A 144,179-nucleotide genomic window follows, 5' to 3' on the forward strand; every position below is an offset into this window, starting at 1 on the left:
CTCAATATCCGCAACCATCTCCCTTCCAAACTTAACCAATTCCTGCCTAATTTTCCTTCCGGAATGTTTTTCTTCCTTATTTGATTCCTTGAGAAAATGAGATTGAAAGTAGATACTATTTCTCACGAAATAAGTATTTTAAGTTAAGTTATTCTGTCTCACATCATCTCTTGTGTTAATTGTATACCGGTAAATCATGTAAGCACTCCTAATACCATACCAATACTCACTAATAAAGTTTCATTATCTATGATCAATTCCGTACCTCCATACATAACACAGGTTTAAATGCCAAAGTAAGCCGTCAACTGTAAAAGTCAGCGCTTCTCGCAAAAGTCCATTAATAGCATACAAATGTTATTCACAAATTTAAATTTTAATTACATACTACATTTTTAGCTCCATTTTATTAATAGTCGGTCGGTAGTGATATCGGTAGAACTGGTGGTAATTATGTAAAGTCTTTAAACTATAGCGAGTTGAAAGTTACCCAAAGCTTTAAAAATGTTGTCAAGATACACGATCTTGATATATTGACAGGATAAAAAATATCTTCAAAAACATGAGTACTTGAAACTTTTTTTACTGCAGTATGTACATGTACAAGTATGTACAAGCCAAAATAGTATCAAAATCTAATCAAAGTCACATACGTTTACATGATAACGGTTTTGGAATCCAGCTGTTGTTTCGACATGTAAATGATTCCTCGGTTTTTCCGACAGGGAACAGGTAACCCTTGTAGCACGTAGCTGTACACGAATCATTTGATTGGCATGAAATATGTGCATTATAAGCAACCTCCTGTTTGATCTCATCCACAGAACAGCACAAGGTAAGGCCTTCAAATAGAACACAATATTTTTAATTGGCCAACATGTGTTTATACAAATTAAACATTAATAAATTTAAATCAATATTAAACATACCTGCCAACAAAAAAAATGATAGGGTTTTCTTTAAAATCTTCATTTTTACCAGGAAGTATGTGTCTATGTATTAAAAAATAAATAACAAGCGTAGCATGAATAAACACGCTAGTGTCGGGTGACTTCACATTCTTTCCTGTTTACATTGCTGACTGTTCATAGTGATGACAATGAAGCTTAAAATACCATAATGGACACTCTTATGCATAGTGATTTAATGTATTTATACGTTAATTGTTACTCAATTTAGGAAATAACAGAATTCTCATTGTGTCACCTGCAAAGCAGAGCGACACCTAAGTAGCACTATACCCAGCGTAACGATGGACTATCTGAGAAACTTTCTTAACACTAAAGGCTCAACTTGAAAAGATGGTCTTGTTTGTTTGAGTAATACATTGAACCTAAATACCACACATTAATCATTTATATACATATTTTCTATATCTAAACAAGCTAAAGACTGACAACGTTGTCCTGACACTTAAGCTAATAACATAGACAACTTAAACGTCATATCTGGTAAAGACAAACTCTCATTTTCTAACAATCTAAGGTATTCTAACACTACATTCCAAGTAATACCATATTTAGGCAAACAGGGTTTAATGTTAAATACACCTCTCAAAAATCTTTTCACTAATGGATGCTGACCTACAGGCATGTTATCTACAATAATAAATCCGGACAGAGCTGATCGAGCTGTGTTTATTGCACTGTAACCACAACCCTCTGTCATCAGTGATGCTAAAAAATCTAACACATTAGAAATGTTCGGTATACAACTATTACACTGTACTTGACTTCTTTATGTACACATTGTATTGTTTACATGTGGAGCCTCTCCATGATTTCATAAGTACTGAAATTGATCTTTCTGATAAATCGAGTTTCTGGAAATTTTCCCTGAAACATGGCACACCATCAGATGAAGTTTTCTGGCAAGAGGGTGCACTTGTGCAGGATTGTTTTTTTTTTTTTAGCTGCAGCATTGTTTTGGATGGCTTCAGAACAAGTGGTGGTTTCACACACATTCTCAAGATGATTGGATACCAATTCTGTGTGTCCCATAGAGGTGTAACTATCAGGCCTTCGGCTTTGTCCATCATTTTTTATTGGCATACCCGGTCGATAATGCTAAATGGAGGAAAAGCATACAAAGACAAATTAGTCCAAGGAATTGTAAAGGCATCAACAAAAGATGCACCAGGTTCATTTCTCCAACTTACAAAATATTCTAACTGTTTGTTAAGTCGAGATGCAAATAAATCAATATGTGGTTTGAAATATACATTAGTTACAGTCTTAAAAAGTTTTTCGTTCAACATCCACTCTGTTTCATCTCGAATCATCCTACTCTCCCTATCTGCCACTACATTTTCAACACCTGGTAAATGAATAGCTGTTAGCCACATATTATATCTTTGCACAAAAGTCCATATTTCTCGAGCTTTATAGTTACATGCAGTTGATTTTGTACCACCCATATTGTTAATATATGCCACTGTGGTGGAATTATCACAATAAATCTTTACATGTTTATTACACAAATCAGCATGAAAACTTTGTAGGCCTAACAAAACTGCATGTAATTCCAAATAGTTAATGTTAGGCAAGTACTGTTTTTCTTCCATGGACCAATATCCTCCTGTAAAAATACCATTGTATTCTGCCCCCAACCTATTCCTGATGCATCAGTAGTAAGTGTTGCATTAATACTTGTTTGTGAATGGGAGCTTTGACGCCACTATTTATTTGACTTGACCACCATTTGAAATCTTGAAGTGCCTCTGCTGATAATGTCATTTTTGAATCAAAATTTCCCTTGTTCCATTTAAGGGCTACAGCTTTTTCTCTTTCAAGTATTTTAGTGTGTAATAATCCTAGAGGAATTGCTACTGAAGAAGAAATAAGGACTCCCACTAGTTCTGCAACTTGTCTGATTGAATGTGATTTGTTTGAGCAAAAAGTTCTATAAAGATTATTAAATTTCTCTATCTTCTCTGGAGTGAGGCTGATTGTCATTGATTTAGAATTCAAAACAAATCTTAAAAATACAATTTCATGTGTAGGTACAATCACTGATTTTTCTCTATTGATCTCAAACCCCAATTGTTCAAATAGTTCTGTTGTATCTTGTATATTTTTTAAACATTGTTCATATGTTTCTCCTTGTAAATAGGAATCATCAATGTATGCAACAGACACATGTCCTTTAGATCTAAGTGAAGCATACACAGGCTTCAAAAGCTTAGTAAAAAGCCTGGGTGCACTTGAAAGACCATTTGGTAAACAAGTGTACTGATAAAGGGTTCCTTTCCAGATGAATCTTAAATATTTTCGGTCAGAAAAAGCTACACTCACAGTATAATATGCATCACTTAAGTCCACAGAACCCATATAACATTCAGGTTGAATCAATCTTAAAGCTGTACACAATCTTTCCATTTTAAAATGAGCATACTCAGTGTTTTCATTTAGTTGTTTTAAATTCAAAATAACTCGATAGTTACCATCCTTTTTTGGACGTAAAAACACAGTCGAGATATATTCACCAGCAGAGTGTGAAGCTTTCTCCACAACCCCTTTATCAATAAGCTTTGATAACTCTTTGTCTAGAGCAACTGCCTCAGCAGCATTAAGTTTAGTTTCTCTCACTGAATATTGGACAGGTAATGAAGTAAACTCTAATGAATATCCTTTTACAGCATTAAGGATGTATCTATCTTGAGTGATAGATTCCCACACAGATAGAAAATGGCTTATCCGCCCGGCATGTTGAATGTCACCTACCTTCTCTGCTTCTGGTGGGACACAGATTTCTTTGTGTAGTTCTTCTTCGTCTCGTGATTGTAGTTCCGGTTGTAATGCCCCAGCTGGTAGTGCAGGGGTCCTCTCCCTAAAAAATTAGCTTTGGCTCGTTCCCTGAACTTAAGCCGAGGACTGAATTTCCATTTAGTTTTGGGATTTTTGTCTTCATAAGCTACCTTGTTGGCCATTTTGCTGTGTTCAGTAATGTTTTTCATTTTGTCAACCACATCATCACCAAACAAGTATGCAGTGATTTCAGTGTGGCTTGTGCACAGTTTCTTATATTCTTGTTTCAAGTTATTTTTGATACATGCTTTTCTGTGCAAAGAAAGTTCAGTGTTAGCTGAGGCCAACATGGCCACGCCATCGAGTAGATCTTTGGCCGCTTTGTTTTTGTCAAAATCATTGTTAGGTTTAAGCAAACTATCCACCACTTTTATCACCTGACCAAGTCCTTTCAAAAGGTCACGTGACAATTGACCATGGCGGTCATGCTTTGCTAGTGGGGAAGAGAAATAGATCAAATTCGGAGTTTAAGGTACTGTAAGTGCCGAAAAAGTTCTCCACACTGTGTATCAAACTGAGTTGAAGCTTTCTACGTGAGAAATTTGTAAGTTATTGCTTATTTGGAATTTTATATGATAACCGAGTAATTACTGTGTATGAAATATGGGACCGAGTCGTGAGTTGAAATCACAAAAAAGAAGGTCGGAGTCACAAGGAGCTGAAAAGTTACCGTTCCCCTCCGCTAATTTTGGTGCTGTAAACCCATTTAATGTACCGTTTGCTACTTGCCCAGAGCAAGTAGCGGATCCATTCAAGACTTTAGCGAGTCTATCACAAGTTGTAGGAGATATTAAGGCGAACTATGGGAGCAGGACGGTTTTGATGACAAGATCCAGTTTATTGCTCAGCAACAGGAAGACAATATAACAGAAATCGATACTTTAAAATCTGAAAATGCAGCTCTACGAAAGGACCTTGAGATGTTAAAATCTGTTATTATCAGACTCGACAGAAGAGTTACAGAACAGGAGAAAGAAATTATAGATTTAAAGGGGCGTTCCATGAAATACAACATACTGATTCATAATCTTGAAGAACAGGAGGGAGAAGTTCCCCGTATACTACATTTGTAAATGAACTTCTAGGGATAGACGGAATAGAATTTTCCAATATCCATAGAAATGCAGGTGACAGAAAACAAGGTGCAAAGCCGCGAACTATTACGGGTCGATTGATGAAATTCGAATACAAGGATCGTATTCTGAAACAGCAGAAAAAAAGAAGGAAGATGATCTTCAACTACCCTTCTATATAACCCCTCAATCGCCGGTTCAAGTGAACGAAACACGTAAGAAGCTGGTGGAGCTGAATAATAAATACTGGAGTGAAAACATTAAAGCGAGAGTTGTTGGAGACAAGCTGGTCTTCCCAAATGGGCGGTTTACAGGGATAAGGTAAAAACACCTTATACGGAGGAAATTCTACAACTTGACGTAAAGGAACAGCAGAAATTAGACGAAATTGAAGTTAAACGCTCCAACACTCACACAGAATCAGGAAAACAAATTAGTGCGGCTGCAGTGGAGGTTGAGACATACGCAAAAGTTCGGAACTTATATCGGAAAATTTCCATGGATCCAATTTATGGGCGCGCCAATCACAACATACTGATTTACCGATTTAAAGACAATTCCGAGATTATACATGACGGATACTGCGACGACGGCGAATTTGGAGCAGGGAGGAAAATGCTAAAAATTCTGCAGGATCAAAACTTTACAAATGTGTCTGTTGTGATATCGCGCATGATGGGCAAACACCTTGGTCCGAAACGTTTTGACATTATGGAGAAAACGCTACTTGATGCCCTAAAAGAACTACTGTAATTTATACAAGTGCGTTATAGTGTCCACAACACATTTTTTCTATCGAACATTTTGTGGTAAATCTGTTTTACACTTCAAAAGACCTTAGTGTATTCGATATTGGACTTAAGTAGAGTTTTTGCAATTTTCTTTTCCGGACCAGAAAAAACTGTTTTGAAATATTTTCTTTTTTAAGTGAAATTTCGGAAAAAGTAAGTTGATTTTCGTTTCCGGTTTCTCAATTACCGACTATAATAGTGTTTCCGGTATTGCATCGGCACAGAATTTAAGGTAAACAAAATAAATAATACTCTGATTTGATCTATGGAACTCTTTCAATTATGCATTAATTTTACAACTTTGTTTTGTACATACCTTTTTCTTTCTTTTTCTTTTTTTTTTTTTGTTTGTTTACACATTTTTTTCTCTTATTTCAGTCATTTGTTTGCATGTTTGAGTGAGGCTGATAGCGTGTTTGTGAGAGAATGCAAAAGTCATGTAGTTACATATTTCGCTTGGAGGGTGCTTAAGTTGTATACATCGGCTTTTGTTGATGAATGAAACTATAAAAATCGTAACGGTGAACTGTCAAGGGCTAGCAACACCTCGGAAACGACAGGATGTTCTTAACTACTATAGAAAAAAGGCTATTCCATTTTATGTCTGCAAGATACACATTTTACCTATGAAACAGAACCATTTGTAGAAGCTCAGTGGGGTTATAAATGTTATTTCAGTTCATACAAATCTAATTCGCGAGGAGTAAGTATTCTTTTTAACAATAATTCTGAATTTAAAGTCCACAAAGTGAAGAGAGACCAAGAAGGAAATATGATTGTTCTTGATATTACTATTGAAGAAAATATATTAACTTTGGTAAATGTATATGGACCAAACACAGACTGTCATGACTTTTATGAAAATGTTCGAGATACTTCTTTAGAATTTGATAATGAATATTTTGTATTATGTGGTGACTTGAATCTTGCACTTAATCCTGAAATAGATACATATAATTACGCAAATGTTAACAATCCAATGGCACGCGATAAAATGATAGAAATTATGGAAGATTTACAAATAACTGACTATTACAGAATTCTGAATCCAGAAAAAAAAGTGTATACTTGGAGGGAAAAAAACCCTGTTAAACAAGGCAAATTAGACTATATCTTAATTTCTGAAGGTCTATCCAATCTTGTTGAGGATTTTACTGTTAAACCCGGATACAGGTCTGATCATTCTATTGTTGTTCTAGAATTAAAATTTAATCCATTTAATAAGGTCATGGCCTATGGAAGTTTAATAACAGTTTACTGAATGACAAGATATATGTTGAAAAAGTTAAGGATACTATACAACAGGTAAGATGTCAATATGTACAAAACACAGATGATGCTGAAAATGACTCTATTTATATTGAAAGTATGGATGACAGTATATTTCTTGAAATTCTTCTCTTGGAAATAAGGGGAATAACTATCTCCTATTCCTCATTTAAAGAGAGAGAGAGAGAACAATTAGAGAAATCCCTATTAGAAGATATAGAAAGGTTAGAAACGGAGAATGATAATAATACAGATATTTTGGAAGAAAAAAAAATTCACTTGAAAATTTAAGAAAAGTTAAAATGCAAGGCCATATAATAAGATCTCGTGCCAGATGGGTAGAAGAAGGTGAAAAGCCAACAAAATATTTTTGTAATCTCGAATCAAGAAACTTTATTAACAAAATTATCAAAAGAGTTGAGATCGATGAACAATACACTGTTCATGATCAATTTGAAATTTTAAACCAAGTTAAATTTTTCTATGAAGATCTGTATTCAAACAGAGAGTCAGAATGTATTGATCTGGATCTAAATGATATTATTGACCCAGGTGAAATTAAAAAACTTGATGAAAAGACCTCTAATAATCTGGAGAATGACATTACAGAAAATGAAATTTTAGATGTACTTAAAAATTTGAAGAATAATAAGAAACCAGGAAGCGAGGGTTTTACTGCTGAATTTTTTAAATTCTTTTGGATAGATTTGAAATGTTATATTTTAAAAGCAATTAACTGTATTTTTGCAAAGAAAGAACTTCCAATTTCACAAAGACTTGGGATTATCTCTTGCTTACCAAAAGGTGACAAACCAAGACAGTTCTTAAAGAATTGGCGACCAATTACTTTATTAAATGTCCTGTATAAACTTATATCTGGATGTCTAAGTTTTAGAATAAAGTCTACTTTAGAATTTCTTATTTCTGATACACAAACAGGTTTTATTAAAGGTAGATATATAGGGGAAAATACCAGATTTATTTATGACTTAATGTATTATACAGAGTCAAACAATATACCAGGTCTGTTAATGCTAATTGACTTTGAAAAAGCATTTGATTCAATTTCATGGTCTTTCCTTTATAAAGTTTTGAATTATTTTGGCTTTGGAAGAAAATTTATTGATTGGATTAAGATCTTAAATACAAACTTTAAAGCATCAGTTTTACAATGTGGATTTTTATCTGAACAATTTCTTATTCAGAGAGGTTGTAGACAAGGAGATCCTGTTGCTCCCTATCTGTTTCTCCTTTGTGCTGAAGTCTTGGCGATTCTAATCAAACAAAATGAAGATATAAAAGGTATTATAGTAAATGAAAAAGAACACAAAATCTCTCAATATACAGATGATACCTCATTGGCCCTTGATGGTTCACCAAAATCTCTGTTTGCTGCTCTAGATACTTTGGATTTCTTTTCACAATTATCTGTGTTAAAGATTAACAGCTCAAAGACAAAAATTATTTGGATTGGTTCAAAAAAATTTTCAAGTCAAGTTTATCATCATTCAAGATGGAAACTAGATTGGGGATCCACAACTTTCACTTTGCTTGGTATAAATTTTTCAGTAGAGTTAGAAAATATTACTGATATAAATTACAAAATTATTTTGCCAAAAATTAAATCATTGATGCAACAATGGAATAGACGAATACTTACACCTATAGGTCGTGTTACCATTGTAAAAACTCTTATTTTGCCAAAACATACTCATTTATTTATTTCCCTTCCTACACCAAGCTATGATAAAATCTCTTCATTGTGTAAAGACCTTTTTGAATTTACATGGAAATCAAAGATTGATAGAGTTAAGAGAGATATAGTTACTCAAGATTATTTATCTGGAGGATTAAAGATGTTAAATGTGGAAATTTTCATAAAATCACTAAAATGTACATGGATCAAAAGATTGGTCACAGAAAGTAATAAACCATGGCTAGACATATTTTTGGGAACTAACGGTAGTGATGTTGTAAATGAATTTATGGATTTTGGTGATGCTTTCATTTCAAATATTTTAATGCCTCAGAACAATATTTTTTGGGGTGATGTTTTTAGTTCATGGCAACATGTTTTGAAAAATGTAGATCATGATGTACAGATGGAATACAAGGCTTGTTATATTCCTGTATGGTATAATTCTAACATAAAAGTAGACAACAAGAGTATTTTTATAGAAAATTGGTATAAAATGGGAGTTAAAAATATTGGAGATTTTTTGTCAGATGATTGTAGATTTCTATCAAAATCTATTTTCCAAGAAAAATTTAACATTTCCTATGTAAGCTTAATGCAATATAATAGCATTGTTTGTGCTATTTCAAAGTTTTAAAAGAATATGTCAATAGATAGAAAGTCTTTGAAAAAACATTATCAACCAAATTTACCTTTTTATTTTGAAAATATTTTTCATAATGAAAAATGTACACAAAGTATTTATAACTATATAAACAAAAATGATATAATTCCTACAGCAATTCCAAAGTGGAATTTAGATTTATCTCCTCATGGAGTTATGGATATTTGTATAAAAGATGTTTTTAAAGTTTGTTTTAAGACTACACCTGATTCTTCTGTACAGTGGCTACAATATAGAATTCTACATAGGATCCTCCCTGTAGATTCTTATCTTAAGAAAATCAATATAAAAAATACTGACTTCTGTAAGTTTTGTACTCAGGACACTGAAACTATACTCCATGTGTTTGTCTTCTGTGACCATACTGTATCTCTATGGAGGAATTTGAGTTTACATATATACAGAACCATTTCAAAAAGAGTTGGATTCAATGTCCATAATATAATTTTAGGTGAAATACCACTTACTAAAGATAATAGAATTAAAAACTTTTTGATACTATATACAAAACAATATATCTTTTCATGTTTATTACAATCAAAAATACCTACTTTCAGTGGTTTGTTAAGCTATTTGAAAATGAAACATAATATTGAGAGGTGTATGTTTATTAACAACTCAAAATTGTTTTACTTTGAAGAACAATGGATTTGGTGGAAAAATATGTTTGAACCAACTTAAGACAATGTGAACAGGTTTTTGTCATTTTTTTATATATATATATATATATATATATATATATATATATATATATATATATATATATATATATATATATATATATATATATATATATATATATATATATATATATATATATATATTAAGAATCAATTGATGATAGCTGATATAGATAATTTTATGAAGCAACCTCCATATTAAAGTACAAGTGGATGTATAAATGGGCGTGTGAGTGCTAAAAAATCCATTGTTATATTTGCTCTTGAAAATATTTTGATTTTTGTGTACAATGCAATGGATAATAAAAAAAAAAGTCCTTTCAATAGGGTTTTCTGAATTTTATGTACCTTAACGTCCGTCGATCTTGTAGTCTCGTTCATGAAGTAATTCCAAACGAAATTATTCACTCGAGGAAATTCCAACTTACAGTTCTCTGGCCGTAAATGCTTATCAAATAAGTCATTTTTCTTCGAATCCTCGAGTTTATTGACTAACAACTTATTTACTAAGTCTGCCAATTTAGTTGTCACAACATCTGATGTTTTCTCCTCGACAAGGTAGTTTGAAACTGCGAAAAGATCTTCCTCATGTTTTTCCGAGCCGCCATTTTTGTTTACTTCGACGTCATGTCCGCCCAAGTCTGAAGGCCCCGCCTCCTTTTGACTGACAGCGGGTAATTTTCCATGTGCGGTCGACTCCGATTTGCAGCTATTCTTGGCCTTTATGCCGCGTTTTCTGGAACGTTGTCGGACTTTCTTTTACTTTGTATTCCAACCGATTCCGAATCGCTTTCTTCTGCCGATTCCGCTTCCACATAAATCATGTTATTTAATGCGTCTAAAGATTTTTTCATAGCCATCATCGCCGAATTTTGATCAACCATGAATTTTTTTTAACATGGCTTCCGTAACAAATTCAGTGTTGTGAACATCTTGTTCGAAACTCTGATTGTCTTGCGTAGTTACGCAATCAAGTGCTTTCTCACTTGTATTCAAAGAACTATCGTCTACCCACTTATGGGCATCTGACGATGAATGTTCAATAAGTGCATCTCGCTTACGAGATTTCATTGCACTTTTAATTACATCTTGATCATGATGCTTGTTTGACTGTTCTGAAGATATCACTTATGCAATAAAATCCCCCAAAATGGCGTCAGAGCCTGAGGGACGCTCCTCGTCCATTGTGTAACACCGTCAATTATTTTACGGTACAGTTAAAATATCCTCTCAAATTTACCGCAAATGTTCCGCACTAATTCACTGTCCAACAGAAATCGCTAAATGTACTAATAAGGTCACAAAACAAGGTTTAAATCCACATAAAATATAGAGCGTAAAATTCCACGACTGATCGAATCTGGGTCAAACTTCGCATTGAATTCTGGGAATTGCTTTGCAATCTCACGTGATCTCGATACTGACGTATGCTGATGGAGAATTTGTTAATAAAGAAAATATTGTTAGAAGTGTATTTAAAAAAAATGGCATTTTCCGAGAAATACCCAAGGGCGAATAACATGAAAAGTAGGTCAGTGACCTATTTGAAAGTGAATAACAACTCTACAATTATATATAGGTGTACAGTGCAGGGAACTAATTTTGTTACATAAACCAGCATCAGCATAAGCATTAGTAGCATCAGGATTGAGCAAGCATCAGCATCAGCATTTAAAAAACAGCATTACCAGGATCAGCATCAGCAAGCAAAGGATAAAACCAGCATTGACCTACATAAAATCAGCATTATCCTACTAGCATCAGAAAATCAATGAGTTTTAATTCAGTAAAAAATTAAAAAAGAAAGAAAGAATATTGGTTAAAGTATTCACATTATTGATACATAGTGAGATATTATGATCAAATAATTGTAAAAGGCACTTTTATTGCTTTAAACGGCAATGCTGAAATTCATTATCTACTTCCGGTAGCATGATGCTACTTCCGGTAGCATGATGCTACTTCCGGTAGCATTGACCTATTTATAAAACAGCATCAGGATAAGGATTACTAGCATTAAATCAGCAAGCAAAGGAAGCATTCAAATCAGCAAGCAAAGGAAGCATTCAAATCAGCATCAATGCTGTAATAAAATTAGTTTCCTGCACTGTACTAAGTACAATAGTTGATTTTTCATTCTTATCAGTGGATTTTTTTTGTCAGCTGAGTAAACGTCATCCTTAACTATCATGCTAGTAGTTTATAAATAGTTGACCACTCTTAGATTTATTTACTTCTTTACTGAAGCTGCAAAGAAGGCTACACACGCGTTCCTTGGTACACTCTAGTTTGATATTTGCAACTGTTAATGCTGATTAAACGGTCAAAAACTTTACGGATGTTTGCAACCGTTAAATCAGCATTAATGTAATACAAAACGTACATCATTATGTACATATCTCAAAACGTACATGTACCTTAACTACTGAAAAATTTTCCAAGATATAACGCCATAGTAACATCAAACGTTCATAGGCAAAAAAAATGTTAGCATACTTTACCAGGGGTTTTAAACAAACTTCAAATGATGAAAATCTTATTTTTATTTGAAGACCAAATAATAAAAATATTAAGTTCTAACTGGTATTTCCTCAGAACTTCATTTAGAGAAGGAGTACAGCGTCATTTTAGGCATTATAAAAGTCGCATAGTGGTCCTTGAGTTATTGGAAAATTTTAATTTAAAGGGAAAAAGTAAAAAAAAAATTTCAAAATTACGTTACATACATGTATGTCGTTAACGATCGCAAATAACAAACAAGATGTTTGATCAGGCACTAATAGCCACACGTAGGTGTATGACTAAAATGTACTCATATTCAGATTTGGGTAATGCAGGAAGAAGCTACAATAGTTGTATAATTTACAACAACAAAAAAAAAGCCAGGGTGAAATTTGAAATTTCATACTAATTGTTGGGCTATTATTTACACACTGAATTGTCGACGGATTTTTCAGTTATTTCCCGATCATGACAAAGAGCAAACGGCGGGTGTGACCGGTCGGCAGGGGATGCTCACTCCTCCATGACACGTGATCTCAACTCCGATGTTTTGAAGGTCCGTGTTTGCTCTGCTCCCGATTTGTATTGTAACAGTTTTAATGGATTTGTGCTTGAATACTGTTAGTTATCTCCATATTTCATCATACAATTATTGCTGTTTCATTATGTTTCAGTTTAATGTAGACCACAACAATAAATCTACCTAGCTTGTTTGTGTCGTGCCTGAGTCAGTACACTCTTAACTTAGCTTGGAGTGTTTAAAAAGTATTATGTTGACCACGACGTAATAATGTGACAAAATCTTTATTCAACGTCGTATCTTAAAATAAAGGTCATTAGGTATCGAAATAATGAAATCATGACCGTATCAAATCTCCCAAACCCTTCTATTGAATGGGTTCATGACAAAGAAAATCTTGTTGAAATAAAAGAAAGTCTTGATCTTGGCTCTAACTCAAGGTTAATTACTACTGAAATCAATTAAAAGAAAGGAGAGACACTGATGTCCGAAATAATATATATGCTGATATACACAGCTTAAAGGTTTGCAAACAAAAGTGAAGCAATATTACCAGTGGTGAAAAATGGGATCAATGTATTAAATTCCTCAGTCACTGAAGTGTAAGAAGTTGTGGTTGTTGTAGAAGGTAAAACATCTCCATAACAAGACACATTTAACACTGCTGATAAATCAACTTGAGAAAAAAAGAAAGAAGCAGTAATATTTTTCTTTTGATGATTTTTAAGTTATGAATTATATCATAAGTAAATGAAATCAAGTCAGATGTGATGATTTATTTGAATGTATCGGGAAAGTCAACAGAAAGATATGATGTGTTAGATTCAAACGTTATTCCTTACTCAGCCTATTTTCGACGGTGATAAATAATAATACTTAAGATATAAAAAAGATATATCTTATTTTTTATCAATGTAATTGGCGTACCTGATTTAAAAGATAACCAATAATTTGTATTTGAAGCTATTTGTGGGTTATCGATCTTAATATTAACATCTGATCCGTGAGTAAGAAGCTGTTTGCCAGTCACCAAACAGTCACAAAGCAGTTCATTGGAATACTAGAAACACCAGCTTCAACCATAACAGTACTCCCACGTTATCATGATAACTTTGATTTACTTTGGTGATCACTATGACATTATCATGATAACTTTGATTTACTATAGTGATCACTATGACATTATCATGATAACTTTGATTTACTATAGTGATCACTATGACATTATTATGATAACTTTGATTTACTATAGTGATCACTATGACATTATCATGATAACTTTGATTTACTACAGTGATAACTATGACACTATAGTGATCACTTTGAAAACTTTGATTTACTATAGTGATCACTATGACATTATTATGATAACTTTGATTTACTATAGTGATCACTATGACATTATCATGATAACTTTGATTTACTATAGTGATCACTATGACATTATTATGATAACTTTGATTTACTATAGTGATCACTATGACATTATCATGATAACTTTGATTTACTATAGTGATCACTATGACATTATTATGATAACTTTGATTTACTATAGTGATCACTATGACATTATCATGATAACTTTGATTTACTACTGTGTTAACTTTGAAACTTGATTTACTATAGTTTACTATAGTATTTTTGTTAGACTTTACTGGCAACACAAAACAACACCAATTTTTAGTCAAACAACAGGTATAAAATGCCCGTAGCATTACTGACATAGCTCCTCGTCTGCTCGACTGACTAAATTCTGTTGTTATACTAACCATATAAGGAAAGCATTACATAAACGTACCTGTCGCGGAGTTCAGGATACTAATAATCCACAAAACAGCATTCCTTATTTGCCTCATTTACATGGATTACTGGACGAAACAGCTGTTACAAAATTCTTACTTAAATATGATACCACTATGTTACATTTTAAAGTCCTATATTTTTGGTGCGCTTTTTAAATTAAAGAATTTTAAATATTATTTTCCTGGGTTTTTTTAAAATTTAATATGATCTTAAACCGTTCCAATGAGACAGCTCCTTTCATGAGATGGATAGACTGGTTACATCATTGTCATGTTGTAAATTTTGAACCTACAGCCATCCGGTAAATTCAAAATTTACAGCATGACATCATACTACACAGTATTATCATTGATATGAGTCTATTAAGCAGTCAACCACTAGAGGGGTAAGTACTGATCCACAAAAACTCGAGCCATATTGACATTTTAATGAATTAACTAGTCTGAGTTTGCAAGAAATGTTGGAAACAATATCTGAGTTTGTGTACTTTTATAAATTGCTATGTTGCAAGAATTGCATTTTCAAATATAATATGGGCGTTTATTGTAATTTAAATTTTATATCGTCGGCAAAATAATGTCTTAAATTTCAAGGTTGTTCAACACAATGCATACATGTATTTTAGTGGTTCTGCCTAAAGGATAGGAGAAAGCCTGTTTATTTCATATACTGTTTACAGGGAAATTTTCTACCCCGTTTTATTTTCGCCCCTTTCGCCTTACTCACAGATGGGCGATTTTAAAACGTTGCGAATTCAAAGAACATAGTATCATTTCTTTAATCAAACTGTGATGGCGCGAATTTAAAAGGGGACAAAATTGTTTGCAAGTGTGAAAGGGCGAAAATAACACGAGGCAAAAATAACGCTGTATACGAGGGGTGATCAAAAAGTTCGCGAACTGATTGAATTGCTTCCATAAAAGAAATAAAATAAGGTTTCAGTGTTCATTATTTTTAAAGTAGTCTTCTCCGATTTTTATGTACATCTGCCACCGTTCTTCCCATGCGCTAATCACGTGATCTCCGGGCTATCACGTGACATGCTCCATAGCGTTCTGTTCACAGAAGCTTAAAGATTTTTCCAAGTCTTATATTTCTTACCATGAAAGGTTTTCTTTTTCTTTCTTTTTTTTTCTTTTTTTTAATAATTCCTTTACACATTCTGCTATTCCATACAACATATGTATAAAAAAATCTAAAGAAGGTGTATTTTTTTTATTTTAGAGAGAGAGAGAGAATGTTGGAGGAGGAGAAAAAAAGGGTTGCGTGCATTCATAAAATATTATACACCTATTTACTGGCTATGAGGACAATAGCAAGTTTATCGTTCCCCAAGACAGCAACTATTTCCCGAGGCGCAGCCGAGGGAAATAGTTGCTGTCGAGGGGGACGATAAACTTGCTTTTGTCCGAATAGTCAGTAAATAAGTGTTTTATTATACCGAAGCAGTCTTTACTTGTGTTACGTCACAATCTGGATAAAACCAGAAGAGTTCCGAGATGAAAAGCGAGGGAAACAGAATGCTGCCGGTGAATACTTTAATGACTATTTCACCATGGGCAAATAGCACAAAAACTATTCCACGGTAGGGGCTGTTTGGAAAAAAAAATAGCAGGTTTATTTGTCATATTTTTATATAGAAAAAAATCTACAGAGGTATAATAAATGCACATATATATCTGTAAGAGTCATTGAAATAATTGATTCCAACAGTTCCAGCAGGTGTCAAACATATTCTTTTCACCTTTTTTATAAGCAATATATTTTTGTGTTTCATAAAATGTATTCATAAGCGATATCGCAGCAGTTACATGAAGTGTTGTCCCTGTGCACCTCATTGTGTAGATATAATATTTAAGCTATAGAAAAAGATTACTTGGTATCTTTTTCTTTTCATCCAAGAACCCCAAAATGAAATTGTTTTTGTTATTGATATTTGAAGATTAGTTTTATTTTCAAAGTAATCTTCAAATTCTCTTAAAAATGTTGTACACTATCACACTCTCAAAGCAAATGTTCAATTGTTTCTTCTTCCACCTGACAGGATGTACAATTCTTATTTTCTGTGATTTTGATTTTAAACAAATATCAGTTTGAAGCTAGAATTCTGTTCAAAATTCGATACTGAAACCATTGCAGTATACAATTATTTGTAACTTTAAAAGGCAATTTAAAAATCATTTTCAATTCTTTGTCATTCAATTGTTTCATTCAACTTTCTTTTACCAGTAGGTTCTGTGCTATTTTGATTGAGAAGATTATAAAATTGCCTTGATTTTTTGGCATTCTAGAAGGGTATAATTATTTGAAATAACCAGAGGGTTTTTTGATTTTGTAACATTTTCTTCAAAATAAACTTTTTTCATAGATGCCTTAAGAGCACTAATAACACTCATGTATTCTAAAAAATTAATTTTCACTTGAGGATAAGTATCACAAACGGATTCATAAGTCAGGAACAAACCCTCTTCATTAATAAGATAATAAAGGTATCTGATATTAGAGTGATACATGGATTTATTAAAAATTATTCCCCCCCCCCAAGGATGTCGGGATTGTAAAATAATGGAGTGTTTGCTGTTACTGTAGTTGGGTTTTGTTTATGATGTTGCTCAATCCATTAATCAAATACATCAACCCAAAATTTGTTTTCAGTGATTTCTTTATATTTTTGATATATTCAATTCCATACGTTGTAACTATTTTTAGATCTAAATTTGGTATAAAATCATGCAGACCTCTATTTGACAATAAGAGTTGTCTCATCCATAATAATTTTAAAGAAGATATAAAAGCCTTTACATTTATCATCTTTAATCCCCCATCTTCATATTTTTTAACAATTACATCTTTTTTTATTCTATGTTGAGAGTGGTTCCACAAGAAGGAAAAGAACACTTTATCCAATTCTTTATAAAAGTTGTCATCTGGATTTGGAATTGCCATAAAAATATGATTTAAAAGAGGCAAAACCAGTTTTGATAACAGTAATTTTTCTTATTGGTGTTAAGTGTCTTCTCCCATTGATGCAAGATTGATTTTATTCTACTTAACTTCGGCTGAATATTCAGTTTAGACATGTTTTGAAGTTCTACATCAAAATTAATTCCAAGTAATGTGAATTTGTTAGTCTCCCACTTCAGATTAAAATCTCTAGAAAGGATATCCTGACTATATTTTTTGGATCCAATCCATACTGTATTAGTTGTCGAAACATTAACTCCTAGTCCAGACATTTCAGAGAAATGTTGTAATACTTTAATTGTTTCTGAAAGTGATTCCTTGCTACCATCAAGGATAATTGAGGTATCATTCAGCTAGTTGCGAAATTTTCTTTTCATTATTACATACAGTAATTCCTTTAATACTTTTGTTTTATTTGTATAGCTAGAATTTCTGCACAAAGGAGAAAAATATACGGTGATAAAGGACCACCTTGTCTACAGCCTCTTTGGATATTGAAGGATGCTGAAAGATTGCCACCTTGATTAATAGCTGAAGTAATGTTATGATAAAATAATTTTACCTATTTGTGAATATCATGTCCAAACTTGAAATAAGTTAAGGTCTTTTGTATAAAATTCCATGAAACAGTATCAAGGCTTTTTCAAAGTCAATAAGTAGTAGAGGACCAGTGATTTCTTCTTCTTCTTCAGTATACTGCATTATATCATAAATTAGCCGAGTGTTTTCCCCTATATACCTGTTAGAAATAAAACCAATTTGATCAGGATTGATAAGTTTATCCAAATAAGTCTTTAATCCATTTGCAATGGTACCAGAGGCTTTTTTATATACAGTATTTAAAAGTGTAATTGGACGCTAGTTTTTAATATATTGTCTTAGTTTTTCTCCTTTAGGTAAAAGTGTAATAATTCCATATCTCTGTGTGATTGACAGACTATCATTTTCATAAGCATAATTAATTGACCTGATTACAAAAATTCCAAAAGACCTTAAAAAATTCTGCTGAGAACCCGTCAGAATCAGGCGATTTATTTGCCTTCATTTTGCTGTTTTAGAAGCCTCCTGTACAGTAATTTTACCGTCTAAAGACACACGTTCATCTAAAGATAACTTGGGATCGAATATCTTTGAAATTTAACTCAGAATTTAGATCATATTTATTTAACTCATTGTTAGGTGTAGAATATGTTTTCATAAAATTGCTTTGTTTCATCCAAAATTTCAAACTGGTCTTGAGTTATCTGCCCATTGTCTTTAACAAGTTTGGGAATTAGTACAAATATCATTTCTGCTTGAACTTTCAGTAAGGCGTGACAATCTCGGCGATACATAATTAGCGTCTCTCAAATGGTGACCTAGATTCTCATTGGTTAAGAAATTAATAACATTAGCAACTTTATATTGTTGTTAACAAACAATGAGATGACATACATGTAAGCCTCACCTCTTTACTGTAAGAAACGATGTAATTGGTTCCTTGCGTCACTCGACGTCTGAGCCATTTTTACTCCATGTGTATTTCACCCTTGAATGAAAAGCTGTGTAAATTTCAGTATTGATGAGCTAATCTGGCAACCAATGAGAATCTAGGTCACTATTTGAGAGACGCTAATTATGTATAGCCGAGAATATCACGCCTCACTGAAAGTTCAAGCAGAAATGATATTTGTACTATTAAAAATTTTTGATTCTAAACCACAAAAATAATGAGATGGTTTTCCCCTTCTTCCACCCATTTTGATCTACTTCTTATATACATTCCTTGAAGTTTGTATTTTCTAAGTTTTTTTCCAATTTTTGCTTTTTCCCATTTAGTTTCTCCACATTGTGCTCAGAAATATTTTCTTCTAATACCTTAATTTCTTCTAATAATTCTTTTTTCTTCATGACTTGTTTCTTTTTTTATATATGCAGAGTATGAAATACTTTTCCCTCTTATTTCCATAAGTAGAGTTTCTAGAAATAACTGATCATCAATGATAAAATATAGATTTTCATCTAGAATAGTATCAAGATTATCAAGGTCATACACAGGAAGTGCATATTGCTTTTTCACATTTGAAATAACATCTCTGATACAATCTAGGTATTGCTTATCACCAAGTAAGGAATTGTTAAATTTTCATAAGCCCCTTCCCTTTTTAAATCATTTAAAGTTATAATCATTACCATGAAAGTTAATTATCATAACAAGAACAGTCCATGTGTGGTAAGGATATCCTTTCCCAGAATGAGCATGGTGACCATCAAAACCCGTGTCCTCTAACTTGGGAGCGTCGTTTACCTAATGTGGATAAAGCAAGGGTGCCTTCTTTTTATCATATCAGGCATCAGAAATGCTTAAAGTCTATAGTAAACAATTTTTATAAGGATTAAATAATTATTTTATTGTTAAGATATTCAACTATTTTTCTAACTGTAATTTTGTGATCTTTCATAACAAATTGCTCAACTAAGGACATCTCTCCCCCAGCTTGAATGAATGTCATTCAATGATGTATCATACTCTATTATTAGCGAAGAAAATCAAAGCGGAAATATTCATAATATAAAATAATAAAGTGTAAGTAATTCCTAGGTTCGTTAGAAAAAAGTTTCAAATACGGATAAGTAAATACACATACTAGAATTTAATTAACAAAAACTCCTCCAATTTCTTAAAAGTATGTAATAAACTCTGTGTATCCATCCATCCAGCATTTTGTAAAATAAAGATAAATTAATCTGTTACATAAACTTGTGGATTCATGTTAATCGCCAGCTTAAACGATAAATTTATATACTGTAAACGTATTACATCAAATAAAATTTTACAGCTGCCAGTGCATATATGTTCAATTTGGTTAAAAACACAGAAATAAGCACAAACTTATCAAGGTTGTTCAACACAATGCATACATTTATTTTAGTAGTTCTGTCAAAAGGATAGGAGAAAGCCTGTTTATCATTAAGCTACTGTTTACCTATATTTTTAAGATGCTGCAAACTTCTCTAAAACACTTCTGACTAGATAAATCTATTTAGAGGAACATAAATTTAAAATTTCTTGCAAGTGAGCGCCTGCTCTAGAAAATAATAAAACTTGTGAAGACTTAATCAGCTTTTTATAATTATACGGTCGTTATAATAAATTTGTTTTTAAATACAACCTATCTTGGGTCTTATTTTGTCTGACATGTTTCATACCATTTGTTAGAACATTGCTTTTATACTTTTTGACTATGGAATTCTCTGTATACTTAATCAATACATAGGGCTCACCGGTGTGACTTGATCACTCATCCCACTTATGATTTTTCCAGGGATCTGTGTTTTTAATCTGTTCACGCTTCGTTTTGTTATAAATAACTAGATTAATTTATGAAGTAAATCACTGTTCGTTACCTTCACCCTTTACAACTAACGTTACTGTGTTTAAAAGACGTACAAGTCAGGATTTTCTTTGAATTCAACACGGATATTTAAAAAAAAAATGATTTTTTAGAATTTTTTAATATACATTGTAACATGTATTTATATGTTTCAAATATGAGTATGTTTCTTTTCGACATAGTAAATATATGAATAATCTGCATTTGTTTTTCTCAACCACTTTTTTCAAAGTGATAAACTTACAACCAATATATTTAAATACTGTACATAGGGTTATTTCCCCGCGTTATTTTCGCCATTTCACAGTTGCAAACAATTTTGTCCCATTTTAAATTCGCCCAGACACATCTGCACTTAAGAGATCTATAACAAAAAAGATAAAAAGATTACTTTGAATTTGCCCACTTGCAATAAAAAGGAGAAGAAAATTTCTCTGTATACAGTAGTTTGTCTGAAGAAACCAACATTTTCACTTTCACTCAAAATGCGTCAATATTTTAGCCCTCAAACTAGGTATATTCGTGTAAAATATTTTCCTCAAACTCTCTGCTTTACAACAATTCCTCAAATTAAACTAGTACAAAATTAATCATTCCAGAAATGAATGTCACTTCAGTCCGGGATCTATCATTATTAGTGATTATCCGTAGATTGTCATACTGACTTTACTCTTGTTTGGAATTATTTTGGAGGTCATATTGGATGATCTCAGGAAATCTCAAGAACTCCAGGGTACGTTTGACCAAAAAAAAAAATATCTAACATAAGCATTACAATTTTCTGTAGACTCTCAAAAATCGTCATGTTTTTCCCCGAAGAATTAAAATGAAATACTGAAATGATAAGTATGTGAAATGTTTTTGCAATGTTATGAATGTTAAGATAACATTTTTTTAAAGTTTAGTGTACTTCTGTTGTTTTTAGTAAAAGCAACTAAACTTAACATATACATGTACATGTAATAGCGTGTTAGTCCAGAGGACATTTGCTAAAAAACAGTGTTAACTTATATGCTCAACTTTTATTAACTTTTATAATCAAAGTTTTAATATATATATATATATATATATATATATATATATATATATATATATATATATATATATATATATATATATATATATATATATATATATATATAATACACAACTCATCCCAAAGAGTTAACATATTGTTCATAAATAAGTTTCTAAGAAATGAAAGACGTTACCATATTGTAAACTCAGAATTAACGTTAAATAACTATAACATAAAACTCTCACTGCCATTAATGGTAACTTTTACAACTGATCTTGGTGAACCTTGATTAGTTTTAGTCGATCTGAACTCCGACTTGGAATTATGCTGTTTACTTGGCTGTATACCATTTTGTTTGACGTCTCCATTGTGACCATGCATGTCATGCCCATGTCTATCCCTTTTCAGTCGCTGTGCTTCACAACTACTAAACTCTAGAGATTGGCTGGTCTTCATAAAAGAAAAACTGGTGTTCCTCTTTCTCAAACGAGCGATTATCATATATGTATTTCTTAGCCTTTTCATCAGTATCGGTTTCATACGAAGATAGAATACCCACATTCTGCACAGAGTTATTTAAGTCTTGTCTTGCTTTCATGCCCCTCCGTTTCCTATGAATAAAACACCATAGAAAATTTTATGGATTAATATGATTTTCAATGCATAGAATCGTTAACTTTCAAGTTTACCTTCTGCAAAGAATGACTACAAGGCATAGAATTCCTAGGAGGAGCACTCCACTCACTGGTAATACAGCGTACAAAACTGTAAAGATACAGGGATAATTTATACAGCGTACCAAACTGTAAAGATACAGGGATAATATACACAGCGTACAAAACTGTAAAGATACAGGGATAATTTACACAGCGTACAAAACTGTAAAGATACAGGGATAATATACACAGCGTACAAAACTTTAAAGATACAGGGATAATTTACACAGCGTACAAAACTGTAAAGATGCAGGGATAATTTATACAGCGTACAAAACTGTAAAGATACAGGGATAATTTACACAGCGTACAAAACTTTAAAGATACAGGGATAATTTATACAGCGTACAAAACTTTAAAGATACAGGGACAATTTATACAGTGTACAAAACTGCAAAGATATTGAGATAATTTACAGAGTGTATAAAACTTTAGAGATATAGAAATAATCTACGCAGTTATAAAACTATATAGATACTGGGATAATTTACACAGCGTACAAAAATGTAAAAATATAGAGATAATTTACACAGTGTATAAAACTGTAAAAATATAGAGATAATTTACGCAACGTACAAAACTGTAAATGTTCCTGGATAGTTTATAGAGTGTACAAACCTCTGAAAGGAGGGATACCTAATAGCTTTTTAATTTTTAACACCGCGTACAGAACTGTAAAGTTACAGGAATATTTTGAATTCAAAACTGTAAACATACAAAGGTGGTTGAATGTACAGGGATAGATAACACAATGTACAGAATTGAAAAGGTACAGGGTGTACAAAACTAGAAATGTACAAGGATGGTTATTACAGCATATAAACCCCTAAAAATATGAATGTATGATGAGAATCAATTAAATTATATTATAGTAGGTATCTGAAGATTCATGGGTAGTTACATAGTGCTCAAAACTTATATAAATACATGGACAGATATAGTGAAAAAAAAAGAGTAAATAGAACTCTAAACTGAAAGAATACATAAAGTTATACAATGTAGCACCTACAAATATCATACCTCTATTAAGAATACTCAAATTTGATTGACTTGTTAGAAGGCTTTTAAACTCAATAATGACTCCAAAAAGTACCGTTTACAGCAATAATGACCTAGGAATCATTGCACGTGGGGTATAATGAACGGTCATTATAAATAATGACCGCTAAAAATGACCTGTTAATCTAAATTCCATCCAAATTGAAAATTTATGCATACAGTAATGATTGTTCATTACAAAAAATGCCGTTATAAAAATATGTATAATCTTTTTATGATAAGAAATACGATTGGCCTTAAGATGCGTCATAATTTTTTTTAGTTTTCATTGAAACTTTCGCTACAATGTCAAATTCAACGAATACAGGCTCGGCTTTTTTGTACAGTAAAAGTCTGCACCAGATTGTCATTGTACTCGGGAATGATATTTATGAATTTATAAAAATGCATGTTACTGACAATCACAGTGTTTTAATAAATCGGCGGTGCAAAAACTCACAAGACTTGTAAACAAAAAATAAACAACTTCAGTAGCGAATCCCGATCCTGATGAAACACTGATAATAACAGTTCGTAGGTCTAATACACAATTGATTATTTTAGTAATTAAGCCTACAAATATTGTCTTAACTTATATCGGTTTAATAAAACAATTAATTACCCCTTATGAGGTCAACATGGTGAAATAAGGACCCGAGACCTGGAACACGAGGTGACCTGACCTGACCGAGGCCGCGTATTAGCGGACACAGTTTTGATATCTTTTCAATTATGAATCTCCTCTTTAGTACACAATCTATGAATCCTGGAAAATGTTCTAAATTATATTTTTACGAATTTACCTCAAATATTAATGGCATATTAGAATTGTCTATTTTATTATAAAGGGATCCTTCTTTTTTGGAATAAGAACGTTTAGTAACTCTGAATGAGATATAGCAGGGTCAGGCAAATGTCTTATTCTTTAATTTTAATAAACTAAGAAATAGATTTCTGGCCTGATTTAAATTCCTTCATTTTAGCTTGTTCAACAATGTCTGAGAGGGCAAAAGAAAAATGTACATGTTGCAAAGTACCATTAAATTCTGTGGTTTGAACAACTTCCCTTTTCACTGGCGTCATAGTTACCGCCTCTGTAGATTTCTCTGACGTCATCGTTACTGTATCTGTGGAGGAAGACTGAGTCATTTGGTCTATTGTCGTGGAGGAGTAAAGGAACCTAGTAGAAGATCTTGCTTTCTCCGTTGTTTGATAGGTTTCTGATGTTAGCAAAGTTATCGATATCTTTTCAGTTGTTGTGAAATTCTGTCCGTCCACAGTTCCTGTTGTTTGGTATGTTTCTGAGGTCACAGTATCATAGTTTATAGTTGTAGTAAAATTCTGTCTTTCGACAGTTTCTTTTGTTTCTGTTCCGTTCTTGATCTCAATGGTTGTGCTGGGAATAGAGGAATCTGTGGACGGGATTGCTGTTGGATTGTCCTTTGATACGATAGGCTCTTTGGACATAGTGGCAGCTAAGGTTGTTGACCCTGATTGTGTTGAAATGGATGTTGGTGCTGTTGAGAATGTGGTTGTCGATTGTGAAGCACTGATAGATGTGCTCCATTGTGTAGTGTCTCGAAAGTTGGTGGAGATTTCTGTTACTGGAGGTGTAGAAGTTGTCGGAACTCCGGTTACTCCATGACTGAAACATTGCGCACTGATTGTTGCCTTCTCTGTAAATATAAAGCACGGTGAATTAATCCTTGTTCCATGGATATATTTTGAATATTGACACTCTACAGTAAGGAAATTGTAAATTAGACAAAGTTGTAATTGTTGTATAAACCGTATAAATAAAAATCAATAAAGAATTGTTGAAAAAGATGGAAAGGGAGAAATTTAACTTCTGTGAATTACAGAATATTCTTGTATGTTGTACTTACCAAATCTCAAAGACAAAATCAAGCAATATCCAGTTGACCAACTACGTGATACATTACTAAGCGTTAGCATGATACTAGTGTGTCTGTGTAAATGGTACTACGTATCCACATTATCACAATAAATGTCACGAATCTCCTGTGTATCATTTGTTAGCTTTAGTTTCAGTCCACAGTTAGCTGTGGGTATCAGAGAAGGTTCCTGCTTCATGTAGAGTACGGAGGTATGTAATGTGCTTAATACGTTGATCTTACACATGCAATGACTTGATACGCTCCCCTCTGGAGACATGTATGCATCAGGAATTAAAGAGGTATCTGATTCCGTGATATTTTCTGTGCAAAATGAGAGAACTGAAATGAAAGTTAAATTAATCAATTAAAGAAAAAAATTTCTACATATGCCGCTGTGATCTGACTTAGAAACATATATCGACTATGTAATAGTCATAAATCATTGAAATAACATTAAAGAACTTCCTGGGTCTTGAAAACTATTTTACCTGGTAAAGATTTCTCCTGCGCAAAACTTTGGCAGCTGTTTTCATTTGTATCTCCCAGTTTACCTACAGAGACACAAACAAAAGTGTTCTTGGTTGTATCAATACTTCTTTCAAATTTGAGACAAGTTTAAAAAACTATTATGTAATCAAGTAAGACAACCTATAATTAGATCAAGTATTAACTTACGTGATTTATATTATTGTATTTAGTGCATATCGAAATTTGTTATAAAGATGCATTTACGTCGTATCTTCTACGGGTTTAAATATGTCAGTGCAAAATTGTATTTCTTTTTTCAATTGTTGACTATTTTTATATCTGCTTGTTAAATATAGGATTTAAACAAAAACGTGAATTTTCTTTGAGACATTATATTTCAAAATAATATTACGGATAAAAGTGTTTCAGAAAGAATCACTTGTAGGACTTATGTACTTACCACTTGCGAGGAGGAAGCAGCTAGATTACTGTCCATTCCCTAACTTTGGTGGCCATGTCGAAACTACCTACTTCTCAACTATGTCTAATTCTGTCAAGAATATGTCACATATACAGCATATACAAGATAGGGTTGAATCGGATAGCTCTTTAATTTTGTATGCATGCATGCCCCCAGAGATGAGCATATCAAGTCACTGCATGTGTGACATCAACATATTAATAAAGCACATACAATACCTCCGTACTCCACATGAAGCAGAAACCGTCTGTCACCAACAGCCAACTGTGGACTGAAAGTAGGGCTAAGAAATGATGCACTGGAGATTCATGACATTTATTGTAATAATGTTATAGATATAGATTACCATTTACAGGACACTGTAGTAATATGTTAACGTACTTGGTCAACTGGATTTTGCTTCATTTATCATTGAAATTTGGTAAGCACAACGTGCAAGAATATTCTGTAATCTACAGAAGTAAAAGTGAATTCTTCTTTTTTTTCTCTCTCTCCCTCTTTCTCAACAAATTATTTTATGAACTGTATATCTTACTGATTTTAAACCTTTGTTCATTAAAAAGATCAGTCACATATTTATAACCACCATTGATCCAGTTTGGAAGAAATAGCGGTTTTCCTTTATAAGTTATACCTTTGTTCAACCATATATTCTGTAGCTGGACTTTTTCTTGATTCTTTTGTTTACATTCATTAAATGCACATACTCCTTCTTTATAAAATTGCGGTAGGTATTTCATATTGAGATGTTGTATCCTTGTGATATTTGTAATCAACAAATAAGGGATATCTAAATTAAATCTTAAAATTCAAATAATTTTGCACTAAAATATTCAAGCCTGTAGAGGGTTTAAAACTAAAGCACTTAATAATTGTTTTAAATCCTTATTTTGCTAAACAGGTTTTGTAACCCATGATGCTTTTAAAGCTTTGACTTTGGTTTCAAAGTCAGTTACACCTAATCAATACATAGGGCTCAGGGCGGATGTGACCGGTCATCAGGGGATGTTTGCTTATCATAGGCAACTAATCCCACATCTGGTGTTTCCAGGGATCCGTGTTTTTGCCCTGTTCACAATACGTTTTCCCCCTGGATTTATAAGGTAGATCATTGTTCGTTCTCTTTATCTTTTACATTATTTGGAGAATAACTAAAGTACTGTGCTTACAAGAAAAATAAGTCTGTTTTTCTGTCTTCTTTTTTAATTCAAAAAAAAAAAAATCTAAATGATTCTTAGAAGTTTAAGAAATTATTCATGATTAAAATATGAGCATGTTGTTTGTTTTCGCGCATACTGTACTCGGATAATCTGCATTATTTGTTTCTCGCTCACTTTTTTTTCAGTCATACATCAGAATATTTTTTACAGGCTTATATTCAACCTGTGTTATTTTTGCCCTTTCACACAACTACAAACAACTTTACCCGTTTTAATTTCGGCCAGACACAAAAAAGATAATCAGATTATTCCCTTAAAAATAAATACAGTTATTGAGAATGGCACTTCTCACTTTTTATTTTGAAATGCCTATTAAATATTCCCAAATGGAAGCTATTTTCCGGAGTTATGTGGTCTTTTCACATATTTTAAGGTTAGTAATAAATTAGCATTATGAACATGCGCTCGTCCTTTTCAATTCCCATCTTTATTATTTAGAGCAACCGAAATCCTTACCCATTCCTTCCTTAATATTATGGTTGCTTTGAGTATTTAAATTCTTCATTCTACGATGGCCGACAGCGGCCGCCACTTTCTGATTAAGAATATTGTCATTTTGTACAGCGTTTTTGTCAATTTTCGTTGACACATTACAACTAAACTGGTAATGCTATATGTACATGTACACTTTTTACACTGACAATTTACACCAGCGAAAAAAATTAAAATTCTTTCGTGTGATATGAAATTAAGATACATAAAACAGGTGGCTTGAAAGAGATAAGGAGCATTTTAATGATTTTCACCCTCAATTAGTCTGAGATATCGTAACCCAGTTAATCCTAGATTAGACGTAAATCGTCATTCTGTCACCTTGTATCATTAAAAAGATATTCTTGTGATTGTAATTAAAAAGGGGAATAAAAGTAATACCTTTGTTGTAATGGATATACATGAATATAATGGATATATCTCGATCCTCAGATTGTATGAGACAACTCGATTCTACCTATTATGTAGAGGTAGAAAAACAGGATTTAGTAGCTCTACATGTGAGCATCCAATCAAAAGTTTATGGAATATATCAAAAACAAAACTTTAGATACGGAAATATACCCGTTTTTAAGCAAGAATGAAATGACAACCTTAAATGTGGGAGTCTGTATTTGCTCTCTAAATACATAAAATTAATAACTAAATGCTTGAAACACTTTTAAAGGCCAACGCAACCTCTCAAGACTTCCACCTGGTCGGCCAATTATTTTTCAATGTGGCACGGGAATGAAAATATAGGTACATGTAACTAATGTGATCATTTCCTCGTGCGCATTGTTTAAAAAACAAAATTCATACATCAAAGACACGTCCGATTATGAACAAAATCAAATTTCTGATAGACCTGGAAAATTTCATCCTGGTTACCTATGATGTGACCAGCAGGTACACCAACATGGAATTTTATGAATTAAGAGCCATTCTCTGTAATGACTTTAACTTTTATATAGGAGCTGTGGCACGCATAGTCTCAGAATTTCTCCAAACTCTCTATGATAAAAGTCTTTGATACAGTAATTTCAAATCAGGCAAAAATTGGTTGCTACGTGTCATGGTTACCATAGCAACATGCCCTAAAGTTTGAAAAATGGCATTTTTGAACATGTTCAGAGTCCCACAGTTAACATTTGCAGCAAAGCAAACAAGTGGCAATGACGGTTCCTGAAAGGTGAAGGCCTGATGTCTTAAATGCATGATAAACATGTTTGGTAAATCAACTATTACATACGTTACTATGGAAACAAAGTATTCAAAAGTAATGATTTTGTTCATTTAATTTTATAAAGTCATACACTTAAGATTTAAAACAATTATAGGTTGAAATGCAAGCAAATAATAGACAAGAGATCCTTGTAACATAAACCAAGGACGAAATATGATATTTTTTATAGGTTGGCAGTGGTTGCCATGGTTTTAATACCACAAAGGGATTTTAAATTTACTCTCTTAGTGTTTTAATCTTATCCTATCTTTTTAAAAAGCATATTTCTATATAACTGAGGATCAATTTTTAAAGGCATTGGTGTGACCCTAATTCTTACATTTCAAAAAATAAAAATTCAACTCTTTAAGTAGAGCGTTGCTATGGAAATTAGCCGAAAAAATATGCATAAAAATCTGAAAAATATTTTGTTTCCTTGGATACGTACCCCTGTTTGTAGATTCCCAAAACTTTTATGATTGATAAATATGAACAACTAACCTGAGTTTCAATTTTGACTACCACCCAATCTCTAACTGGATGCAAAAAGCTGGCACGTAGAATTTAATATTGATATAAAATTAACAAAATCGAACATTTTCCCTTCTTGGTAACCATAGCAACAGTGTTGTATTTTTCAACAAACTTTATCAATATATGATGTTCAACTTTAGTTCTACCAGATAAGTACTATTCAAGGTGAGTCAAATAATATGTTTCTTGATTAAAAGGTAAGTATATTCCTAAAGCAGCAAAAAATATTCCTTTAAACAACTGGTATGTTGTTTCCATGGTTACACTGCAAAGTAACAATTAATCTCAATTTTTCTTATGTTGTCGGTGTTGCAAGGTCCTAAGGATATATATGTGCCAGTCATGAATTTTATTGTTTTTCCTCAAGATAGTAGCATTAACCCAATCTTAGCAACATATTTTGCCTTGTTACACTGTGTTACCAGGGCAACCATGAAAGTTATTTTTAGAATAATATTGCCAATACCTAATTACTTAAGGTCAAATATTTTTATTGTTTTTCTTTGGTTGTTGATTGAGTTTGATCATGTAACATCTATCATTAGTGAATATTGAGCGTTTTTCAGCATTTTTCAGCATCTTAAATGTATTCCAAATGTACCCATGGTTACCACTTACTTAGAGATAAATTCTAAATAGTTTCTTTATAGCATAAGTGGCAACAAGGTGTCATGTTTTTGTGAGAATGGTTTGTTTGTTTTTCTTATTCTTTATTAAGGCTTAATAAAGATTCAAAGTAGCTGAAAATCTCAATTTTTTCAACTTTTCTGGCTGTTGCCATGGCAACCAAGACAAATAGCAACGAAATTTTATTTGATATTTGTTTCTGGTGTCAAGTTGTAATAAAGGGCAAAGTTTCATCAAAATCGGTGACCATGCGTGGCAAAGAAGTTTAAGTGGTTACAGAGAATCGCTATTAATTACTGCAATCTGTCGAGAAAGTATATCTAGAAGACAATACTAATCTGTAATCACCCCGACCTTGCTGTTCTGCTAGAATCTTAAGCTTATCACCTTTAAGTAACCTGTTTTATGTATCTTCATTTCATATCACAAGAAAGAATTTTAATGATTTTCTCCAGTGTAAATTGTCAGTGTAAAAACTGTATATGGACATATAGCATTACCAGTTTAGTTGTAATTTGTCAACGAAAATTGACAAAAAAGCTGTACAAAATGACAATATTCAGAATCAAAAGTGGCGGCCGCTGTCGGCCATCGTATCATTCCTTTTTCTGCTGTTTTCTTTTAATTTCAGAAATTGTCATGGATAATACCCTGATGAGGAATACTATGGACTTTGACTTGTGAATGTGACAATCCTGACTGTTTAGTGTTGATGCAATTTTGATAATTTACCATTTGCTGAGGGATACTGTAGTCTCCAGATCCCCCAGCTCTGCTATGGCTTGTTGAATATTTGTAAATGATATTTTGCCAAAAGCATGTGGTAAGATCGGCGTATAGAGCATATACATGCGAGTGGCATGTTAACTATGAATTTAGTTTAAAATGAAAAAGCCTTGACAGTTCCGCCAATATGATTTGTCTAATTCTTCCAAATTCCATAAGTACATGTGTGAGGTGACTGATATAAGAAAAAATTCAATAAAGTTGGAGACTTTGATTAACTTGCTCAATGAAAAGTAGCTTAATAGTGTTAGGAATTTCAAAATAACATTATTTTCTTGGAATTTTGCCCTCCTTTGACTTTCAACAAGGGCAAAACGGGCGAAAATAAAAAGGGGCTGAAAATATCTCTGTATACAGTAATCTGTCTTCTAAAACTATTGTATTCACTTTTCCAAATTTATATCAAAATATGTCAACATCTTCGCCTTCAAACTAGTTATGATCGATTTATAATATTTTTCTCAAACGTTTTGCTTTGCAACAATTCCTCAAGTTCAACTACTACATTAATCATTCCAGACATGACCACCACTTCAGTCCTGGATCTATCATTATCAGTGATTTTCCACAGCTTGTCCTACTGACTAAACTCTTGCTTGGAATCATTTTGTACAGGTTATTTTAAATAATAATAGAAAACAATGAGAACCACTCAAGGGTACGCTTGACAAAAATATCTAGCATAAGTATAACAATTTTCTGTAAACTCTCCAAAATCAGATTGATTATCATTATCAATTATACGTATATTAGTATAACTAAAGTTAACAAATTGTAATCTAAAAATTAACGTTCAATAACTATAACATAAAACTTTCACTGCCATTAATGGTCACTTTTACAACAGATTTTGGTGAACCTTGGTTAGTTCTTTCCGATCTGAACTCAGACTGGGAATTATACCGCTTATTCAGATGTGCACCATTCTCTTTGACGCCTGCATTAAGACCATTTCTTGCAAGTCCATGCCCATCCATTTTCTGTCTCTGTGCTTCACGACTTCCTGCATCAGCTCGAGCTCTAGAGATGGGTTGATCTTCGTAAAAGAAAAACTGGGACTGTTCTTTATCATTATCATATATATACTTCTTATCCTTCACATGAGTATCAGCTTTATACGGAGATAGGACACCCACCCTCTGCATAGAGTTATTAAATTCTTGTCTTGCTCCCATGTCTCTCCGTTTCCTATTACATTAAACACAATAGAAAATAAGTTTATATATTGATATGATTTTCAATTCATGAAGCTATTTACTTTGAAGTTTACCTTTTGCATAGAATGACTACAAGGCATAGAATCCCTAGGAGGAGCACTCCACTCACTGGTAACACAGCGTACAAAACTGTAAAGATACAGGGATAATTTATACAGCGTACATAACTGTAAAGATACAGGGATAATTTATACAGCGTACAAAACTGTAAAGATACAGGGATAATTTATACAGCGTACATAACTGTAAAGATACAGGGATAATTTATACAGCGTACAAAACTGTAAAGATACAGGGATAATTTATACAGCGTACATAACTGTAAAGATACAGGGATAATTTATACAGCGTACAAAACTGTAAAGATACAGGGATAATTTGTACAGCGTACAAAACTGTAAAGATACAGGGATAATTTATACAGCGTACAAAACTGTAAAGATATGGGATAATAAATACAATGTATAACATGTGAAGATACAGGGATAATTTACACAGAGTAAAATAGCTGTAAAGGAATTGAGATATAATTTGCACAGCGTACAAAACTGTAAAGATACGGAGATAATTTACGCAGCGAATAAAACTGTGAGTGTACCTTGATAGTTAATGAATGTACAAACCTCTAAAAGGAGGGTTACTGAATAGCTACAGAACTATAAATGTATAGGTATTTTTAACACCGCGTACAGAACTGTAAAGTTACAGGAATATTTGCACAGCATTCAAAACTGCAAACATGCAACTAGAGTTAGACAGCTAAAACATCACACAAAAATGCGATTGTACAGGGATAGATAACACAGTGTACAGAACTGTAAAGTACAGGATTGGCTGCCAAAGTGTACAAAATTAGAAATGTACAAGGATAGTTATTAAAGCATATAAATCTCTAAAAATATGAAAGTATGATGAAAATTAATTAAATTATAGTAGGTATCTGGAGATTCATAGATAGGTTACACAGTGCTCAAAACTGATATAAATACATGTATAGGATTAGTGAAAACCGAGTTAATAGAACTGTAAACTGAAAGAATATATAAAGTTATACAGTGTAGCACCTACAAATTGTAATAAAATATGCTGATATCAGCACAGTTTTGATATCTTTACAATAATGAATCTCCTCTTTAGTACACAATATATGGATCCTGGAAAATGTTCAAAATTATATTTTTACGAATTTACCTTAAATAGTATCATTAGAATTGTCTATTTTATAATAAAGTGATCCTTCTTTTTGGAATAGGAACGCTTAGTAACTCTGAATGAGATATAGCAGGGTCAGATAAATGTCTTATTCTTTAATTTAATAAACTAAGAAATAGATTTCTGGCCTTAATTAAATTCCTTCATTTTAACTTGTTCTCCAAAGTATGAGGAGATACCCTAAGGGAAAAAAGAAAAGGTGTACATGTTGCAAAGTACCATTAAATTCTGTGGTTTGAACAACTTCCCTTTTCACTGGCGTCATCGTTACTGTATCTGTGGATGAAGACTGGGTCATTTGGTCTAATGTCGTGGAGGAGTAAAGGTTCTTAGTAGAAGATCTTGCTTTCTCCGTTGTTTGATAGGTTTCTGATGTTAGCAAAGTTATCTTTTCAGTTGTTGTGAAATTTTGTCCGTCGACAGTTCCTGTTGTTTGGTATGTTTCTGAGGTCACATTATCATAGTTTATAGTTGTAGTAAAATTCTGTCTTTCGACAGTTTCTTTTGTTTCTGTTCCGTTCTTGATCTCAATGGTTGTGCTGGGAATAGAGGGATCTGTGGACGGTATTGCTGTTGGATTGTCCGTTGATACGATAGGCTCTTTTGACATAGTGGCAGTTAATGTTGTTGACCCTGATTGTGTTGAAATGGATGTTGGTGCTGTTGAGAATGTGGTTGTCGATTGTGAAGCATTGATAGATGTAGTCCATTGTGTAGTGTCTCGAAAGTTGGTGGAGATTTCTGTTACAGGAGATGTAGAAGTTGTTGGAACTCTGGTTACTCCAGGACTGAAACATTGAGCACTCATTCTTGCCTTCTCTGTAAATTTAAAGCATGAATAATTTCTTCATGTTCCGTGGATCCATTTTAATTATTAACACTTTATAGTAAGGAAATTGTAAACTAGAAAAAATTGTAATTGTTGTATAAACAGTATAAATAAAAAGCAATAAAAAAATTGTTGAAAAAGAGGGAAGGGGAGAAATTTAACTTAAATTAACTGTGAATTACAGAATATTCTTGCATGTTGTACTTACCAAATCTCAATGACAAAATCAAGCAATATCCAGTTGACCAACTACGTGATACATTACTAAGCGTTAGCATGATACTAGAGTGTCTGTGTAAATGGTACTCCGTATCCACATTATCACAATAAATGTCACGAATCTCCTGTGTATCATTTGTTAGCTTTAGTTTCAGTCCACAGTTGGCTGTGGGTAACAGAGAAGGTTCCTGCTTCATGTAGAGTACTGAGGTATTGTATATACTTAATATTTTGATCTCACACATGCAATGACTTGAAATGCTCCCCTCTGGGATCATGTATGCATCAAGGATTAAAGAAGTATCTGATTCCGTGATGTTTTCTGTGCAAAATGATAGAACTGAAATGAAAGTAAAATTAATCAATTAACGAAAAATATTACATATGTCGCTGTGATTTGACTTAGAAGCGTATATCGACTATGAAGTAGTCATATAGCAGTGAAATAACATTAAAGACCTTCCTGTGTCTTGAAAACTATTTTACCTGGTAAAGATTTCTCCTGTGCATATCTTTGGCAGCTGTTTTCATTTGTATAACCCAATTTACCTATAGACACAAAATAAAAGAGTTATTGGTTGCATCAATATTTCTTTCAAATTTGACTCAAGCTTAAAAAGACACCCTATAATTAGAGCATATATTAACTTAGGATTTGGTGTATTGTATGTAATAATTTGGTGCATATCGTAAACAGTATTAATGATGCATGAAAATCATATCTTCTACAGATTTAAACATATTCGGTGCCAAATATATTTACAATTGTTGACTATTTAATTGTTTTGGGTTTTTTAAATATAGCAGGATTTAAAAAACGGACAAATTTCCTATGAGACAAGGTATATGAAAATAATTGTACGGATAAAAAGTATTGCAGAGTGAATCACAATAAGTACTGATGTACTTACCACATGCGAGGAGGAGGAAGATAACGGTCCACTTCTTCACTTTGGTGGCCATGTCGAAACTAACTACCTTTCAACATGTCTAAATCTGCCAAGAATTTGACACATTCACAGCATTTACTAAACAGGGTTGACAATGGGTAGTTTATGTCACTTTGACGAAAATTTGATATATAAGGCAGAGTATTGATACCTTCTATCATGCATGCATAATTCAGGATTTAAAGGCCCTTTCCATTTTATGTCTGTGTGTGCAATGATACCTGATGGAAATCGGTTTTATGGAAAATAAGAAAGGTGAAGTCCATTTCAGTTCTTTTAAGAGTTCAATTTCAGGTATTGATCAGATAAGAGTCGGTTAGTTTTAAAACAAAGCAAAAACAATGACACCCTTCATTTTTTACTACATTTCATTCAATAAAAATCAATTTGTACAACCTTTTTCCTCTGTGGTTATGTTATTAATTTACAGAAAAGTCAGAGCAAGTTACAGCAATCATCCCTCAAAACTTTCAATTTATAAGTTGTTAGGTTTCAGTTGACACCGAGACGTGTAAAATCCTTAAACTGAGCCTAATATAGGAAACAGTTAATGAAAGGATAACGACGACCCGGTCACCTGCGGGCATTCATCAGGTAGAGAAAATAAAAGAGGGAAAATCAATCTATTTTAATTTATAAAATTGTTTTGATTACCAACAATATGAATACGAATATACTGCTTATAACTTATTCGTAAAAAAGGTATTATACAATTTACAGTAAAAGATGATTTTATACAATAATGGTCTATAGTAATAACATTTAGGTGAATAATAATATAATGCACAATATCCGTTCATATCTTACAGTGCAGGAAACTAATTTTGTTACAGCATCAATGCTGATTTGAATGCTTCCTTTGCTTACTGATTTGAATGCTTCCTTTGCTTGCTGATTTAATGCTAGTAATCCTTATCCTGATGCTGTTTTATAATTAGGTCAATGCTACCGGAAGTAGCATCATGCTACCGGAAGTAGATAATGAATTTCAGCATTGCCGTTTAAAGCAATGAAAAGGCCTTTTACAATTATTTGATCATAATATCTCACTATGTATCAATAATGTGAATACTTTAACCAATATTCTTTCTTTCTTTTTTAATTTTTTACTGAATTAAAACTCATTGATTTTCTGATGCTAGTAGGATAATGCTGATTTTATGTAGGTCAATGCTGGTTTTATCCTTTGCTTGCTGATGCTGATCCTGGTAATGCTGTTTTTTAAATGCTGATGCTGATGCTAGCTCGATCCTGATGTTGCTAAATAAATGCTTATGCTGATGCTGGTTTATGTAACAAAATTAGTTCCCTGCTCTGTATGATTAACGATCCCATTATACAAAATCAATCTATAACATACGTCTATATATAATATACAATAACCATAAAAAGTATCTATTTGGACATATCTGTTCTAAATGTAAGTTTTCTTCGCAATTAATTTTCTTTCACTTGAGGATGTGACTACAACAGTCAAAAATCAATTGGGTTTTGCATGTTTGATTGCTAATTGGAAAAAAATGACAGAATCAGATAACATATAACCCAGTAACAGCTATAAGCTGTTATGATCTGATGTACCTTCAAATGAAATTCTTTTACCCTGACTCTCCCTTGCAAACGAATCATGGATGTGTAAAATACATGTACAATGATAGCACCAAATGTACTGTAATGCTGCTCACAACAGTTGCCATTAAGATAAATTCAAAGAAGTTTTGTGACGTGAAACATTTTCTCCGTCAGTAAGATGCACTTGATGAAAAAGAACTAACACCTTTGGTCCTTATCCTGTTATGTTCAAATGGAGTCAATGTACTACTAGCATCTTACATCACTGAACACGGTAAATTATTATACAAATGCTGCTGTGGTCGAATGTTCATAGTTTGTGTTGTAGACCATTCAACAGCTCAATTTCATTAACTCTCGCAAGCAATTTTCGCTAGAAATAAATATCAGGTCCGTTTTGTGTGCCTCTATTGACAACAGAGTACTTCGGAATATTTCCGCTCGTCCGGTAGTCTTTCACATTATATCTAACAAACGGTCCTTCCGTTATGTTACGGGGTTCTACATCATCTGTGGTAGAGTTAGATAAAACAATCCCGTCTATTTCGAATTCCTCTGGACTTTTCGTAAACTCTGTAATAAACTCCGGTCCTTCGTCATAAGCATCATAACCAAAGTTTGCTTCTCCTATGGACGGGTATTTATCAATGGAGATGCTCTCATTATCTTTCGGGTACTTTATCTCACGACTCCTAGAATACAACGCAAAAAGATTTCAATCAGGGATGTTTCCCATTCTAAGATTTATTCACTTGGAATTAATTTTGTTCATTATTTTGTTTCCTATGCTAAAATATTCATCAAAGATTTTTAAAGACGTGTTTAATATGATTCATCAAAAATTCCAAGCAAAACATATCGTACCTGGCGCCGGGATCATGAAACATCTTATACTTAAGTCAAAATCTTTATGTTGCTTTAATTTTTTGTAGAAGTCAAACAGAACAAAATTAAAGTATTTTTCAATATTGCTTTACAAAAGTGTTGTTATCTGCAAATTTAGACATTAATTCGATAATAAATAAACATTTTACAGACGACTGAAAATTTGACTTAAGTCTAAGTCTGTTCCATGATACTCTGTGCGTAGATATATAAAGTTTGCTAGTGTGATTCAGAATGTTACTTACTCGAGATTTATACATACCTTTGCCATTTGACGAAGGCAAGAACTAACGCAACCAGTAATATAATTCCCAATAATATTGCTGGAATTATTCCACTCCCTAAAACAGACAAAACGTTCATAAAATTAAAAAAGTAATTTTAAAAAATTAGCTGAATTCATTCTTCATGTTTCTCTCTACTTATTGTATTACCGGTACGTAGTTTTCATAGTTTTCGAAAAATGATGTTTTGAAAGAAATGCAAGCATCAATAACATCGAAGCAATGGTTTTTATCTTCTGTTATGATCATTGAATTTCTTTAATTTTCATTATTCTGGGATCTTTTCGGCATTTTCATTAACCTTTGTGAAATTGCTGGTTGTCTGTGAGTCTGCGATTAAAACATTATATTAATTCTACATTAACCTAGAAAAAGCTCTAGAAATTTTACTAATTTCCATACATACACGGTGTTCCCCGCTCCAGTAGCGGTTTACTGGTTGTTATAACAGGTGTAACTGGTGTTGTTCTCTTCGTAGTTGTAGTATTTTGGATACCACCTGCAGATGAGACTATGGTTGATGACATAAATGTCATTGGTTGTGTTGACACCTGTCCAGTCGTTGTTGAGGACAAATTTTGGGCTGTTACAGATTCTGAAGTTTTAAAATGCTCAGTTTTTGATTCTGCCTTAATTGTCGTTGTTGTGTGCTCTGAGGTTTGAGATGGAGCAGTTGTTAAGTCTGTCATATTTTTCGTTGTTTTGTGTTCTGAAGTTTGAGTTGGAGCAGTTGTTGACACTTCGACGTTATTTCCAGTGGTTGACTCTGGCGTATTCGTAGTTACGTCATTATCAGTGGTCATTTCTTCAGTCGTTGTATCTATATCTGTGGTTTGACCACTAGAGACACTATATGCTTGTGTAGTTAACATATCGGCAGATGTAGTCACTGTCTGAGATGAAGACGAACTGGACACGTCGTCTGTTGAAGTTGCTTCTGATGTTAATAAGGCTTCGGTTGATGTTGTCGCTGCCTGACTTGATGTGGGTAAGCTTTGTGAAGCTGTTGAGAGTGATAAGGTGATCACCTCTGTGGTAGCTGATGACTGGGTTGATGTTGATAGATTCTGTGCGGCGGTTGATAAGGAAGATGATGTGGTTGTGACTTGTATCGTTGTTACAGAAGACTGAATTGTACTCGTTGTTATCTGACCTCCAGTTGTTAGGGAAGATGACGATGTCTCTTCCTGCTCGGTTGTTGGGGGAAACTGTGTTGTTGTTGTAGAAGGTAACATGTCTCCATAACAAGAAACATTAAGTTTTGCAGTTGAATCAACTGAAAGAAAAGAATATCAAGACACAATCATTACCCTAGCTGCCTTGTTTTATTTTATTATTTTCAGTAAAAGATAATTACATGTATACCATAATATTTGTATATCAGTTAAACTTTATAACTACTATGTATACATTAATAAGTGTGTAAAAGTACTCATTCAAAAATTAATTTTAAGAAATAGTTTCAGTAAACAGCTATTTGAAAATTCAAATGTTGTACCTGACACAATAGATATACAATAATCTGTGTTTGAAGCTAGTTGTGGATTTTCGAGATTAATATTAACATCTGATCCGTTAATTGGAAGCTGGTTGTCAGTCACAAAGCAATTCATTGGTATACTAGTACCATCAGCTTGAATCCTTAGAGTACTTCCACACTCTTTCCCAGGATAGTTGCCGTTGTAGTTGGTGAAATTCAATCTGCTAGGTTTATGACTGGACACGCTACATTGACAATTTGTAGTACTAGAGTCTTTAGCTCTGTATCCATCTATGACGACGACACTCCCACCAGATATCTGGTTATCGTAGCACAAAAGGGCAACTGAAACATGTAATTATGTCATAATCAATGCTGCAAAAATCTGCTTTATCAGTAGGTGTATCAAAGTTTCCATCGAATTAAAATAGAACTGTTCACATCTTACCTGGAACTGAGTTTGTCGTGGCCTGTGTGTAACAAGGGGAGTAACAACTCACCAAGCCTGAAATTAGATATTTTCTTTTTAAATTCATGTTCAAACTGTTCATTATGCTTTATTCATATATATTTTACATATATACAGTATTTTCCTTGTAATATACGAGTTGTAACATGCGTATAACTCCTAAAGAGGGAAACAGATGAGACTTTTTTTTCGTCGTAAATTTACCTCAAATATTCTTGATTAGAATGTTACGGTAGACCAGTTTTTTTTTTTGTTTTTTGTTTTTTTTTTTTTTTTGTTTTTTTTTTTTTTTTTAACAAGAAATTAAAAAAATACTCATAAAACACTTTTTTCCTGTGAAATGTGTCAAACATATTCTATACAAGAAAACAAATGAAGAAGTAGTTAAAATGTCATTCGCTCGCAACCAATCACTCGTATAACACAACTGTAAAATAGATAATATATTTCACTTATTAATTTAAAGAGCTTTACAAATGTGATAATACGTGTATGCATTATCATGTATTTTAATTTCTAAGCACACATCGATCGAATCGACCCTTTGTATCCAAATATTTTGAATTATTTACATAATTTTACATCTGCTTTAGTCCCGAAAATTTAATTTTTCTTCCTTTTTGAAGACCGAAATGTCTTCCTAAGATAATTTGTTCTACCCCAATTAGCTAATGTCATATTTCTTTATAATGGCAGAGAATACTGAAAAAGAATTTTTCCCTGTTGTTTGAGAACCTATAAAAGGGCGTTTATAGTAAGAACGTCGACCAGCTCTTCTAAGATATCTTAAGGTATTCAATGTATAACGACCATATTTTGTACCTAACAAGTGAATGGTCCGAAATGATTTATCATGGTAACATTTTGAAGGTGTTATGAAATAAACATACCCCATCAAATGAATTTACAAAATTTTAATTACTGTCCAATTAATTGCACATTAAATTTTACATTGACGTCTATGGGCAGTGCATGTTTTATTTAGATATTGTAAAAAGTAATGTGAATTTCATACAAATCTCTTGGTGAAAATATGCGTAAACTCTCTTTTTATTAAAATATGAAATAAAATGAATCATTTACCACAGATATTTTGACAAAATAAAAAATTTCTTCTTTTTATCAAGGGCAGATAACTCTTCAAAAACTTTTCAGGTGCAAAATGATCAGCTTCTTATTTGTTATCAGTCATGTGAATTTGGCTCATTTCACTTTCATCGTTATCTAGCAATGTATTTTTAACTAGTTTTAGACGATTTGAAATTGTTCAAAATTCCTTCTTTATACATTGAATACCTTAAATGTGTATCGTCTCTCTCATGTTTCATTCGCGGACACCCAGACAATAAGCGCTCCATTTTCAGTTAAACCATGTGATGGAAAAGAGGCTTGAGAAGTAGGAAACATTTTTTTTAAAGGTGAAGATAGATACATATGTAGAATGTTTTTCTTTGTTTTCTTAATTATCCTAAGTAAACACAATTCGTCCTGTCCGAGAGGACATTATTAAATGGAATGTGTTTTATTTTTTACCTCAGTGATTTCTTTTAAAAGGAGGGTTTGTTTTGATAAATACCTGTATTTTAAGAGAGTTGTTTATATAAACACTCTCTAGCAATGTCTGCTTTTATAGACATGTAAATTTAATTTGTAACATGACAGTACATGGATCGTTTTGAGTCGTCAATTTATGCAAATGCACACAACAATGTAACACTAACCGACAAAATGTAATTGAAATTTTTGTCACAGGTACAAAAAAAAAATCTGTAATATACCCGTAACTTTTTACAGAATCACCACAATTTGTCTATTAGTCTATTTTCAGAGGTATTTATAAAGGAATAAATACACTAAATGCAATATTAGATAAGGAAGTTTGTATTTTTTCCGTCAATAAATAAAACTTTTATGCTTTATATTGGATCCTTGTTACCTGTGCTCTTGATATCGAATTATACTTTATACACAGATGATAATTCAATAATGACTACAGCTGTCACGGAATTGAACAAGGATTACATCGATTACAGACTCATCCAACTCAGTAATGTCGCTCGTCTATCTTTATTAACATTTTGCGTTAAAAACATAAAATCTAAAACCCAAATAAGCTGCAAAATTGGCACAAGTTATTCTAAATGCCATATCGAGCCTAAAGGTACTTATATATTTGTTTCTCTTAAAGGAAATTTGAAATTTACCCTTAAAATTAAATGATTATTAAAAATATCAGTGAGTAAGCTTATTTATAAAAATACTATCTAATTAGATGGATTTAAATATTGAATACGCTATACTGGGTAACTTACACACTAAGAGAGAAGAGTAAATAAATTGATTTTTCTTCCTGAATTTTAGTAATAATCCCTATTTTTCCTCAGTGGGACGATATGTAAGTTGATCAAAGGGTATACGAAATTAAAAATATTACAAACCTGTGAATAATGATAAAATACTTATGATCCATAATTCCTCGTTTCCTCGTACCGCCATGCTCCACAGATTAGACAGTTCAGTAGGGTACACACCCAGTTCCGTGTCATCACAATTTTAACGTTCTTTCTGAAACTCAATCGTTTCTGCACCACACCGCTCCTAAGTTTTCGGTATTTCAATTATTTCATTTCCTTTTTATATGGAGATGAAAACAATAAACTTCTTCCGTAAATAAAATCTTGGTAGTAAATTCTCAACTCCCATGACATTAATTTACATTTAAAAAATTCAATACAGAGAAATTTAAAACAACCCGTGACCATGGTTATATTATTATTAAGGTGTAAGGTCATAGCACATTAAGGGAGAAATTTGGTGTATAACTGATATCAAACAGGCAACAGATCGGCCTGGCGTGTAGCCGGCCATGTCATTTTTTAACAATGCCAACATGTTACTTTAACGAATGAGTGAACACAGAAAAATCGAAGAGATAATAAATTTTCTTTTATGTTGCTCTAAACCCATTACAGTGTATACGTACATGAAGATAGGGCGTCGCCCTTCCCCCACAATAAAAGAGTATACAAACATTAAAGAACGTTAGTCCCTATTCACGGTAATGGTAATAATTTCCTCTTATAAAGTCAGTTACACGAAGCAATTCTATGCGCTTAAAGAAAAAATATTTCCCATCCCTATTCAACTTGTAAAAATTAATTATTTAAATAAATATTGTTAAATTAAATACTAGCAAAAAATTAAATATGACCAAAAAGAAAAAGATTTCAACGCAGACAAAAATAATATTAATCATAAGTACCGGTACTTGTTGTGTTAACATTAAGTTTTCCATATGTATTTAATAAAGCTACAACAGTCTTTAAAAAAAAATCAAGAAACTCTACTCTAAATTGAAAATATTCTTTCGAGTTATCGTCCTTTGACATGATTCTCTGTTCATTGAGACATTTATGACAATTTTACCAGGTTATCTCAGAAATGTAAGAACTCAATACCATGTTATGTTTTCCTGATAGTTCTCCTCTCTACTGACAATCACATTAATTAATTGACATTTATTCGGTGGCAGAATTATTACTAAAAAAGAAATCACCATAAAATTGAAAGAATCAATAACGCGTCCAGATACCAATGCACATCAAACATGCATTAGGGAGTTACAAGGAGGTTATGCATCTGATATGAGATCGATGAAATACACATGTAGAGTGAATCACATTCATTTATTTGATTTTAATAGGACATGTTAAACATCTTACTAAACTAAAAAATGTATACTTTGTATATATTTTCGTAATGATTTGAAGTAATATTTAAAAAAAAAAGATAAACTAATCCAGAGAATTCGTGTCTCCCGCTTAAGAAAAAAAAAGACAATCTAGAAGAAGTAAAAAAAAGTATGCATATGGAGAAAGAAAAAAAAGTGGTCAACCTTGAACTTTCAGGTTTTGGCTATAAAGTCTATATACATATAGACGTAGCATTATGTATTATGCACTTAGTCGTAGTGTATGCATTACGTATAGGGGTCTTTTTTAAGCTAAAGAAATTCATGACCTTAAGTTTCATTGCAATAGCTTGCAGAGAACATAAGTTATCACCTGAAAACTATTTATGCAATGTACACTGAATGAATTTCTGACTTTGATGTATGACCTTTCGACCTCAAAATCATCTTTTTATTCAAGTCATATTCAATTTGACATTAAGTTAATAAGGTATACATTTTCACTACAAAACCTCAGAGAATTAATATTATTACCAGGAAATCATTTTATGCAAGATAAATTTTGATCTTGACATATTGATCTAGAAATCAAAAGGGGTTTTCTTTAAGTCATTTGGTGTTCTAAAATACAATTTCATAAAGAAAGCTAAAGGAAAACTCAAGTTATATTTGGAAACCTTTTTTGACATTTTATGAATTTCTGACCTTGACCTTTAAAATTCAATAGGGTCTTCTTTAAGTCACTGGGAGTTAAAGATAAATTACTTCATTGAAAAAACTCAAAGAGAACCAAAGATATCATCTCAAATCATTCTTTGCAATATACGAAATTCTGACCTTGACTTTTTGTCATCAAAAGGCAAAAGGGAGTTGTGCTATAAAATTTCATTGAAAATCTCCCATCCCTATGCTTTGAGCTTAAAGATATCATCTTCCAACAAACGTGTTACGTATCACTTCATTACCTTTGAACTTTTGACCACAAAATCAATAGGGGTTTTGATTTAATTGAGCCAAAAAATTGTGATATACAATTTCGTTGCAAAAGCTCAAATGCTTTTTGGAGATATTGTCTGGAATCAAAAGTGTTACCCACAGACAGAATGAGAGTAGAGAGACAGAGGGTTAGACCCAAATTAATAATTAAAAGAGCTACAATTTAAAGGTAAATGATGACTTTCAAAATAAACCTACATCAGCAATATGAGATAAGCAGATCGGTTTCGAAAATGTAAACTTACATGTTAATCATAATCGAAATACGAATTCAATTATATACATGTACATGTACTCTTGTAAACACATCAAAGGTAAAAAAAAAAATGATAAAGTATATCAAATGAAATCGAAATGTATATTATTACAGTTATTATGTTCGAATGCAGTGTGCATTTATAATAATAATGGGGAAAAACATCAGCAAACCGGTATTCAATGTAAATGCTTTCATTTGAAAAATTTTAAAAATATCATTCTGAAAAAAATATGATTGCATGAACACTTAATGGTAGAAATCCAAACAAATTTCACTTGCTTTGAAGAAAGGACAAATTACTACTGTTTTACTCAATAAACGACGTCTGCCTCTGTGGGTTGATGGGTCAAGCTTGCTGTTTTATCTACTTGGGAATACATTGCGTCTGTGGCTGTAGGTTGCTGGGTTTGGCTTGCTGGCTTATCTTCTTGAGATCTAGAGTATATTGCGTCTGTGGCTGGCTTGTTTTCTTTTGTAGATTTATCTACAACAGAGTACATTAGAGCGTCGTTGTTAATTGGTTGCCGTACACTATGACGTATATACGTTCCTTCACTTAGATTGGTTGATACAGAGACATCATCTCTTACGTCATCATTCACGATTGCGTTTATGTATGTCGAGTTAGTGGATGTGGAGATTTTACTTGTCATTCCGGGGCCAGCATCGAAGTCTGAAGAGTAGGGTGATTTGACGTTCTCATATGCTGACAAACTATTCCTGTGAGCATACATGTTTTTACGTTTTCTCCTGTAGAATACAAAAAAGTCGGTTTATTAATAGAGAATGACACATACCCTATTCCATAACACACCTTGTATCAGCCCGAGACACCAATATCATTCATAGGGCCGAAGGCCTGAGGGCTGATATTGTTTGAGGGATGATAAAGGGTGTGATATGGAAATTATACGGTACTGTAATATTTTTATATTACCATTTTGAATTGCAACAAATATCATTACATCTTTTTGTAAGGATTACATGTACTTTCGTCCAAAATCGGAATAATCATACTTCGCTGTTACATGCGTATGTAATAGCAATATAATTAAACATTTTCATTTCAGTACCTTTGGCTGTAACAGATCGCTAGAATAATGGCAGCAATAACGATTAAACCAGCTCCAACCAGAGGAATAATGTAACTCCCTGTTAATAAAATTAAACTATCAATTTTATTTCAGCTAATTTCTTCTTTGTATAAGCTGTATATCAGAATACTAAATCTAAATTATTTGACGAAAGTTTATCCATTTGTATTTGGAAAAGACGTCGACATAAAGATCGTGAGTCATGTGTAAAAATATTTAAGAATAGAATATTAAACTTTAGTACAAAAAGCAGGTTAAATAACTATGAGGATTTTTAAAGTACGAGAATTGATTAATGAGGCTTTATGCTTGATGGAATGAAAGTACAAATGAATTTTAAATGGTCTTACATTCTGAAGTCGAGCCTGCTGACTGCCCTATTTCGTCTGTTGTCTTGGTTGTTACTCCTGGTACAGATGGACGTTTTGTTGTGGACTGTGTTATTCTCTCTGTTGTACTCTGCTTCTTTGTGGTCGTAATTTGTGTTGATACAGGTTGAGATGATGTTGTGCTTGATTTTGTTGTCGATGTTGGTAATGGAGTTGTTGTTGTCGACGTTGATGTTGTAGTTGGTGGCGTTGGAGTTGATGTCAATATTTGTGTTGGTCTGGCAGTGGTTGTCGTTGTTATCCTCTGTGTTGTTGCACTTGTTGTTGTTATTGGTGTGGTGGTAGTTGTTGTGCTTGGAGTTGTAGAAGTGGTTACTATCGAACCAGGAATATCTCCCTCACACTTCAAAGTGAGCATCGCGCTTGTGTTATCTACATTATATTAGATTACACCAAGTTTTAACTACGACTTTCCAACATCTAAATGGGAAAACTGACTTAAGGGACAACCATTTGACTCTGAAGACGAGATCTGGGAAATAAATAAGTTGTCCGCGAAATAGTCTATAGTTCTTGTCTGGAGCTACTACCCTCATACCCTACCCCACACACAAGAACACATATAAATAGAGTCTTGGAGTTGTTGTAGCTTTTTTTTCACTTGTCAAACTTTTTCTAGTAGGGAAATAAATAATCTGTCCTTCACTGGCACGAAAATACATATTATCTATCTGACTTTCAAAATTGTCAGATCCCCACCCCCTTCAAAATCAAATATATGGTCCCCTTGCATGTATTCAATATAAAGCTAATTTGCTGAAGAGCATTAAAAAGATTATTTATAAACGTATTAATTTCAGTAACCTAAGAATAAATAAATGATATAAAACAATTAATTACTAAAACATTAGCTAGAATTTTATGACGAAACTCGTTCTCATATACCTGCAGTTAGTAACATACAATAGCCAGCATCGAAATTATAGCGTGGTTTTTCAAAGGAAATTGACATTGTTACTGAAGGACTAATGTTGAGACTTCCCAAAATAAAACAGTTTATAGAAACCCCAGATCCGGTAGACGTCTGTACAAGAATAGTGCTGGAACAGTACTGAGCTGGTTGAAGGCCACTTAGTGGTAAAAAACTGACTTTTGTACTGTTTGTAGTAGTAACAGTACATCTGCAATTCGTTACTGAGGAATATTGTGCATCAAATACGTCCAGAACAACTCTATTTCCCATTCCTGATGTATTGTAGCAAAGGGATGCTCCTGTAAACACAACAGCTATCATTACGATATACACATACAGTTTGAAACTTGTACTTACACTGTATACTAGTACTTGAACATAAAATTTTGACCTTTTTTTCTATAGTATATGTTATTTCTTATTTTAGCTTAAAATACGATATTTACCAGGTAAGGAATACTGTGCCATGGCCCTCTGGCATGCTGTTTCACCTTTAACAGCTCCTGCAAATTTTAATTTAATTAGAAATAATTTCATGATCTCTTTCCCTCTATCATCCACTGTTACCGTACCGTGCCCGAACCCCCTCAGTTAATCTGTAAACTAAAAAAGCTGTCATTTCCTTCTTTTAGTCCATCTGTATTTTTATGCCCCCGGATCGAAAGATCCCGGGGGTATATTGTTTTTGTCCTGTCTGTCTGTTTGTCTGTTTATCTGTTTGTCTGTTTGTCTGTCTGTCTGTTGTCAACTTTAACCTTGCCCATAACTTTTGATTGGTTGGAGCTATGACTTTCATATTTCACATGTGTATTCCTTGTGACAAGACCTTTCTTTGGGTACCATCATATTTGACCTTGACCTTGGAGTTTGACCCACTTTTGCAAAATTTTATGAGACTTTAACCTTGGCCATAACTTCTGAACAGTTGGTGCTTGGGGTTTCAAACTTCACATGTGTATTCTTTGTGACAAGACCTTCCTTTGGATACCAACAACTTTGACCTTTTGACCTTGATCTTGGAGTTTGACCTACTTTTGAAAAATTTTAACCTTGGCCATAACTTTTGAAAAGTTGGTGCTTAGGGTTTCAAACTTCACATGTGTATTCCTTGTGACAAGACCTTCCTCTGGATATCAACCACTTTGACCCTTTGACCTTGACCTAGGAGTTTGACCTACTTTTGAAAAACTTTAACCTTGGCCATAACTTTTGAATGGTTGATGCTAGGGCTTTCATACTTCACATATGTAATCCTTGTGACAAGACCTTCCTCTGGATACCAACCACTTTGACCCTTTGTCCTTGACCTAGGAGTTTGACCTACTTTTGAAAAACTTTAACCTTGGCCATAACTTTTGAATGGTTGGTGCTAGGGCTTACATACTTCACATATGTAATCCTTGTGACAAGATCTTCCTTTGGATACCAACCACTTTGACCTTGACCTTGATGTTTGACTTTTATTTAAAAAACTTTAACCTTTGCCATAACTTTTGAACAGTTGTATCTAGGTCTTTCAAATGTCACAGGTGTATTCCTCGAGACAAGACCTTTCTTTGGGTATCAACATTTTTTATCTTTTGGCCTGGATTTTGACTTGCATTTGAAGAAACTTTAACCTTCGCCATAAGCTGCCATACGGGGGCATCAGTGTTTCACAAACACATCTTGTTTAAATATGAAATTCTATTTGTGAATAGTTTTAAGACCACCACCAAGTTTTTTTTAATACAAACCATTTCAATAGCTATTTGAGATGACATGATGTATATTTTAAAACATTCCCCAACTCTACCGCCCGCTAGGTATCACCTGATACATGTACAATAACAGTTGCTTAATTTCACGTCTATTCAAAGCAATGGTCAACGACTGATATTTAATATTGTAGTTATTATAATTATATCATTCACTTTCTCACGTCCGTCTCCCATATTTAAAATTGCTCCATCATAGTCGCTGGACAGGAATCAGAAGATTTGATGAATAACCTTCCATAGCAGAGACCTTTTCCCGTTTAAAATTTATAACACACGGACCATTTGTTAAGTCAAGTAATTTCCGATTTATCTGATACAGGAGGTGTCAAGTCATTGATGGTTTTATTTCCACTCAACCAGCCGTAGTAAGAAATTCTTGTTAATGTGTTGAAAACACCCATGGGCACCACCACCAACAAATAAAAATAAATTGTTAAAGGTCATGTATGTAAAAGTGGTACATATTTTCTCAAGTTTTAAATAATGTTTTTTAACAAAAATTATTTAATTTTAGATTCATTTGTACGCTTTCTGAAACTTTCCAAGCGACATAGTTTGTATGTCTGTCGTAAATATTTATTTTATTATTCTGTATTTTCAACATTTAAAAGACATATGAAATACAGAAACTCTTTAAAATTGTAACATTTCAGATTTTATAACGATTGGTACTCTAAACAACTGTCTGGTTTTTTTTTTTTTTAAATCCATATATGAGTAACTGTTCGCAGAATATTTAAATATTTTATTTATCGGCACATCGATGCTTAGCATTCAATTCATACAATACATGGAAAGATCAGGTAGTTTAATTCATGTCTCAGTTTAAGAAACACGTTCAATTTACTTGAAGTAATTAACACAGAATCACACTCTTACCTATAAATATTAGGATCCAAAACATACAAAAAATCATGCCTGTCTTCTGCCGATAACAGAACACGACAAACCCACCCTCCGTCATATTGACCGCGCTGACTAAGTTGTTCTTGGGATGAAAGAATTTCCCGTCAACAAGTTAAGGTCCAACACTTTAAATTTAATCTCAGGCGATTGAAAAAAATTAAAATAGAGTCTTTAAGTTTCGGTTTAATTCATCCTTGGACAATTGTGTGATTCTAAACGCATACCCATTCCTGCAGAATTAAATACCCCGCAAGGAACACTTGCAGTAATTGAGTTCTGACGAAGAATGTCTTTTTATAGAAAATCACTCGAAAACCAGTTTGTAATCCATTGTATATTTACCCACTGGAATAGGATGTAAACATTGCATGGTGAAATGATTTCATCAAATAAACGTGTAAAATTTTAATGTGTCGAGCGACAATATATACAAAAAAGTTAAAGCTAGAATGGTTATGATTGAAATCTATTTCTCATGGTTAATTGATGGTTGTAATTAGTTACCCGTCATTTTCTAGACATGACTTCCGGGATAACTTCGGGGAATCAAATAGAGGTGTTTTTTTGTGAAACATGTATACTGAGTACGCTTTGCTTATTAACTTAATCGCATTCTTTCAATAGGGAAGTATTTTAATTCAAAAAGAAGATGGGTGAGCAAGGCGGGCGAAGTACCAATAGTGCGACAAGCAAGAAGTGAAAAATAAAATCTCAATTATACTCAAAATTTTCTTTGATATTTCATCTAACATTAATGTATACTTTATGTAAAATCTCCACAATTTACAAAAATCTCACAAAGACTGAAATTATTTGCCTACGAAATACAGTGTAGCATACACACACTAAAGAGGACAAAAAGAATCATTTTCTCATACTTAAACAATTTTTTTCGATATGAGCAGTGGGTTTTCGCTCCATTTTTTTTTTTTTTTTTTTTTTTTTGAAAGTTAATCCTAAAAATATACATTTTTTGGTTTACAAAAACATGGAGCAAAGACCCATTATACCTTAAATGTACACTTTTATGACAAAGCATTAAATTCGCATCTTTTCGAGAAATACTTGAAGTCTACTAAGTCTAGGGTCATATCACAATCATGATTTAAATGCAACTATTCATCAGGAGCTGTGTAGTGTAGTGGTTAGCGTGTTAGTCTCAAAGCAATATGATACTCCGGATTTTTATTGTTAGGGGTTCGAATCCCACGAATGCCATTTTATTTTTTTTTAAAGAAGGAATAATTTTTCTGAGATCTTTTTTTCTCAGAAAAGTTTTGTTGATCATACATGTAATTCCATAAATTTCAATAATGAGAACTTTACTTTAAATACTTAATTCACAAAATGAATATGATTTTTTTAAATATCTGAAGCTATAGACATTCTGCACGCCTTGTTCATCCATCTAACTCAAAAGAGTCAGGCACAAGTTGTGCCATATCAGATTGTCCTCTATATCACAAAGACACTAAATGCATGAAGCAAACAAAAAAAAAAAAAAAAAAAAAAAAAAAAATATATATATATATATATATATATATATATATATATATATATATATATATATATATATATATATTTATATATATATATATATATGTCTGTATTGAATACAAGCAAATAAGAATTCATGTACAAAAATGGCAGGGAAAACGTACAAACAAAAGAGAAGATGTGGATGAGTGGGGGGGGGGGGGGGTAGGAATGGTTAAGCTGGTTTGCTAGAATCTTTTCGATGGGTAGGAATGGTTAAGCTTGTTTGCTAGAATCTTTTCGATTTTAAACAATTTATATATATATATATATATATATATATATATATATATATATATATATATATATATATATATATATATATATATATATATATATATATATATATATATATATATATATATATATATATATTAAATGTTGACATTATTTTGGTTTCCCTCGTTTGGGTCCACAAACAATGGTTTCAAGGTCAATGACTGTGGCTCATGTAGGTTTGTATTATATTAATATTGCATTCTATTTTATGAACCTAAGTATCATGTTGTCTAAATTTTAATGTGATTAATTTGTAATGATTGTAATTTTATGTCAGACAACTTTGTAAACTCACGTAAAATTTCCATTTTTACTCATTTTTTAAATCATTATTTTAACATATTAGTCTTCTTTTAAATACACGAAAACAAATGCCAATGATCAACGAAATTAGCATCAAATCACGGTTGCATCTTGAATTTTTGATTAAAAATCAGCGTTGATTTTGATGCACCACACACGCAGCAAAAACAAAAGGGTTGCAAATGAAAAGAAAATCTCATTTTTAATGGCAATTTTTTAATACATGTATCTTCATACTTCAGAGGACTTAGCACACAATATCTGTCAAATTTACATAATTATTCAATGTTGTAGTGAAAAAGGGACATTCTTTACCTCTGCCAGGCGCTTAGGGGCATGAAAAATATCTCGATTCACACACTTTGGGGGGGGGGGGGGAGCTAGGTTTTGTTTGTTTGTGTGTGTTTTTCCTAAAAAATATTAATATTTTTACACATACATGCCTAAGAAATGTGTGCAAAAATAATTTCAAAAAGATAGATTATGTTTATAAATCTAATTTTCTCTTGATCTTGTTTCAATGACTTAATTTTCCTTCCTTTTTTAACACTTAGAAAAGAAATAAGAAGTTTCTGGCGGTAATTTCAAAATTGTCGACAAATACATGATATAACTGGTAGAAACTAAGACTCTGTAAACACATTGACCGAGCAGATAATAATATTAATAAAAATAATAAAATTTTATATAGCGCCTTATCTTATGTGAACTCTAAAGCGCTTTACATAGATATAACAATCTACGTATACATAATAAAAGGAAGACTAAAACAATCTTATATCACCTATAAAATAGTAAGACATTCTGAAAATAAAGTCACGTTGATAATAAAACAAGCCATACGTATGTACAGATGTGCTGTATAATGTCTTCTTCATTTCATTAAATGATATGTCAACACTCAGAAGTATGGATACAGTTCTTGTTTAATTTTTCTTTAAAAATACCAATGCTCTAAAATGAAAAACTGCGATTAAAACTAATAGTTTAAAGCTTAAGTTTTATTAGTATTTCTGACTTGTTTATTTAAGGACCGCATACGTAATACTGTATTATTACTGTAATACTGTTCTTTGGAATCCAAAACTTCGAAGTCCCATCCAAGAAGAATAACTCTAAAAAACATCTGTTCTTTTCTCCATAACAGAGTAACTCTCCTTGATTTGAATCCGTGGAACTCAAGAACTATTTTTTCTAAATAAATAAATGAATAAAATATCATGATAGTTACTGAAGATGGTACTGTTCTTTACAAAAATTCAGAATTTTTCACTTTTAATTTGTATATGACAATTAATAGTCAAATAAATTTAAAGTGAAAAAATTTTGTGGAGGACAGTACATTCATGATACCGTACTATGCATGTTTATTATATATGTTGATCAAAAAGTTCATGAATTCTTTTAAATTGCTATTACATGCATTTCAAACTAATATACATGTATAAAATCTTTCTACGTATGTTTAAGAAGCGGTGAATTTCCTTCCCATAGGAAGTGGTTCATACGGAAGCATATTGCTGCCAATTGAAAATATTTTATTCTAAGTCGCACGTACGAGATACTTTCTTTAATGTTCGTATTTGTACACGTGAAAACATTTTGTAATACATGTAATTCTGATCTTAGCGAACCAGCAATTTACTGTCTCTCATTATCCCCTCGCGGAACTTGTTGAAAAGAGGATATTGCATCGCTACGTATACTGTGCGTGCGTGTGTTTAATTGTGTGCATGGGTGTGTGTGTGTGAATGTGTGCGTGCGTGTATCCACAGCTCAAAGGCATGCAAAACTCAGGCGAGGGGATCCTCCGCTAAGCGGTACTCTTGTTTACATTGTTTCATTGATATTAGTCGAGGTAAACTTTTTCATCACAGTCTGATAAAATCGTGAAAAAGTACATGAAAAAGTATATGAAATGAATAGCAGATGATCTTGCTTTGAACATATATGAGACGAACTATTTATGCGTAAGCTAGTAATATTGTAATTTTTGTTGTCAATAAAATCTATGGCCTCCAGATCTTCAATCTAATCATATACGTAAGACCTGTTAGAAAAAAAGTAATCTTCGTTTAATAGATTAAAATCAAATCTTGACGATATTCTTTCCCACATACATGTATCACCGATTAGTTCTGCGATTTCATTTTGGTTGATTTGTTCGGAAACTTTTCCGATGTACTTGTATAGGATCAACTACATGTCATTCACGCATTTGGGTTTTTGTCGGGAGGGGGGTGACTCCTGTATCGAGTAAGAAAGAGTGCATAATTCTTGTCCTCAAACAAAGTGTGCTGACACTGTGGAATAGTTCCAGTTGATTGTTTTTAGTTTTAGAGAATGCTATTTATGGTCTGCATTCTCATAAATGTCGTTTATCTCAAAGGGAAAAAAAAAACATTTATGGAAGAAAATTGAAGTGAAATACACATACCTTTATTTTATAAAAGTAAATGTGTGCCACCGGGTGATTCGAACCAGGCCACTATAAAAATGTTTAATGTCAGCCTCTAACCATCCGAGCTTTTCTAATTAAAACAACATTAGGCATAAATATAAACCACGATGACAGAAATATGATTTTGCATTTTTCTGCTTCTTTTTCTTTTTTGTACATTTCAACCCCATCGGTACCCCTGAGAAGTTTTATTTATAAATATTTCTTAGATCAAAACCTATCAAAATATCAGGGTTTTTTTTTTTGGGGGGGGGGGGAAGGGGGAGCTGCTTTGGATCGGACTTCTAAGTCAAAATTTATGCAAAAATAGACTTTTTTTTTTTTACCATGAATATCCTCTTTTAATAAATTTTGAAGATTAATCATAAAATTACTTATACGAAATTTAGGTTCTAAATTCAAATCTGAAATATTTAGAAATATAATGTAAAAAAAATAACTTGACATTAAATGAAACATAGATTTTCAATCGGATTTTTCCGGAAAATCATTTCGTTGTGGTTAAATCCTAACATAAGAATTAACTTCACAAGCACGACAACTGTTTTTACGGTCGCCCGCGTGGCGCAGTGGTTAGAACGTCTGCTCTAGAGTCGCGGAGTAAGGAGTTGATCCTTACGTCGCGGGTTCGAATCCCACTGTGGGACGTGGAGACCGGTCCTTCGGATGAGACCGTATAAACCGAGGTCCCGTGTCGCAGTAGGTGCTTGCACGAAAAAGATCCCTCACTGCTCAAAGGCCGTAAGTGCCGAGTATAGGACAAAATTTGCAGCTCTCCACCGGCAAGTTGTGGCGTCTCTATATGAGTGAAAAATTCTCGAGAGGGAAGTTAAACAACATACAAACAAACAAACAAACAAACTGTTTTTACGCCGTCCATACTTGATGCTTCACAAAATTATGAACAAATCTTGATTACTACATATTTTCTCGTACGTATGGCATATTATCTCGTACGAACGACATATATATTTTCTCGTTCGTACGACTTAGTATCTCGTACGTACAACATTGTATCTCGTACGTGCGACTTAGTATCTCATACGTGCGACTTAGTATCTCGCACGTACAACATAGTATCTCGTACGTACAACATTGTATCTCGTACGTACGACTTAGTATCTCGTACGTACAACTTAGTATCTCGTACGTGCAACTTGGTATCTCGTACGTGCGACTTAGTATCTCGTACGTACAACTTAGTATCTCGTACGTGCGACTTAGTATCTCGTACGTACAACATAGTTTCTCGTACTTACGACTTATTATCTCGTACATTCCACATAGTATCTCGTACGTACGACTTAGTATCTCGTACGTGCGACTTAGTATCTCGTACGTACGACTTATTATTATCTCGTACATGTACGTACGACTGAGTTTCTTGTACGTACGGCATAGTATATCGTACGTAAGACTTATTATCTCATGCGTACGACTTAGTATGTCGTACGTTCGACTCAGTATCTCGTACAATGTTCGTACGTACGATTTAGTATCTTGTACGTACGACTTTGAATAATTTTTCTTCAAGTGGCAAAAAATACGCTTCCATAGGTTCTAGAGAAGATGAATTTTAGAAAAAAATACTTGTACTAATAGAAATTCTTCATGATGTTTTAGTATTAAGTTAGTTGTTCGATATTTAAAACTTTAACTCTACTGTCTACCGCCTGTCCAGAATTCATTAGTATTAAAATATTTATTATACACCACCTAGAGACTCATTAAGGCCCCATATTTACATTATGCTCTACACTGACCCAGATGTTTAAAAAGACTTAGCGCATAAAATTTGCAGCCTTTATTTCTTTTTGCCAAATGTAGCGTAGCATCAAGATCCCCCCCCCCCCCCTTATTTTCAATGTGATGGGTATGTCCTTTTAGATTAAAATGTTAAAAAGTACAGGGATAAAGGATAAAAAAAATTACTCATTCATTTGTCAATTATTAATCAAACTGCCCATGTATTTTTGTTAAAAAAAAAAAAAATCACTTTGCGTATGTGTTTTCCGGAAATACGATTTCCTTTTAAATTTAGCGACCCTAATTGACTTCCAGTTTTAAAATCACGATTGAAAAAATGTTATATGTGTTAGTAATTACTGTATGAAATTTCATTGCGAAAGCTAAAAGGCTGTTTGATATATCGGACGGAGTGTATAAATTTACAGTAATTGCCTATGTGTATAAATTTACGTTCTTGACCATTGGCCTTTTGTCCTCAAAATCAAGGGGGTCTTCTTTAGGCCAGAGGGAGTTGCTATGTAAAATTTCATTGCAAAAGCTCAAAGGCTATCTTCTCGAGATATCGCGCAGAAACGAAAGTGTTAAAAAGACAGAATTTATGAATGTATGACCTTGACCTTAGACCTTATTTTGGCCATAGGGATTGATTTGTAAAATTTCATTTCGAAAGATCAAAGGCTCCTTGAGATATCGCGCGGAAACGAAAGTGTTACAGACAGACAGAAATACAGACAGACGGACGGACAGACAGACCCAAATTAATATCCCCCACTTTCAGTGAAAGCTGGGGACAAAAATTGGTATTTCTATAGCTTGTATATATGTAGCTTTAAACTGATAAACCATGTACACACGGTTTCACTATATATCAGATGGCTGTTAGACCTTTACAATCATACATGCATGTAAGTAACGAAAACTAAACTATTCCCTCTTGGATGATGGGACATTTTCTTTACCACTGATTTTAATACAAATGTCAATTCAACTTCAGTAGGCCTATTTAAATACATGACAATCTTTCTATACCAACATATGACAGGGGACATAACCCTTACTTGTCCAGAGAAAAACTTCCCAGAAGGAACCGAAAGAAATTAAAACTCATTACCGATACTTTCACCTCGATTTCATGAATACATTACCGCTACATTTTATCAATAAGAATATTCAATTGGCAATTACAACTCATTAGTTAATTACTGTGACAATCACATGCATGTTAGTAATACTGCCCGTGAGGTACATGTAGTAAACCAGACTAGGTAGAAATGCTTTCTTTGAGATGTATTGTGGTTGAACATCGTACCCCAGAAAGAACGTTTATTCATAGAATTTGCTTTGTAAAACTCAATAAAAGGACTAAATTTCCTGCATATACATGTAGCGTTTTAATTGGTTTCTCATTTTATGTATTGAGAGTGGCCATGTTGATTAAATTGCTTTGGGGGAGAGAAAAAATTCAAACTAAGAATAAATTTTGTTTTCCCCATAAACATTTTTGAGCACGATTTTCGCTAGAAAGAAAGGTTTTCTTACGAATATGGTTAAACGTAAATATACTTTAATATTAAATCCGTATTTTTTTTTATTGATATGTTTATTTGCTTTTTAAAACATTCAAAATGAAGTATTTTATTGACATCTTTATGGTATTTGTATTTCTTTTAAGTTTATATGCGTCCTTGAGTTGAAAATCATATTTGAAATCAGATAATACGCCATCAGTTTTTGTTTGTATTATTGCAGATTAAAAAAAAGCTTGGTGTGTGTCAATTCTGTACCACTTTTATGTTTCATTTGAATTTTACAATCTGCAATTATAAATTAATGGATTATTCACAAATATATATCTGAGTGCTCAAGTTTTACACGTAATTTAAAAACGATGAAATGATAGTTCGTTATTACTTGAGCATATTCGATTATTTACCATTGTCACCATATATTAACTTGAATTATTTCACCACTGTAATTATATACATTGTAGTTACATATCTGTAATCATTGTTACCATATACCCACTAGTAATTACATGTTTACTATACCACTGTTACGACCTGTAACTATGACTCCTTTACCATTGTTCCAACATAAATCAATCTTGATTTTATTCAAATTTTGTTTCTACATGGATTAGGTTGGAGCAATAAGAATTGCATGAATTCTGTACATTTTTAAAAATGTTTCGTCTTTTAAGTTTTATACAAAACTTGATCAAAAGACAAACTTTGCACAGTTTCCATGCACTCTAGATGCGGCTTTATTGAATGCGCAAAACATACTAATCCAAATAAAACATAAAATATACTCATTAATATTTCCTTTGCAATCTCATCAAACAATACTACAAACTACAAAGTTGTTTTATTATACCAAACATGTTTCCTGAAGTAATCATAAAAACTTATAATGTTAACTTCTATTGTTTACAATTCTCATGATTTACATATGGTTTTGAATTTTACGGCATTTTAATCGAATATACTATCCCTCTTATACGGAAGGTTTGCATTTCATGGGACAAAAAGGTGATATCGGCGACAAATCACGTGATGGCACACCCATGTCTAGTAAAGTATATAACTAAGAAATGTTTCTTATCTAAAAACATCAAAGTTGTATCCGACCCTCGGCATGATACTCATCCTCAGCATTCTTGTTAGCATTGTGCTCTCAGGTAAAGCATCTCTCTCTCTCTCTCTCTCAATTTGTTCTTGTAAATAATAAATTTTTTTTTTAAGTTTTACGGAGAAATCTCATATAGTCATGTACTTATGACGCATTAAATGGTCGAGTTATCTTACGTGTTTAATTTTGTCAGAAGTTTGTGTAATTTTTAGTTGCAAATGTTCTTCTCGTAAGATCGATATTTCCATCTTGAAAAAAGTTCAGAAGTTGGTTTGTTACATTCAGTAAACCGAGGAAAATTGTCACCATGCATCTGCAATGTATATTTTCAAACCAATTAATTTCAAAATAAGTAAAGCCAACTTATTAAAATATCGTGTAAGTACACGTCTAAAGGCCAAACATTTCTTATATCTAATAAAATTATTTTTACTTTTAATTGTTTATTACATAATACTATAATAATGATTATATTGTACATATACATGTAGTATAATATATAGTATGATATTTGAGGTAAAGTCGCGAGTTATCTCAGTACTTCCATTAAAAATCGACCACACTTTGGTCGCTAAAATTAAATCACCAGGAAACCAACTTACCAATTATGCTCTTACATGTAATACAGTGGAATCCAAGAGCACCGGATGTGTTTGTCCACTGGTCATCGAACCTGTCTGTGGAAAAGACGGCGTGACGTATGATAATGAGTGCGAAATGAATTGCGCGTAAGTATTGTAATTACTGAGTCTGTATGTTGTAATTACTGAGACTGTAAATTGTATTTACTGAGACTGTATAAGTACTGCGAATGTATATTATAAGTACTGAGTTCGTATGTTGTAATAGGGACGTATATACATGTACTAAAGGGGTACCAAACAACTTCTGCAGTACAATGTTTATTTGCCCTAAACCTCACACAAAACCTGGTAATGTTTTTCAAACTACGTTTAATCTAAGTAAAATTTCTGGTTTTTGATTTTTAATTTGTTCTTTTTGTTAATCGGGATTAATTTTTAATAAATTTTAAAGCATACAAAATATTAAAAAAAATGATACAAGTAAACCACCACCAAAATTCACAAAAATCTCGGTATTTTTTTATACGACCGATCGGGGGTATTTGCTGATTTTGAAAATAATTTAAATAATTTTTTTATAAATTTCAAAGCATACAAAATAATTAATATTTTTAATATAAGTAAACCATCACCAAAATTCAGCGAAATCTCGGTATTTTTTATACGACCGATCGGGGGCATTAATTTGTTGATTTTGAAAATGTAATTCTACTAAGATAATGAGTATAAACAGTGCACATGACATTAGAATACATTTTGAATTATATTTTGCTCGATAAAGGTTTTGTTCTGATATATTTTATACATGTAGACATATACATTTAGTTAACTATTAATAATTGACATACATATACGAAATACAAGAGACATGCGCGAGTTGCCTATCCTCTTAGTATACATGTAGGCACTGAGTCTGTATATTGTGAAGTACTGAGAATGATATTGTAAGGAGTGAGTCTACTTATTGTTAATATTGAGTCTGTATATTGTAAGTACTGAGTATGTGTATTGTAAGAAATAGAGGATATTCAATGTTTTGTAGATGAATATGGAATTTATTTCACGAGTGGGACAGGATTTTTTGATATTTTCACGAGTGCGAAGCACGAGTGAAAATATCAAAAAAATCCTGTCTCACGAGTGAAATAAATTCCATATTCATCTACAAAACATTGAATTTTCTGTTTATTACATTTTCTTTGATTTTCCCTTTGCCTCTGTCTTTTCTTAACACAGTGTCATAGGCTTGACGTCATAGTTGAGCGGTTGAGACGTCACAGCTTAGCAGTTCTGAGATTGAAAACATTACATAGCATGGATTTAGCAACATATTTGGGAAGAAATTTGCAGTTTTAGCTCTATCAAGATCGTTAGTTACTATTTCTATCTAATGACAGTCCAGAAATTATTTTTTACTTACTTTGATATCCTTTCACACTGTGAGAGAATATCAGTTTGGTATCCTTTCACACTGTGAGAGAATATCACTTTTATTCAATAAATAAATCACAGTATTTCACTGTTGAAAATGTAATAACTTAGACTATTTAATTGTAAGTGCTTTGTTTCCATGCTCTAAGTTCCGAGCCTGTACATTGAACGAACAGTGGTTTAAATACAGCAATATTGAATATTGAACAAATTGAAACTTATTTTACTCAAGAAAATGAACAAAGCAAATCTCTTGTCTAAATTCTAAAAAAGTAAAAAATCTCCTTTCTTATTTTTCATTGAACAGTGGAGCTGCAAAATCTCATGATGGAAAATGCGAAAGTGAAGCCTGCGCATGCCCACTGACGATTAAGCAGGTTTGCGGTAATGATGGGAAAACCTATGACAACGAATGTCTGTTAAATTGCACGTGAGTTGAAGTGTTCTTTTTGCTCATAATTATTATTAAAGCCTATAAATTAACATATATTTAAAATGCAAAGCTTACATATTTTGAAGTTTGACAAAAATGAACACAGATCATCTTTAAGGCCCTAACTTGTTATGTACATATACAGAGGTTGGACCAAAGCTCACGACGGGGAATGTGGAACAACACAAGTCTGCGCATGTCCTTTTATCCTTCTTCGCGTGTGTGGAGGCGATGGGAAAACATATGACAATGAATGTCTTCTTAATTGCGCGTAAGTTTATTTTTGATCAGTCTTGCCAGCGATATGAACAGCTGTTTTCTTAATTGAATTGACATATTAATGCTAATATTACAGTGATAACAGTATCCATGAAAATATTAATATCCGTATGGCTATAATAAGTGAAAAACATCTGCAAAATTAACTGTAATGTAGTTTGAATAAGTGCATCTCACTCCAATTTCAGAGGGGCGACCAAGTTGCATGACGGGGAGTGTAAGCAATCATTGTGCGCATGCCCAAGAATCCTCAACAAAGTGTGTGGAAAAGATGGCAAGACCTATGACAACGAATGCCTCATGAACTGCTCGTAAGTCTATGATTCTAAAGGTGTCTATATATGTCTCCTTTTAGCCTCAAGTATAGCCGGTAAGTGTAGCTTATTTGCATTCAGACTGATTGCGCTTATGTTACTTTCTGTTGAATATTGCACTACATACAAACAAACATTTAGAAATCTTTTTTCAATATTTTGAACAAGAAATGCATGTAATCATTTTCCATTGATCTACAAAAGAAATGAGCATGCCATACGCTATACACCTTCTCCTCCTTAGGTCTGTTGGTAAGGCCCACGATGGGGAGTGTCTTGAGGCTGCCCCAGCGGCAGCAGAAGGACCCGTATGTATGTGTAATAACATGTACTATCCAATGTGTGGAAGTGATGGCGTAACATATGCCAATGAATGTCTCATGCAGTGCCAGTAAGTAACTGTTACAGTGCTTGCTGATAATAGAAAATTTTTCATTCTATAACAATACTTGCTCTCGTGAAATGCAGTTCTCCTGTGTTAGGGTTTAGACGGATGTTCCTCATTGACAGCTGCAAACTTTCTAAAAGATAGCATTTTAAAACAGAAACAAAAAGACAGATTAAAGATGATTATCATAATATAATATTCAACAAAAACACCGTTTAGCATCTAAGAAATTAAAAGTGGTAATGTATCTAAATCAGTTTAAATGTAACAGATAATTCGATTTACCTAAATAATTCTACATGTACATGATGTACAAAGCATATACATGTAATTCTACCGATGCACGCGAATTGCATGACACAGTTACATCTATGCAATCCTCAATTTGGGTCTTTTATTGCAATTGTTTTCATTTTTTTTGTCTGTTTAGTAAAGCTACCCTAGCTTTTGAAGGAGTATGCGAAACAACACCAGCGCCGTCTTGTCACTGCCCCCACATCTATAACCCGGTCTGTGGAGCAGACGGACAAACCTATGACAACGAATGTTTGATGTTATGTCAGTAAGTATTTCAAATACATTTAAATTCATAGCATTTTAAAATCTATTTTGAACTACTGCACAATTTTCATAGGTTATCATAAAAATTCTTTCTATTGCTGCTTCCCATGTTGGTTGCACGTTGTATAATAATACCTATACAGGACTCGACATCAACGTTTGTCCGATTGTCCGTGACTAGATCATATTGTGATATGACAAGTCAATCTCTAGACACAATCTTTTACCTTTTTGGAATATTATGAATATCATTTATTTTAGAATCATACATAAATCATTTAACACTATTCTTTTTTTTAAATCGCAAAAGTTGCAGTCCTTAGGGTAGCTGCAGAACTGTAGCTCTCCGAAAAAAAAATGACAGACCGGAGAGCTACAGTGCCACCCATAGAAAAAAAACTGTATATTTATTGCGCACAAAAAAGTGCACTGTTTCTCGATTTATTTCTCCATATTTTTATACTGAAATCTCAAAATATTACTGACGGTGTGTTCCTAACACATTTTTCACTATTCCCACATCGAAACAATTCCTATAACTGTTGTTAATAGCCCCTCTGGGCCTAAAATTGAGACCATCCAAAATTTCGCCTATTAATACTGCCATTTTGGGTGGCTAGACAATTCGGCCAAACGCGCTTCGTAAAGATGACAACCACAAGAGAAGTTGATAGAGGTCTAAGGAATTTTTTGAAATCGAGCTCCAGAACCGAGCGCAACTTTTTGTGCGCAATAAATATACAGTTTTTTCTATGGGTGGCATGTAGCTCTCCGGTCTGTCAATTTTTTTTTCGGAGAGCTACAGTTTTGCAGCTATCCTTAGGGTTAAGTCCCATTTCACTGGATATTAATTGTTGACGAGGGTAATCGAGACTACATTACAGAGTGCTACTGTATTTTATATATCAGTTATGTTTGTATTTTTATAGTTTACAAATCTCTGTAAGTTAATATTAATATCTACTACTACTTCATTGTTAAAAATAAAGTTCTACAAATTTCGTTACATTTGTTCAGAGTCGCGCAAGATAACACTGAATTCGGACAAGTAACATTTGTTGGTAACTTGTTCGATGGACATTAGTTAATGTAGAGCCATGTTATAGAACAAGACAAATTTCCAAAATTAAAATTGTTCATCCCTTAGTTCTCTTGTCAAAGATTTTACACTCGCAAAATGTGTTTAAATAAATAATGTATGTTAATCCATGAGGTTATTTTTCAAAGTAGATATTTAAATAAGTTACGGAAATCTTAAATGTAATGTTATTGTCCTGAACTTCGTTTATAACCGTGTACGAACAAAATAAAACTACAATATTAGTAGAATAAAGACCCAGAAACTTATCTGTGTAAAAAGTATTAACTATATACAGTCATACTTGGCCATGTAAAGAAAATTTTTCCTCCAAATGATTTTTACTAATTTATCATCCCTCTGTTCACTCATATAAAATTTTGCTTCCTGGTAATAATTTTCTAAAAGAATTACAATTAAAGTGATAAAATTTCAGCATATCTCGGTGAAAATTTGACAGAAATTGACTTTTAACTTGAGCTTTTTAAAAGTAATAATACTCATTAATTCCAGTGAGAGTTGCAACTTTTATGAGAGGGTCCATAAATATTATGTACGTTTGCGAAAGTCCTGAATATTAATCTTGTGTGTAATAATAATTAGTAATTATGATATAATCTTTTTTTTTACAGCAACGTGAAAGAAGGTTACCTTGGACCATGTAAAAGTTAACTCACGCTTGAATTGCTGAAATTTCACGCATAATGTCGGACAGTTGTGCATTCTATGACAATCTATACTTAATTATGGACATTTTTTTTTTATTGCATGTACAATTTTTTTAATGATAGTTCTGTGAGGGAAGCTTTGAACTGATTATTATCATTGCTATTTATTTGTCGAGACAATGTAATGATAGGTTTGGTAGTAAACCTTGATCCGTTTGTTAACTCAAGATTGAATGTCACTGAATTCGAAATAAAGCTACGTTATGAGGAAACAATTTTACACGATCATTTTTTGCTGTATTTTTTATTCATTTATTTTATTTATTTATTGATGGTTTTCTTTAATTAATTTTATGTCAAAAGCTCTAAATCCAAGGCAACATTGCAGCTTTAGTTTGTTTCCATTTAAAACATAAAGAAAAAAAAATCTCAGATAAAGTTAGAAAAAAACAAAATCTTTGTTTCATAAAATCTATTCAGGGCCTAAATTTCTTTGTCATTTTTTTCTCCCACCTTGCAAAAAACAAATTAATGCTCAATTCAAATTTATTAGTCCTCCATAAATTTATCAAAATAATTATCTACATTATTTTTTTTAAGTGGGGAACACAATGATATACTGTCAGTCTAACAATTTATTAAGGGAAGAAAACTAAAAAAAAATAATATGAATTTATATCATTATTTTTATTTATTTACCTGTTTATTTATTTTTATTTATTTATTTATTAAATGAATTGACATTTGAAAATTAATTTTGTGACTATTTTCATTCAATATTTATTGATTCTATAGCATAAAAATACTTATATGGAAAAAAAAACGAATATATGTACATTTGTTTGGGGGAAAGCAGAGAGTAATGCTTGAAAACAATTGACACAAACCGGCATGAATCAGCCATGTGTAAACAAAAGAATATAATTATCTATGCGTGTAATGTCTCAAACTGGTTTACAGTAAAATCACGTGTGTAATTTACGGAAATGGTGTCGACATTGAGTGTTTACTTTTTTCTGGTCTTCATTGTCCAGCACGGACAGTTACAAATGTATCCTTTCCGTAACACCTCCCTCCCATGGGACGTCCGAGTAAAGGACCTCGTAAGCAGACTAACCATAGAGGAGATCGTGGTCCAAATGAGCAGGGGAGGGTCGGGGCCCCGGGCTAGTCCCGCCCCCGCAATCCCACGTCTAGGGATTGGTCCGTTTAGTTGGAATACAGAATGTCTGAGGGGTGACGTTTACGCTGGTAATGCTACATCTTTTCCCCAGTCGTTAGGCTTGGCTGCAACGTTCAGGTAGGTCAGTAGCAGACATGTCCTAAAATTCGATTCCGTACATAATTACATGTATGTATAACCATTATACTTTCGCTTGCGAGTAAATCTGCATGATATATCCACAAAAAGGGAGCATTCTACCACAGTTTTCAATTAAAACGTATATTAGTTGGCCAAGAATGTAATTCATAATTTTTAGACCTTCCTTTTATATATTTACGGCTATATATATATATATATATATATAGGGAGAGAGAGAGAAAGTAGGTGTATCGTTCCCTACATAGATCAGATATGGCGACAACTCTTTTGAATAAAATATTTTCGTCAATATTAAATGGTTATTGAACTTATATCGGTGAATATTGGCACGAGTTGGCTGTACAAATTAACGAGCTTGCGAAGGCATTTGTACAGCCAAAGAGTGCATGCCAATATTCACCAATATAAGTTCAGTATACCATTTATTATACATGTATAGCTTAAACATTTCCCATTGATTTATATTAATTATTTCAATAAAATAACTCAAAATTAATGAGAATTATTCCGATTTTAATCTCGGTATTCAAATTAAAACTGTGCAATATCAGCGTCTGTCCTGTAAGCTTAAGTGTTAAATATCACTGTCGTGACATCATTCCAATAACCCTACCAAGCGTTATAATTTGCTTATTGACGTTTATTGAAGCTAGTTTGTACTAAATTATTGAGTAATAATTTTAATTTTGTGTGAAAATAGACACATAATACCTAGCTACCACCACCCTTCATAAATATTGCCGTTGAGCGGTTGATCAGACTGCATTTTTTTTTCACAAAGGGCGTTCGATATTGAACGCTCGCGAATGGAATATTTAAGGGCATACTCGTATCATGTAAATCTTATTTTTACTGTAAGAAAGAGCAAAATATTATTGTTCAATTTTTGAGTTCAACAAATTCAAAAATACCGCCTATGTTATTTAGCACAGATGTTATCTGTGACGTAGCAGAAGCGACATCTATCGAGGTGCGCGCCAAGTACAATGACTACCAAAGACGGAAAATATATGGGGACCATAAAGGGATAAGCTGCTTCAGTCCTGTTATCAACATCATGAGGCACCCGCTCTGGGGCCGAAATCAGGTTTGCCTTTTTTTTGCTCCTCAAGTTATTTAGTTCTGGGCGTATTACCTCAAATTATGAATTTCAAAAAAGAGCATATGAAAATTACTAACAGGGACGTATAATTATACAAATGCTAGCTAGTATACGTTCCTTCCACTATCTCTTATAGTTCAACTTTTCTAAAACCATTTGCTATTAATAATAGAAATAGATGTCAAATGTTTTCCCAAAGAAAATGTCTTGAGATTATTATTTTATTTCGTAATTTAACGTTTTTTATTCAAGTAATTTCCATTTTTTCTGTCAGGAAACATACGGAGAGGATCCGTTTTTATCCGGAGAAATTGCCAAAAGCTTTGTGAAATGTTTACAGGGTGATAACCCAACCTACATCCGGGCGAATGCTGGCTGTAAACACTTCGACGTGCACGGTGGTCCTGAGAACATCCCTGTATCCAGATTCTCCTTTGATGCCAAAGTAAGAAGTTATAAGGACACTCTGCAATAAGCTTTAATTATAATTACTTGAAAATTAAAACGAAAGATTTTAGATCATTTTACATGATTATAAAGGTGTCTGAGAGGGACTGGAGACTGACGTTTTTACCAGCGTTTAAAAAGTGTGTTCAAGCAGGATCTTATAGTTTGATGTGCAGCTTTAACAGGTTTGAATACATTTTGTATTCTCCAACTTAATATAAATGACTTCTGCTACAGTCCATATTTTTGTTCCGCTATGTACATCGTATGGGGCGGTCCACCTTAAACTTCATGGACAGATACATCGATGCTTTCTGAGTATCTAATTACTAGTATCTAGCTAATTCGGTAGAGGGAAACGTATTTAGGAAGACGGGAAGGCTTGTCTTTGCAAAATGTACCCGCAATTATAGCTGCTCAACTTTGTAAACTTACTTTTTTTATCAGGAAAATCCCCAAGATAAGATGCTATCAGCTGCAGGTCATTTCATTTGAAATTTTCAGATCAGATGCCTTCGTATGTACATCGAATTATGCAATTAACGATTAATTATCAATGTACTCTTTTAAAAAAGTTGTAGAATAGTTGTTCCTTTTGTAAATGACGACATATAATTGTTCAGAATCAATGGAGTCCCCGCGTGTGGGAACAAACGTCTACTGACGGACATTTTACGGAGGGAGTGGGGGTTCACGGGATACGTGGTCAGTGACCAGGAGGCGATAGAGAACATTATGACGTATCATCACTACACTAACAACTCAATAGACACGGCTACACTGTGTGTCAAGGCTGGCTGTAACCTAGAACTGTCCACAAACGAGGTCAAACCAACCTACTTCTACATCAGTTAGTGTAAAAATTTTCAGAATATAACATTTTTTCCCTTTTGTGTACGTAGCGTCAGATTTATGAAGGACTTATTGTAGCATAACATTGCAAAAGTTGATAAATTGCAAGGTCATTTTTGTTACTTATGTAGATGACGCCTTAAAGGCTGGTAAACTTAACAAAGAAGAGGTATTGGAGAGTGTATCACCTTTATTTTACACCCGGATGCGCCTTGGAGAGTTTGATCCGCCCGAACATAATCCCTACAACTTCCTGGATCTCTCAGTGATCCAGAGCGAGGAACATAGATCAATATCGTTAGCAGCTGCTATGAAGTCGTTTGTTCTACTGAAGAATAAAGACGGGTTTCTTCCAATTACTAAAGTTTATAAAAAGATATCTGTGCGTATTGGTTACCATCTGATTTATTCAAATAAAAATCCTGGTCGTGAAGATATTGATATTCTTATTGTTAATCTGTAGATTTTTTTTTCTTGGTTTTGTTTCAACCTTAATATTACCTTTGTTGTAGGTATTGGGACCTATGGCAGACAACAAATACCAACAAATAGGAAGCTACGCGCCAGATGTTATGCCAGGTTTTACTACCACGCCTTTACAAGGGCTCTCTAAGCTCTCCAAAAGTGTCCAGTACGCAGCTGGATGTACCGACAACGCATGCACAACTTATAATAGATCGGACATACAGAGAGCAACGAATTCCACTGATGTTGTCTTTATTTGTCTTGGAACAGGTATTAAAACATGATAAAGTAAGCATATGCATTAATATACATTTATTGACTGGGTTCGAGGGCAACATGTCGGACCCAAGAAGCAAGCTTAGGTCTATTTCGGCCTAATAGCCGCAGCAAACAGTTGGTTCAAGGGCGCGACAAAACGCATTTAAAATTTGCCCGAGAACACAGTCACTAAATGTTTTGTTATACCTTTTACTTTTTATTTTGACATATCTTGCGCTGGCTTCCATGTTTCTGATAATAGAAATGATATAGCTGATCCCGCCTACAGTATATACGTCATAGTGGTCCAATATCTCATTCACAGGTCCATAATCTCACTCAGCGGTCTAACGTCGATTTTATTTGGACCGCTCAGTAAAGCATTATAAAAGTTAGACTTTTTTAGTATAGATTTCTATAGGAAACAAATTTCAAAGGTTAAACATATTTTATCTCGGAAAAAATATTATAAGTACATTTTTTCAGCACAGGTCCCATGATAGAGAACGAGGATCACGATAGAGGCAGTATGGAGCTACCCGGAAAACAGTCACAGCTTATCAAGGACGCTCTTAGTTTCTCAGGTACAGTATATATTCCAGGGTATCGCCAAAATATTTTGTTTTTTAATATGTCGTAACATTTACATGTGCATGTACATGAGGTGTAGCAAGAAATATTGCAATAGCTAACGATTTATGAAGGTTGAAATAAAATATTTCTTACGCCTTCAGACTATTTGTAGAAAAATGCAAATCTTTCCGTACCTGCAAATCATTTGAAAAAGAAATATGAACGAACGATTAAAGAGCTACTGTATCACATTTTAATATGCAATGAACGACCAATATTGCTTAAGGTGTGAGTGTTAAAAAAGGGGCCCTTTCCAGTTTAACCTTCTTTACAATGGCATGGAACGTTTGGAAACAGGCTTAATTTAAATAAGCAAAATATTATGGGTTGATAATTCTAAATTCTTCATCTAACTTTTACATGTAGCAAACACTGTGCCCATTGTCCTTCTTCTCTTCAACGGAGGACCCGTGAACATCACTTGGGCGGATCAAAACGATCGTGTGGTGGCCATTATTGAATGCTTTTTCCCTGCACAGGAAACAGGGGAAGCTGTATGGAAAGTGTTAACCAACACTGGGAATTTCTCCAACCCCGCAGCAAGACTTCCCTATACATGGCAGAAATACAGCGATCAGGTGTCTGTCTTCAAAGAATTCTGTTTATTTATTTGTAATTTTTTGCATTCATAGGCATCATTTCACCACACGGTTTTGTTTTTATTCATCAGATACCGTCTATGGTAAATTATAGCATGGTAAATAGAACGTATCGGTATTTCCATAGCAACCCCTTGTATCCGTTTGGGTACGGATTGTCCTATTCCAAGTTTAGGTATACAAACGCCTGGATGAACCCAGTCATAGACCAAGGACAGAACCTTACTGTTCGTGTGGAGGTACATAATACAGGGCCACTGGACGGAGAAGAGGTATGTTGAGACGACCCTCCCCCCCCCTCCCCACCAAACAGGAAGATATCCTTGGATTGACTTTTTTTCATCAATAACTGGTTCGTCTTAGTATCTTAAAAAATAATATCTTTTCACTGATCGTAAAACATAGACATGACATCTTGTATGTGTCTAATGTCATACATGAATGTTTTTATGTCAAATGTGCACGAAAGTTTTAAACAGTACAAGTATATTACATTTATAGTTCTGTGATTTTAAAATTTAATATTCTTAATCTAGGTTATTCAGATCTACCTGAAATGGCTGGACACTAAAGAAGAGATGCCAATGAAGCAACTAGTTGGGTTTCGACGCGTTTTTCTGCAAAGTGGAGAAACTTTAAGTTGGCTTTTTACAATAGATGCCGAAAGCATGGCCGTCTGGAGCAACGATAGAGACTTTTCGATAGAACCAGGTATAAAAACATTAAAATCCCTATGCTTCTGGAGAATGAAAATGCTCAACAGCTGTAACCTTTGAGTATATGACAGAATTTATAGTTTATATGTGTACATATAAATATAATGCGAACTGAAAGTCAAACTGACAACAAAGTGGTACTTTCACGATAAATTAGGACCAAGTCACTGTTATGTATAGTCAATTAACTATCACATATTTGGTAAAATAGCAGAAAATCTAGTCTTTCCTCTTTATCACGCATTTTTAGAAAAAAAAATGGTTTACGTAAGATTTCAATGGTCCTCCATAGCTACATGAATTTAGTTGATAATTTTCCTTTATCCCTTAAACAATATACATGTACAATCAATCAGTCAATCCTTTATTCCTATACTTAGAAATGCATTTTTATCTTTCAGGACATTACCGACTGTACATTGGAGGTCAACAGCCAAATCAAGAGAAAGAAGTGCCAAGTAATGTTCTGGTTCGAGATTTCAAAATTGTACCAAATACGTCATACATGTAGATTCGAATATATTTTTTTTAAAAAATCTGCTGAGTTCAAGTCAAACTGGCTTTGTGGAATAGAATTACAATCTTTTTCGCGATCAAAGAAATGGATCTGAAGATTGGTTATTCTATGAAGAGCCGTGTATTAGTTTTAACATGTACCGTAAATTATAATTTGTATGGGATTTTTAAACCTATAGACGGCCTTTTGTTAATGGTATTTACGTTTAAATTTTCATTGAGTAGTTAGGCATAATAATTCAGATATAGCCTCTACCATTACTTAACCCTATTACTAGCTGTGAAATGACCCTTGTATTTAAAGTACATTACTTATTATTATCATTTATCTATTAAAATAAAAGTGTAAATCATTCCCTATCCTCTCTGCTTCTGTTGACCTGAGGTCAATGAGTTTATATACAGGTAAACTTCGTTATTTCGACATCGACGGGACCATCGGAAGATGTCGAGATATCCGAGGTGTCGAGATATCGGAGTTGAGACTTGACGTCCAAGATTCCACTGCATAGCAAAACAGACCAGCTTATTATATGTACATGACTTCAATATAGACTGTAGCTCAACATATTTCAGAATTCCCTCTATTTTTATTAAAAATCTAAGAAGTTATTTAAAAAATTTTGTTTATAAAACGTGTTTTTATCGGAATCTTTCTAAATTCACAAAGTTTCAGCACAACGTTACAGCATTTGCGTGTAACTTGCCTTTTTGTCACAGAACAGGATACGAAATGCGCTCTATAAACTTCGAACCGTATAAAGTCGACATCCGATATACGAAAAAAAAAAAATGCGGATTGTTTTTTCTTATTTCATTCAGGAAGAATGTACATTGAAATTAATTTTTTTAAAGAGATTTGTGTATCTAATATAAACGAACGTAGTGATGTTATAGATGCATGAATTAAGGCTGATTCGGTCAATGGTGTCGTTAATTGGACTGTTTCCTGTTGAATACATTTTAAGTACAAAATATCATTAAAACATCTTTAAATTCCTTAGTTTGAATCAGTGTGTTTCTCTTTCATTGTAATTTAGCTTTTTCAGTATTATTAAAGTTATGTTGTGTTTCGATAAAAATAACCGTCTGTACATTTACGCTGAATCGCGTAGATTTAGCAATGATATTACCCAAGCTGACTTCTCAAAGACGCCGAGGGACTTGGGCTTCACCTACAAACACAGTCTATAGAATTAATTAAGCAACGTGCAGTCAAACCATGGGTGTGAAATTTTGACGACGTCGAGATACCCGGAGTCGTCCGTGCGTGACGAGCGACCCTGACAAACAGTTAGGTTCAGTAAAGCAGAAAATTGCCGATGTCGACATATACCAGGTAAATTTTGCTCTTGGGACTGTGAATTGACCTCGAGATAACCCGGGTTGTCGACATTACCGAGGTCGACATATCAGAGTTTTTGCAAATCATTCATATAGTAAATACTGCCGGGACCGCGGAAGGACGTCGACATATCCCAGGTTGTCGAAATATCCGATGTCGAGTTACCGAAGTTTACCTGTACTTCAAGTTGCATTTATTTCTTTAAATTATCTACAACTGTATCAGCTAAAGTCATATGTTAAACATGTATTAGTTATTAAACTGTATCAAAATATACGTCATTGAATCTTGATTGTGCTTTGATATTTACACCGCGGGCATGAAGCAGACGATACATGTCTGTATGCAAAGTCAATGACAAATTTTAATACAACATGTAGTACTCACAAATCTACAGAATTACATGTATTACATTCCCCCTGAGAGTAATTGACATTGACACGGTTTTAGAGACAATTAAATGGTAAACAGATCAGAAACCAGAAGATCTAATTAGTGGTAATTTCACGTGATAAGGTGTTGCTTTGGTTACAAAAGTAATCTGCAAAAACTCCTTCTACATGTAAATGCCACTCTTCGTTGCTTCGGATGCTGGATCTGACCTACATATATTTCAGTTGAGTGACCAGGTTAAAGATTTTGGAGCAGGTCAATTCTCAACCTGGTCAATTCTCAAGTAACTATATGCTCTACGTAGACCAAACTTGCATGGATGATGCATCTAGGGATGTACACTACCATACTTGCTTCAGATGCAGGATCTAACCTATATTTTCCAGATGAGTGACCAGGTTAAAGTATTTGGAGCATGTTCATACCCAAGTAACTAAAAACCCTACCTGGACCAAACTTGCATGGATGATGCATCTAGGGATGTACACAACAAGACCTGTTTCGGATACTGGATCTGACCTACATTTTCCAGATGAGTGACAAGCTTAAAGTTTTTGGAGCAGGTCCATTCCCAAGTAACTAATGGACAATTCCATACTTGCGAAGGATGCCGAATCCGACCTACATTTCCAGATGAGTGACGTTTTTGGTGTAGGAAATTAGCATGGCCTGGTATGATTAAACTTGCATCTAAGGATGGACACTTCAGACTTGCTCCAGATGTTGGAACTGACCGACATTTTCTTGATTAGTGGCTAGGTTAAAGTTTTTGGAGCAGATCCATTTCCAAGTAACTATAAGTCCTATTTAAACCAAACTTGCATGGATATTGGTCTTGAAATGCACACTAACTAGAAAAACAAGCATTCTAAGAGTATTGCATTAGCAATACTAGTCCCCTACCGGCAAGTGTAATCTGGTTCCCGTTAAGAATTGAAAATTTCGTAATTCCATCAAAAATCAATGAAGCGGAACGAAATGCAAACTTGATCTGTAACTCATCAAGGTAAAGTCACATAGCGAAAAATCAGCTCAACATCTGAAAGCGTTTAGGGAAAAAGTGCGGAAAACCAAGTGGGACAGACTAACAGACAGAGGGACAGACAGACAGACGGACGGACAGACTCAGAGGAAACCTAAAGTCCCCTCCGGTTTCACCGGTAGGGGACTAACAAGCATTCTGAGAGTATTGTCTGTCAATCTGTCCCACTTGGTTTTCCGCACTTTTTCCCTAAATGATATTGAGCTGAATTTTGGTATGTGAGTGTATCTTGATAAGTTACAGATCAAGTTTGCATTTAGTTACGCTTCATTGGTTTTTGACAGAATTATGGCATTTCAATTCTTAACGGGAACCAGATTACACTTGCCGGTAGGGGACTAGTATTGCTAATGCAATACTCTCAGAATGCTTGTTAAACGCTACTACTGTAGGTATTGTGTTTTGAATAAAAGTTGGGACAACTTGAGAAAAATATTTATGAATCTCTAAAGTAAACGATACTTGTCTCAATGCAAGATTTCTACTATAAATATAGATAAACCACTAAGGCAAGAGTTTCGTCTAGTTTATACACTGAACAGCATCTAGGAATTAATTTACATATTTTTGCAATGACAAAGCATCACATCTTCCTCGATATCGATAATCATAATACACCCTGCCATAAAGTACACAATGTTGTTGTAGTTAATTAAGATAATCTATCGTCTACACCACATGGGAGAGGGTGATTAGATTCCAGCATGTCGATGACCAATGGTCAGTTGAATCTGACCAGATGTTCACTACATAGATAATACTCTGCCGTTACTTCCATTACGCTGAGCAATGCAAATTCTTTACCATTATTGGAGAAGTCACAAAAGTATCACAAAACAGAGACCTCACTTCCAATGCAAAAAAAATAATAAATGAACATATTTTTTCAAATCATACTGTCACTTATTAGAGATTTTAATTACTCTGCACATAATAAGAATAACAGAATGTAAGCCAGGAATCGGCATGTAGCTACACCTAAAGCTTGCAACATGTAGCTACACCTAAAGCTTGCAACACAGGGTATTGAGTGACATTCTCTTACGGAATACAGTGACCCATGCAAGCCAGGCATCGATGATCACAGAATTAGATCACTATGGATTAAATGAGATAAATCATTGTAAAGAAGGAGATTATCGGGACATTGAGGTTAGTCAACTTGTGTTTATAAAAAAACTAAAGAATAAAGAATCGGCCAGGGAGAGATAATATGTCACTGTACATTTTTAAGGGTATAAATGTTGCCCAATATAATGTCGTAATTAGGCCGGGATTTGGAGAATTTGCCTTTTGAGTAGACACAATTTAGAAGAAACATACAAAAATGTAGAATGGTGACAATAAACTTCATCAGTATAGGGGTGTATCAAAATGTTGGTCAGCCAACAGGAAATACAGAAATTTATATTAGAAGTGGGTCATTGCTTGTACATGAAAAATGTGTGCCTAGAAAATTATGTTTTGTAAATATTCCTTTCATTAAAATACTAACACATCTTTGTTTGTTTGTTTGTTTGTTTGTTTGTTTGTTTGTTTGTTTTTTTTTTTGTTTTTTTTTTTTTGTTTGTTTTTTGCTTTTTTGGAGCCAAATTTACATTTTAAGGGGAGAGAAAAATATGTTTTGATGTATTACGATTATAGTATAAACTTATTGATTAGTGTTACACTTGGTTGGTGTTCCTTGTGAGTCTAATAATTTTGTTTTATTGCTTTGTTACTTTGTGAGAGGACTCAAGTAGGCTTTGTCTGCTGTCCTTTTCATTACGATGTATATCTTTTCAAATAAAATAGTGTCGGTCAATATATCCCTCAGGCTGGCTGATCAACGGTTTATGTTTCTATAACATTTAAGGTGTGATCCTGCTTTAATAAGGGATTACGAAAGAAAAAAAGTTAGTTGTTTTAATTTTTAAAAACTGATGTGGTCAGTTAAAACCACTTTAATTACACCATATGGGGTTTTAAAAGATTAATTTCTTTTAAATATCTTCATAAATTTATAACTCGATGACGATATTAAGACTATATTAAGCTCTACTGAAGACGAAATTGTTAAACAAATTATTTTGAACTTTAATTAGGTCAACTGAGTCATACAGAGGCTCTGGTGACGTATATTTACTTAAACTTTTGAAGGGCTCCATTTCTTCTCCTCTTAAACTGTAAGAACTATTTTATGTTGGTACGTTACATCTTGTATGTTGTTTTACTTGCCATTCGAGAATTATAGGGACGTCGATCACCTACTTTAGGTGAACTGCCACAAATTGTGCCTTAATAGAGGAGGTTCTTCATCGTGCCAACGCCCACAATGAAAAGGGACCTCAGTTTTGAAGGCCTATTCGAAAAACCCGTAACATTCACTTCTATAATGATTGAACAGTCAATAAACAATGTGTATCTTCTTAAATTTGACGCGGCATTGGAAACGAGAAACGGAAACCTATCGGTCACGAAGCAAGCACCTAAACATCAAACTACCACGACCAGTCTTAACATTTAAAGTGAACATTATTAAAGGTACAAGTATAGAGTGATGGGAGTGTCTGTACTTCCGTAGGTCTTTCCGTACATCCATATCACTTGGGGTACCCATATCCCATCCGCAACTCCTCCTATTCAACTGAATAAGATTCATTGAGACTTTCACAGAGTGCCTATGTCCACTTCTTTTATTTTTCGACTGGGCAGATTAAAAGAGTTATCCATAACAAAATATGGACATCGCCATACTTTCTATTACATAAAGGGGGCACCCATCTCGTATCCGTAACTTCTATACCACCGAATCTGCAACTCCTTCTACACCACCGGATAAATTTATTGAAACTCTCACAGAATCTTTATGACAAAATGCTTTTGTACAACTCCTTTATTATAATTTTATTTATAATGACCACTCCTTCGTATACTTGACAACAACGGTCTAATGTAGCATTGTGAATTTTCAAAAAAATTTAAAAAAGAGTGTTATTGGTTTCTTTCAATTTGTATGCATCTAAAATGATGAAATGAAAAATTAATGTTTAATGATATTCATTCATCTGAAACAATTCAAAATTTATTTGTGATCGTCAAAAAATGGCCTTGAAGCGCACATAATTCCCAGGTTACAGGATATATATAGCAGAAGTCCCGTACTGGTAAGGATTCCACGGTGCCAAATCTATGAAATTCTAGCTCCAGTGGTGCACTGTGCATAGCGATGTCAGGGGACGTGGATTATATACGGAACGAGAACTACCTTAATTGAAGTTTGTCCTTATTCCGGGGCAAAGCTGAGGACAGATTATGTTAACGAAACTACATTTTGTATGAAAACGTTTGTTGATAATGATTATTTGAAAAGCTCAATTGTAATTAATCACAAGCATATTGACCTCAATTTAAGGTTTTCAGAGGTCAAGTAAACCCCGAGTCCTGCAGTTTAAAGATTTCCCTGCTTAGAAGAACTGTATCGTTGGTATTTTAAACCTTTTGTGATTTTACAATGAACGTTGGATTCGCCTTCCTTGATTCCTGATAGAATTTAAAGATCTGCTCCGGTAAGGGTTGAGTCATACAGAGCTATACAACTAGTAACTCATTTTTTTTTGTTAAAAATCTTCATAATGTACTTACCTTTAAGTCGCATTTCGGTACTGATCATCCGAATATTCGGTTTGGCGTAAAACAGAAGAAGTGTGGGATTTATCATTTCAAAGGCACACATTACAAAAGGTAAATTTTATGTAGATACTGGAGTCCCAAATATTAATACTATAAATTTATTTCAAGCAAGAAATTATAATCTTGTACAAACATTTCATTCTGAAGATGCATTTTGTGTGTTTAAAAGACAACTTATGAGTAGGTGATTTGAATAATTACAATTAATCAATTTGAAACCTAAGTTAGAAATTTAAAGACAGGAGATAATTTCAAGCAGAAATCTCATTCAGAATAAAATTTCGATATCTGAATTTCAAAATATCTTAAAAGTCGAATATTTTGGAATTTTTTCTTATTTTGTTCGTTTCCATTATTCATATATCAAAAGTTTTTCGGCCCCAATTTTCATTACGTCTTGTGATCAGGGTTGCCTATCAAGAAATAAAATCTTAGGATAGTTTTTCATGTCCATTTAATGGAAATAAAGAATACTTGTTATGTTTCAAGTTTGATTCAATTATCAATACTTATTTAATTAATACATATGGAATTAAATATTTTAAAAGCAATACATATACATGTACACGAGAGTATGTCAGCGTCTAAGCACAGCTTCCAAATACAGCTGTTTTGTATACCAATAAGATGCAGTAGTAGATTTAAGGGAGACGCACCCACTCCCCGCTCCCTCATTTAATTTTTTTTTAAAGTTTCAATAAAATTTGTCCTATCACTTACCCCCACGCACCACACCCATCCTAATGTGAAAATAGGCACTTGTTCCTCAGAGTAAGTCCATGTTAAGGTTCATTGATGCTCTGATAAGAGAGGTAACTCTCAGTGGCGTAGATTACAATTGTCCTTTTATATTTACATTACCAACTGTTATTTCCGTTTGATAATTCTTTGAAAGTTACATGCGCATTACAGCTGAATGTAAATTTCGTCAAGTGCCTAATACCGGTGTGCATGTCAATTTTCCGGGATGTCATTGTGTCTGATGTCAGTGGATGGGGAGTTTTAAATAACATGGAATGTGTCGTATTTCAATATTTATTAGACAGCATTTTTGATTTCATTACATTTACATTTTTGATTCACATCAAAATGTAAATATGAGGAATCACTGTCTAGGTTGTTGGGTACGCCAGGTTAAACAAACATCGTAAGTGTATAATGATTTTCAGTGTATATCACCGTTATTTCATGACATGACACGTCGAGCGATGCATTCATTCATTAAGAATACCTTGCAGATAAAGCTTTGATAGAATTACCATCAGATTTAAAGCGTAAAAAAAAAGTTTAAATCCCCTGTTAACATCTGCACATGTTGCCTTTATAATGCACACATTATCAACAAAAATCTTGAATGACATATTTGTAAGCATTAGTATTTATCAGTTGTTTTCTTATTGCTCAAAAATACCAGAAATTGGGTCAAGAGAATAATTTTCTTTTTTTTTTTCTAATATGAACTTGTTCCTGGAAAGAACTGGGTACGTTAGGACCGATTATCGGCCCTGTAAAATTGGCAAAACTTAAACGCACGATTACATTTTATCAACTATAATATCTATTTATTGTTAAGGTTTCCCTGTGTGTGAAATAGGTATTCATAATCGGTCTCCCCTTGTGGTTTTTACATAGAAAGACAAGTGGTTGTGTATAAGTATATTGGCTGATTGTTCCTGGTTAATGCATCTGACATGAACCATGCAGTAAAGCGTGTAATTTATATAAAAATAGAAGATACGAAGTTTTTGTTGGAATGGAAAAGGGCGAGTGGTATTGATAGCTTTTTCGTTGCCAAAAATACAATTTTGACAATTTTATATGGGCCTGACGTTCCAATTTTTTTTTTAAGTTGGAACTTTTTTTAAAATCGATTCATATATCTTAAAAAATTCATAGACAATGCGAATAATGATTGAGGAAAATTATTAGGAAAATCTTGCATAAATAAGTCATAAGGAGAGGTCACGTGAGGGGCTCTAGTACTGACGTGCTTTCTACAGCTCCGTCTTTTTGCCCATTTTTCTAAGCCTTTGCGGCAAGGATTCTATATTTTTTGTGATTTGATATTATATGTGTATCTTTTGGACTCTGGATATATGTTTCCCGAACTTTTTCCTGGTTTTTTTGGATTTATTTTCTTTGTGTTGCTTTATGCTTTGTGTTTAAACCTATCTGCCCGTACTACCGGTGAGTAGGTATTCACGACCTATTGAACTACCTGGTTTACCTGGTTAACGGAACAGTAAACAGTAAACATGGAAGGGGTACAGACCCTAAAACAGATAACAAATAAAGATAAAATATTCTCCGACTATGATATAGCAGAAGCAGCAGGTACCGTAGTTTCTGATGTGATGTGCATACAGAAGGATAGAGATTTGTGGCGGATATACATCAAATCCGCGGACAGTAGAGCTACACTAATAAATGGGGGATTTACACTCGGAAGCAGAACTGTCCAGGTTTTTGACACAAATCAATATTCCGCAGGGACGGAATCTTCGGATGAAAATGTCGTTCGTGTCTTGGTGAAGGGAGTTCCCCTCTCTGTAGAAGATAGATGTATTATAAACATGCTTGAAAGCTTTGGTGCTAAGTTAACCAGCGACATCAAATACGAAAAAATTAGAAACCCTAAAACTCACAGAATGACTGAAATTTTGAATGGAAACCGTTTTGCATATATGTCACCTTTGGAAAATGGAAAGTTCCTACCGCGCTCTGCCACATGCGCTGGTCTTCGCTGTACCATATCTCATAAAGGTCAGCCTGTCCGTGAAAAAAAGAAGAAATGCACAAATTGCTGGGCGGATGACCATTTTAGGAGCAACTGTGAATTCGAGCAGTGCTGTAGGATTTGTAAACAGCCTGGACATTTTCCGGGATCTGATCAATGTAAGTCATATGTTGCTAATCAAGAGGATATATGGTGTGCTTTTCTGGGCAGGAAAATCCTTTGTCCAACTTCTTTCCCACCGAAATCAAGGTTTTCCAACAATCGTACCAATCAGCGGAGCATGCCTACCAACATATAAAGTCCTTACGATCGGGAGACCTTGGCCGTGCAGAAGCCGTTTGTAAAGCGGAAACTGCCTTAGAAGCCAAGCGCATAGGAGGTCAGGTTCTTGAATCAGATGCATGGTTATCATCTAAAGATTCAGTTATGAGTGAAATTTTGGAGGCCAAACTTGAACAAAAGAAGTAAGAAAAACAGATATCCTGGTGGAATCGACATGGGACGAGTATTGGGGTAGTGGGCTGAACTTGAATGGAACATCGCATACAGTCATGCAGCATTGGCCGGGCGAAAATAGACTCGGGCGCCTGCTCGACGGTATGGCCGCCAAATTAAAACGCCCGAACTCCAGATCAGGATCCAGTAGCAGCACCAGAACGGCGAGGAACAACAAAGGAAAAAGTCATAGTTAGAAATACAGCAATGGTAAAACTAGAAAATAATGAATAAGCTAAATATAATTTCAGTTAACTGCAGAGGTTTAAATACTGCAGAAAAGCGAGTAAAGTTTTATACATGGATAAATGATAGTCTGTTTGATATCATATTCATTCAAGAAACTCATTATATCGAAAAGAATGTTTTAAAATATGATGCTCGTTGGAAAGGTGTACTCAGATTCCCAATATAGCAGGGGTGTTTCAATACTATTTAGAAAAGATTTACCTAGCAGAATAATTAGCACGCATAGATCAAACGATGGTAGAAAACCTCTGGTGAATGTAGATTATGATGAGAAAATTATAAAACTTGTCAATATTTATGCACCGAATGATATTAATAATAGATCTGATTTTTTTAAACGTGCTAAAGACTGGATAGGTAAATATACAGAAAGTTTTGAAAATATTTTGATATGCGGAGATCTGAACTGTATATTAGACAATAATAATGATAAAAGTATTCATTCCTTAAAACAACTATTGAATAGTTTAGACTTGCATGATTTATGGAAAACTATGAAAGGTGATAAACAAGGATATACCTGGTGTAATGGAGAAAATTCTCCAACAAGTAGAATTGACTATATTTTACTTTCAAATACTTTTTGTTATCAATGTAAAACTATAAGACCCCAAAACATTCCTGGTTCACATTCAAATGGAAGTAAAATGTCTGATCATAAATTTATAATTGTTTCTATTTTGTAAATGAAAACCTTAGAGGTCCAGGATACTGGAAATTTAACACATCTTTAATTGAAAATGAAAGTTTTATCAGTGATATGAACATTTTTCTCAAACATTATAATTTTGATAGAGAAAATCCAATAGAATCTTGGGAAGACTTAGAGAGAAATATAAGAAAAATTTGTATAAACTTTTCTAAGAATCTATCAAAATCTTAAAAAAGTACAATAAATTTTATTAAAGAAGAATTAAATAAAATAGAAGACCTACCCTATGAAAAAATAGAAATGAAAAGAAAAAGAAGATAAGAAAACGAGTTAACAGAACTGATTAACAAAAAAGCAAAAGGTGCTCAAGTTAGATCAAGGGCAAATTGGATTGAAAATGGAGAGAAAAATACTTCATATTTCTTAACCTTAGAAAAGAAAAGGCAGATATCAAATATAATAAAATCTTTAAATACTGAACACGGAACTGTTTTTGATGAAGATGAAATATTACAATCAACATGCATCTTTTTCGAAAATTATACACGTCAAAAAATGAAGCTGATAATAAGATAGATGAATATCTCAACGATTTACAGTTAGAATATACTATAAATGATAAGGAAAGAAAAGAACTAGATAAACTTCCTACAATATCGGACTGTAAAGAAGCAGTGTTTAAAATGAAGAAAAATAAATCACCAGGACTTGATGGATTACCTTGTGAATTTTATCAAACGTTCTGGGAAACCATTTAAGATTTTTATTATATTACTCTCAAGGAGATTTTTGCAAAAAACGAAATGACATATACACAAAGGTTATCTTTAATAACTCTTTTATTTAAAAAAGGAGACTCTAAGAATCTGACAAAATATAGACCTATTAGTCTAACAAATACTGATTATAAAATAATTGCCTTTATCTTAGCTAACAAACTACAAAAAATACTGGATAATGCAATACATGTAAATTAATCGGCATATATAAAAGGGCGTAAAATAGCCTTAAATGCAAGATTAATTGTTGATATTTTTACGTATTGTGAAGAAAATGACCTGAATTCAATATTGTTATTTCTTGATTTCCAAAAGGCTTTTGACTCTGTTGAATGGAATTTTATGCTGAAAGTTCTTAAAAAATACAATTTTGGAGAAAATTTCTTAAAATGGATCACCATATTATATAATAAGCCTATATTTAGAATAAAAAATAATGGGTGGATATCTAAAACATGTGATATGCATAGAGGTATAAGACAGGGATGTCCTGTTTCTGGAATTTTATTCCTATTTGTAGTAGAAATATTAGCCATTGCTATTAGATCAAATCCTAGCATAAAGGGTTTTCAAAAACCTGGAATGACTGATATCATAAAGATAATACAACATGCAGATGACTGCACACTTCCTTTAAAAGATAAGAAGCCCCTTAAACATTCTTTGGAGGTTATAAAAAATTCAGTAATGTATCTGGCATGAAACTAAACATGACCAAACAGAGTGTCTTTTAACAGGTCAGTGGAAAAATTTGTACAAAAATTTGTGCAAATAGAAAATGTTGACGTCAATAATTCCTGCATAAAAGCTCTAATGATTTACATAGGACATAACAAAGAAATATGTTACAATAAAAACTGGACAAAAATTTTAGATGATTTAGAAAAACTTTTTGAGTCTTGGAAAAAAGAAAATTAACATTTTTTGGCAAAGTCTGTGTAATTAATAGTCTAGCAATATCAAAGATTATATATGTTGGGTCAATTTCAAGTTTTCCAAATGAATATGTAGTTAAGAAATTACAAAGTCTATTTTAAATTTTGTATGGAATAAAAAAGACAGAATTAAAAGAAACACGCAGATTGGAAGTGTCCAAGATGGAGGAATTGGTATTGTTGATGTACCTTTAAAACTAAAATCCATAAAATTATCTTGGATTAAGAACATATTAAGTAAAAAAAAAAATTCCTTATTCTTGTTTGTAGATAGTTTGTGTAAGGAAAGAAATTTTGATTTTGAATATCTATGTAAAGCAAATATTATTGATACAAAAGATAATCGAATTATGGGAAACTTTCCTTTGTTTTACAAAGAAATGCTTATATTTTTTAATGAATGTAAAAGAAACAAAAGAGAACTGAGTCTGAACGCTTTATTAAAGGAACCATTGTGGTGTAATAATAAAATTAAGTACAAAAACAAGCCGCTGTGTTTTGTAAATTGGCTGAAAAGTGGATTTAAATATATTGGTGATATTGTAGACAAAAATGGTATGCAACCTATAGAATGGTTTTATAATAAACTTGTTTGTAAGAGAAACTGGATTTGTGAATATGTGATAAAGAAAAATGTAGTTTTTAAAAACTTTTGTAGATCATGAATTTACAAATATACAGTATGAAAACATCATGTATGAGAATACTTCATATGAATTACTATACCAACATCAAGTTAAATTGTATGATATTACTTCAAAATTGATCTATAACATTCTATGTCATGATAAATTTAAACCTCCGTTACATCAATATTATTATGAAAAAATGTTTGAAATTCCAAAAACAGCTTGGAAATCTATATATGAACAAAAAATATTAGCTATTGCAGATAGAGGGGTAACAGACTTCAATTATAGATTATTAAATAACTTACTATGTAATAGAGAAATGTTGAAGAAATGGAAAATTGTTGAAAATGAAATGTGTGTTTTTTGTAAAGATGTAAAAGAAAACAATGAACATCTTATTCTAAAAGGTCAGAATGTTTCTCATATATGGAATACTGTCCAGCAAGTTTTGAAATTTGATATATCATGGAAAAATATTGTTATTGGATTTTGTAATGAAAAAAATGAGAAGATATTATTTTTGAATAGCATAATATCCCTGATTGCTTGTAAAATTTACAAATACAAAATGTACTGTAGACTAGAAAACAAACAAGAAAAGCCTCACGAAATATGTTATCATATTAAGAGTATATTGAATATTTTTTCTGAGGTATATAAGAAAATTCACCATAAAAATATTTTAATGTCATAAAATGTATTAAAGTCAAATTATGAATCATTAACCCATTGTAGAATAAGCCTGTTGTTCTACAAATCTTATCTGGGAGACAATTAATAGACTGTATCTGTGCTGGAGGTGTGGTCTCCCAGATATTACAAGGTACCTATACAATATTATACATATAATATTTAGCTGTTTTTTTTTTTTGTTTTTTTTGTTTTTGTTTTTTGGTCTGTTTTTTTTTGTTTCTCATTTTGATAATTTGTGATAAATTATTCTATATACTCTATAAATGGCAGATAGTAATGTTTCAAAAAATCAAATCAGTGCATTGTATGTAACATGTATGGGATGTTTTGTTTTCAAATAAATGATTAAAATTTAAAAAAAAAAAAAAAAAAAGTCATAATTTTGATACACGCACAATTTTGTCAGAAGCATTACGTACGAACCTTGTGTCATCTGTAAGGATGAATCAAGTTTCATTACATCGTGTGTTTGATGAAATCGTTTTGTAAGAAAATTATATTCCTACAAACTATTACTTTCGTTCCAGCAATCAAAGATAGATGAATTGAACTAAAAGTTTAAAATCGTTTTCTGGAACATAAGATGGGTTAAAGTTTTCGGTTCAGAGAATTTACATATTTCATTTTACGTAACGTTAAAGTCAGTAATGCTGTTTTGACGTTATTACGTCAAATTTGTAATTAAAAAAAAACTCCCCATTTTTCGAGACCTCTGACGGTAAAATGGTTAGTACTAATTTCAAAAAAATAAAATGATTTTAAAAGGACACATCGTAGGCATGTTTGTAAAAAATCTTCATAAAATTTAGAGACAGGGCCGCTAAGATGGCTTATCGTACCCAGTCCTTAATGATTTATTTGTGGCAAAACGGAGACAAGTACACATTTTTAAGACAGAATGTGTGTTTTAACCAAAAAAATCAATCTCACACATTTCAAGTTTTGCAATTAAATTATCGTACGCATTTTTTCAACACAATCTTTAAAAAAAAAAAAAAATAAAAATCATTAAATTTAAGTAAGAACCTTGGATTTTCAGAGTTTATCTACATGTAACGGGGCGTAAGAAAACAATGTTAAAACTGACTTTTATATTGACCTCTGATTTTGAAGTTCACTATTTGTTTCACCTTTATTGTTAAAAATAGAACCTTTTTTCAAATTATAATGCAAACGTAAAGCTGCTGGCGTGGGAATGAATAACTATAAGGCATTATTAGGTCATCACACATATATTTAAATTACTCATTTATCAAATTATCTTTTCCAGCGATTTTCTGCTTTTTAAACAGTTTATAACATCTACAACCTCTTCAACAGTTATATTAACATCTAGTTCATCAGTATTTATACAATATTCTGTATTCGAAAAATCAGTTTATGTATCATCTTTACAGACTCCTGGGTTTCTGAAATTGTCAAAAAAATTCTTCTACACTAAGTTTACAATTGTTTTCTGGCCCACGATTCTTTAAAAAAGCAATTTAAAAATTCCTTTGGCGAAGTGAGCCTCAGATATTCTTACTGGCTACTTTGTAATCGCATAAACTCGCATTTTGCCTTATACATTTTTTATAAATCTCTAAATCTCTCATTAAACCAGGGTTTATTTCTAACAACATCCTTATGTTTTTGTTTACAGTATGATTACAATATGGCTCAAAAACCTCATTCAGACAATGTGTAAAACTAACACCCTTTTTGGCCTATTACATTTTGCGTTTTTACATGTTGCGTCGAGGTTAAGGGAAAATGTGATAACACTCTCTTTGGATTTAATATTAGAATTTAGACATTAAGACTTTTTTAAATCACATCTCCTGATGTTTCAAAAATCTGTCAATTCTATATGGTATTTTAAAAAAAAATTAGAAACATTTTAATTCAAGTTTTGTGTTCCTAAAATTCTATGTCGAAATTCAAACAAATGTTATTAACACCAATTACTTGTGTAAAACTAGAGGTGAAACTTATCCATCCAAACTCAGCATGCTCAGGGAGAAACAACTTCCCGAAGCGCCACAAGTTGAATTTACAATAAAATAAAACATAAACCTTTTAGCAGATAAGCTGTAGATAAAAATTAATTAAATCTCATTCGATTAAAAAAAATATTATTTGAGAACATTGAAACTTCCAAAAGTAATCATTTTGTTATGACAGTTAACAAGGATTATGAAATTTTCTTTTAATATGCCTTCGGATCAAGTAAAACGAATACCGACAGGCAATTTAGAAATATTTTGGATAAGGAAGTCAAAATAGTATTTAAAAAAAAAATAATTTTATGTACTGTATTCCCACTTTCTATGACTGATGCATTTAATTGTAGAGATAACAAGCATTCTGAGAGTATTGCATTAGCAATACTAGTCCCCTACCGGCAAGTTTAATCTGGTTCCCGTTAAGAATTGAAAATGCCATACTTTCGTCAAAAATCAATGAAACGGGACGAAATGCAAACTTGATTTTATAACTAATCAAGGTAAAGTCATACATATATACCAAAAAATCAGCTCAATATCTGAAAGCGTTTAGAAGAAAATTGTGGAAAACCCTCCAAAATTGAAAAGGCCGTAATTCCGTCAAAAATCAATGAAGCGGAACGAAATGCAAACTTGATCTGTAACTCATCAAGATACACTCAAATACCATAAAATCAGCTCAATATCTGCAAGCGTTTAGGAAAAAAGTGCGGAAAACCAAGTGGGACAGACAGACAGACAAACAGAGGGACAGACAGACGGACGGACAGACTCAGAGGAAACCTATAGTCTCCTCCGGTTTCACCGGTAGGGGACTAAAAAGCGATCTTTTTTTGCGATATTACATTCTGCGTTAACTTCGACGCAAAATGTTAAAAAAAAAACGAAAATGTAATATTTCAAAAAGTAGTTATTAGTCCCCTACCGGTAAAACCGGAGGGGACTATAGGTTTCCTCTGAGTCTGTCCGTCCGTCTGTCTGTCTGTCCGTCTGTTTAGCTTTCCTTCTGTCTGTCTGTCTGTCAGTCTGTCCCCACTTGGTTTTCCGCACTTTTTTTTCTAAACGCTTGCAGATATTGAGCTGAATTTGGTATGTGAGTGTATCTTGATGAGTTACAGATCAACTTTGCATTTCGTTCCGCTTCAATGATTTTTGACGGAATTACGACCTTTTCAATTTTTCAGGGTTTTTCCGCAATTTTTTTTCCAAACACTCGCAGATATTGAGCTGATTTTTAGTATGTGACTCAACCTTGATAAGTTTGCATTTCGCTTCATTGATTTTTTACGGAATCATGGCATTTTCAACTTTAATGGGAACCAGATTACACTTGCCGGTAGGGGACTAGTATTGCTAATGCAATACTCTCAGAATGCTTGTTACATTTTGCGTTTATCTCGATGCAAAATGTAATTACGCAAAATATAATAATCTCAGTTTATAACATTTTGCCTCGTTATAATATTTTGCGTTGTATAACAAAGCATATATACTTGTGATGAAGAACTAACAATGAGGTTCTAATAGGAATGTTGTGGAGCTTTTCATCTTTCGTTCACTTTAAGCTTTTCTAGGTTTTATCTTGTTTTTTCAATCCAATAACTTTTGTAATACAACCGCGATCTTAAGCAACAACAAAAACACAAAGCTGAACTTGAAAAGGTATCTATAGTCAAATGAAAGTTGATTAAAAGTATTAATAACAATTCATTAAATTTTAGTTTTCCAACTTTTCATCAAGTCATAAAACTTGCAATGATAGAAATACCACTGATTTGAAAATTAAAGACTTCAAAACAATTCTGTAAGTTGACGTGACCCGGCGAGTTTTCCTTGAAGTCAACCGTACAATAAATGCAATACAGAACACTTTTGTGGACGTTTTTTTTTTATGCAAATGAGCAGAAACTGTCATTATCTGCAAAATATCAACGATACAGTACGGTTTATTTTTAGCGATGACGGAGAACTAAATCCATAATATCTTAATATCTTAAATGATATAGACATAAAATATGTTTGGGTGAATTAAAAAAAATGACCAAACATATTTATCAACCTGCACTAAAAATACAGGCAATGGGAATAAATTTCTTTGTCTTTAGATGGTGTCTAAATACCTGCCAAATATCTCATTGATATCTCAATTCACAAAAAAAATTATGCTCAAAAATGATGCTAAAAATGTCAGGAGTGTAACACCTTTTTGTGACATTTTGAAAATTCAATATTTTTTGAAGATCTGTGAAATGAATAATACTGATTTATGTAGGACATAAAGACTTTCCTGATAATATTCATGTATTGAGCTTTAAATGTAGACTGTAGCAACTTTTATTTGACCAAGCTGTGGTCATGGCTGATGTTGAAAAAAAAATGTTATACCATGTCAGGAGTGCAACAGAAAAAAAATGTAGAGTTGCCCCCCCCCCAAAAAAAAAAAACAAACAAAACAAACAAACAAATAAACAAAAAACATTGATTTTAAAAATCTGGAAGAGAATTAAATCAAAAAAGAATTTTCAAAGTCTAAAACAATAACTGATGTACAATTTAACACTTAAAAATGTTATATAAATCACAAGCAGAATTAATAAGAGTCAAGTATCTGTGCATACCCAATGTCAGGAGTGCAACATTTGATATTTTGCTCCCCAGCATGAAAAAACCTTTATCAGTATATGATTCTCTGTTTTTTTATTTTGGAAAATAAATACACAAAGATCATTTTTACCAAATAGATTTATCAATTACAGGATCTGTCTGTGCTTCAGATCTATATTTCTATGGTCAGGAGTGCAACACATTTTTTGAAATATTCAAGTTATATGATGAAAAGACTTCTATTCATGTTTAGAAATATTCTTGAATTAATAATGATCTATTTGAATAATTCAGTACTAATTTTTTGACAGTTTTATTATTAAAATCCTTCTCTTTTTCATTTTTATCAATTCAGATGTGTTTTATCTTCTCTTTGATTTTTTATGAATGTAAAAAATAAACACACTGAGAAATTGATATAAAATTTGAGTAATTCCGCCTCAACTTCACTAAAACAACAGAACACGTTCTGATGTAACTTTCGCTTCATAATTTTACTCTAAAGATTCCCATGCCCTTGGTCAGGAGTGCAACAAATTTGTTAGAATTAGTCAAGATCAAATATGAATAAATATAAAGAAATCAAATATGAATAAATATAAAGAAATAATTGATGAATAGAATGTTTCTGATTGACCTCAGTTGCTTTATAGTGTTTGTCTTGTGAAGAAAAATATGCTATAAACTAGATTTTATCTTCTAAATATATATTTTAGCTAGTTTTTGATATAAATAGGGAATAATTCAAGATATATAGCCAAGTGTAAATACGTCCATGTGTTTTAATTCTGAAGTATTGGACTATAACTATTGCTATTTGTGTTCTCTGGTTTTAATTTTTAATTTTACTGCAGTCAGATGTGCAACAAAACTGTTTTATAATTATTAATGATCTTCATCTATCTTTACTGAAAAATAAATTTTAAAAAAATGTTTGATACTATTTGATGTTCAAAACATTTTGTCTATCAACTAATAACAGACATTTTACAGTCAATGTAGAGAAAAGTTTTCATCACTTAACACGTATTTGTAAATACATTGTATACATATTACACATGGCTAATAATCACGTTTCGAAGTTTTGAAAATATGAAAAACTTGCCCAAAATGATAACAAATATCAAAACGACAAACTGATTTACAAATTAAGAATGGGCTATTGTGTGTTATAGTGTTTAAAACAATGTTAAATAAAATACATATCAGATGTCAGGAGTGCAACACAATAATGTAAAATAGGGTCATTTCAAAATCTAGTATTTTTTGTAAGAAAACTTGTATATCATAATTCTTTTTTGGCTTATATTTAAAGAATTGAATTAAAAATGGACAAAAAGTGACTTGGTGTAAATTTTATTGTTTCATATTTCTTTCATATTAAAACATTTCAAACCAGAATTGAAAAAATAATGTAAAATTACAATAAAAAACCCAGTTTTTTTTTCACATATACAAGAGAGGAAACTCAATGAAGGTTTAGATCAAATCATTTATATCCCTGATACCATTTTGAATCACAAAAAGCTATAATTTCTTTTAATTTTGTATTTTAGAAAGTCTTTTAGGATGTAGTGAAATTTTCTTTTTTTTGATTAAAGTTATACTAATAAAAATTCTGAAACTTTTTTTTTCCAGTCGTCTATTCTATTGCAACTTCAGGAATTTTAACTAGTATGCATATACAATGAGATGATATAAGTGAAAAATGTGTTATGGGTAGTTGAATTTTTGCAGAAAAATTAATTTGGTAGTCATTATTTTTTGATTCACCCATTTGTAAAAATATTTTCATCAGAGGTGGGGAAAGGTAAAAATATATGCCTTACAAGACAACTGACCTATGTACAATACGTTTTATTTCACAATAACAAGTTCTAGTCACACATCTAAAAATGAAGAAACATATCACATCTAAAAATGAAGAAACATATCCTCCCTAACACAAAATCTAAGAATTATTTAGTAAACAGAAAAAAATTGGAGAGGTGGGAGGGTTATTTGACAAACAAACTTTTTTCCAAACTTTACAAAACCAATATGGCGCCGACAGGTCGCTACCCACATTGATACTGACGCTGTTTAAAACTTTGATGAAAAACTAGATTAGAGTTATCACGCTTCCCAATAATGGGCATAAAAGATAAACCAACTAATCTTCTTTATTAAGTTCTATCACTGATATATACGTATCAAAATAGAGATTTGAAATTGAAACAACATAACCAAACCAATTTAAAATACATTTAATGAAATATACATTTAATTAAACAATAAACTGGCTGCTAGTATGGGAATTAATGAGGCAGCTGTTGCAGAGAAATACATAATTCGCGCAAGCAGGTTATGTAATTTTTTCTGCAAAAGCAGCAACGTTAATTCCCATACTAACAAAGAAAGAAAGACATTTTATTGTTTATATTTATATCTTTATAAATGATTATTTAAAGTAGTATAAAGTACGTTAAATATTGATTTAGTGATATGTACGTCATTGTACGTTTCATTGATGGAAGAGCCACCACTCTACTTATGCAGGTGGTATGCTTACTGCGTATACTGACTGATAAACGCCCATGGGTTTTTAAAGAAATAAAGGAGATAATATTCAGAGGATGTAAATATTTCAATTTGACCTTTAAACAAAAGTAGTGTCTTTTTCTTGTTGAAAAAAAAAAACTAGGAAGGATGATTAACCTTTGAGTTATAAAATGCAGGGACACACTGAAAACCAATTTACACAATTTGATAATATTGGTTTGCTATATATTTTCAGAACTTTAGAATAGGCTTCCTTGGACCAGTAGGAGTTTGATTCACCAGGTAGGATGACAATTTTTGTCTTCTTGTGTAATTTCTCCTTGAGAATTTATTTTCAGTATTATTTCTAAGGAATTTTAATTCTTTGCTACCTTCACTAACAAAAACTTTTTTTTAGCATTAAGTACCCATGGGACACAAACTTTTTTTAAACGAGTTACAGTACTTAACTCAAGAGACACATTATATTTAAAAATATTTCATTTTTTTTTTTTTTTCAAAAAAGAAAGAAAAAACGTAATATCTTTTAAAGTCAAACGAGAATACAAATTGCAACACAAATCTTCAATGTAACGGAAAAATTAACAAAGTAACAATGTTAATAAGAAATATGAATGTAATGAACAAACAAATTATTTCAGTAAATCTCATGCGTTCAAAATATAGTACAACAAATTCTAGAGCATCATCAGAATCAATCATGTACTTTACACAAGAATGGTGTCTCAAGTTTAATCAATTGAGAAAATTCATCATTTAATCAATCAATAAAACTTTCATCAATGTTTGAAATATCTGTAATCTGAAAGACTCCTTCAGTAACTAATTGTAACAATGCACTTTTTGTTATTTTTGTTTCAATAATCTCATGAACATCAAGATATAACCATGGGACAGTAACATTTTTACAAGTTTAAAGGCATGGGACAAATATATTTTTAAAAATACGAATGCCATGGGACATGCAATTTTTTTTAATGAGAATTTTGTTTTGTACCGGTCCCATCATTGTGATAAATTTTGCCTGGTCCCTTAAGCCATCATTTATATATATTAAAATAATAATAATAATATCAATCCACGCCTTAGTTATGAGTATAGTTTATATAACAGTGTCTACATGCATTTTAGAATGTTCGAACAATATCAAACAAACCCTGTCCCAAAAGTGAGACAAATTGCTCCCCTCTTTCTTTGTCGCAGACAGTATGCTTTTACTGAAAGCGAGTGCAGTCTGTGTTTTACGCTATCATTTCAGGACAGAGCTCTGACAAGGCCCGACAATGCGCTTTGACGACGCTTTGAAGTTGGTGGGAGAATTTGGATTGTACCAGAAGCGTCTCTACCTTATACTCTGTATCGTGGCCATCAGCAATGCCTTGTTTATGATGGGGCACATTTTTTATCTCTATACTCCAGACCATAGGTATGTTCCCAAAAATTATTTTTATCTACCTAATATTAGTATTCCGTGAATACTAGCCAGGGTTGTCCTAGAAAAAACGTGAACTATTCAGATATTCCAGAAACTCCCGACCAAACTTCTTCATTTTTGCACATTATTGGGCAATTTTTTTTTATTTGAGCTTAAAATTATGAGGTTTTTATTTCAGGTCCATCCGGACACCGTATTTAAGGGGTGCACCGACATTTTTTTTAACTTGAAAACTAGATAAGTTGTCAGTGATGTTTGTTTATGCAGATTATACGAAAATAAATCTGTGATGTGGAGAATGAATACGTGATAATTCATTTTGGCAATTATTTATAAGGAATCACTGTCTAGTTTGTTGGATATGCCAGGGCATCAACAATAGTTGGAAACGTGGGATAATCTGCATAACGGGCGAATAATGACAAAATGTTCGCTTTTACTGGGACAATCCTCGTAAACACGTTATGTAAATGTGTGCATTTCAAATCTTGTAATTATCATATTTCGTAGTTCAAACCCGTTACTTTTAAAATATTCTTCTAGAATCAATGGAAGTAAAAAAGTAAGCTTTTCAACTATATTCAAAGTATTTTATCCAAAGTCCATATGCTCAAAAAAAAAAAAAATAAATAAATAAAAATCAAAAGCCATAACAGCAACACCAGGCAGGTCTTCTCTCAAAATGGTAAGGAACACATTTTATGCGAAGCTTAAATGTTTGTCATTTTTCTGTAGGTGTAAAATACCTGGATTAGAAAATGATACTTGGGAAATTCAAAGCCCAGAGCATGCTCATTTAATTAACATTACCATTCCTCCGTCAAATTTGCCTCTCTTTGAATATGACCGATGTCACGTGATTGACATACGCACATCTGGAAACCATAGTGGAACTTCAGAGGTCAAAAAGTGCAATGAATGGGTGTACGACAGCAGTGTTTTTTACGTAACCTTTACATCAAAGGTAAGCAACCTTGAAGAATTGGTCTTGTAGAAAAATTAGTAACGGTTGAAGAAAATGTCTTCAGTAGAAGACATAATGAATCAAAGTTAATACTCTCCATATGTATCATAAAAAAATGAAAATAGCAATATTCCTACAATTTAGATGAAACGATTGAACACAAAAATAATTAATGATGAGGTTTTTTGAACTACTCGTTCCTACAGCATAACTTGGTGTGTGGCGACAAATGGAAGACTTCCATGATACAGGCTGTGTACTTTTTTGGTGTGCTGTGTGGGGATCTGGGGTTTGGTATGTTGGCCGACGTGTGAGTGACTTTCTTCATTTCTACCGTGTTTGCTACCTTTTATTTTACTTTCTTATGATGAACATTTTAATTATATATATGGCTAACAAAAGTTTATGAAGTAAGTATAGTTCTTTGACGTGTTTTAATATGAGTGACCAATACTTGTCAAAGGGAAATAATATGGTAATAACAGGACGTTATTTGAATGTTATAATATCGTTATCCCATATATTAGTTACACATGTGAGCAGTTACAGGTATGTCAAACACTAAAGTAAAATGTCAGACGCATAAAGTTTAAAGAAAAGCATGAAATAGTGTAATGCATTTAAAACACTTCTGAGTCTTAATTTCTTCAAACATCATCATTTTTCAAAGTTTGAACCATCATTTTCTTTACAATTCTGTTTATACAGTATAGGGCGCCGTACTACGTTCACTCTGTGTGCCGTAATATTGACCGGGGTGTCGTTTGGTGCCTCCTTTGCGCCGGATGTCATCAGTCTAGCAATTCTAGAGTTCATGAGTGGAGCAGCCATGCACGCCGCCTTCATCATAGCCTGTATATTAAGTGAGTGACTTTATTATCCCACTGGTTGTTAGAGTACAGAAACCCATTTTTAAGGCCAATCAAAAATATTCTTGAATCCGATGTAACGAACTATGTCGTATTTGTTTAAACAAATTTAATACGTTATAAATTGTAGAATTTGTAATAACGAATTTAATTTGTTATAACAATTTCTTTGAATTCGTTATAACGAATCAAGTCTGTTATAACAAATTTGTTGAATTTGTTATAACGAATTCAAAAAATTGTTATAACGAATTAAATTCGTTTAAACAATTTCTAAAATTTGTTATAACAAATTTAATTCGTTATAACTTATTCAAAAATTTGTTATAACGAATAAAATTCGTTAAATCAAATTCAACAATCAGGGCCTACAGAAAAATATGTATGAATTCGATATAACGATTTGGCGAATTCGTTTTAACAAATATAAATCGTTATAACAAATAAGAGAATTTGTTTTAACGAATTTAATTCGTTATAACAAATTTTTGAATTCGTTTTAACGAATTCAACAAATTTGTTATAACAGTTTAAATGTGTTATAACGAATTTAAAGAAACTGTTATAACAAATTAAATTTCATCGTTTCTGATTTCAATTTATGACTTAATATTTTGCTTCGTTGAAAAGAAATAAGTTTTAGAAGATAGGTAGTCCTCATTGAAAAAGGCAAAAAAGATGACGTCATAGAACGTCACGGAGCAGCAGTTAACCACACAATTTTATGTTGTACTCTGGAAAACTCCAGAAAAAAACTCTGAAAATGCCGGAGGAAGTAGGAAATGTGTCAAAAGCGAGCCATGCATGTGTGTGTACATGTTATAAGCGGTATTTGAATGATAGACTATTCTGCCTAGACGATAGTGATATGCGAGAAAACGGATAATCTGTAAAAATCGTATCAAAAAAACATTGAAAAGGTAGTAACGTCATGCTTAAGAGTTTGGCGTTTCACAGATGCTGATCTTGTGAAAGCATACTTATGCAGTGAAAAAAAATATAACATTGACAAACAAAATGATGCTACTGGAACAATTGTTAGCAAAATAGATTTCAAGTGATAGAGAAACGTTTTTAATGAGTGCACTGGTATTGGGCAATACTGTGTGAAATGTATAGGGATAGTATTTTTGGGAACCTCGTGTCGGTATGTTTTTGACGTTGCAGTGTTGTTGAGTTTGCCCCCTGTTTACAAAGCGTGTTGAATTTAAAATTAAATAACATGAATTCTATTAAATCACGTGGAATGAAACTTCACATTTAAACAAAATACATATTTTTACATATGAAAATGTGCTCATTTTAAATTTCTTGAAAATAGTATAACGAAGATTGGCATAATCCACGAACTTTCCGAACAACCCTCGTAACAGATTATATTATAACATAAATTCAAAACAAAAAATGTTTTAACGAATTAAATTCGTTTTTACAAATTCGACAGTTCGTTCTATCAAATTAAAAAGTTCTTGATGCGTCCTTAATGGGCTTCCGTATAAGAGGCATACCGGTAAATTAATGTAAATTAATGGATGACTTACGTATGGTACTAGTACTTTCAATCTTAACTATGTGAGTAACTTGAATTTCCTTGACTCTAGCAGTCACAATACTAGTACATAAATGACTAACAATAGAAATCAGAGACTTGGAAAACTCTGATACTAGCGGTCAGTGAATTTGAAATACCTGAAACTCGTATTCAGCGAATTGAATTTTTGTGATCTTAAAGTAATGTAACTATGCTATAAAATCTTAAATAATGGGAAGTCATCAAAAAAAATTTATATAGAAATACTTCTATCATTTTTAAAAAAAATTCCTTTAGATATAAAACACATGTAACACTTTTTCAATTTAATTTTTAAATATTGAAATAAACACAATGAAAAGATGAAAAAACGGGAAAAAAACTGCAAGTAATACACCTTTGTAAGCAGCTGGTCATAGAACACAGACCCCTGGAAATTTCAGAGATGGGATCAATTGCCTGGGAGGAGTAAGCATCCCTTGTCGACCTGTGAAGCCTATGTATTGATAATCCGTATTCAAATTTAGTATGAAACAATGATCTAACAATTGGTATGAAATACGTTAGCCAAAGCTTAAACATAGCTTACTCTTATCCGCACAGCGGATTGAACATGGAAATGATCTCTGGAACAGTTAAAATGAAGCAAAGCAAGAGACAATGTAGATTACACTACACGTTCTGTGAGCAATGAGCTCACAAAATGAATAGCTCTCCCTGCTCCCGTATGAGTACAGTGGCAAAGTGCATTTCTTGGCAGTCTATGAAAGTTCCATTGATTTAAAAGAAGGTGCATTGTTTAAAAATGTTGCCATTAAATTTCTCACTACATTAGATACTTTATCGAGTATAATTGCAAAGTCCATGTTTTCCTATGGGAAAACCCTAAACATCTATCCTATCAAAACGTAAAATAAGAGGTGCACAATGGCACTATGTTATAAAGATTATTGAAAGTCTCATTAAATTGTAATAAATGATACATGAGGAGTTGCGGATTAAAGATGTACATCATCCCCAATGTTAAATAAGGAATGGCAAAGTCCTTGCTTTGCTTTGGAAAACCCCAAATATCTAAAACATTGTCTACGACTTTTTGGGACAACCCTCGCACATGTATGTATATATGAATGGAATTTTTAGGGAAACAGCTAAAAGAAAGGTATAAACATTTTTGTGGAAAACTTCCAATCATTTAAGATTTTACTATATTAGTGTTATCACTTTCGGATCCGCCCTCTTATCAGTAATCAATGACTTCGATATCCCAGACACAAGCAGTTGCTGACTAACATATTCCTGGCGTTAAACATGTCACTGATAATATATCTGATATAATTTAATTTTGTTTCTATTCTAGCCTCTGATTGGTTAATATCCAAAAAGGAACACAAATTATTTCTGTATAACCTGGTTTGGTATGGGGACACCCCCCCCCCCCCCCTGACAACCAGCTGAATCATCTGTATCCATATAATCCTCTCATTTCCAGTCCTCGGGATTCATAGAAAATTCCAGATTTAATAAATGTAACTTTAACTTCAAACAATGATTCGATCTTACCACATGTAAACAAACAACAAGGCTGCTAGGCCTATGTATCAGTTTTTACCTCCCCTCTCTTCCCATCACTTCCGTTACTTCCGTTACTACGGTTGTATTATTGAGCGGCAAATTTGAACTAATAAAAAGCAACGAAATTTTACATCCATTGTTATTTACTGATTTTAAAATTACATTATAAGGAATGACTCTAATTCTTGGCCAAATTATTCGAGTAAAACCTGGTTTGGGTCAGTTTATGCTATTTTATAATCCGCTTCGCGGATTATGAAGCGTAAACTGACCCAAACCAGGTTATACTCGAATAATTTGGCCAAGAATTAGAGTCATTCCTAAAATAAGTAGTCAGTAGTCGGTGACATATCTATCCCTGAACCTTTTAAGTCCAAAATTAAATATCCAAGATATTACCAGTTGATGTCTACAATATCGATCATCGGTATTGTACAAACAATAAGTGACTTGGATATCCCTGGTATTGTTTTAATGGACTTTTGAGCTTGACTGCTGTTTGTCATCTCCTTATATGTCATGTCTCTGATACCAGCAGCTAATGATTGAAAAAATATATCCCTGATACGAGAAGTCGTTGTCAGTTTAGACTGAATTTAAGTCTTCCTTACTCGTGATCCAAGTCGAAATGAGTCATTTCTTAGAGAGAAACATATGTGACTTAAGAATTGATATATGAATTCGTTACAAATTAATGTTGTCCCTTGGGATAAAACAATTTGCTTGGATTTTATCTTCACTTTTAGAAATTTTTAAGAAAATTGACTTTATGACTGAAAAAAAAAACAATGAAATTTGGGAAACAGAGGTTTAACCTCTTGAAACAAATGATTGATGAAACATTTTGCCAAATTTAAATTTCTTACTAGATCAGATACCTGAATTTTACTTGATTTTCATTCAGGCATTGAATTTGTCGGCCCATCCAAGCGAGTATTTGTTGGAGTACCTATCCACATGTTTTTTGCTACTGGAATTGTCGTCCTATCAGGCTTTGGTTACTTCTTTAGAAATCATCAATACGTACAGATCGGTACAGCATGCACGTGCATTATATACATGTTCTATTGGTGGTAAGTTCCAATGCATTTTTAATTTGGTCTGCATTTTACAGATGACAGTTTACAATCTTAAATATTCAAAGCAAATGTATGCACAAGTTAAACATTATTTGTAAAATCCAATATCTCTTGTGGGTTTCATTCACATGTACGACTGTGCATATTGCTTCTTTACATTAATTTAAGAATAATATTTCAGGATAATTCCCGAGTCTGCACGTTGGTTGGTCACTCAGGGTAAATACAAAGAGGCCTCAGACATCGTACAAAACATAGGAAAAGTTAACAAGAAGCCTATAGAGGGAGAGGACACTATATTTGACGAGAAGACCCTGGAGTTACCGAAAGGAGCACAACTCTGGCATCTGTTTCAACATCGGGTTTTGTGTGTTCGAACGCTCATCATTTTTTTCAATTGGTGCGTCAAATTTTAAAAAAAAAAAGAGATAAGATCTACATGCTCAACAAATAAGTAAACATTTGTTTTCTATTCTTGAACGAAAAGTAAACAACATACATGCAATCAATCAATCTTTTAAAATTGACTTTGTGATACTTTATATCTGTCATTTTCACAATGTGTATATATGTATCTGTATCAACTGGCCATGTTCACGATTAACATTTTTCTAAGAATATTAAGACTAAACCAACAATTTTCTTTATTCATAATCACAAGGTGTAAAGATGTCTCTTACGATTCGCAATGACAGTGATCAATTACTTCAGTAAGTCTTGTTCTTTATTTTGTAATAGGATGATTGTGAGTATGATGTATTACGGAGTCACTATGCACGCTCGTTACCTCGGAGGAAACTTCTTTCTCAATTTTTTTATCATGGCTGTCGTTGAATATCCGGCGAACAGCTCTACTATTTACTTCCTGGAGAGATTTGGGCGGAAGAAAACTCATTGCGCCTGTATGTTTGTAGGCGGCATTGCTTGCCTGTTGACAATATTTACTGTTTTATATGGCGGTGCAGGTAAGCAAAAAGTGTGTATAATCTTTTTAAATAAAAAGTCCAAAAAAAGTGCAAAATGAAGTCAGGATGTTTTCTTTGGCTACATTTATTGACTTGCCTCTAAAATGTCTTGTTTATATTTATATGTAGAATGGGAGCCTGCTACTATAACGCTTGCCGTCATAGGGAAGATGGGGAGTGCTGCGGCGTTTGGGGTCATCTACACCTTTTCAGAGGAGCTGTTCCCCACTGTGGTCCGGAATGGGGGCTTAGGTGCTAGCTCCAGTGTAGCTAGGATCGGGGGGATGCTGGCCCCCTACGTGGCAAAATCGGTAAATTTAATATCATGATTGAAACCGAAAATACTGTATGTACTGTTTTCATTTAATGCTATATCCATATTCTTTTTGTATTACGAACGAGATTGTTGTTTGTATATCAGAGCGTATACTATTTATGAAATCAAATGCAGTATTCTGCCTATACAAAGTTACAATAACCTGCACGTATATGAAAATATTTTCAAAAGTCAGGAATCTAATATTCAGAGCATGCATATATGGCGTAATTGTAAACAGAACTTCAATGCCGATTTGTTTTAAATATATAAATATAAAATTCCCTAATTAAGCATACGCATGTAGTTAGAATTCATTTCAGCGTTAAACTTTAAATATTTTGAAACAAATAGAATATATATTTTTATAGTTTTTCAAATGAATCAGTTCTTTACTTAATTTTCAAAAATATGTTCTATACTTATTTAGAAACAGCGTATCCAAAACTTACAATGTGGAAATGTTTTCGGTCCACTTGCTGTGCATGATGCCTTATTTCCATTTTCTTGTAAGAAGTATGCTGTATTATAAATATAATCTGCAACTATTCAGTTTTGTGGTATAATTAAGTAAATTTGAAATGGTGAAAAAGTGGAATATTTTCTGTTAGGAACTAAGGCAAAAAAAGAGAAAAGGAAAGAAAGAAAGAAACGCAAAAATGGCCAATTTTTAACCGCGTGACCTTCGAAGCATGACCAAATTTTATTATCTTCTATCAGATATTAATGAAAATCCCCAGCTCCTTGCATTACAGAAAGTACATATCTATCAATGATCTCTTGTCCCTGTAGTAACCTATGCACTTTAGTCCCTGGGACGATGATAGACATTTGAATATAATTTATCACATGCCAGACTTTATTCAAATTCAATTCTCTCAGTCATCAATTCGATCGAAGACACAACCACTACAGTGCGTATGTATATAAGTTTGGAAAACGTTAGTAGACGTCTTTGTGCTAGGTCTATATATGAAAATCACTTTGGCATGTTTCTCAAATTTAACAAATGAGCTGTTTGAAAAACAAAACAAGAGGCCCAAGGGCCTTTACGGTCACCTGAGTATAATACAACAATTTAGAAGATCCATAGAGTATAAAATAAACTGACAGATGAAGATTTGTTGCCCAAAAGCAAGAGAAATAGGATGATCAGAATCAATGAAATAATTAGTCTAGTATTCAGTAACAACTCATACATTAAATTCTAATTTATCTCCCATTTAGCACTATCACTATGCAGACTATTAACAAACTAATAGTTCCTCTGTACTACTTTTAACCCCACATTGTGACCTCTCACATTGGCCTCTCTTGGTCTTTGAAGAACATTTAATAAGTTATTTTTGTCTCATTTTTATCTATTTATTATTTGTCTATCTGATCATTAAAACTATGAAAGTACTTTTTGTATTATTCAATAATTTTTTTTTGCATAATTCTCTTATTCTATTAACTTTCAAATACATTATTTACGGTGATTAATTATCAAAAGTAAATGGCCAAGGGAATAACTTTTCTCAGTTGAATACAAATTAATAGAACCCTGACTAGGACCAGAAAACTTGACCAAATGGTCCTGATGTTTAAAAATCTGGTAAAAATATCCTTGCTTATTAAAACTCTAATTCTATTTGCCTTCGGTATGCCAGGAAGCAGAGAAGATTTTTCAAAGAAATAATGGATTTTCACTACAGATTCAACACATCCCTACCCTAACACTAAAACCCATGTCCCAGGGTCTTGAAATTCATAAATTTGGTAGAGGTACCCACATCATCATAACTATGCACTTAGTTGAAGATTTTCAAAGAATTAACAGATTATCATTTTATTAATAAATATAGACCCCCCCCCCCCTTGAGAAACACCAAAACCTGAGGACCACAAGTTTTAAAATTTTGTAAGAAGCACAATTGTTCATCATAACTATGCACTTTATTTATCTGCTCAACACTAAGGAGCAGAGAGGATTATTTAACAGAATTAATGCATTTTCACTATATTATCAATAGAGTCCCATCCTTACACCAGAACATCTGACGTAGAGGTCATGATTCATGAAGAAGCACTCTTGTTCATCATAACTACACACTTAGTTTACTTTATAACCAGGAGCAGAAAAGAAGATTTTTAAAGAATTAATGCTTTTTCACTATATAATCAATAGAGCCCCACCAAATTCCCCAACCCTTGGGCCATAAATTTCACAATTTTGAAAAAGGAATCCTTGTTAACCATGCACTTAGTTTGTTTAAATAATATCCAGGAGCAGAGAAGAATATTTGCAAAGAATTAATGCATTTTCACTATATAATCAATAGAGCCCCTCCCTAACACCAGAACCCCTGACCCAGGGGCCATGAATTTCACAATTTTGGAAAAGGCAGCATTGCTTATCATAACCATGCACTTAGTTTGTTTAAATAATATCCAGGAGCAGAGAAGAAGATTTTTAAAGAATTAATGCACTTTTACTGTATACATGTAATCAATAGAGCCCCCCCCCCCTTTAACATCAGAACCCCTGACCCATGGGCCATGAATTTCACAATTTTGGAAAAGGCATCATTGCTTGTCATAACCATGCACTTTGTTTGTTTAAATAATATCCAGGAGCAGAGAAGATTTTCAAAGAATTAATGCATTTTCACTATATAATCAATAGAGCCCCGCCCTAGCACCAGAACCCCTGACCCTGGGGCCATGAATTTCACAATTTAGGTAGAGGGCCCAATGCTTATTACAATCATGCCAACAGTTTGACTCCTTGATGTCCATGCAGGAGTAAAGAAGAAGATATTTAAAGATTGCATCAATTTTGGTGGTTTTAGCCCCATCCCTGAGGCCCCAGGGGGGCAGGGACCATGACAATTTGTGTTCCCCTTCACCCAAAGAAGCTATATGCCAAAATTGGTTGAGCGGTTCTAGAGAAGAAGTTGAAAATGTTCAAAAGTTAACGCACGACGGACGACGCACGACGACGGACAAGAACGGATAGCAATAGGTCACCTGAGTGACTCAGATGACCTAAAAAAAAATACTTGCACATCTAACAAATCTTTAAAATTTTAGTTATCTCGTGCTAAACAGAATCTTAGCAATAAAAAATCCTTTATATATATTTGTGCTAGTACAAATACAGTAGGACTATATACTTCCACACAGCTGAGACAAAGTTAAACAACTTTGAAAGGACATAACTCTAGTCCTTCAATACTGTGCAACAGTTTAATTTTTTAAATTATTTTTAAAATGCATTCAAAACGTTACATTTGTGTAGTTATTATACGATGATAAGTCAAGAAAACTAAAATCTTGATAAAAATTACAATGGTTGCTGCCCCTCCGTTTACAACATTTATGTGTATTGAGCTGATGTTTCAGTCTATAGCAACTTAAGTATAAAGATATAATATACAGGGATGTTTTCCTCTTACTACCAAACAATTTTCCCCATTTTTTTTTAAATTCGTCAAGAAAGAGTTGCCTTCAAAGAGATAAACAAGTCTTTGTTGGATTTGTCCTGATTTACATTCGTCTACTCGAGGCAAAAAAAAAAAAGAAAAGAAAAAACAGGGGAGAATAATCCGTGCAGTTTTAGTTAGCCCCCTTGAGCACCTTGATTATATCTGCCCGAAAATATAATACCTTATTGATATACAAATTTATCTTCACTTAAAATGTATGATTTTTTTTTAACTCTTGTCGCTGCAAGTTGACCTGACTGGGCGGTGATCTAAGATAGATGTTTATCGAGTTAAATGATAAATAAAATTCGAACGGGTTTGTCGTATTGTAAATTTTCTCCTATTTAATGTAAGGCTTTAAGTACAGAATTATATGATCTATGTATATTTGATATTAACACCCACTCAGTAAATTCAATATTTACAATATGACAGCTGAATGAACCCTTTTCCAAAAATAATGTAAACTAAAAGTCCGCCATGTTAGGTCAATTTGTGACGTCAATAAACAGACATAGTTAGAAATAAATCAAATTTTACAAAACGATTTTTAATAAATAAACACTGTTAAATAACTCTTACAGCTGACCAAAAATTGTATACCTGCAACTTCAATATACGTGTAAACAAGCTTAAAATAAGTAAGGTAAGTTGGAAAAAAATTAATCAATATAAATTTATTTCAGATTTCTTGGTAGAAAAGAAGGAAGATTTTTTTTTTTTTCCTTCCTGTGTGTTCTAGAGTATTTTATTTGCAGTTGAAGGCCTCAAGGAAGAAAAGTATTCTTAATTATTATCATTATTTGTAGATCTATTCGAAATTAATCTTTGTAATTTTTTTCCTTGTAGAATTTTTTAACCGATTATTTGGAATTGTGATTTTATGTTGAATATTTCCTTTTAACACTTTTGTAGTATAAAAACTATGGCATATATATATATAAATCAAAAGAATTAAGAAAAAAAGGAAGTGATTTAATTTATATCATATGTGTTCAATAGAAAGTTTATACATTTTAATATTGTATGTACAATATTCTGACTAATTAGATATATAATAATTTACACTACAGGGTGAAGAAATCGGCGGCGATTTTGGTAAAGCCTTCCCCCTTGTGGTATTTGGTGCTGTCAGTATACTGGCGGGCTGTCTAGCTCTGGTTTTACCAGAGACCCTCCATAGAAAATTACCTGAAACTATTGAGGACGCCAAAATTTTCGGATCGTAAGTACCAATTACAAAACTATAACTACACTTTTTTAAATAAATAAAGTGTTCCCAGAAATAATTGACATTTTTTAAAAATATTATATTTTAAAATAACATATCCCTAATCTATAATGTTACTATTTCAAACGACAATATCGCCTATTTTCTAATGATACATGTACATGCAGTTTTTATGGATAATCTGATAATCTCACATTATTTTCTTACTTCCTGTTGTCTTTTGTTGATCAAAATGAGTGTTTTCAGTACAGAAAGCCTCATTAAGATACAAGTATAATAAAAGGATTGTAAAACCTGGTGATATTTCTGAACGAGTATATCACTATCTACATGTACTTTGTATAATGTGGTACAAAATATTGAAAAAGAGCAAGTCTGTTAAGGAGAACAGTAGAAAGGCCTAGGAAATCAACATTTACAAATAGAAGGACTTCATATCTGCTAATTTTTAAGTGAAGTTTGTTTCCTAAGCCTATCGGCTTTTTCCATTTATTGAAATCCTTTCCCTTTTTTTCAATATTTTGTTCCACAAACAAAAGTAGACGGTGGAATACTCAGTCTTTTAATAAAATTCCACAAGTTTTACAATCCTTTGATAATATCCATCATAGGCTTTCTGCTTTCAAAAGCATAAATTATTTGCAATATTAGCAATCTACAGAGTATACAAAGTACAAGCTTACTAATTCGTGAAACTGCACATCACAATAAAACAGGAACTGTTGTTTGTTAAAAAGATATTAAACTATGAATATTTACCACATGTTCTATTATAATTATTTTGTTTTAAATAAATCACGAAAAAAAATGATGAGTTTTGGTAAAAAAGTATATTACTTTAAACAGCTCTTGCTTTTAACCAAATGTTATTACCTGCTTTGTACTCAGTACTTGAAATTTAGAGAGATTTGTTTAAAAACAATTAAAAAATGTATGTGTGTTGAATTAGATTTACATTTTATTCGTAGAAGTAATCTGTCACACAATGTAAGGATTTTCTCTTTTATGAAAATGGGAACAAAAATTCTTCCATTAAATTTTTCTATTAAATCCTATGTGTGTAAGCTTAACTTGGGGTTTGTGTGAATAGAGAAGCGAATAAAATAACGGATACGCATTTTTCATAAATGTTAATATTGTTTTAGAATTATGTGAATAATAAACAGGAGAAAACGTATAAAGTATTTTGTGAAAAAAAAACAACATTAGATTAATTATGCAAGAACTTATACCTATGATGTGTAATGGTAGTCAAGAACAATTAGCTAAGCGAAGTTGTCAAATTAAAAATAAAATAAAATGGTTGACAGTGCGTAATAATAATAAACGACGATATAGTCGTTAGTCTTCGATTTAACAAAAAAAAGGTTCAGAAGACTCAGCATATTTAGTTTGATTTATTTATTTCAGGAATATTTTAATTTTTTTCTTAATGAAAATACTTATACTCCGTCTTTCACTTCTTCTTTTAGTGAGGAGCATCCATTATATGAAACCGTCGAAATAGATTATAAAGATAAAGAGGAAGAAAATGGAAAATTATTATAGGATTGTGGCATGGATAAAAAAAAATACATCATATACAGTATGTTCCTGGCTGACGTAGTCAGTGAAAGGTTATACATTAACCGGAGTACCCGGATGTTAGTGTAGCAAACTTTTTTCAATAAAAAATGGTAAATCAACAGTAAAGAGTTGTTTTATGAGTGAAAGTAACAGGTAACGAATAAACAATAAAAGTATTTATTTTAAGATTTTAAAGTAGCCATAGTATATCTAAGTTCAGCATTATAAAAGACTAGTTTTAATCACTTCATTCCAAGCTATGCAGAAATCTAAAATACCTAGGTTGTCATAAGTATATGAATTCTGTAGCATATACATGTAACATTTTCTTCAAATTAATAAATCTAATTGATATTTCTAATATGAGTGAATAAGAAAGTACATATATATAAGACAGGTGCAATATTCTAACTTTAGTGTGTTTTAAGAAGGAAAGTTTAGTTCTTTTAGTAAAGAAATTCTAGAATCAGTACCTATTCCCTCAACGCTTTGTGTATGGAGTTTAACTTGTCGTGAAGAGACATGATTTTGGACTCAATGTTATCCACTTTTTCCTCCAAAGTTAGTTGCTTACATCGAATAAGCTCCACTGACCTACTTGTCTCGTTTTGAGATTTATTCATCTCGGTCAGAGTGACGGAGGCGTCCAATAAACGTCGTTGTGCAGCTTTAATTTGGCGAATGTTATAAATAGCTTCCAGCAGCTTTGTCTGGTACTTCAAAGCTTTAGAGGTGTTTACTTTCACTTTACGAAATTTGTAAATAAACCACCCTGATTTCATGACATTTGCAGCTTCGTGTTTTAGTCTCTTGTCAAGGTCAACGTCAAGGACGAAGTCATGAACGTATTTCTCACTCCGGCTGAGCTCTAATTTTCTGGCTAATACCGCAACAACGAGGGCTGTACAGCCAGCTCCCATCATACCTGTAATAACGGTGATCCCCCTGCCGCAGTAGGTGCTTGGCTTAATATCCCCGTATCCCACGGAGAGAAATGTAATAGCTACTAACCACATCGTGTTAAGGAAATTCGAATGAACAGATTCATCCGTGTTGTCGCTCATTTCACACATTCGTAGTGCCCAGCTCGCTATCAAAAACGACACAATCATGATGATGGTCAACACATAATCAGGGTGCATTGTCATTAAAGACTTAAAAATGAATCTGAAATTGAAGTGTATTCGATTCAGAGCCCCAAGACTTTGTGACGAGGCGTCCTCGTACAATTTGCTATGCAACATTATAAAACGACATACTAGGAAAAGCCGTAGAAACATTGGCAGTGCGAGTATAGTGTCTAGGGGAACTCGAAGACTTCTGTGACGTTCCCCCTCTGCTACAGTAGCTGGCCAAGTGGTGTAGAAGTCCCCAGGGATTGGGTGAATCGAACACACAATGAATTCTACTGTCATCTGTGTTATCCTTCTGGCAGTCATCGCAATCCTCCAATCATCAACACTGTTATTAACAATAAATAATTGTACATCTAGACGATGATATATACCTAGGAATATGAGTAATGCCACCGTGGAAGCCGTGATAGCCATTTTCATTAAGTGCGATGGAAGGGAGGATCGGGGGTACACTTTGGCTGCCGTAAGCTCCGTCTGAACCACCATTAGAAGAATACCCACTAGAGCGAAAATTAGCGCCACATCACTAGATCGCTTTCTCTTTACAAAGAGTTCCTTTCTCCTTGCCAATCTGCTACCCACAGTCTCAAATCTGCCCGGGGGTGCATCCACCATTTCATTCTCTAATGTCTTGTATTTTTTAAGTTTTCCATTTAACCCAACAAGGGGTATACCTGGATTTTCGACTAAACTCATCTCACAAATTGGTGTGCGTCCCTAATGTATAGCATCCCTCAGTAAACCATACTGCTAAACTTTACTGTAATTCCCATTATAGAAATACATTGTACATCCATCGTTTGTTTAGGTATATGATATCCATATAAGTTTTTTGATACTGAGTAGAGGGAAAATTAATTGTAGTGTTATATTACTATCCTGAAAGCTTCCCAGCCGTACGACAGATATTGAATTTTTTGCAATGCGTTCGGTGTTATATAAATATTCTTTTCTACTGTTGATCACTGAATTGTGTAGTATTCCACGAAAAACTGAATTCATCGGACTCGGATTTCTTGATTTAGCATAATTATATCTACTGTTGCATCAACTCAATAAATCGTTCAGTCCATTAGGGTATATTATATTGAATCTCTTGCATCCATTCCCCATCCAATGTGTCTATATTTCTTAACGAATCCCTGCAATCCTACATTATTTTATAAATGATCGCTCCAACTCAGAGATCGATAGGCGAATGAAACCGAAATATCCATTGTTTATATTTTCCTCCAAATATTGATCGTCAGCTCTGAAAGAATTAACATCAATTGTTATCCATAACATCATTTGGAGGCTACCCTCACCTTTCAAGGTACCAGAGTCGACATCGACGGTTTGCTTTATAAATGTTTACATTAATAATTCAATGCGTTGTCTTCATTTTGTACGCCATTACCAGATGACGGTGTGACTACTAGGTGCTTAGTGAGCCTTCAAAAGTTTGTCTTTGGCATGCCCAGGTTGACTGATCACTACGTTACACCTCTGCTATCTTTTACGATGGGGATTTCTACGTTTTGTTCATTACGCTAATTAACAAAATATCAATACTGCTTATTACTCCGTGAATTAGGTAGTGACGGAGAGGGCTAGAGGTCTCATGGGAAATAAGTATTCTTTTTGAAACCGGAATGAATTCATTTGTCAGTATAATTGCATAAGTAAACTTTTTATCTCAATTTTGTTTTCTAATTATAAAGTTTTACTTTTATTTATTTTTCTTCTCATTTTACAAATTCTTTTTTTCCGAATTCTAAACTTTTCAACAGAACAAAAGAAAAAGTTGCAAATCATATTGTCAAGAAAAGATAAATCATTGTTCTTCATACAATATATAATTTGTTGATGAATATTTCATACAGGGCACTAATGCTTTTATTGTAAATGGTGAGATGTTTAAGGGGGAGCACAAGTTCATGCTTTGTAATATTATGTCGGAAAACCTGAATCTTTCATGAAATGTTCCGTTCTCTAGAGAGCTCTGTCTGCCCGCTTGATCACTCATCGAGGATGAATCTTCCTCAGAGCCATATATATGTATGCATGAAGATATTATCTTTTTCTTCTCTCCGTTAAGATATTTGGTGTTATAATGGCGAAAAGATTTGCAATTGATTTGTGCGAAATCATTATCGAGACCAAACATGATGCGTGGCATGTCAGCACGGATCGCCGAAAGCGCCAAGAAACATTGGTTCCTCAGAAATAAGCTTGGGTATTTCAAACTAATATTAAGGTCTGCAAACGATCGAGGATATAATAAAAGCAATATATGTTAAAGAATAAAGTTACCACGTCATGAACAATCTTTCTTAGCTTTATATGGCACTATAGTTTTCATTTAATAAGTAACAGCCAAAATATAAGTGGAATAAATTTAAGTAGTCAACAAATCGGTTTATTCTTAAAATGATTAATTTGTCACTGTTTGTTAATATATCCAAAGCATTGTATAAATGCATTATAGAAGGGATGGAATCTGAACAGTGTGAAATACAATAATATATGACAGAGCAACTCCATAGTTATGAACTAGCCATCACCCCCCCCCCCCCTCCCCAGATGTACAGGTCATTGTCATTGTTCACACTGTTTTCAATAGTTTCTCGGACTTAATTTACTAAAAAGAAATAATTGGATACTCAGACCAGCGGTTACTGCGTGCCTGGAAGTGATAACTCATAACTCGAAGGATTGTCTACTTTTTCTCTGAAATTGGCTTCAAAAACAATAGATATTTTATTGGCAAGGCGAAATATGACAAATAGCTGGAGCTATTAAATAAGACAGCTCGCTTTACGTCAGGGAATCGTATAGAAGAATAATAGATATTAACAGTAAACTTTAAATGTCTGCTCGTGATTTTCCATCATTTTATCCTTGAACAATGGGACGTAAGCAATCAAGATCTAAAGCCGTCTACTCCTGATTCATTGTTTCTTGCACGAGGTGGGAACAATATGCGTGCGAGGTTTTCTTAAATTAAACTGTAAATAAGGAACAAAGTTAACCAGTTACCAAAATCCAAAGAATTACTAAATTCATATTTTCAAATTCTTGGTTGGTGCAACCACTCTTAGAGGAAGGAAAACAAAACATATTGAAAAAGAAATAAAGGAGTCCACATACGCGCACACGCACACTTCTAGAATATAATTTTAAAAAATAATGTCTTAATGAAAATGACATCATAATTATATTATATATTCAAACAATAGATTGAACATTTTTCTGAATTTATGTATAAAAGTTAAAGTTATCCTATATATTCAAAAATAAAAATTAAAAGTGGGGGTCTGTATATAAATTTTTAAATATTACTAAAATGGTGTTAATTTTAAGCTTAAATTGGGCTATTTTTTTCCAGGACTTTCACAATAAATTTGCTATATTTGTCAAATATGATGATAGAATTCATGACAGTTAATTTTATATATAATTTAGGACCAGCATAAAATTTTTCCCGGTACAAAACAACTCTGTGTACAGGCTGCATGTAAAAATAGGAATCCAAACTTAACAATACTGTAAATACTCCGAAAGAGAAAAAAATTATCATTTTTCTTCTTCCGCCACAAAATATAGTTCCTCACTTGATGCATTTGGTATGGAATTTAATCATGAGGTTTTAATTAGCATTGTAGAATCCAAATTTATTGTTAGAACTAAAACATTATGCAGAATTTTTTTAAATAGAGGTCAAGACAAAAATCTGCTCAAAAGCTCAGGAACGAACCTCTTTAACGAAATCCAGTTCAATTTGACATTTTTGCACTAAATAAGATTGACACATTGATCTAAACTACTGCTGTGATACAAAAATATTATAAAGATTACAATACATTTTATGCAAATAAATACCCAAGGATAGTATAAATACGAGTAGTTTCGATCAGAAAAAAATAATCCTTGAAGTCTAGAATATGAATTGTGACCATTTTACACTTAATTAGAAAATTTAAAATGAACAAAGTACATGTATGTTTTTAAAATTCTGCAAATGAGAAATGCCATTTTATTTATTTTTATTATTATTATTATTATTTTTAAATTTATTTTTCATTTTTTTTTTGCATTAATATTTTTGTTATATCCTCTGTTTTGTATATCTAAAACAAAAACAAAGCGCCACATTTCTTTTTCTCAAGATATTGAGGTTATAAATAAATTTTAATCAAGGAAAGAACTGAATTTATTTTTTCAAGAGATTTTGTGAGTTGTGCATTTTGATAATATATTACATGTTTTATTTTTGTATTAGAAACTTCAGGTTAATGTCTCTACTGTTTGTCCGATGTCTGAAAAAAAAGTTGTGCATATCAGGTTAGCAAACTTAATTTTTAGAGTTGTTTAAGAGCACTTGTAAAATTAAAATAAGCAAATTTTTATGCATTTCTTGTTTGAAATCCTCCCGCTAGAAAAAAAGGTCCCCAAGAAACTCCTTTAAAAGTAAAAATTTGACTCTCTGTTTTTTTAATGACATTATGTTAGGTTGTATATATATTCAATGTTTTATGAATATGAATTCAGATATTAAATGCACATTCTGAAAGGTATTAATCCTGACACTTTTGAATCCAAATGCATAATTAGGAAGCATACTCTGCTATGTAAAAAATCCCATTTTCAACTATCTAAAATACCCCGTGTCCAGGCCCCGGGACCATAAAACTTAGACGAGCTTCACTTTCGATCTCTGTATCACTTTTACAAAAGGAACTAATAGTAGAAAAGTGAGACTGAGATCAAAGGTGACCTCATCTAAGTTTAATTGCCCCGTGTCCAGTTATAGAATTAGTTTTTCAGAAACATTTACTTTTGGAACAATATATCGTATATGGAAGTAAATCTTTTGTTGTCTTTAAACCCCATGCTTAAACATGTTAAATATATTACTGGTCAATACTGGATGGCTCAAACACAGGTTCAAGGGATTGAACTAGAATGTTTCTTCTTTTTAAAATGATATTTTCTTAGGACCGGGTGGAGGGGTGATTTTTTCTAAATATAGTCACAAAGTAAGATTATTTTAATGACCCTCTATACACTTAAACAAAATATTTTTTTTAGACATTGAGAAAATTATATTATATGAAGATGTACATTTTGAGCATACCGATTTTATTTTAAGCATAGGATACCTTGCATTTGCCCCCAAGAAAAATGTTTAAAGATAATGAATATTAATGAAGAGAAATCAATACTGTTTACTAAATAACATAAAGAAAAACACATGTAGAGAAAGTATACAATTAATGTATCTTGGCTTGTTAAAATGTTAAGAATGCTTGAATCCATTACAATATTGGGTAAAGCATTGTGGATTTCAAATTCTTTAAGTTGAAATCTAGGAGAAGTATACTCTAATTGCATAAAAATACCACAGAATCAGAACTCTTAAGTGTGCAGTGTAGGAAGGGTTTTTAAGTTAAATGAAATTCAATCAGCCCCCTCACAGTTGTCGCTAAGAATGCAACGGGAAATACTTTTTCATCTGCTCTTTATTGTCGCAAATTGTTTATAACATAAATATCTATTCCAAATTATATTCAATTGAAAGTCATGTGTTCATATATGTATAATCGTATGGTCATTTAATCGCTCTACGACGTTACGTAACAAAAATGACGCTCCACTTGCATTTTTCTATAATGACACTATAATTTTTTCAAAATCTCATTTTAAAAAAATGTATAAAAGGATAGGTTACAAAGTCTTTATTTCTAAAATGTGAATGTACTGTGTGGGGGTAGGTAAAAATAAAATAGAATACACGTTCTAAATTTTGTAATTTCCCTAACAAATTGTCCTATGATATACTATTAATAGTAAACTACAGTTTATTGTAGTTGGCTATTGCAGGCTCGTAGGAAGCAATTTCAGTTGGGGGGGGGGGGGGGGGCACAGCGTACATTTTCAGTTGATTCAGTTGAGGGGGCACTATCAACTACCAAAAATTTCTTGACAAGCAAAAAAAAAAAGGTCATCAGACGTTTTTATTGAGGAGGCACAGGCATATACATGTAGCATCTATGTTTTCTTTAGTAATCTATATATCGGCAAAATTATTGGGGGGGGGACGCCCCCCCCCAATGCCCCCGCCCCCCCCCCCCGGTTCCTACGGCCATGTATTGTAAACCAAAGTATTGAAGCTTTTTTCATGCTATAAGTCGTAAAAGAACTTTGTTGTGGTTTAGCTCATTGTCATACCATACATCGTACATTATCAAAGCTTAATTCAAAATTCTTTTAATTTCTGAGTAGAAAATTGCTTGGATTGTTTGATTGAATATTGTTTGAGGCCGTGCTGGCAGTATTTCAGCCATATTTTGGCCGAAGATTGCTTGAAAAAAAATATTTTGAATACAGATTAAGGCCAAAGGGTCAGGGCTTTTGGTATGGCTATTTCTTATCGAAAGTAATTCTGTACATTAACGTGTGTATTTTTAACCGAAAAAAAATATTTTCACCTCATATTAACAAAAAATCGTAAAATATATTCATATGATATAGATTGCATTCAGAGGTCAAGATGAACAGGGTTTTTTTTTCCATGGACGCACTTTCATATAGTAAAAATTATTTCAACATGCAGAGGTTTTAAAAGAGATCCTTTTGAAATCTGAAAGGCCAATGTCAAAATGTTCAGAATATTATAAATACTGCAAGGAACTTAATGTCTATGACTGTCAGTTTTCTAGTTTGATTACCAAAACGATACATGTTTCTAGTCACCAAAATCAGACACTAGATAGAGACACCCTCTAATGAATAGTCACCAACTAACAGATTGTGAATTCCGTACACAGGGAAGTTTTGTTTGAGTAAGTTAATCTTTCTTTGATACTGTTGTGATAAAAATAATTAATTGATAAGAAGAGCATACGGCGTCCTCCTACACGTTCTAACTAACACCGAGAGATTGACGGTTATTCTCTCTGAAAAATCTATCACACCTTAGAAATCTACATAAACCAGTTAGTTTGTCTTCCCGGGCTCTACAAATTATATAGTGCTTCTTTTCCTTTCTATTTTTCCCCAAAGTGATTTGATTTACTCTTTGAATAGTATTGCGCTTGGGTATAATTTTTTTAAAGAAGAAACAATTATTACATAGTTAGCTATAAATATTGTATTCTGTCTATAAACAGAGTACTAACCATTCCTTAAAAGGTCATACAGGATTAGCTAAATACTACATGTAGTAGGGTGGATATTTTCTTCATAAATTTGTAAATTTTGTTATTCACCGCTAACTATTGAATCATGCTATGAACTACCAGATATATACATGTATATAGATATATATTTGAAGTCTTCCTAGTGGCATATTTCTGCCCCTATAAAGAAATATTTTTCTGAAGATTATGTCCACATGCAAGATAGTTATATCAACATGCAGCCTTACTATATATTAACATGCAGCATAAAAATATATCAACATGCAACACAAAATAATTATGTTGACATACATTAAAAATGTTTAAAGGATAGAAATTAGGAAAAATCTTCAAAATATATCAAATATCGCCTTTACATGTAACTTCCAGCATGGTAGGTGTAAGTTATTTTTGTCGACAAGGAACTTATATGCTGACATGCCACTAATGTATGTTTAAGTCAGCTTGCATGTAGGTGCATATGTATAGTTTGTAATAGAAAGATGAACTTATTTGTCGTCTCTACATATCTGAATAGGTACTTTTTCAGGTACTTTAAAGGTACATTTAATTGAACCTAATCTATAATATAAATATTCAGTAAGAACAAGGAATTAATGTTTCATGTAAACATAATTGCTTTGCATGTCAAGATTAAAAGATGCATGGCATGTCAACACTATATAGTTGCAAATCAACATACGTAAATAAGTGGCATCTTGTTTGTCATTTTTGCGATACTTGATATTTTATGAAAATGTACCATATGTTTTGCATGTCAACAGTTTATGTTGCATGACATAATCATTAGCTTGCATAAAAGGTGCAAAAATATACCGCCATTTCTTCCCAAGTTTAACAATAAATGCACGCTCTGAAAATGTTCTTTTCTAAAATGAAATAGTTTTTGGCCATACTCTAATTCCCCAGCTATTTGTATTGTAAATGTCAAACGAGATATTAAGTACTTCTATCTCGCTTCACCCCTAATAGCAAGATACCAAACTTCGATTTGCAGTTCTTATCGTATCCATGTTTAAATGTCAGTTCTGAGATGCATTGTGAAATTGTAGGCATAAAAACTCACGGCTATGAACAATTCATGATCAGTGTATCGGCAGGAGAACTGCTGCCATTAAGTCGTGTCGCAGCTGAACTTGTTATAAATTGTGTAGCGTGTGCTCTGAGTACAAGACTATTGCCTGAGTGCGTGGTAATGACACACACACTATGGAAGTCTTTTCTTTCTATTGGCACCTTAAACAATGGTGTAAATGGACAAAGTCTGCCTCTCTGATTGATTTTGCATCAGAATAGTATTGTTAATTCCTTCTGATTCAATACTGGTTCTAAAAGCACGCAGGGTTTACCAAAAAGAGAGGTGCAAATAAAATAAATCTAGGTGATTACGTTCTTCCGTCCTGAAGTCCCCTGTGTATCTACAGTTCCCTTTTTTCTGTTAATGACCGCCAATGATCATTACATTTTCTCGATTGCAGGATTTCTCCAATGAAATTCTCATTACGTAAACGGAGCTTGAAAAGATAATCTAAATCAACTCTAAGTCATACTGCAAAAGAAGCTAAAATAAAATTTTGTCAAATTTTATCACTTGGTACCAAAAACCGGCCTCCTAGCAATTGTTTTAGACAATGCAAGAGATACTAAAATATGCATATGTTGTACAGTAGTAGTAATTATGGAAATAGATGATGGGGGTAAACTAAAATAATTCTCTTGAATAAAAAAAAAAATGCCCTCATTATATTTATAACCATTAGCGATGCGAAGGTTTTAGTGGTCTGATCGCTGATATTTGATTTGCGGTGGCTATCGAAGCCATGTAATAGAATTTCCCTGTTATTTAAATGTCTATCAGGATTTCAATTTTCGCTGGAATATATAATTACGTTTCTCCGTCATCTTAAGTCAACATTGGGAGCCAGAAAACTCCTAGGTGACTCCGATATAACTAGATATTACTATGGTATTCATACTGTAATTTTTTAGGGTATGAAAATAGAATTTTCGTCATTAATTCATAACAAAGAAATTATGCTTTTAATCAGATTATATACATTTACACTTTTTTTTGTTAAAGTTCTAAGATCGATCGGGGGCATAATAATTTTGCCCTGTCTGTCTTTCAGTGAAAACTTCAAAAGTTGCTTCTAATTAATGAACAGTAATATGTAAAGTCTGGCAAGCATCTTCAACGTTAAATGTATCGTCAAATTTACCCAGATCAAAGACCCCGTGTTTGTCTATTTCTCCGTTATACAGTGTATATATTTATATAAAATGTATCCCATCAAGATTGCACAATATATGAAAGTCTTGATTATCTGGACGTTTGTGTTAAAAATTAGGATGATCCAGATTTAGCATGATTGGGATATATGTGTTTGATTGACAGCTGAAGGTGGGTTAAATCTGACAAGTATTGTGTTTAAAGAAAGTGATAGGAAAATGTAATATTAAAATGTCAAACTTGTAGTCTACGTAATGGCACGGAATGTATAAAACAGTCAATTACCTAATAAATGAATAAATTTATGTACAAGTTTAACCTACTCGAAACACCAATGAACGAATAAACTTTAAAGCGAAAGGGTGTACCTCCTTTTCGGAAGTTAATGTATAAAAATCAAAGTACTCATAGTACTGTCACGCGGCTTATTAAACAAAATCAAAAAATAAAGTAAGGACTTCAATGACATCTTGAATGGAACCAATCTTAAAAACAAGAGGCCCATGGGCCACATCGCTCACCTGAGTAACTTTGGCCATGCTGTTCATTACCAGACTTTCCCCCTTGTAATACCTATTGTGGTCCCACCCTACCCCCAGGGGCCATGATTTGAACAATTTAGAATCTACACTACCCCAGGATGCTTCCACATAAGTTTCAGTTTTTCTGGTCCAGTGGTTCTTGAGAAGAAGATTTTAAAAGATTTTTCCTATATATTTCAATGTAAAACTTGGGATTCCCCCTATTGTGGCCCCGCCCTACCCCCGGGGGTCATGATTTTAACAATTTAGAATCTGCACTATCCCAGGATGCTTCCACATAAGTTTCAGCTTTTCTGGACCAGTGGTTCTTGAGGAGAAGATTTTTAAAGATTTTTCCTACATATTTCAATGTAAAACTTGGATTCCCTATTGTGGCCTAGCCCTACCCCCGGGGGTCATGATTTGAACAATTTAGAATCTACACTACCCCAGGATGCTTCCACATAAGATTCAGCTTTTCTGGCCCAGTGGTTCTTGAGAAGAAGATTTTTAAAGATTTTTCCTATATATTTCAATGTAAAACTTGTATTTCCTATTGTGGCCCCGCCCTACCCCCGGGGGTCATGATTTGAACAATTTAGAATCTACACTACCCCAGGATGCTTCCACATAAGTTTCAGCTTTTCTGGCCCAGTGGTTCTTGAGAAGAAGATTTTTAAAGATTTTTCCTATATATTTCAATGTAAAACTTGTATTTCGTATTGTGGCCCCGCCTTACCCCCAGGGGTCATGATTTGAACAATTTAGAATCTACACTACCCCAGGATGCTTCCACTTAAGTTTCAGCTTTTCTGGCTCAGTGGTTCTTGAGAAGAAGATTTTTGTCCTATATATTTCAATGTAAAACTTGTATTTCGTATTGTGGCCCCGCCCTACCCCTGGGGGTCATGATTTGAACAATTTAGAATCTACACTACCCCAGGATGCTTCCACATAAGTTTCAGCTTTTCTGGACCAGTGGTTCTTGAGAAGAAAATTTTTAAAGATTTTTCCTATATATTTCAATGTAAAACTTGGATTCCCTATTGTGGCCTAGCCCTACCCTCGGGGGTCATGATTTTAACAATTTAGAATCTACACTACCCCAGGATGCTTCCACATAAGATTCAGCTTTTCTGGACCAGTGGTTCTTGAGAAGAAGATTTTTAAAGATTTTTCCTATATATTTCAATGTAAAACTTGTATTTCCTATTGTGGCCCCGCCCTACCCCCGGGGGTCATGATTTTGACAATTTAGAATCTACACTACCCCAGGATGCTTCCACATAAGTTTCAGCTTTTCTGGCCCAGTGGTTCTTGAGAAGAAGATTTTTAAAGATTTTTCCTATATATTTCAATGTAAAACTTGGATTCCCTATTGTGGCCCCGCCCTACCCCCGGGGGTCATGATTTTAACAACTTAGAATCTGGTCTATCCCAGGATGCTTCCACATAAGTTTCAGCTTTTCTGGCCCAGTGGTTCTTGAGAAGAAGATTTTTAAATGACCCCACCCTATTTTTGTCTTTTCTTGATTATCTCCCCTTGTAAGGGGACTTGGCCCTTTATTTTAACAATTTAAACTCCCCTTCCCCCAAGGATACTTTGTACCAAGTTTGGTTAAAATTGGCCTAGTGGTTCTTGAGAAGAAGTTGAAAATGTGAAAAGTTTACAGACGGACGGACGGACAGACGGACAGACGGACGGACGGACGACGGACAACGGGTGATCAGAAAAGCTCACTTGAGCTTTCAGCTCAGGTGAGCTAAAAAATACAAAAAGTATATTTTTAAAAAAATATATAGATCAAATTTATTGTGGGGCCTTATACCACGGTTCGAATTAATCAGGGACAGAATTATCTGAAACCGCCGAAAGTAAACAAACAAGATTACCCTGGTTTTCCGACCCTGTTTTTCTTTGTCTGTGTAGGAAATCAGGCTACGAGAACAATGACATCAAAATACCATACGCATATATGCTGTTTCACAAAATACGTTAATGTTCAATATCATAAGGATTAGCGTTTATTTATGTAGAAAAATCTTAGTTTTATTTTGCTTGTAATATTCTGCGTTTGTATTGGCTCAAGAAGCAGTTGAGATTAAGTACTATATTTTTACATTTAAAAATTATGTGACAAATGTTCAGTCAGCTTCCTGTTTGAAGAGGCTGAAAATAGCGGGCTATTGCTCTACGAACAATCAGCCCGGATAAAAAAAAACAATTTTAACATGTTATGAAAGATCTACATGAAGCTCTTAGTGCATAGTTAACAAAATTGTCCATTCCGTCATGAATGCGCTAATGGTTAAATTTTACCGGATATTTTACATGGAATCAAATGTGATCAGCCGATCACAAAAATACAGCGATGATTGATTCAACACCACATGTTTGTTAAAAAAATCACATCTGATTCAATGATTAGTATTTATCTTCCTATGTTCCAACTGAATTTGAGCGCTCGCTCCGTGATCGGAAGGTCGTGTGTTCGAATCACGGCTGCGACTCACCTAAGTCGATAAAAAAGGTAGCAACTGATCCTTCGCCAAGCGCTACCTTGAAGAGAAAGTTTCGGGTCATTCGGATGAGACCTAAAAAACGGTCATGGTAGGCGTTGTCACGATAAAGACCCCTCACTTCTCAATGGCCTAAATGGAGTCTAAATTTGAAGCCGTTCTCCGGTATATGGTGACGATTCTATATGAGTGAAAATTTCTCGAACGGGACATAAAACAGCTGCATACAATCAATCAATCCAACTGAATTTATTGTTCACATAAGCCATTATTCTAAATGGAGATAAAGAGAAAGTATATGTAGTATATATGTACATGTAGATCAGAAGGTGCTGGATTTCACTACTATAACAACAAGCAGTCTGAGAGTATTGCATTAGCAATACTAGTCCCCTACCGGCAAGTGTAATCTGGTTCCCGTTAAAAATTGAAAATGCTATAATTCCGTCAAAAATCAATGAAGCGGGAAGAAATGCAAACTTGATCTATAACTCATCAAGGTAAAGTCACATACCAAAAATCAGCTCAATATCTGAAAGCGTTTAGAAGAAAATTGCGGAAAACCCTTAAAAATTGAAAAGGTCCTAATTCCGTCAAAAATCAATGAAGCGGAACGAAATGCAAACTTGATCTGTAACTCATCAAGATACACTCACATACCAAAAATCAGCTCAATATCTGCAAGCGTTCAGGAAAAAAGTGCGGAAAACCAAGTGGGACAGACTGACAGACAGACAGACGGACAGACAGACGGACGGACAGACTCAGAGGAAACCTATAGTCCCCTCCGGTTTCACCGGTAGGGGACTAATAAGATGAAATGACAAATTTCAAATAAAACAACATCAATAAAATCTCTACTAATAGCTTATAATCGAGGAACTATAATGAACATCACAATTTGCCCACGTTCGGGAGTATTTTTGTTGAACAAACACGACTATTTCATTCACATCTGTTGTATTTAGTGAGTGTATTAGTTTTACTATGGGTTAGAATTTACCTTTTTAGTCACGACTCGAGATAAATCTCCCAAAACAGACAAAGAATACATTATTTTCAGGGGGGGGGGGGGTTAACAAAAACAACAAGTTTATGACAGAGTAAACTTTGTCAAAAAATATGTTAATGTATGATTGTGCATTGATTATTGGGGGGAAAAGTTACAAAAAAGTTAATAAAAATTGCAAATTAAGACCAAGATATTAGTGTTCGTGAGTGCAAAAGTTTGCATATATAGATTATGAGACTAGATAAAGAGAATATTTACCACACCAAAAGGAATATTCTTCTGTCTATTTATCTTGTAATTGCGTCGCATAATTCTAAGTTCTCTTTTCTCTTTGTGATGTGGACGACAGTTTAGTAGAGCGCGCATTGTATCATTAGTAATTGATTTTTCTCTGCGGAACAATACCATGCTAACTTTGCCAGCAATAAAGGTAGTAGATATAGTCAATTATCATTGTGATTATGAGCAGGGTGCGTGGGTGGCATTGATCGCAGACCAAATCTTTGTCACTGAAGTGGTTTTTCAGGGATGTTGACTGCCGCTTTATACATTATTTATCCAAGGAGTTCTATGACATGGAAAGTATTGAATTTCTTACTAACGAACAATTCTCAAGTGCGGCTAAATCAAGCATACATTGTTGAGAAAATATTAATCTTGGATCAAATCTGGCTAAGACTAATTGTAAATAGTCTTTGCACAGATGTTGACAAATATTAATCGTCCAATCTAGCGACCTTGGACCCCGTATTATCCTTATGTCTCTTGATAACGGACTATATTGCCTTGGCGGAAAACACATTACTCAATGGTTAAAAAGAATCTACGGAATATCAATTCCTATGTGTAATTAACAACCGCGTCCTTGATTAATAGAATTGACAGATGTATACCTTAACAACTCTCATGTGATAGAATTACTCAGTATTTTGTAACTTGGATTAGTAATTTTTTTTTTCTTTTGCAGAATTCAATTAGTGTGTGTGTGTGTGCGCGCGCGCTTGTGTGTACGTCTCCCTTTCCCTCTCATGTACATAGAGCACTGTAGTACAAAGTATTGATTTTCATATTCAGTTATCAAATTCACAACAATTTATTTTCATATTTAGTTACCAAATTCACAACAAAATCCTTGGGCTTCCCTTTATGATGATAAAATATCGTATTTGTAGTTCATTTAGAGATGGTACGAGCTAATTAAAAGGAATTTCCAGATGAACATAGAATTAACTTTATTTAGGCATGATCCGATTACAATAAAACTTCTCTTCAATTATTTAAAATTATTATCTATGTGCAAATGTTCTCCAGAGGAAGGAGGAGGTGGAATTATTGTTGCATTCCGGATTTTTTTTCCTTCCGCAATTACGTAATCAAAGACTTTTTTTAGAAATCAACGCAAAGAGATACATCTACACAAAAATGTTTTTAAACCTTCTCTAGTGACTTTCATTTAGTGATTTTCCTAAGAAATGCTCAAAAGGTGCAACTTGCTTTGTTATTTTGTAATAAGTAAAATAAATCAAATTCTTTATTTTGTTATGAATATGGGAATGAAGATGCTGTTATGGTGTTTATTTTTACAGATAAATGCACTCTTACTCTACAAAAGGAAAACATAATCATGATAAATTATAATTGTAATAACTTATAATTGCTCTAAGCTCAACCACCAGGACTAACTGTAGACTTTTCCTGGCTCAAAAGGACAAAGGCTTTTACGAGAGAAATATTTTCATTGGTAATTGTCCATTAGTGTTGCCAGCTAGATAAAGCACCAATGGGAATTTATCTCCGCTTCAAATAGTCCTCCGATGTTATGAGAGCTTGCCGTCTTGGACTACTAGATCTGGTGATTATGTGTAAAGAGCGACATTGATTTAAGAGTTCATGAGTCAATCAAATCTTCCCGTGTCCCTAACCCCGCTATCATAAACCCAAGATAATTCCATTACAGACCAACTCTTAATATAGTCTTGAAGGCCATATCATGGATACAACCCAAAATCATTGGTCGAGGTATTCAGACATTGGCTTTATTAAGTTTATTTTAATTCATTTTAAACAATAGAAAAATATTGTTTTCCCGTTTTGAACGGCATATGAAATAGCATTTAGATTTAAACACGTTTCATTGTAATAAATGGGATTGGGCACAGATTTGCCATCTCCTTAACTTTCAGCACTAAATTAAAAAAAAAAATTGAGTACAATTCTCTAATTATTTTCCATAAGCAACAAGGTTAACATTTTCTCACACAATTTATTCCCTAATTTTCATTGAACGATGAGGCACCCCTCAAATGCTCGTCAACTTCCCTATCACTGTTAAAATCTTGAGGTGGCATGTCAGATTCGTTTTTCCGGAAAAAAATAATGCACATGTTTATGGAATCCAGATAGGGTCATGTAGTTCACTATCGTACCTTCTAGGTTTGGGTCGATAGTGCGATTACGCGATAATGGATGCCGATGAAGCGATGGTGCGATGACGATGAAGCGATAGCGCGATGATGATAGTGCAATGGCAATGATGATGATGCGATGGCACGGTGAAGCGATGGCGCGATAACGCGATGGTGCAATAGCGATGACATGATGGTGTGATAACGATGGAGCTATGGTACGATGACGATGAAGCGATGTTCTTTATCGCATCATCGTGCTATCGCACCATCGTCATCACATTGTCGCGCCATCGCATCTTCGTCATCGCCCCATCGCATTATCGCACCATCGACCATTTAGTCGATGCTCGGTGGTGCAATAGTGAACTACATGTAAGTGGCCCTATCAGGATTCCATACATGTTCGCAAAAACTCTGAAAATGAAAGTAAATACTGTGGAATCATCATTGTTCGTGGGGGACCAATGTTCTTGGATTTCGTGGGTCACCCTTATCTATGAATTTACATCCCCACGATCAATTATTTTGTTAACATATTTATTCGTTGAATCTTCTGTAAATACGAGTTACCACCGAAAATAAATCCCCACGAACCAACAAAATTTTGCTTGCTCATGAACATTGACTCCCAGTGGCCACGAATGAAAATGATTCCACCGAATAGGAAATTCCCAAAGGATAACTGCTCTTAACTGCTTAAAGGGGCTTAGACACAGATTTGAAGTTAATATTTTCTCAAATTTTCTGTATAGTATCATGACTTACATCTTGCTATAGCATTTCACACGGAAATATAATGAAAAACTTATTTTATCTAGAAATTATTGAAACTACGAATTTCGGGATGCGTAAACTTTATCCTTAATACTTAAGAAAAGTAGAAATTTTGTTGTGTATTAATGAAAAATATTAAAACTATAATTCTGAAAATTCAGAGTAGAAATGTGAGAAAGCAAAACCAACTCACCAGTATTTGTCAGTCCGTGTTCAGTGATGTGTGCAGAGTTTAAAAAATTGAACACACCCCGTGAAACGTTAACATTAACAACAACAGAGCTCGTGTCCTGTTTACAAAAACAGTTTACGTTTTACGTGATATTATACAGAAAATTTGAGAAAATATTAACTTCCGATCTATGTCTAAGCCCCTTTAACGCTGGGTTTTGGGTCTTTTTCCCTCGCTTCTGTTACTTTTATATCTTAACCTTATTTCACTTTTGTATACTTACTAAAGAATTCTGTCAATTTGGCACCAAAATTTAAATGTCAAAATTATTTTAGACTGTGATACAATAATATAATCTATGTTTTTTTTTTGTCCTTACTGCATTCCAAATAAGAGAATTTAAACTTACCTGCCCTTGAATTAAACATTAAGTATGCGTGAGAGATGGAGCCAACATTGTAAGATCATGGCTCTACAGTCATTCTTCGATAAAAGGGCCAATTTAGGATATAAAACATGAAAAAAAATAATTGTTTCAAATTGCAAAATAAACATCACAATTCTCTAAAGGACATATCAGTGAACTTGAAAATAAAGAAGTGTCCACAAATCTGGTATCGTTAACTTTGTACAACAATTTCAATATACCATTGATTTTAAGGTATTTTAAAATGTTACGGAAATTAATGCTTGAATAAGTCTTATCATTTTTTAAATAAAGCTGAATTTGACCAATTTTTCGTTTTCTGGTGTTCAGTATAGAACGCTAAAATATTCATGAAGTTTCGCATGTATCCGGTATTAAGTTAAAATTTCGGGGAAAATATCGTTAATCGCTACGGAAGTTAATTTCCAGCAATAAAAGTTGAAATTCTCGGCAATAGTTAAATTAAAAAGTATGAAGCATTTCGCTCCCAAAATAATATTTTTTTTTACACAAACTTTCCTGAATTACCTTTACGAAAGTTAAATTTTCAAGAAAGATAACTGTTTTTGTCTAATTCATTTTGTTATGTCGAAAATGTAATGGTCTAAGGTAGATGAGTCGCAACTAGAATCGATGATATAACGTTTCCTGGTCACTTTCAGATAAGTTTTACTTCTTTTTGAAATCTGCATTCTGTGCGTGAAATTTAAAACAAAATCATTACGGTGGTTAATCGATTTTCAGCGACATGCTATGATTTCGTATGAAAGAAAATCCATGCATTTCTTTGTGAGAAGTGGTTTGTTTTCTTTTTATGAAGAAAAAAAAACTTTTTTTTTTAACATTCATTGCAATCTGTTCGGAATTGTAATTATGTAAAGTTGTAGATTAGATGTTGACCATTCCTGTAATTAAAAAATAACTATGTTCCTGAAATTGGTTTTCAAAGCACGATTTTCTTTTCTTATATATATATATATATATATATAAAGCACTAAAAACCAACAACACTGTATATCCTAAGTGTCGGATCTACTAAGTAGATACAAGGTCACGGATGGAAATTTATATAAAGCACTAAAAATGACCAACGACACGAACAATAATAATTGTCAAATTTTCGGGACAACCTGTCCCTTCCTCAGGACAAAGAAAAAAGTTAAGAAGTCATAAAAACAAAGGAAATAGAGAAGCAAAAACAACTAGCACTACTACTAAACTACCAAACTCTAAATATTTACAATGTTACATGTTTAATTTGGAGTTTATAAACAGTTGTGAACAAAGAAATCCGGAGCACTATGAATTGCGTCCGGTCTATCGGGTGTAGTCTGGTGAAGTGTGATTTACATAATTGAACGAATTAATTATCGCTAATTAATTACGGCCAACAGTAAATCGTACAAGTCTGGGATAGTAGATCCATACAAATTCCTTCTACCGAGTCCCTTGCCAAGCTCCTTGAACATGTTCTCAAGTATAACAACTTCATGTTTAATGGAGAACATTACGTGCAGGTTAATGGCACTGCTATGGGTACGAAAATGGCACCATCTTATGCCAATGTTTTCATGGGCAGACTGGAACGCAACTTGCTACTTCAAGCACCATTTAGGCCCCTTAACTGGTTGCGTTTCATTGACGATATAGAGATGAAGTGGGTGGAATGTCGCGAGAGCCTCGAGGCATTCATTTCGTTTGCCAACACCTTTCATCAGTCTATCAAATTTACAGTAGACGTATCTAATTCGAAAAACATATTCCTAGATACTACATCTACCCTGAATGATGGTGAAATCGAGTTCAGTCTCCACACGAAACCCACAGATTCCCATCTGTATCTTATGCCAACTAGCTGTCATCCCCCACACACATTTAAGGGTGTGCCTAAGGGTCTAGCCACCAGAATTCGGCGCATCTGTTCATCCCCTGCCTTATATCAAGAACAAAGCGGTCTCCTTAAGTCCCACTTATGCAAGAGAGGCTACAATGCCCGCACCGTACAAACTGCTATTGATGAGATGGCGGAACATGACAGGCAAAACCTATTACGCTACAAGGAAAAAGACAATAGCGGCAGGGTCCCTCTGGTAACCACATACCATCCCGTCCTTAAGAACCTCAGCGGTATCCTTCAAAAGAATCTGCCAATTCTCCACTCAAATAAACGAATGGCAGAGGTCTTTAAGGAGCCCCCATTGGCTGCATACAGACGCCCGAGGAACCTGAAGGACATGGTAGTAAGAACCAGATTGGACAATCCATTACCTAACGGGGGCTTTAAAACTTGCTCTGACAGAAGATGTCTTCTCTGTAAGTACAGCTCTGACACAGACAGTTTTAATAGCCCCGTTACAGGCCGCAGCTACAAAATACTAGGGAATTTGTCCTGTCAAACAGACAACTGCATTTATCTCATCAGTTGCAAAGTTTGCTCCAAACAGTATGTTGGTGAAACAGGAGATCTCCGCAGGAGAGTCAATAATCACCGTTCTACCATTAGGACCAAAAAACTCAATGAACCCGTTGGGGAATATTTCAACCTTGAAGGTCACAAATGGGAGGACATGACAGTAGTGGTTATTGACCATAATCCAAGATGGACAGACGCGCAGAGAAAAGACAAGGAAAAGTTCTGGATGCACAGGCTGAAGTCATTCCGCCCTAATGGTATTAACAAACTTAATGACTTCACCAGGATGAACGTGAACTAGACCCAATCCCGGATTGTAACAAACAAGTTCATTCTCTCTATATAGTGTAAACTTTACCGTTAATTCGTATTAGTAATCCTGGAACAACCTACCCAAATATTTACAGCTCACATTTTTGTTTATTTCTTTTTTCCGATTTCCAAATTTATAATATATCCAAATTCATATTTCAAAATTGTCCTTCCATATTATCTTTCTTTAATTTCTTTTTATCATGTAGAGTTACGCTATTTTGAGAGAATAAGACAATGTACGATTTACTGTTGGCCGTAATTAATTAGCGATAATTAATTCGTTCAATTATGTAAATCACACTTCACCAGACTACACCCGATAGACCGGACGCAATTCATAGCGCTCCGGATTTCTTTGTTCACAACTGTTTATAAACTCCAAATTAAACATGTAACATTGTAAATATTTAGTGTTTGGTAGTAGTGCTATGTTACAACGCGAAATGTAATAACAACGCAAAATGTAATAAACCTTGATTATTGCATTTTGCGTTATTACATTTTGCGTCGATATCAACGCAAAATGTAATAACGCAAAATGTAATAACACGATTTTTGGATTATTACATTTTGTGTTGTTACATTTTGCGTCGAGATTAAGCAAAATACAACAACGTAAAATGTAATAACACATTTTTTGGTCAGTCAGGTTTAGAATAATTTACAATTGAGTAGCGGATGAAGAAAATAAACGGAAATAAAATAAAACAAAAGGAAAAATAAACTTATGCTTATTCTTACATAAGATCTGATTTCATTATATATTGATTTCATTAGCCATTTAAAATCAGTTGATATTCAAATCATAGGTGTTGCAAATTAGAATCGTGCGTGCACACGTGTGTGTAAGGGGAGGGGGGATTTCGGTGATCAGTGTATCAGTTTGCTTTTGCTTTTTCATAGGCACATGCACGGAATTTAGAAAAGAAATCTATTTATTTTTACTGGCAAGTGTAAATATAGTTGGAAGGGGGTTTCTTGACAATTAACATATCACACTGTTTTACAAATCATGTGCATTGCAGACCAGCAAAAATAAAATTCTCTCTCTCTACAATAATAAAATGGATTGTTTTTGCACATGCGCATAAATATACAATGATGAACATACGAAGTAACCCCTACTTCCCGATTCTCCTCACCAGACACACCCACACATGCACTTCTAATTTGCTAACCAATGTACACATGCACGTCGTACATATCAAGAGCTTTTAATGGACCTATGGTCAATCTTTGGTAATCAAGAATGTCAGTGATGTATATATATAATACAGACTGATTTATAAACAGACATGTCAATCAAAGTTAAGTTAATGTTTTATAAGTATTCAATAAAAATGTTAGAAACAGAGTTTAAAAATATACAATTAGATTTAGTAATGTCCCTTAAAGCAGTAACATTTGTCTAATAGTCATAGGTCTGTCTGTTAAGAAAATTGAGTTTCCCCATCGTTATATGTTTAAATCAATTTTGTGATGTTTCGCGTTGAAAACAGTACAAAAAAAAATAATTATGTTTGTTTTATTACATTTTGTTTTATTACATTTTGCGTTGTCCTCAACGCAAAAAATAAGTAACGCAAAATGTAACAACCAAAAAGTGCATTATTACATTTTGCGTTAATCCCAACGCAAAATGTAGTAACGCAAAATTTAATAATCCAAAAATCGTGTTATTACATTTTGCGTTATTGCATTTTCTGCGTTGATCTCGACGCAAAATGTAATAACGCAAAGTGTAATAATCCCAGTTTATTACATTTTGCGTTGTTATTACATTTCGCGTTGTAACAGTGCTAGTTGTTTTTGCTTCTCTATTTCCTTTGTTTTTATGACTTCTTAACTTTTTTCTTTGTCCTGAGAAAGGGACAGGTTGTCCCGAAAATTTGACAATTATTATTGTTCGTGTCGTTGGTCATTTTTAGTGCTTTATATATATATATATATATATATATATATATATATATATATATATATATATATATATATATATATATATATATATATATATATATATATATATAGTGCGTTGTTCCTGTATATATATATATAATCATCTCTTTGTTAAGTGACCTACTAACCTGTAGAACCGTTTGAAAGTTCAGGAACTATTTCGTTTAGGTACACTACTTTTTTCCCCTACATCTTCTAAAAATAATTAGAGGTACATGTATATATCATGTGTCACACTGACTTCAAAATGAAAAACGTAGGAAGGAAGGAAAGATAATTTCGATCAATTTATATGAGATCTTTTTTGACTGTTTGTGATTTCTGCATGTACATTGTAGATAATGAAGATCGATGTGGGTGCTTCACTCAGTAATGTTGAAAATGAACACCTTTCATGTCTGTCATACATTAAAATATTCAACGTTTGGTACATTTCATTAATCATTGTTTTTATATACTTCACATGTATTGCTGATGTTCATTATAATGCAAACATAAAAAAATGATTTATTGAATGTACCAAACGATTCATATATTTTAATGTATGATGGACAGAAGAAAAAAAAATACTGTATTAAATTTGTTTCAAGAAAAAAATATCCATATCTTACTACTCTACATGTAAAAACATGAATGTGGCAGATATATTCTTTCAACAGTTAACCTGTGAAATTTATTGCAACGGTAATTATTCAAAGAATACTTTTGTGAGATGACATATATTTAATTGCCTCCAGTTTGGATTGCAGTTCTCAATCACTAAAACTTTTTAAGTATAACTATTTATAGCATATTATACAAAGTACTAAATTCGAATTTATTCGCAGTAACAAACCATGCGTAAATACGCATTTTTTGAAATGCAGTAGTCATGGTTTTACATTATATATATACAAGTATTATGGAACTTTTTATGATAAAAGTTATATTCTCGTATTTGGCAATGTCACAATTAAACTTAATTATATTTCCCACTCCTACATATGTCGAGATGTTCATGTAATGAAAATTTTCAATATATAAAAAAAAATGAAAATTATATTCACTCAGCTAATATTATTGCTAAACTGTCCATTTCCTGTCGAATTAAGTTCAAGGTTCAATTCACTCAGCTTTCAAACGATCGCTTCATTCATCTTGTGACGAGTGGTGACTGCGGCGACAGCAGTACATACGAACTACAGGAAATGTTCTTAATACGTCTCTTATGGAGGGGGGATCACTAAGTCTATTTTAGGAACAGTGTGTGCTTATCAACCTGTAAAGAAACGAAACTCGAGAGCTCTCCTTCAAATTTATCTTCATATTATAGTAAGTTGTGTTTTTTTTCCCACGATAAAAAACAAATCAAGGGGAAAAAAAAGTCACAAAACTGCAACACAAAACTTTCCCGACACAAATCATCCTTTCTTCTGTAAATTCGACAAACCTCTTTCAATGCTGGTTGAAAGTTATTAAAAGCATTAATTTGTGCACACGTATGAGAGAAACTGAGATTCAGACTTTCTTGAATACTACCGAAATCACTGGTTGCTATGTTAAAAATGTTACTTCCGTTTTAAAAAGTGTGTTCGCATTATTAAACGCATCGGCAGAAAATTAAATAAAATTCATAACCTGTACGGGTGCCAATTAGTGTCCATTTTTATACCCACCATGACTTGCGCTTTAAACAGCAAGCATGTTATTTGATGAAATCGAGGGTAAATACGGCTGAAAATATAGCGGAATTTCACTATAATAGTGATATAACACTATTATAGCGGAATTTACGTTTCTCCCCGACCTGATGATAGCGATATCGTAAACTATAGCTTCTTTTTGTTTCGTGGATTGACATTACCGATACTTCCTAAAAGTCACACATTGTTATAGTGAAATAAATCCATATGCGTAATACGCTGTCTTTTCGAAAATGGTCAGATTTGTGATATATTCCAAAAAGCTAAAAAAAAAATTAAAATCTTTTAGTCTGTCCAATAAATTTTTACACCTATTTATGATAATTCCAATAACTTGACTTCTAGACGAATGTCTTTTAAACCGATTATGATTGTTATCAATTACAAGCTTATCTTTTAAAAAAGATTGGTGAGCTAGCGCTGTAGCATAATAAAATACAGAAGATATCCGAACCATTTGTTAAATTTGCTGAAGGCAGATTGGTGCACTGGAGGTTGAGTTTGGGGGGGGGGGGGGGGGGGGGGAGTCACAATTCAGAATGGTGAATCTAAGAGTGTGCTTCACGTCGTCAATGGCATAATTCCTAACTGTGCTTTAAGCATTCTGTATTTTACTGTAATTTCAATTTCGAGGTGAAAAATAAAAGGTCAGTAGAACCAACGAGCACCTTCGGGCCTTTCTGGCAAGCTCGGAAAACACTGATATCCGAGGTTGCTGCGGTTTTCCGAGCTTGCCGGAAAGATCATGAAGGTAGATTAGAAAAGCTATGTATGCATTACAACTTTAGAAATACCAGTCTTGGTTTTATAAGACCCGAGTTACTGTTACGTTTTGTTCATTTACGTGCAGGTTAGACAACAAAACATGAAACTTCAGATCATATGTATTTTCAGATGATAAACACTAAATTGCCATGTCTTTCCAACATACTCTGAAAAAGATTTTTGTTGTTGTTGTTGTTGTTTTTTCCGAGCTTGCCGAAATTATCCACTAAGGTGGTAAAACTGTAAGGAAAGCTAGATGTCTAGAATCTTGGCATTATATGGCCAATTTTTTTTCTTGTTCTTTTATGTGTAGGTTAGACAATAAATTTAAAAAATTCAGAATCCGGATCTAGACGGTATTGACTGTCTCTAACCTACGAAATGTATATCGCGCATATCAGACAGGAAAGGCCAGTGTAAATTCGGATCATTTCTATTTTTGTATGACAAAACGAAATTCTTGTCGTACAGTCTATCTACATTAGTTTTCCCAGAATCCCCGACCGTGAAGTCGAGCATGCGTATTTCAGAAATATAGACTAACGTAGTTTCTAGCGCTCGAGAGCGCTAGCAAAAACATCACTCATTGCATTATTTTTTTTTTTTGACTGCGTCACTCAGCGACATATTTTTATGATTTTAGGCAGTCAGACTTTTCGTTATTATTTTTTTTTTATTATAAAGAGAATTGCAATGATAAGAAGATGTCATAATAAAATGAATAAAAGTGATTGAAATATGAGGTTATGAAAAATGCATGTTCTAACAAGTAATGCTTATTACGCTATTTAAGATAAAGAAGATGGGCGAATAAGGGGAGCGAAATGCCTATAGTGCGACAAAGATGAAGGTGAAAGAATAAGTCTCATATATTACAAAAATTCACAAATTGAATATTATTTTTTATATCTGAAGCTATAGGCATTCTGCACGTCTTGTTCACCCATCTCCTTTACTAGGAACTACAAGAATTATGCCGTTTTTTTTTCATTTGTCATGAAGTTAACATTTTCCAAAATGTCATATTAAAAAGAGGCCCAAGGGCCTTAACGGTCACCTGAGTATAATACAAGACTGTAAAGGATCCATAGAAGTATAAAACAAAATTAACTGATAGACGAAGCAATATTGCCCAAGAATTTCAAAAATCTGGTAAAAATACCCTTTCTTATTGTAGCGTGCTAGCTAGACCCGAGTGATCTCCTCGGGATCATACTTGTTTTTCCCAAGTCTTAAAGGGATGATAATGAATGCAAAATATACAAATACAATGAACACTTGCCTATTGTTTAAGGTATCCAATATATGTCACTTGCCTAGTGCTGCAATTCAGTACACAGAGACTTAGCTATATAACGTTGCTGTTTGCCACACTGATTACATCAAGTCACCCTGGCTCTCCGTGATTCTTTGTTCACTTTGATAAAGTATAAAACAACTTTATTTAGTCTCTTGTCAACCTTAACTCTACCTGATAATAATTCATCCACTGTCAAACAGATCCTCAGTGTAAACATACCATGTGCACTTTCAACTTTTGTTAAATATATAAATAAACTTTATGTCAATCTTTTATATTGCTTTCCAGGTAGGAATCTGACTTTTAACTTGCTTTTCTCATTTAAACCAAACATCCATTTTTATTTTGTTTCTATATATAACATTCTTTCTTGTATTCTCAATCAATTAAATAACCTGTTAATTAAATTATATACAAGGATTTCTTGATTAACACAATTTAGCAAAGGGGAGTAACTATCATTTGCTTCACTTATTACAATTGAGTACTCTGTTTGCCTCCTAGATACCCAGGAGCACAGAGAAGGCACATTTTCTTATAATATTTTTTAATACATTTACATTGATATTATTGCATTTAGTTTGTTTGCTAAGTACCCAGAGGCAGAGGAGAGGATTTTCAAAGTATTAATGCATTTTGCTAATTAATCAATAGAGCCCCACCAAAGCACCAGAACCCCTGACCCTGCGTCCATAAAATTCACAGTTTTGGACGAGGCACTCTACCGCATCATAACTATGTACTTAGTTCATCGGCTTAATATCCAGGAGCAGAGGAGAAGATTTTCAAAGAATTAATGCATTTTCACTACAATATAATCATTAGAGCATCAAATTTACAATTTTAGAAGAGGCACCTTTCCTCGTCATAATCATGCACATTGTTTGTTTGCTTAATACCCAGGATCAGAGAAGAAGATTTTTTTTTAAAATAATGCATTTTCACTGTATATTTAACAGAAGTAAACTCAGATGACCTAAAAAGTCAAGACAGACACAGAATAGCACAATAGAGGATTTGGTGCATTGTATTTAGTAGAAACTAGAAGCTGTTTGTAAGAATTCCAGACGTGTTTAAAGCTAAGCAAAGAGCTTTGGTATATAAAAAAAACCTCTTAGTTGTATATTCTCCCATCTGACTTCAAAACAGTGGTACTAAGTTATAAATCTGTCCTAACTAATTGAAACGAGCTTTTGAGGTTTATTTTTTCACGGTTCTAAAAACGTACTGTCAAAGAATGTTCAGAGATCGCCAAACCGTAAACCATTGCATGTAACCAGTGCCTTAGCTTGAGTCTCTTTGACTGATTGATACATTATATACAGCATAATACTTCTGTAGTAGCTGATAAATCTCTCAAATACATGTACTCACAAAGTCATGTATCGACCACATCAGTTAATATAAAAATATGTATTGAAAAACCAAGACAGGGAAAACAAAAACTCCAGAGAAATGAGTATTCGTCATACCCTCGTCACACTTACTTTCATGACAGCTTGTCTCGAGACCTAAGTGTGCTCTTCACTATACACTGTTTCTAACTGATCTACAAGGAAATTTTCCTACATAGGCAAATCTAAGTATTTAAAATCTCTCCAACATTTTTTTTGTATCGACCACTGGGAATATTTCAAAAAGAGTTCTAAATTGATACATGTTACTAAATTTTTAAACATGAAACAGAAGGACCTATCGATTTTATTTTATCAAAAAACACTATTTAGCCAAATATATTTTAACATTTCATTTTATTCACAATTTTCTTTTCCATCACGTTTTCTCAATTTTTACAACGTAATAGGGTAACACAATGTTTGTGAAATTCTCTGTCAAACTTAAAATAGATAATAGGATTAACAATGTTATTCAAGATAAATAAACTGTTCAAGAACCGCAGAATAGTGAATACAAGGGGAGAGGATGTCTCCTCCACACCCATAAATAAGACCTTAATTCCATTCACTGCAAGGGTCGGCAACCACGTGATCACATACACAACAGATATAGCGAGGAACATCACGGCATACTCTCGTTTCTCTCTTTTTGGTCGGACTTTTGTAGATGACTTCCTCAAAGTCCCGTTCGTTGTTCCTTTAGAGCTATCCTTCGCACTTAATTGAGTTTTACTGCTTGGAAGTTCCGAGTGCGACTCGGATTCCTCAGCACATGACGGCTGAGGAGGAGAACTAGAAAAGCTTGTATCAGTCCTACTGCATGTACTGCTTTTTCGGAATTGGATCTGCCTTTTTATAGTTCTGTGAATCAGAAAACTAAGAATACTTATCACTAAACACGTAGCGAAGAATATGGAAGCAATAATTATAAAATATATCCAGAAATAAACTTTCATGTGCGTTTGATACAAAACGGTACACTTTTGGCCGTGTTCTTTGTAGAAAGTTTGTTCATATTCGTATTGTCCGACGATGGGGATCATTGGGAGAGTAAGGATAAGACCAACTGCCCCTGCGAGTAAGGGCGACAACTTGACTGCTTGTATCGGGAATTGTTTCTTGAAAGGAGTGCACACTTTTCTGTGTCGATGAATAGAAATAATCACCAACATTAATGATGCTCCCATTGTGCAGGAATAAGCCAATATGTAATAAAACTTACAGAGCGCGTCACCTGAGAATGAGGCTGCCTGTAAATTCTGGACCAAATATATGATGGATCCGGCAATGCAGGACAAGAGATCCATAACTGCAAGGGCTGGTATGAAGGCGCGACCACTAAGCGGATCCACTTTTATACTGAAATAGTAAATTTTTATTACTAGAGCATTTCCAATTACCCCGCACACAAGCAGGATTACAATAACTACTGTCACATAGCTATAGTCCACAGCAAGGATTGAATTTAGGTCATCATTAATGTAGGAAATGTTGTCGCCATGAGAAGAGTTTCCTCTGTTAATGAAGGAAAGATTCTCGCCATAAGAAGTGTTCCCCTGGACTGGTACCATTTTCTTTATGGATAAGTAAAAATATGTCTGGTTTTTGTCTAAGTATGGAGCATCTTCCTTGTCGATCTGTTTTGTACGTATAAGTGGTTAAATTCTACATATAAAGCTACCGGAAACAGGACAGCCCTCTCAACCATGATTTCCTATATCCGTCCTTTTATTATTTCTGATATTTCATTTTTTTAAACATATGTTCGATATATTGATTTTCCACAGCCCATCCCTAAAGCATTTTTGTGTTTTGCAGGAATAACTAAGCTGTAGGTTTCATTTTGTAATGGGCTTAGACCAATCACAATTGATGCCAGGTATTCCTGCAGAAATACTGAGTAACTAATGAATCATACTAGTATATATTTGACTCAGCGGACTATTTTGTTTGAAACACTAATCCATGACATTTAGGTAGATCATAATTTAAAGAGGAATTTCTGATACTTTTTAAGGGCAGATGCTACAAACAACTTTTTTTTTTTAAAAAACAAATCATGAAAATAACAATTACTAATCTATAAAGTGATAGTACAGATTCACAAGAATGATAAAAAAGGAAGAAATTTTAACATTTAGAACACTTACAACTTCTTAATATTTTAGAGATTTGATATGTGCACCATCCACAACCAAAATTAGCCAAAAATGCATATAAACCACAATATTAGGTATTTGGGGAAAGTAATTTCATGATAGATGAATGTCGGAGGAAAATAATATGCTAAATAAGGTTTTTGACGTTTGTGTCAGACACTACTGGCCTAAATAATTACTGATAATGCCACTTTTTACTGATAATTTCTGATATTTACTGATATTATACTGTTGGTACTGAGAATTTCTTATATTTGCTGATATTTTTACTGTTGTTACTGATAATTGCTGTTGGTTCTGATAATTACTGATATTTACTGTCGTTTTTACTGTGGGTTCTGATAATTACTGATATTTGCTGAGAGTTACTGTTGGTACTGAGAATTGCTGATAATTACTGAGATTATTTTCTAAGTTCATGAAATGCAAAAAGAAACTGGGGTGGATAGATTAAATAAATCAAACAAATTAATTTAATTTAATAATTTATTTTTTATAACTTATTTTAAGCTGTAGGTATTTAGAATTTGTAACTTGAGTGACAGCAGGGGAAGCATGCATTTTTTCTCATGAAAATTTATTTAGTAATCATATGTTTGAATTTAATTTCTCTTTCCGTAAGAAGATTGTACCTGCCCCCCCCCCCCCATTTCATTCTGTTTCTTAGTTCTTAAGGACTTACTTGTATTATTTCAATCGATGAAGTAGGGCTAAAAAGGACGTAACAAATCAGTTTCAATAAAACCAATTTAAAAAAAAGGGATTCATATTTAATATATGCATATAGTGCGGTGATGTTGGACATGGAGATCATTTAAGGTTCGGATGGGAATGTATAAACCGCGGTTTTCTGTCACAGTAGGTGCTAGCACAAAAAAAGATTCCTCAGTGATCAAATAGTGCAGAGTCACGAGAAAGATCTCTCTCTGCTCATTGTCCCTTATAAGTGCAGAGTACAGATCGGAATTTGCATGAGAAAGATTTCTCATTATGTAGGTAAAAAATGCCGCCGAGTACATGTCAGAAGTTGAACACGGAAGATCCTGCCACCGATTTGTGGACATATAAATGTACATGTAAGTGCAGCTAGCGTACAGGTCGAAATTCGCAGCTTTTAACAGGCAAATAATGGCGTCACAATATGAGTGAAAAGTTATCTAAAGAACACATGAAAAAAAAAACGTTCATTCTCAATGCGATACAATGTACTATAGTTATTTGTTTCAGAAAACTCTTGATCCGCCGCACCAAAGTATTGTAAGAGATTGGATCAAAGTAAGTCAAGATCGATTCACCACCAGTCCGTACACACATTGTAATGGTTTGAACGTTTTCTACAGCATTACAGATTTCCATCGGAAACATGTACACGTAGTTCAAAACTTTTACTTGTTAAGACACATACAGTATATTAATGTTTCTCGAATACATTGATCATGACTCCATTTGTGTCGTCAAAAATATTTTTAAAAAATAGAGATTTTCCATGGACAGTTAGTAAAAACAACCAATGGGAAAAATAAATGTTCGATACACATAGAAACTCAGCGTAATTATTTCATATCCGTAGAGAAATAAACATAATTCATGTACAATTTTGACTGAACATGTCCAGAGACATATATTATCCTTAAAATAAATAAAATTAATTCTAATGCTAATATTTTATATGTTTTAATTGCTGGATATCTTAAAACGGGCTAATTACACGAAGAAACTTAACCAGAAGTTTGTAGCAAATAAGTTTTGAAAGGGGGGAGCACGAGCGATCTATAATCAATTAGTGTCTTATTTAGGGCTGAGTCTCTTCAGTGGAAAAATATTTCTATGATTTTTTGCAGAAGGGTAGACATTTACATGTGTAAATGAGGACATACTATACAAGTAAAATGCACACGGAAGTATAGTTGATTTGTTAACTTCAGGAAAACAACAGATCTGAAATATTCTTATACAAAGTTTAGCGTGTTGTTGGAGTTAATTGAAACAAGCCAACTGAAGGTCATTTAACAAAGAATCAGCATGTTTGATATCAGTATGGAATATTTCTAACTTAATTGACAAACTATTCCTCATTAACAGTTACTGTGACTTATTTTCCTGTTGCACTTAGCTCATTAAATTCATCAGAATATTAAAAATTACATGAAAAAGTTCCAAATCCTATTCGATTTACCACAAAAATATTTATTCATTCAAAATGTTACAAGTACATTTTGTCTGATTACTGTTAAACACAGTGACGGGGTCCTAGGACTTTCAAGGGTATTGTAAACAAACGGAAGCGCTGTGATGTACACTGTAAAGTAGCGAGAAAATAACACAATAGGTGTCCCTGCTGTATATATATGTATACGTGTAAGACACGGCGAGTGAGAGAGAGGGGCACTCGGCGGCCGGGACTCGCCGGATATCACAAACAGCCAGTTACGCAACGACGAAGTGACAGGTGGATTAAAAAATTCGTTCATTTGCGTAAAAAGAACAGAAGGAAAACAATTACATGAAAAATAAAGAATTCAGATGTATCCAAATATGATGTTATCAACACGATGCTTGTGAACTGGAACGTTTAAACTAAAATTCTAGAGGAAAAAAATACTTCTATTTTTATATTTCCGGCGAAGTTTGACGAGTAAAACTCATAATTAAGAATGCCTCTTTTCAGAAGAAATAAATTTAATACATATAAACAGATAGATAAATGAATGAAAAAAAATGCTTATCCTTGTAAAAGTCTATTTCGGGGTATAGGTGAAATAATTTATTTTTATCTAAACAAGGGTCCGGGATGTATCTAAAAAAAATGCAGTGTCTAGCTTCATATTTCTGTGGTTCTAATCCTTTTATTTTCCTCGAGGTTGGGTACTTGTTATTGTGCATTCCATATTTTAAGGCAGAAAAGGGGGGATATAATAAGCAGATTCTTAAAATGAATATTTATTATCACGGGGTGACGGGAATACATTTTTTTGGTTTTAAAATACTTATTAATATAATTTAACATTACATCCAAGAAATATTTTATTATTAAGACATTTACTTAATATCAAGGTATAGACTCAATATAGACACACATGTAGCATAAGAATAATGCCGGGACCAGCACACATCCGTTGCATGTAATGGACTAATTGGAAGGAAATTTATAATTCTATTTTAAAAACAATTTACATCAGACACCGTTGTGATTAATGAAAATAAATACCTATCATTTGATTTATTACTTTTCCAAGACTTGTAAGTAGTCTTGAATATCTTCAAAAAGAAAAAAAAGAATATTGTCTTTTTCTCTCAGTTTACTTCTGAAAGCATATTTCTTCCAGATATAAATAACATCCTCTTTCCTTGTTTGAATTTGAATTAAAAAATTGGGAAGCGAGAAAGAGGGAACGACGTCCAAATAATTTTACTGCAATTCTTCAATCAACGATCACTTACAGTAATGCGTATGTCTTCTTAAAACGTCCTGTTCTTTTTCGTGTTTTCTCTTTCTTTTTGTATTTAATGGTTTTATTTTTTTATTACTTAGTAATGCATTTATTTATTTAAATTTCTTTTGGCTTGTCAAGAAATTCTGAAACTGCTTTCAACAGAATTTTTTTAAAAGTGTAACAACTACTGTATTGAAAAATAATGAGGACAAGCTTTAAAGGATTATTTTTTAAAAAATTACTATTATTGAAACAGCTAGAGTTTAAAAAGTCTTTGAAAAAAAAGCTTTATCTACCATTTCTTTTTCTTCTTTTTTTTTGAAATCATTTTTTAAAATAAGAACGATTCTTAACGATTTTAAACAAATTTTCTTTCCTCAGTCTTCCTTTCAACCATTCCCTCCCTTTCCAGTTAGTGTTAGGCTTGTTTTAACATCATCTGGGTTCAGAGAAATAATCTCAGTAATTATCAGCAATTCTCAGTACCAACAGTAACTCTCAGCAAATATCAGTAATTATCAGAATCCACAGTAAAAACGACAGTAAATATCAGTAATTATCAGTAACAACAGTAAAAATATCAGCAAATATCAGAAATTCTCAGTACCAACAGTATAACATCAGTAAATATCAGAAATTATCAGTAAAAAGTGGCACTATCAGTAATTATTTAGGCCAGTAGTGAGAATAAAATGATTGAGAAAGAGTAAAATTCAATAGAGGTAAGACCTACTTCATACAAGCATTTTTGAAAATCCAATCATTCAGTAAAGTTTAATTTTCCTAGACACCATATAATTCCAATACATGTACAAGTATATTCAATATACGACACTAAAAATACAAAAAACTTTTTAAAAATCTATTGATGGAAAATTACCAGAAAAATACAACAATATTTGACAATAATCCATGCACGCACAAATTTAGGAAGATGTTAATGTTCAAGGTTGATCATTGATGTTGATTTTCTGAGGCAGTGAAAGGAAAAACATAACAGTTATTTTAAATTACGAATGTAATCAGTTCGAAAATTTTCTTCTCTACCAAATTTATTTTGATTTTAATGTGATATGACAATTATTGAAATTCTAATCAGGAAGAGGTCAAGTTAGTTAAACTCGCAACAGCTATAAAAAAGGAAATAAAATCCGAAAATAAACTGATTAGTAAAAATCCTGCACTGTGAAGAATGTAATCCCTCTCACAAGAAATATGAATATAACAGTAATAAAGCTCAACAAACCATTGAAACAATACAAATTTGGAGCAGAGCAACCTCAGACCTCTAAAACCATCAGGGGTGGGATCAGGTGCCATGGAAAAGTTAGCATCCCCTGTCGACCGGTCACAACAGACTCCTTGCCACTGGCCACATAATGGTTTCAAATAGGAAGGTAGAACCTTAAATTGTTTATTTCATTATCTGCCAGTTGGGGACAGAGACATAAATTTTGAGATGTTGGTCAAAATACAAATTTAAAATAAAAATCAATTTTTTTTTCAACTCCTTCAATATTTGAGCTTCATTTTTTTAAAATATGTGATAAGTGATTGTGTAGACATTGTTCTAAAAATATACTTGAGACCTTAAGTAAATATTCCTATCATATAACAGACAGGGAGTATTGGGGATGGGGGTTAAATTTTTCAATTAAGTGTAAAATAATTTTTCTGGCTGCCACATTCAAAAACAATACTACATGCCTGTATATACTTGTATATACTTGTTTTCTTTAAAAGTTGAAATATTTCATTTCTTTAGGTTATTGTTTAGGTTTTTTTTTTTTTTTGGAAACCAGTCATACGGGAACTTTAAGTTTTACTAGACACTATATAATTTCAATACTGCATTAAATATAATATATGGTATTTTATGATTTGGACACTTGCTCTTTACAGAAAGTTTTTAAAAAATCAACTGATGAAAAATTACAACAAACGTTCACATTTGACAAAAATCCATACACGCAAAGGTTGATGAAAAAGTGAATATTTGAAATCAGTCATGGGTGTTGAACTTTTAAGGCTTTAAAGGAAAGACATGGCATTTATAAATTATTAAAGTAATTAAACACGGTTTCATTGTGATTATCTTTCTTTCATAGAGAATCAACTGTGTGACGTGGAGACCGGGCCTTCAGATGAGACTGTATAAATCGCGGATCCTTGTCACAGGAGAAGCTGGCTTGAAAAAGATCTCACCGCTCAAAGGCCAAAAGTGCCGAGTACAGGTCTAAATTTGCAGCTCTCTGTCGGTACG

At 33.1% G+C, this 144,179-nt stretch overlaps 7 protein-coding genes and 1 pseudogene across 9 annotated transcripts; 3 read left to right on the plus strand and 5 right to left on the minus strand.

Moving 5' to 3' along the window:
- Positions 1-1,279: 1,279 nt before the first annotated feature.
- LOC133176395 (uncharacterized) lies at positions 1,280-11,164 on the minus strand (annotated as a pseudogene).
- A 21,210-nt stretch (positions 11,165-32,374) lies between these two features.
- On the minus strand, positions 32,375-36,064 carry LOC133176411 (uncharacterized). Its single transcript, XM_061311535.1, has 6 exons — positions 36,013-36,064; positions 35,588-35,650; positions 35,091-35,441; positions 34,273-34,872; positions 32,895-32,970; positions 32,375-32,812 (listed from the first exon to the last, which is right to left on the minus strand). Exons 1-6 carry the CDS (start codon positions 36,062-36,064, stop codon positions 32,425-32,427), a joined length of 1,530 nt encoding a protein of 509 aa, XP_061167519.1. The 3' UTR covers positions 32,375-32,424.
- A 1,176-nt stretch (positions 36,065-37,240) lies between these two features.
- On the minus strand, positions 37,241-43,584 carry LOC133176388 (mucin-5AC-like). Its single transcript, XM_061311509.1, has 6 exons — positions 43,180-43,584; positions 40,721-40,777; positions 40,291-40,617; positions 39,199-40,068; positions 38,771-38,849; positions 37,241-38,315 (listed from the first exon to the last, which is right to left on the minus strand). Exons 1-6 carry the CDS (start codon positions 43,235-43,237, stop codon positions 37,997-37,999), a joined length of 1,710 nt encoding a protein of 569 aa, XP_061167493.1. The 5' UTR covers positions 43,238-43,584; the 3' UTR covers positions 37,241-37,996.
- A 2,206-nt stretch (positions 43,585-45,790) lies between these two features.
- Positions 45,791-50,986, minus strand: LOC133176451 (uncharacterized). The gene is made up of 6 exons (XM_061311576.1): positions 50,723-50,986; positions 48,530-48,586; positions 48,056-48,382; positions 47,132-47,542; positions 46,761-46,839; positions 45,791-46,437 (listed from the first exon to the last, which is right to left on the minus strand). The coding sequence occupies exons 1-6, from the start codon at positions 50,805-50,807 to the stop codon at positions 45,999-46,001; spliced, it is 1,398 nt and encodes a 465-aa protein (XP_061167560.1). The 5' UTR covers positions 50,808-50,986; the 3' UTR covers positions 45,791-45,998.
- Positions 50,987-59,681: 8,695 nt separating this feature from the next.
- On the plus strand, positions 59,682-65,719 carry LOC133176367 (ovoinhibitor-like). 2 transcript variants are annotated; one of them, XM_061311491.1, is made up of 8 exons: positions 59,682-59,757; positions 60,337-60,436; positions 62,031-62,153; positions 62,302-62,427; positions 62,624-62,746; positions 62,994-63,140; positions 63,568-63,699; positions 65,409-65,719. In XM_061311491.1, the coding sequence occupies exons 1-8, from the start codon at positions 59,715-59,717 to the stop codon at positions 65,446-65,448; spliced, it is 834 nt and encodes a 277-aa protein (XP_061167475.1). In that variant the 5' UTR covers positions 59,682-59,714; the 3' UTR covers positions 65,449-65,719. The 2 variants fall into 2 exon arrangements, with proteins under 2 accessions (XP_061167475.1, XP_061167476.1); XM_061311492.1 differs by lacking the exon at positions 65,409-65,719 and having other exon boundaries at positions 63,568-63,703.
- A 106-nt stretch (positions 65,720-65,825) lies between these two features.
- On the plus strand, positions 65,826-72,730 carry LOC133176365 (xylan 1,4-beta-xylosidase-like). Its single transcript, XM_061311490.1, has 12 exons — positions 65,826-66,744; positions 67,696-67,855; positions 68,145-68,315; positions 68,411-68,502; positions 68,941-69,167; positions 69,301-69,551; positions 69,682-69,904; positions 70,384-70,476; positions 70,892-71,103; positions 71,196-71,396; positions 71,661-71,835; positions 72,242-72,730. The coding sequence occupies exons 1-12, from the start codon at positions 66,431-66,433 to the stop codon at positions 72,349-72,351; spliced, it is 2,229 nt and encodes a 742-aa protein (XP_061167474.1). The 5' UTR covers positions 65,826-66,430; the 3' UTR covers positions 72,352-72,730.
- A 21,634-nt stretch (positions 72,731-94,364) lies between these two features.
- LOC133176363 (organic cation transporter protein-like) lies at positions 94,365-108,212 on the plus strand. Of its 2 annotated transcripts, XM_061311487.1 has the most exons (10): positions 94,365-94,536; positions 95,281-95,509; positions 95,716-95,819; positions 96,218-96,372; positions 100,389-100,557; positions 100,745-100,963; positions 101,302-101,528; positions 101,658-101,839; positions 106,388-106,539; positions 108,018-108,212. In XM_061311487.1, the coding sequence occupies exons 1-10, from the start codon at positions 94,394-94,396 to the stop codon at positions 108,091-108,093; spliced, it is 1,656 nt and encodes a 551-aa protein (XP_061167471.1). In that variant the 5' UTR covers positions 94,365-94,393; the 3' UTR covers positions 108,094-108,212. The 2 variants fall into 2 exon arrangements, with proteins under 2 accessions (XP_061167471.1, XP_061167472.1); XM_061311488.1 differs by lacking the exons at positions 106,388-106,539; positions 108,018-108,212 and adding an exon at positions 105,899-105,947.
- A 104-nt stretch (positions 108,213-108,316) lies between these two features.
- Positions 108,317-110,830, minus strand: LOC133176381 (small conductance calcium-activated potassium channel protein-like). Its single transcript, XM_061311503.1, has one exon. The coding sequence runs from the start codon at positions 109,941-109,943 to the stop codon at positions 108,585-108,587; it is 1,359 nt and encodes a 452-aa protein (XP_061167487.1). The 5' UTR covers positions 109,944-110,830; the 3' UTR covers positions 108,317-108,584.
- Between the last annotated feature and the right edge of the window lie 33,349 nt (positions 110,831-144,179).

This window comes from Saccostrea echinata, unplaced genomic scaffold (genome assembly GCF_033153115.1).
Source record: "Saccostrea echinata isolate AGI-Se365-2 ecotype Australia unplaced genomic scaffold, CSIRO_AGI_Sech_v1 ptg000075l, whole genome shotgun sequence".
NCBI lineage: Eukaryota > Metazoa > Mollusca > Bivalvia > Ostreida > Ostreidae > Saccostrea > Saccostrea echinata.

Excerpts from the sequence above, each read along its gene's own strand:
- LOC133176411 (XM_061311535.1), bottom strand. The coding sequence starts at position 36,064 with ATGGCCACCAAAGTGAAGAAGTGGACCGTTATCTTCCTCCTCCTCGCA. Across the intron at positions 34,873-35,090 it reads GATTTTGTCATTGAGATTTG|AGAAGGCAAGAATGAGTGCT; the intron begins GTAAGTACAACA and ends TTAAATTTACAG. Across the intron at positions 32,813-32,894 it reads GTAGTCATTCTATGCAAAAG|GAAACGGAGAGACATGGGAG; the intron begins GTAAACTTCAAA and ends TTAATGTAATAG.
- LOC133176388 (XM_061311509.1), bottom strand. The coding sequence starts at position 43,237 with ATGGCGGTACGAGGAAACGAGGAATTATGGATCATAAGTATTTTATCA. Across the intron at positions 40,778-43,179 it reads TATTTTATCATTATTCACAG|GCTTGGTGAGTTGTTACTCC; the intron begins GTTTGTAATATT and ends ATCTAATTTCAG. Across the intron at positions 38,316-38,770 it reads GCCTTCGTCAAATGGCAAAG|GAGTCGTGAGATAAAGTACC; the intron begins GTATGTATAAAT and ends GTTGTATTCTAG.
- LOC133176451 (XM_061311576.1), bottom strand. The coding sequence starts at position 50,807 with ATGACGGAGGGTGGGTTTGTCGTGTTCTGTTATCGGCAGAAGACAGGC. Across the intron at positions 48,587-50,722 it reads TTGGATCCTAATATTTATAG|GAGCTGTTAAAGGTGAAACA; the intron begins GTAAGAGTGTGA and ends TAAAATTTGCAG. Across the intron at positions 47,543-48,055 it reads TTGTATGTTACTAACTGCAG|ATAACACAAGCGCGATGCTC; the intron begins GTATATGAGAAC and ends AATATAATGTAG.
- LOC133176367 (XM_061311491.1), top strand. The coding sequence starts at position 59,715 with ATGATACTCATCCTCAGCATTCTTGTTAGCATTGTGCTCTCAG. Across the intron at positions 62,428-62,623 it reads GAATGTCTTCTTAATTGCGC|AGGGGCGACCAAGTTGCATG; the intron begins GTAAGTTTATTT and ends CTCCAATTTCAG. Across the intron at positions 63,700-65,408 it reads GAATGTTTGATGTTATGTCA|CAACGTGAAAGAAGGTTACC; the intron begins GTAAGTATTTCA and ends TTTTTTTTACAG.
- LOC133176365 (XM_061311490.1), top strand. The coding sequence starts at position 66,431 with ATGGTGTCGACATTGAGTGTTTACTTTTTTCTGGTCTTCATTGTCCAG. Across the intron at positions 68,503-68,940 it reads TTGATGTGCAGCTTTAACAG|AATCAATGGAGTCCCCGCGT; the intron begins GTTTGAATACAT and ends ATAATTGTTCAG. Across the intron at positions 71,104-71,195 it reads GGCAGAAATACAGCGATCAG|ATACCGTCTATGGTAAATTA; the intron begins GTGTCTGTCTTC and ends TTTATTCATCAG.
- LOC133176363 (XM_061311487.1), top strand. The coding sequence starts at position 94,394 with ATGCGCTTTGACGACGCTTTGAAGTTGGTGGGAGAATTTGGATTGTAC. Across the intron at positions 95,510-95,715 it reads ACGTAACCTTTACATCAAAG|CATAACTTGGTGTGTGGCGA; the intron begins GTAAGCAACCTT and ends TCGTTCCTACAG. Across the intron at positions 100,558-100,744 it reads ATATACATGTTCTATTGGTG|GATAATTCCCGAGTCTGCAC; the intron begins GTAAGTTCCAAT and ends ATAATATTTCAG.
- LOC133176381 (XM_061311503.1), bottom strand. The coding sequence starts at position 109,943 with ATGAGTTTAGTCGAAAATCCAGGTATACCCCTTGTTGGGTTAAATGGA.